At 38.0% G+C, this 144,179-nt stretch overlaps 2 protein-coding genes and 1 pseudogene across 2 annotated transcripts; 2 read left to right on the forward strand and 1 right to left on the reverse strand.

Annotated features, from left to right (window-relative positions):
* Window positions 1–1,187: 1,187 nt before the first annotated feature.
* Lmbrd1 (LMBR1 domain containing 1) lies at window positions 1,188–104,146 on the forward strand. The gene is made up of 16 exons (XM_004653065.3): window positions 1,188–1,341; window positions 9,699–9,875; window positions 23,150–23,210; window positions 48,759–48,856; window positions 49,456–49,523; window positions 55,203–55,291; window positions 59,586–59,659; window positions 69,100–69,225; window positions 71,391–71,543; window positions 83,042–83,106; window positions 83,546–83,648; window positions 85,124–85,228; window positions 87,295–87,444; window positions 89,148–89,226; window positions 103,518–103,609; window positions 103,759–104,146. Exons 1-16 carry the CDS (start codon window positions 1,273–1,275, stop codon window positions 103,870–103,872), a joined length of 1,623 nt encoding a protein of 540 aa, XP_004653122.1. The 5' UTR covers window positions 1,188–1,272; the 3' UTR covers window positions 103,873–104,146.
* LOC105943699 lies at window positions 32,412–44,721 on the reverse strand (annotated as a pseudogene).
* Window positions 104,147–120,553: 16,407 nt separating the features above from the next.
* Window positions 120,554–120,778, forward strand: LOC123462836 (small nuclear ribonucleoprotein G-like). Its single transcript, XM_045156974.1, has one exon. The coding sequence runs from the start codon at window positions 120,554–120,556 to the stop codon at window positions 120,776–120,778; it is 225 nt and encodes a 74-aa protein (XP_045012909.1).
* The last annotated feature ends 23,401 nt before the right edge of the window (window positions 120,779–144,179 follow it).

Here is a 144,179-nt window from a genome sequence, read left to right on the forward strand (position 1 = left end):
CCACACTGTAAGCCTTAGTAGCCTACACTGTAAGCCTTAGTAACTCGCACCATAGGCTGTAGCAGCCTGCCTCAGACCACCAAGGTCATAGGAGGCTGATACCATACTCTGTTACCCCCACCTAAGGAATTGCACAAGTGCTGACCTCCAAGGTCACAGGAGACTGATACCACACTCTGCTACTCCCACCCAAGGACCTGCGCAAACGCTGACCACCAAGGTCATAAACTAATTGGCTTAGAAACTATGGGGTGGCACCAACTGACTGGCTAACATCCTGCGGGGCTCCTAATATTAGAAAATGATTGGTCTAAGGCACAGGCTTTATTAGAAACCCTATAAAAACTGTCCTGTTCCTGCATTCAGGGCTCTGCAGTCCTCTACCCCTGTGCGGTGTACGACTGTGGGCCCCAGCGCGCTTGGAATAAAATCCTCTTGCAGTTTGCATCAAGACCGCTTCTCGTGAGTGAGTGATTTGGGGTGTCGCCTTATCCGGGCAGAGCGTGGGGACCCCCTGTGGGGGTTTTTTCCTACACCACACCCTCTGCTTCACCGCAGGCTTGTGGCAGTCTGTTTTGCTCATTTGGAATATTACAAGAGCCTACAATATCATTATCAATCTGTTCACAGAGAGCTTTAGTCTAAGGCAGACATCATGGAAATTCACAGGGATGCACCACTTTCAACAGAAAGGCCAACTGTGTCACATGACAACACAGTGTTCAGCCAAACCAGCCTGGTCACCCACCAGCACACATAAGGAAGTGGTTCGGACAGTTTAGTTTACTTTTAAGCCATTCCTGGGTCCTGATGATTCCTGATAAATCACACCATCCATTGGGTTCTGGACTCAGGGAAGAAACTTTCCTTTGGGGACGTGCAAACTCCTAAAGTTCTTCCCGGTTTCCCCAGAGTTCACTGCTCCAGCCTCCTTGGATTTCCTGGGCTTTGCCAGGGCATCACCTTAAGTTGGGCTCAGACCTTCCAGAAAGGCGACACACCGGCCCCTCCCGGTGGTGGTGGGGGAAACCAGGGAGGGAGGAGGCGGGGCGGAGAGCCGCGCGGCGCGGTGACGTCATGACGGAGCGCCGCTCGCGCCGCCCGTCGCCAGGGGACGCTCGCGAGTCGGGTCTCTCAGGCAACCACAAGCTCCGCCCCCTCCGCCCCCGTAACCTTTAGGCTGCGCGGGTTCCGGGTCCCCGGCTCGCTCCCCGCCCCTGCCCCGAACCCTGGGCGACCCCTACGCCGGGCCTGTCGGCACCCCGAGCGAAGATGGCGGCGGCCGACGCGGCGTCGGCGGAGCTGGTGATCGGCTGGTGCATATTCGGCCTCTTGCTTCTGGTAGGGGGAGGCGCTTGGAAGTGGTCCCAGGGTTTGGAGTGGCGGGAGGATGAGGAGGGGCGGAGGCTGCCGCTGGCCTGTCCCGGGGCCCCGGAGACCCTGCTGGCCCCGCCCTGCTCTCAGCTCGGCCCTCCAGGGTCCGAGCGCGGGCAGCCGCGGCTGGCCGGCGGCCTGGCTTCCTCCGGGCGGGGACGTCCTGGAAACCCGCCCTCGCCCGCGTGGGAGCGGCGGTGGGCTGGGGCCGAGGCCGCGGGCCGCGCTCGGATGTGGGGCCTGGGCTCCGAGCCCGCGCGGGGGGCGGCGCCGCAGCGCGCCTGCGGTCTAGCGGGCGTTGCTTGTTGACCTGCCTGGCTTCCCATATGTCTGTCTTTTCATGCTCACCGCCCTTGGTTTAGTCAGTCCACAACCTTCCATGACCATTATGTCATCTACCTTGGTGACGTGAGAGGCTCATTCTAGTCGCTTTGCCAGGTCAGAGCAAGGGATGGGGCAGGGTGTACTGTTTGAACTCAGGTGCCTTCACTTCCAACCATGTATTTCTGATTATTCAGTGTTCCCAAATATTGACTAATGGCCTAAAGTGGTTGGTGACTACGTTCCTACGAACTAAACCGATCCATTTGGCTCTATACTGCTCCACCTTGTCCAACTCTCTGTCTTCACCCTGTCTTGTTACTTTTTGAATGTGTTTTGACTTCTTGAATAACAAAGCAAGCCAGAGTTATTTGATTTAGTTTGTTAGTGTCTGACACGTGTATAGTTCTGCTCATAAATTTATCCTAATAACAGTTTTTCATAGGATTCTATATACACACATAAATCCCCCCAACATCACACACATTGCATTTGTTTAGTTACTACTACACACACCAAGAGGGAGGGCTTTTTTGTTGTTGTTGTTAACACCTCTTTCATAGATCCCATTACACTGAAACCTGCTTACTCTCCTGCCTGGAGGACCTGGAGAATCCAAAGGCTGGCTGTGAGAGGGCCTTCAGACCCATCCACCCACTCCTGTTGTTGGAGCATTCACTGGATCTTCCAGTCCATCGGATTCAGTTTCTTTAAAAGAAAGCAGGCATGGAGCCGCTATTCAAGTCTAGTGGGAGTATCTCAGCTGTGATTAATGAGCAAACATTTAAAATACTGCAGTTTTGCTTTAAAGTGTAGGGTACAAATGAAATAATGTGTGACTTTTAAGCAGGCTTGAAGACTGGTTGGGGAAATGTGATTCTTGAAACACGAAGTATAAGCATTCAAAGACAAAATGCGAGTTTGTAAATGAAAAGTTTGAAGAAGAGAACAATGTTGAAAGACAGAATTGAAGTAGACTTTGGATGGTTGAAAGGGGAGAGATTTTAGTTGAAATCATAGTGGGAACAACATGGGAAGGGAATTAGAGGACTTGTTTGTGGAGTGGAAAGATAAGCAGCAAGGGCCATTGTTTAACTTTGTGTAAATCTGTGTGTGTAGATCAGAGGTCTATGTCAGTTATGTTCTTGAAATCCTTTCCTTATACTTAAATCTTTAAGACTGAGTTTCTCACTGAACCTAGCGCTCATCTGTTGGGCTAGAAAAACTAGCCAGCAAACCCTAGAGAACTCTTACCTGTCTCTGCCTCCCAAGGGCTGGGATTATGGGCATGGGCTGCCATGCCTTGCTTTTGCGTATATGCTGGGAATCCCATCTCCTCAGCCCTAAGAGAATATTTTTACTGAAGTATACAAATAAAATCTAGTTTCAGGGCTGAAGTGATGGCTTAGCAGTTAAGGCACTTGCCTGCAAAGCCAAAGAACCAAGGCTTGATTCCCTAGTACCTGCATAAGCCACATACACAAAATGGCCCATATATCTGGATTTTGTTGACATTGGCTGGAGGCCCTGGCATGCCCATTCTCTTATTTCTTTTTCTCTCTCAAATAAATAAAATATTTTTTAAAAAATCTAACTTCAAATGTCTGCAGTCAGAAGTAGAAGACTATATTAGATACATGTTCTTTGCTATTACACCAAATGCAACAAGTGCAAGCTTCTTAAAATCCTGTTGGTTTATGGAATCTGAAACTGAGCATTTTGTTTTATTGCATTACAACTCCATTTGTTGCAGTCAGGTTTGTGTTGCTGGCAGAAATCGCCCAACCAAGAGTAGCTTGTGGGGAAAGGGGTTTATTTATTTATTTTTTTTAAAATTTAATTTATTAGTTTTCTTTTCAGTAAATACAGGCAGTTTGTTACCATTGTTTAGGCTCATCTGTGATCTACCTCCTCCCATTGGACCCTCCTTGTTGATGTAAATGGGTCGTGCATTGTGGAGTTAGCCCCCAGTTATTGGTATGATAAATGTCTCTGCAAATCATGACCCAACATGTGACTCTGACTTTCTTTCTGCCCCCTCTTCTGCAAAATTTTCCTGAGCCATGTTGGGTTCATTTTTGGTCTGCTTCAGTGCTGAGGTGTTGGGGGCCTCTGAGGCTCTGGCTCTCTGATTTGGTAGGAGTTGATTTTTCTCTGCGTTGGTCTCCTTCCCCTTTGTGCTGGTATCCGGTTCACAGGAAAACATCACCCTTGCTTGTTTCACCAGTTGTCCTTAGTTTCAGTTGGGCGCCTTTTGAGGTATGTTGGGGCAGCTCTCTCCTTAGGATCTGCATCTATCTGAAAAAGAGAAGCAGATTCTCCAACGAAGAGTAAGTTAGCACCCGGAAAATTGAGATAACACTTACTTTTTTGATAGACAGTTTGATAGGTGTAGGCCATCTTAGACCCCGTGATTGATGGTAGCTTGATATTGTAGAGTGGGCTTGTGTTTGGGTATGGTTCTGACTTGTTTCCCAGCTCCAGCTATGGGTCTAGTACCACTGAGGGGATCAGTTAGCCAAATCAAGAGCAGTTGGTTCCTCACCATGGCTGTGTGCCACTATTGCACTTGTGTGGGCATCACATCAGGTTATTTGTTGCTAATTAGGTTAAACAGTGAGTTGATTGGACAGATCTTGGTCATTTCCCCCAGTCGCCTATGTAGCACCTTCTGGCACTAGACACGCTGACTGTCTGGGGACTGACTCTCTCCTGGCTTCCAGCCATGTCATTCCATTTTACGCGTCAGCTGTGTATGGAGTCTTCAGCAATAGGGTCTTACCACTGGCCTTTGGTGGGTCATCAAGTACTCTGACAGAAGTCTGTCATTGTTTTGGGAAACCTTGTAGGTTTCTCTGATCAAAAGCTCATTGTGGATGGTAGGCCCAAGCTGGAACTGGGGATTACAGGTCAGTGTCCACTAAGAAATTGAGGAAGAACATAACTGATATACACGAGTTAGAGAGGAGAGAGATAGAGGGGAGGGGGGAAGAAGGAGGGAGGGAAGATGTAGAAGATTTAGGTTAGTGAAAAGGGGTTTATTTTGGCTTACAGATGTGAGGGGAAGCTACATGGTGGCAGGGGGGAAACAGCAAAATGAGGAGAGGGTGGACATCACCTCCTTGCCAATATCAGGTGGACAACAGCAATAGGAAAGTGTGCCAAACACTGGCACAGGGAAACTGGCTATAACACCCATAGCCACTGCTCCCACAACAATACACTATCTCTAGGAGGCTTTAATTTCCAATTGCTATCAGCTGGGGAGACTAGCATTTAGAATACCTAAATTTATGGCGACACCTGAATCAAGCTGCCACATCCATTAGTGCAAGTTGCAGTTTGAATGGGTCTTTAATCTTTTACCCATTCATGCTTTCATAATGTTATAAATGTTGGCCATGTATAAAATACTGCTTAACTGAGTTAGGTGCATCTTCAACGTAGGGATGCATTTCATTGCAAAATAAAAATCTCATTCAGGGTTGGAGTGATGGCTCAGTGGTAAAGTGCTTGCTATGCAAGCATGAGGACCTCAGTTTGGATCCCCAACACTTGTGTAAAATGCAGAACTGGGTGTTGGGCACCTAAATCCTAGAGCTGAGGAATGAGAGAGGAGGATCCTATATGGTGAGTCTAGGGTTCAGTGAGAGACCCTGTTTCAATGACTGTGACACTAAGGTGAGAGAATGATTGAGGAAGACATCTGATGTTGAACTCTGACCACCACACCCGTCACATGCACATACATAGGCACCCACAAGTATACTAAAAAAATAGCACATTAAATCATCACAGATTTTATTAGAAATGCCTCTCAAACTTCTAAGTCTTGAAAAATTGTCAAGCTAAGAGCAGTGGCTACAAACTTTTCAAAATTCTACTTGTCATTTAAAAGGTTAAATTTTATCACTAGTAACAAATACATTCAATTTTGTTTCAAAGTGGTGGCCTTTGTTCATTTGATAAAATCTGAAAATCCCAAGTTTGCATCATATTTTTTTTTTACCTATATATGTATTTATTTTTGCCAAAGTGCAAAATAGTATGGCTTGATGATTTGGCTTTGAATTCTTAAATATTGAGGCACTTTTCCAGGTAACTGATCACACCTTGGTACAAAATATGTTTTACAAATGTGGATCAACGTTTAATAAAATGAAGATTTACTGCTCTTAACAAGCACCATCTTGTTGCTCCTGCTATTGTTGTTATTGTTGTTTTGAGTGTGATGGTAAAGAGTGAAATGACTGCTGGCACACTTTCGTCCATTGTCCTCATTTATGAGAGTACACCAGCAGTTTTACTCACTGTGGCTTATAAACCATGAGTGCAAATGTCAAAACAGTATAAGAGGCAAATGACACAGTATTATGAAAATCTTTGAATCTTCAGAAAAAGTTTCAATGATGAGCAGGATCTTGGAGACTTCCTACTTTGAGAACTACTGTCAGTTTGCACTAAAGGATGGCAACTGCTGGTCCTACTTTTGTGATACTTGCCGAACAGAATGGACTTTTTTTTTTTCTTTTTCTTTTTCTTTTTCTTTTTCTTTTTCTTTTTTTCTTTTCTTTTCTTTTATTTATATATTTGAGAAAGAAAGGGGAGAGAGGGAGAGAGAGAGAGGAAGGAAAAGGCAAGTAGAGAGACAAAGGGTGCACCAAGGCCTCCAGCCATTGCAAATGAACTCCAGACATATGCCACCTTGTGTGTCTAGCTTACGTGGGTACTGGGGAACTGAACCTGGGTCTTTTGGCCTCGTAGGCAAATACCTTTCTCTTCAGCCCAGTTTCTCCTTATGATGAATAAAGTTGATTTCTCATCTCTTAGTCTGTTTACTGTATCAAATGTAAACCTTTTCACTTAGCTACCACAGTCCTTAATAATTTGGCTTCTATCACCTTGTAATCACACTTAGCTTTACTACAGAGACACACTCCTTATCTGCAAAGCAAGTTTATTCTTGTTCCCAAAAGTGTGGTCATCACCTCGCCTGCAATTTAACAAGACCCAGGAAGCATCTCTGCTCATTAGTTTGATAAACACTTTAGTATTCACATTGCTTTCTGTCCCCATTGGTTCTCAGCCTTGGTCACTCATTAAAACCATCTAGGGAGCTTTAAAATCTCAGTACCTAGACTAATTAAACCAGAATCTTTTGAATGAGATAGGAGAGGTATTCAAAACCTCTAAAAAGTTTTTGATACTAGGGTTTTTTGAAGTAAAATGCTCTAAGGTGTTATTTCATATGATATTTAATAACAATATCATTGATAAGCAGTTGCTATGGCAGCACTGTGGTAACCTACACCCCATTTAATCCTGATAAGTGACTAGCAAAGTTCTTATTCCCATTTTATAATTAGGACACTTGATTCATTTTATGATGTAGTTAGCCATATTATAACTTACACATACACACACACGCACACACACACACACACACACACACACACACACACACAAAGTCTTTGAAGTTCTCTTAAAACTTTAGAGCAGGAGCAATGGTTCAGTGGATAAAATATTCTCCACTTAAGCCAGAATACCCAAGTTCTATCCTCAGACCCCACGTAAAAAGACAGAACCTATGGAGACCTTCTGTAATCTCAGAATTCCATGGAAAGATGGAAGGTAGGGAGAATTTTCTAGAAGCTGTTGGTAAGTGCAACAAATAGAACAACAGGAGAGTGAGAGGGAGGAAAATCCTGTCTTTCAAATGAGGTGGAATGATGAGGACAGACCTGAAAAGTTGTCTCTGATATCTACACATGTGATATGGGACGTGCATGTCATGTTCATACAAAAATATGCACATGAGTACACATCAGATCACACAAACAATAAATAATTAAGAATCCAAAGAAACAAAATGGTACAGGGATTTTAGACCTCAAAGTCAGAACATACGGATTATTCTTTCTGTTCATTGTTAGTTTTTCTGCTTGACATCTTAGGCCTTCCTGTGTGATCATACTTTTTTACTTTGTAAAAGAACAGATCTTTCATTTTAAAAATCCAACATGAAATGTATTGAACCCTTTGTGTCATATACTAAGTATAGACAGACAAGGTTCAGCTTCCAGTGGACAAATATGACAGCTATTTAAAACATTTTGTTATAATTTTTGTTTATTTTTATTTATTTGAGAGTTACAGGCAGGGAGAAAGAGGCAGAGAGAGAGAAAGAGAGAGAGAGAATGGGCGTGCCAGGGCCTCCAGCCACTGCAAACAAACTCCAGATGCGTGCACCCCCTTGTGCATTTGGCTAACGTGGGTCCTGGGGAATTGAGCCTCAAACCGGGGTCCTTAGGCTTCACAGGCAAACACTTAACCACTAAGCCATCTCTCCAGCCCATTTAAAACATTTTTGACTTGATATTAAACCATCTATTATGTATTAATTTAATGTTTTATTTATGGAAAATAACTTCCTTAAAAAATAAATAATGAACTAAAATTTGGGCCTATATCTTTTTTGCTGTTTTTATTTGTTTGTTTGCATATTTTGTTCCTATATCCCACTTCTATGGTCTTTTTACTCATTTTTTTCCTGACCTCTATAGCTAATTGAAATACAGTAATGACATAGAACTTTGATGGATGCTTATTATTCCTACTCAGGCTTCTGAACTTGATTCCCAGACAGAAAGTAAAGATTATCTTGAAAGTGAAAGGATAAAATGAGGCTTTTGTCCTTTCCTTAGAAGACTGGTTCTCATGGTTGGCCCAGATTTTAGTTCTCGGATAAGCCCCATGCAAGGAGGAGCCTCACTAATTGACTTGATGTCATGTAGGGAAGGCATAAAGGTATTTAACAATCATACAGTGTTGGTGCCAGGTTCGTTTTGCTAGCAGAAAACACCTGAACAAGAGCTACTTGTGGGGAAAAAAAAAAAGAGTCTATTTTGGCTTATACACTTGAGGTGAAGATCCATGATGACAGGGGAAAATGATGGCATGAGCAGTGGGTGGACACCACCTCCTGGCCAACATCAGGTGAACAACAGGAACAGGAGAATGTGCCAGACACTGGTAAGAGGAAGCTGGCTATAACACCTGTAAGCCTGCGCCCAACAATACACTGCCTCCATTAGGGCTTAATTCCCAAATTGCCATCAGCTGGGGACATGGCATTCTGGACACCTAAGTTTATGGGGGACACCTGAATCAAACCACCACACAAAATGATTCTGATACACAGTCAAGGCTGAGAACCACTGACTTAGTGTATATCTGCCACCCACTTATGACTGAGGAGAGTATGAGTGCTCAGAACAGTCACTTAAATAGTAGCTGTCTCAACTAGGAACTCAGCAACATGAAGATTTTCAGGCTCCACACCAGACCTCTTCGTTCTGGATCTGAAGCCTCTTTAATGTGAACCTGCTTTAGCAAACATAACCTCTGTGTGACCCTGATGCCCCTCCCTGCAGTCCTGTGCTCTATCGTTGGCACTAGAAAGGCCTTAAGAGTACCTTCTTCCTTAAGAGATGCCAACTTCAGTGCCTCTGGGTACGTTTCTTTCATTGGAAAATGTATTATGCACATGAATTCATTTTTAGTGTTAACTTTTCCTTGTTTAATGTCCTTTAGAGATTGTATTCTTGTGATTCTGTGGTGATTACTAGCAGTTAATGTTTATCTGTGAAGTGTATGAACAGAGCAGAAGTTAATTTCTGTCCAACTTGTATCCTGTGATGATTTAGTAATAAGTCTACAATAGCACAATGTCTATTTGCAGAGATCTGTGGGGCAGGACAAGGGATTCAAAGCTAGTTATCATTATGTCATTGGTGTGAACATTAATATTTCTACTGTGAGGTCATTTGTAAGTGAGCACAGTTATTAATAATTGTGTGTGTGCATTCATGAGATAGGCCTTGGAAATCCTTTCTTGAACAAATTAATGAGTGGTGTGGGTTTTCCTTACATGTGTACAAAAACCTTTAACTGACATAAATTTTCAAAGTCAACATTCAACATTTCATTTTGTTCTATTTCAGGCTATTTTGGTATTCTGCTGGGTATATGTTCGTAAATATCAGAGTCAGCGGGAAAGTGAGGTCGTCTCCACTATAACGGCCATCTTTTCACTGGCAATTGCACTTATTACGTCAGCACTTCTCCCCGTGGATATATTTTTGGTTTCTTACATGAAAAATCAAAATGGTACTTTTAAGGTAAGTGTAACACTATGTAATTATTTTTCCTTTCATATTCTTAACATTTGTTTCATCTTAGCAGTCCAGTGTATTTCATGTTTTTTTTTTTTTTAATTTTTTCATCTGGGAATAAGTAACACTAGAAATGAAGGTAGGGGCTGAGAACTCACTATGGCCAACTAGAAGCCCACTTAACTAATGTAGGAGTCATCCATTCAACAACCCAGCATACCTGAAGACCATTGTGTTAATCTGTAAATATTTTAACTAATCCTAGGAGGCCTTTTTTTTTTTGTTCATAATTTCCCTGAAGCGTATCTGATTAAATTAATGTCATAAATAAATAATTTAGAAGGGCTTAATTCATGGCAAAGCTTCTCTCTATGTGTTTCATAGAGTTTTATAGTACAATGAGAAGACTACTAGCCTGGGAATAATAAGACTTGAATTCTAGTTCTGACTCAGCTCTCAGCCATATGACTTTGGTCAAATACCTTGAACTTTCTTTCTTTTGGGCTCCTCATTTTAAAAATGAAGGGTGTAAACTAGAATATTTCCAAGTTCCCTTTCAGTTGTGCAGATGACTTCTGTTTCTGCTTAGTTCCAGCTGCTGTGGAGCAGCACTCTATTGTTACAACCTCGGTGTCTAGTCATGGAAGTTAGTGGAGTGAAGTAGTAGTATCTCAGTCATTTCAGTCATGAAGAATGCTTTAATATATCCTGAATTTGATCCAATGACTTGAATACTTTCACAGCTTCTTTTGTACCTAGGTTTAGGTCTGTTTTGACTGTTCTAAGCTACAATTTCTATTTTTCCATAGAGCAGTCTTTCAATTAGTAATTAACTAGGCACTTAGTCTGTGCCAAACTGTAATACCTTGAAGATGGCACGTAGTATCTATTGAGTATTTATATGTCAGTCCTTGTGTTAAGTAGTTTACATATCTTTGCTTCCTTTGATCTCTTAAACAACCTCTTGAGATACTTAGTATTATCCTTGGCTTCATGGAAGAAAACCTTGAAAATCCTGTAGGGAGAATTTGAACCTTTGTAATCTGACTCCAGAGTTCCTGGTATATTCACATAGCTTAGTAAATAGGATGCCTGTCAATCAGTGTTTTTTTTTTTCTCATTTAAACTTAATTTCCATTTGTGTTTTAGGTTGAAGTATTTTAGGGGAAAAATAGGTATCTTTTTGTATTATTAAATTTTCTGCTATTTATTATTGGGCAAGGAGTAATGTGCCCTTAATAATTGTGGACATCGGCAATTAAATGGTTGATTTTAATATTATGAGGTTATTTCCTCTGAGAAATAAGTGTCATTTTGAATTAAATTCCATAAAATGTTTAATTTTTTATACCTGTATCTAGCACTGTTTCTTAGATACATGGTTTTGACATTGTAAGAATGCCTGGATATTTTTATTTTAATATAATATAATTCAAGATGTGCAACATACAATCTTTTAGGATTTTTCTTTTAGAAACCTGTATAATTTATATACAACTCTTCAGTTATAGTAGAACCAGCATAATTATTCTGTGTATAATTCATGTTTGAATTTGGAAGTTATTTTTAGTTTTGAATGTTTAATGATGCAGGTTTGGGGGTTCAGGAAAGGACCCCCAGTTTTGGGTCCTATCTTTTTATTTTATTTTATTTTTTTGTCTGAGAGAGAGGGAGAGGCAGCAAATAGGCACACCAGGGCCTCTGGCAACAGAAATCAAACTTCAGATGTGTGTGTCATCTTATGTGCGTGTGTGACCTTTTGCACTTGCCTAACCTTGTACATCTGGCCTGTGTGGGACCTGGAGAGTTGAACATGAGTCCTTAGGCTTTGCAGGCAAGTGCTTTAACTGCTATGCCATCTCTCCAGCCCCCTTACCCTATTTTTAATAAAAATTGATTAAAAAAAAAAAGTAGGGCCCTTTTTTTTTAACCTATGTAATCCAGATACACAAGGTGGTGCATGTGTCTGGAGTTCATTTGCAGTGTCTAGAGTCCCTGGTGAGCCCTTTCACTTGCTCTCCCTCTCTCTCTATCTCTGCTTCTTTCTTTCTCAAATATATAAAATTTTTAAAAAGGGGACTGAAGAAGAATAAATTAGCAGGGCGTGGTGGTACATGCCTTTAATTCTAGTACTTGGGAGGCTGAGATAGGAGAATTGCTGTGAGTTCAAGGCCAACCTGAGACTAATTCCAAGTTAGCCTGTGCTAGAGCAAGACCCTACCTTAAAAAAACAAAAACAAACAAACAAAAAAACAAGGATAAATTGTGGATTGTTTTATTTAGGGAGGGATCACAAATTTGGGGGTTTATTTAAGATTTTGGAAGAAGGTTAGAGCAGAGTCATAAGCAGGTGGAAAGTAGGAAACATGTTCATGTGGCAAACACAGCATAGTCCATGAGATTCATTAAAGAGAAATTGAGGTTTATAGGGAAAGACTGGAGTGGAACCTCAAGCATTTGGCAGATAGAACCTAGACACCCAGCATCCACCCTAAGATTCCCCATGGAATAAAGTTAAGAGGGCATACGGTGGTGGCTTAAGAAAGAATAACAGGCAAAATATCAAAGCAGAGACCAAAAAGTTCAGTTGAGAAATGAGTAGTAAAGGGAGTTATACCCCCAAGTTTAGAGAAATTACACAGGTATCAGGCCCATAGGGAGCACCCATGTGGTAGATGTGGAGCACGAGGAAAATACATACTTGGTAGATTCAAAGACCAGAGGAAAGTCATACATGTAATTGAGGTGAGCAGTTAATTCAAAGAATGAAGCTAAGGTAAGCAGAAAATTACCTAGTCTAAGAAACAGTACTCTTCCCCCACATAGCTAGGTTGCATGTGTATAAGCAGAAATCACAATAGCTAGGGGATGCAAAGAGAAAAAAAGAAAAAGAGCTGAAAGAAACAACCTTTGTAGTTGACTGAAATTGTATTATTTCCTCAGATTCAGGTATGCAAAAGGAAGACCTGATTGGTTTGTAGATTTAAAGGGACATACTTTAGGGCCAGGCCACCTGGGTGATGACAGCTGCCTATCTAGAATTCCATTCCTGCCAAGTGTTTTGTTCATGCTAGGGTGAGGTAGGATTGGTTTTCTCTGCGCTTCAGTTCCTAACTGAAACTGCCTAAAAGAAGCTAGTTTCCTCCCATTTCTCCTTCAAATTTAGGTAAATAGATAGATACAGAGAGAGTTATATGTGGTGGTTTGATTCAGGTGTCCCCATAAACTTAGGTATTCTGAATGTTAGTCTCCTCAGCTGATAGCAATTGAAAATTAAAGACTCCTGGAGGCAATGTATTGTTGGGGGTGAGCTTATGGGTGTTATAACCACTATCTCCTTGCCAGTGTTTGACTCTCCTGTTGTTATTGTCCACCTGATGTTGGCCAGGGAGTGATGTCCAACCTCTGCTCATGTCATTTTCCTTACCATCATGGAGCTTTCCTCCTGAACCTGTAAGGCAAAATAACCCCCCCCCCTTTTTTCCCACAAGCTGCTCTTAGTTGGGTGATTTGTGCAAGCAGTGCGAACCTGACTGCAACAGTAAAGTGGTACCGAGGAGAGGGATTGCTGCTAGACACCTGACTGTGTGGCTTTGGCCTTTTGGAGCTGATTTTCAAGAGAAGTGTGGAAGGATTTGAAACCGTGGCTTAAGAGACGCCTTGCAGTGCTGTTAAGTACAGCTCAATTAACTATTCTGGTCAGAGTTGAAAGATCTGAATGCAGTAAGAACTATGGACTGTGAGGTTTGGCTTATGAGGGTGAGAAAACTTTGAGTGGACTGGGTTAGTAGTTTGTGTGAGAGGCGTGCTGTTATGCTGTGTCCAGAGAAGTTGTGCAGGGTTGCATTGCATAGAAATGGTCTGGTGTGAGCAGAGGTACATGGCACAGAAATGAAATCATTGCACTGAGACTTCTGTCCATTCAGTTGCAATTGAGAGATTACAACCTTTGAGATTGGGCCAGCTGACCCGCAATGGGGCAAAAGGAAGATTGTAGACTCCTTTGAAGAGAGTCTGAGTGCTCAAGGAGTGTCCTGTTCTTCAGAGTCTGCTTTAGTCGCCCCCTGGATTAACAAATTGGTACCCTGCTTGGTATTATGGAGTATTAGAAATGCAGGAAAGAGAGAGTCAGTGTATTTGCAACTCGGTCTTGTGTTTTGGAAATGTCCAAGGGCAGTGTGAAGCAGGCTTGCTGGATGCCTGCATGGAGACCCAATGAGGCCATGAGTATGAACTGTGGGTTGCAGTGGAGACCCAGTGGAGATGCCAGGACCACATTGTGGCTGCTAAGGAAAGCTGCCTGCCCTGATAAACTTTTCCAGGATTGTGAGTCACCTAGCTGGAGGGGTGGAATTGAAACTCCAGAGAATTGTTGATGGTTAGAATTATCAGACTTGAGGACTTGTTACTGGTTAGAGTTGTTGGTCTTCGAGCTACAGAGTTTGATGTTTGCCTTGTTGAAATCTTGTATTGGTTGAATATTTCTTTGCAATGCCCAATGCCAACTTTTGCAGTGCGAATGTTAATTCTGTGCCATTGTGGGATTTGGGGAATTTTTTTTTTTTTTTTTTTTTGGTATTATGGCTCAGTTGAAAGACCATGGATTATGGGGATATATGAACATCATTGGAATTTTAAAGTTGGATGAATGCATTGCATTTTAAGTCATGTATGATTATCAGTTTATGAGGGCCAAGGGTGGAATGTGGTGGTTTGATTCAGGTGTCCCCCATAAACTTAGGTATTTTGAATGCTGGTCTCCCCAGATGATAGCAACTGGAAATTAAAGATTCCTGGGGGCAGTGTATTGTTGGGGGTGGGCTTGTGGGTGTTATAGCCAGTTTCCCCATGACAGTGTTTGGCACAATCTCCTGTTGCTATTGTCCGTCTGATGTTGGCCAGGGTGATGTCCACCCTCTGCTCATGCCGTTGTTTTCCTGCCATCATGGAGTTTTCCCCTTGAGCCTGTAAGCCAACATAAACCTCTTTTTTTTTTTTTTTTTTCCCCACCACAAGCTGCTCTTGATTGGGTGATTTCTACCAGCAATGCAAACCTGACAGCAACAATATAGATATATAGTAGAAAAATGTCTTGAAACTTCTAAAACAAGTGTTTCTTATGAACTTCTGAACTTTCTCTTTGATTAGTAGTTTGTTGCTCATGCATAAATTAGTAGTTTCTTTCTGGATCTTTGTTCTGTTCCATCATTTCTTCTTTCTCTCTCTCTCTTCTTTGTTCCCCTCTTCATTTTGTCTTTATTTAGTTCTTTACTTTTTTTTTTTTTTTTCTCAGTGCTAGGAATGCAACCCAGGGCTTAACATGACAGTCAAGTGCTCTACTAATAAGCTATACTGAGACCATACTTTTCATTTTATTTTAAATTTTTAAAAAAAATTGTTTGTTTATTTTTAAGCAGACCAAGAGAATGGGCACACCAAAGCCTCTAGCCGCTGCAAACAAATTCAAGATGCATGCACCATCTTGTGCATCTGGCGTTATTGTGGGTACTGAGGAATCGAACCTAGGTCCTTAGGCTTTACAGGCAAGCACCTTAGCCACTGAACCATTTTTCCAGTCGTTGTTTTTTGTTTTTTGTTTTTTTTTTTTTAATTTGGGAGATCTCATTGTACTTGCCTGAACAAGATTTGAAGAATCTTCCTTCTGGCTGGGGATATGGTTCAGTGTCAGAGCCCTTGGTAGGCATATCTAGGGCTCTGGGTTTGAACTCTAGCAGCCTTTTAGCCCCCCAAAATTGTCTCAAAGAATGAAAAATAGGTACTTGTTTAATGTCCTCTAACAAAAAACACATAGTTATACTTAATGTGCTTACTTCATATTTATTAAATACATTCATAGCATAAAATCAGTAATTAGAAGGGAACAAAATCCATATTTTCCCCAGTTTTATCAGTAATTAGAAGGGAACAAAATCCATATTTTTCCCAGTTTTTCTACTACATAAGAGGCATTTGAAATATTGTTAAACTTGTAAAACAACTGTAGGTTTTTCTTTGGTCTACATTTTCTTTATGTGATTCCAGCTTTATTTACTTAGTGTCTTCTCTTAAATAGTGTAGCGGGTCTGTTTGCTTGTTTTAGTGGGGAGGTGAGATGAGGTTCTCATTTTGTAGCCCAGGCTGGCCTGTAATTCTCCATGCTCTTGGCCTATTATATATTTTCAGTGGCGGTATTCAAGGGAAGTGGAAGCGCCGAGGAGCACTTAGGGAGTTAATATATGGGTGGAATTTAGATCTATAGATGGACTAGAACCTGATCAGTCAGAAAGAACTTAACATTGGATCACGGATTGGTGCACCCTGTTACACAGAGGCAGCCAAAGGGAAGAATCTCCGCCTGCTACATAAGAAGGAAGATAGAAGACGAAATCAAAAGAGTAGGTTTCAGCAAGAGAGAACATGGGTTTTTTAAAATTTTTATTTATTTTTAAAAACTGTTGATTTGAGAAAGAGAAAGAGAGATAAAGTCAGAGGCAGATAGAGAGAAAAAGAATGGGCCCTCCAGTGGCTGCAAAAGAACTGCAGATGCATGCACCATCTTGTGCATCTGGCTTACATGGATCCTGAGGAATTGAATCTAGGTCCTTTGGCTTTGCAGGCTAGTGCTTTAGGCTTTGCAGGCTGGCATTTTAACTGCTAAGCCATCTCTCCAGCCCACGGGTTCATTTTTGATTGATGTTGAGAGGTTATGTGAAAGGTGAAGAGAACTGATTTCAGGTGACCACAAAGAATAATCAATAGGAGGGTTGGTCAGGCTGAAGTGGGTTAAATGTCTGCAGTGTGGAGAAAGTGGGATCTGGAATGTTGCCAATGTTTTAAAATTTAGAAATTTTTTTCTCTATTAAAGGGTGACGTGAGGTGATAGAGAGGTGCTTGTGTCTGTAATGGTATTTATTTCCTTTCAATTAATGGAAGTTATTAGGGATGTATACTTTAAGAACCAATAAGGGTAGCTGGGGAGATGTCTCTGGTTAAAGTCACTTGCTTGCAAAGCCTGCCAGCTCAGGGTTCATTACCCAGCACTCACATAAAGCCAAATGCACAAAGTAGCTCATGTATCTGGAGTTCATGTGCCGGTGGCAAGAGGCCCTGACATGTCTTTCTCTGTCCTCTTTCTCTCTGTCTCTCCCCTTACAGATATATAAGGCAAAAAGAAATAAAAGATTTACAAAATAAAGACTCAGTAGAGAGGGGATGTTTTCTGAGAGATAAGAAGGGTATCCTTATAAATATAATGTCCTTGATCAGACTAAGGATTTGGAGAGCTCAATAAAAGGGTTGCTCTAAAGAAAGTATGTGCCCTCTTATTGCAGTCAGGTTTCTCGTTGCTGGCAGAAATAACCTGACTAAGAGCAGCTTTTGGGATAAAATGGTTTTATTTTGGCTTACAGACTTGAGGGGAAGCTCCATGATGATAGGGGAAAATGTTGACATAAGCAGAGGTTGGATGTCACCCCCTGGCCAACATAAGGTGTTCAATAGCAACAGGAGAGTGTGGCAAACACTGGCAAGGGGAAATTGGCTGTAACACCCATAAGCCCACAATACACTACCTCTAGGAGGCTTTAAATTTCCAATTGCCATCAGCTGGGAAACTAGAATTCAGAACACCTAAGTTTATGGAGGACATCTAAATCAAACCACCACATTCCACCCTTGGCCCCTGTAAACTGATAACCATACAAGATTTAAAATGCAATGCATTTATCCAGTTTTAAAAGCCCCCAAAGTTTTTATCAATCCCAATGATCTTCAAACATTCCTATAGTCCAAGGTGTTTTAACTGAGCCATAATAACAAAAAATCTCCCCCCCAAACTCAAAATGGCACAGAATAAACATTCACACTGCAAAAGATGGCATTGGGCATTGCAAAGAAATACTCAAGCAATACATGATTTAAATAGGGCAAACACTAAACTCTGTAGCTTCAAGTCCAACAACTTTAGCCAGTGACAAGTCTCGAAGTCTGATAATTCTAACCAACAAGTCTCTGGAGTTCCAATTCCACCTCTCCAGCTAGGCTACTCACAGTCCTGGAAAACATCATCTGGTGCTGGTAGCTTTCCTTAGCAGCCATCTCATGGTCCCAGCATCTCCACTCGGTCTCCACTGCCATCCACATTCATCCTCATGGCTCCATTGGGTCTCCAAGCAGGCGTTCAGCAAACCTGCTTCACACTGCCCATTGTCCTTTCTGAAACACAAGACCGTGTTGTAAACTCAAGTTTCAAACTCAGTGGCCCTTTCTTTCCTGCATTTTCTTATATTCCACAATACCAAGTAGGGTGCCAATTTGTTAATATGGTGGGTGGGGGGGGAGGGGATAAAGCAGACTTTGAAGAACTGGTCACTTGTTAAGCACTCAGGCCCTTTCAAAAGAGTCTACATTCTTCCTGTTGCCCCAGTGCAGGTCAGCTGGCCCAATCTCAAAAGTTGTGCTCTCATTTGCAGGTGAACAGGCAGCACTTAACCCAAAGATTGCATTTTTTCTGTGCCATATCCCTCTGCTCAAACAAGTCTGTTTCTACACAAAGCAACCCTGCACAGTTTCTCAGAACACAGGCATAACAGTAGGCCTCTCACACAAACTGCTTCTAGCCTAGTCCCGACAAAGCTTCTTTTCACCTTTGAAGCCAAACCTTACACTCCATAGTTCCACAGCATTCAGGTCTTGCAACTCTGACCAGAATAATCCATCAGTCTGTACTTACAGCACTGTAAGGTGTGTCTTAGGCCAAGATTTCAAATTCTTCCATAGTCTTCTTGAAAATCAGCTCCAAAAGGCCAAAGCCACACAGTCAGGTATCTAGCAACAAATGACACCACCCTACTCTTGATACTAACATTACTGTTGCAGTCAGATTCACATTGTTGGCAGAAATCACCCGACCAAGAGCAGCTTTTGGGGAAAAAGGACTTATTTTGGCTTATAGACTCGAGGGGAAGCTGCATGATAGCAGGGGAAAACAAAGACATGAGCAGAGGTAGGACATCACCCCCTGGCCAACATAAGGTGGACAATAGCAATAGGAGAGTGTGCTAAACACTGGCATGGGGAAAGTGGATGTAACACCCATAAGCCAACTCCCCGCAATACACTGCCTTCAGAAGGCTTTATTTTCCAATCAGCTGGGGAGACTAGCATTCTAAATACCTAAGTTTACTCAGGACACCTGTATCAAACCACCACACTGCTGAAGGAAGGTGGGCCTGGAATTTGGTTACAGATATAAGTAAGGTTTAGATTTAGTAGTACATTGAGTGAGCACCTATGCTTTATCTTCAGATTCTTTCAGAGACTTCAAGTAAGTGATTTTCTACCATTAATATTTTGTGCTGGATAATTGCTTTCTGGGGAAGACTCCTACACCTGATGCTATAGCACTCTTAATTCTGCCCCCCCCCCCACCTGCCAAACTACCTCTAATATCTCCATATATCGCCAAATGCTCATTGAGAACACCTTGTCTTCTGACTAAGACCCACTTACCCAAGCTGATATAAATTGCCTTCAAGTAAAGAGTGATGTTGGAGTTAAAAGTTGGACAGAAGGTTTCAAAAAGTCATTTTGAAGACTACGGAAGGGGATTTACATATTTGAAGTCATCTTGAAGAACAGGAAAGGGGATTTACATATTTGACATTCACATATTTTCTGCTGAAATATTCTGATTTATTGGCCACTAGTAGTAGTTTTTGACTGTCTTGCATTCCTTTCTGTTTTAAATAACTAAAGTTCCTTTTAACTTTTACTTTGGGAAGCAACAGTTAATAAACACATAGGTGGCATAGCAGTTTGCAAAATGTATAAGGAAAGTTACATAAAGTAAGCTTTCCTGACAATATATCAAAACTCGGAGGCAATAAAGTATATAAAAGCCAAATACACTAATTGTACTTGAGGGATGTTATATATTTTACACATACTTGTAGCATTGAAATAATAACAGTAATTCTAGTCTATTTCTCAAGAATTGGTCAGACAGTGGATACCAGCACAAGGGGGAAAGAAAACCAACACAGAGAAAAATCAACTCGTACCAAATCAGAGAGCCCAAGCCTCAGGCCCCCAACACCTCATCACTGAAGCAGACCAAAAATGAATCCAACATGGCTCAGGGAAATTTTGCGGAAGAGGGGGCAGAAAGAATGTCAGAGCCACATGTTGGGTCATGATATGCAGAGACATTTATCCTACCCATAACTGTGGGCTAACTCCACAATGCACGACCCATATACCTCAACAAGGAGGGGCCAAAGGGGAGGGGTAGGTCACGAATAAGCCTAATAATGGTACCAAACTGACTGTATTTGCTGAATACAAAACTAATTAATAAAAAAATAAAAATAAAAATAAAAGAATTGGTCAGACAGAAGTACCTTGTAAAGTGAAGAGTGTTAACGTTGAAGGATTACACTTAAGACTTTTTGCTTTATTTTCTTTTCCGAGAGACTGGGCTGTTCTGCAGTTGTGTAGTTTTTGCCTTTTTAGAGGTCATTACTACCCTTTGGGGTTTATCATTAAAGTATAGTAATAGGGAAATTTCATTCTTTTAACTATTAAAGAACTTTAAAAATTGTATAACCCCTTCCCAGCACCCTCTTTTGTCCCCCCCCATTCCTGTCCACTGAATCCTTTCTTCTTTCTATGTGTTCCTTTTTCTGTCTTTTTTTTTTTTTTTTGTCTTGTCCTGCCTGACAACATGTCTATGGGTATAGTATCATGCAGGTCTTGTTCAGGTAACAACAGCTGCTATGAAGTCATAAGTGTGTGATCCCTTTGTGTCTGAAAGACAAGCACCCCTCACTATATCCTTTACCTCTTTTTTTTTTTTTTTTTTTTTTTTGCCACCTCTTCCACTGTGTTCCCTGCACCTTGGAGAGTATGATAGACATGTCTCATTCAACAGTCAACTGTCACTTCTTCAGTATTTTCATGAGTTTTGAGTCTTTCTAGAGTTACCATCATCTGAAAAGAGAAACTTCTCTAACCAATAGTGAGATCAATATTGACATGTGGGCATAAATAAAAATATTTAGGGGCATTTTGTTGTGCACAGTATATCTGTTTAGCCCAAAATAGTAATACCTTTCTCTCTAGGCCTTATGACCTACTTAGCTGTAGCCTTTTCAGGAGGTTTTTAGTACCAGGCATGAATTCCCTCCCATAGAGTAGGCCCTAAATTCCCTTAGAGAGCATTTGGTTATTCCTGTAGCAGAGATGTTGCCATTGCACTAGTGGGTGCACCATGCCATTTGTGTAGCTAGCAAGGTCCACCGCTGGTAAAGCCTGTTGGTGGCTTTTCTCTCCCAGCATGCTCTGTGGTACTTTAAAGCATGTAATAGCTGGTCAGCAGGAGAAGTTTTCTAGCTTGGTTTCCCAGTGTCCTGCAACTAAAGCATTGGTTGTCCTCAGCAGTAGGATCATAACATCTTAGTTCTTGTGGGCATTGAGGAGTCTTGGCAATGGCTTGTATTATTTGGGGAGCCTCAGGGACCTCCCTGACCAACAACTCACTGGAAGGTATCCAACTCTAGGCACTGGGTTTTTTCTGTAACAACGTGTGGATTTTGGGTGTGGATTCACTCCTAAGAGTACTTCTGCCCAAATGCTTTATGTTTTTTAAACATACATAGGTTTTTTTTTTGTTTTTTTTTTTTTTCCGAGGTAGGGTCTCACTCTGGCTCGGGCTGACCTGGAATTCACTATGGAGTCTCAGGGTGGCCTCAAACTCTCGGAGATCCTCCTACCTCTGCCTCCCGAGTGCTGGGATTAAAGGCGTGCGCCACCACGCCTGGCTCTACATAGGTTTTTAAAACAGCTAAGAAAAGAAGTATGTTTCCATATGATTTATTCGTATCATTTTTAGTTTTGTTAGTTTAGTTTAGTTTAGTTCTCACATAAACAGAGCTTAGGGTTTTATACAAAAGATCTGTCATTATACCTTAATTGCTGACTCAGGTATGTATAGAATATTTTTTCCATTTAAAAGATTAATTTAAATTACATTTTATATGTTTAGCAAGTCAACACTTAAGAGATAAATACAAAGAAGTTTCTATTAACTTTTAGGGATTTTTTTTAAACAAAATGTGAATTATATTTGTATTAACTATTTTGTGTGAATATGACAAAATACCTGACTGAAACAGCTTGAGGGAGGAACAGGTTTAGTTTAGCTTACAGCTCTAGATGATCACCTTAACCCAAATACTTGAGCTTGTCGTCATGGTGGCAGGAGCATAAGGCAGAAGAGTGCTGTTTACTTAGTGGCTAATCAAGAGGCAAAGAAGGGAGAATAAGTGTAGCCTTGCCAGGGCCCTCTAAGCCCATTGGATGGTACCATCTACTTTTTGTGGGGGCATCACCCTCTCAGTTCATTCTCTTGGGAAATGCCTTCACAGACATACCTCACTGATCTCAACTCTAAATGTAGCCACATTGACAATGAAAATGAACCGTCATAATGCCCATATCTCCTTCGTGAAATAGAAATAAGATCTATCCATCTCTGTATTAAATTTATCACTGTCAGGGCTGGAGAGATGGCTTAGCCATTAAAGCACTTGCCTATAAAGCCTAAGGACTTAGGTTCGACTCCCCAGTATCCATCTAAGCCAGATGCACAAGGTGGTGACACATGTCTGGAGTTCATTTGCAGTGGCTGGAGGTCCTGGTGTGCCCATTCTCTCTCTTTCTCTCTGCCTCTTCCTCTCTCTCTCAAGTAAATAAATATATAAATAAATATTTTAAAAATTCATCACTGTTGTCTGCTGTTTGCTCTTAGTACTAAGTATGGACTCCTATGACCCACACGTCCCTCCAACATAAGTCTTTCCTTTTCCTCTGTCGCTTGCTTCCTGCTCCTTCTCAAGAACTCCATGGATCTGGACTTAGCTTCCTAAAGTTTTCTCCAAGCCTGCTGTGTACATTTCTTTTTCTCTCTCCTTTTTTTACTATCGTTTTTCTATTGTCCTGAGACTTGACTTTACTTTCTTGAGGCCACATTTTTGGTAATTTTGGATCTTTAGTCTGAGTGAGGTACCTTTTTTTTATCTTTGTATTGCCCCTGTATTGTGTTGTTGTCTCTGAATTTATTATTGAAATACATTTGTTCACTTGTCTGCCTCTTCAGAGCCCATATTTTCTTTAAGTTAATGACAGACTCTAGAGATGATATCCAGCTGTATTATCTTAAGTAGACTTGTTAGGAAATGAATGCCAAAATTAATATTTTTATTGTTTCCTTTTAAACTTAGGACTGGGCTAATGCTAATGTCAGCAGGCAGATCGAGGACACTGTACTGTATGGTTACTATAGTAAGTATCTTACAGTTGCATTTTTTATTTGATAACTAGATTTAAAATACAGCTACATATTAACTTTTAATGTTGATGTCGAATATGAGATTGCAGTTTTCTAGAACCTGGAATAAATTATTGTATATTTTTCATGTACATTTTAAAGTGCTTTACCTTATTTTGGTTTGTTTCTGACACTGCTTTGGGGGGCTTCAATTAACTGACTTTAAATTTCATGTCTTTTGTTAGCATTATCAATTTCCCAGAATTGTACTCTTGATTTAATATCTCGGTTTTCTATAATTTTCTTCTAAGTACTGGCAATAGTAGAGTGCACACTGGTGTTTTTACCATCAAATTCACTTTGACCCAGGGGTTATGGTTGCTTGCTGCCTCCCTTGGTCCCTTCCTTCTCTTTCCCAGTATTAGTCTATAACAGCTCTGATCATTACCCAAGTGCTTCTTTGTTTCCTTGGATAATAAATCATGAACCTTACAATTTTATAAAAAGTAATGACTGCAGATTTAAGAAAGGGATGCCATTTTATTTTTCATCAAGATGTTGAATAAGATTTCAGTAAGATATTAAATTGGAAACAAAAAATAAACAGAAGTTTGATGCAATAATTTATTTTCAAGGCAGTCATTGAATTTTAATTTAGTTGTTTGGGTTCTTAAGTATGCTTTTTCTTCTGACCTAAAAATCCATAAGACACATGAAATTTTATTCTTTGTTAAAAGTTTTATAAGGATTTTTATAGTATCTTAATATGAATTTTAAGGTTTATGATTAATACGATTATTATATTCTAAAGTATAAATATTGAATTGTTGAAATGGTTCTGTATTAATGCTTTGGGAATTTGAGGAGTCTTTGAAAGTGACAGAGCCTTTCTTAACTATCAGTTTCACAGTAACTCAGTAGCTAGTGTGCTGGATATTCAGTCACTCAAAGCTTCCACTGAATTAGTGGCCTCCAGGTTCTTGTCCTATGAATTAGAAGAATGGTATTCACAGACCATGTAGTTGAGTTTAGGAAGATTTTATTTTAGAGCTTATAGAATTTTAAGAGAAGGAAGGAATGCAGGACTGTTGTTGTCCAAGAGGACATAAGAAGGGGTTCCTGGGGCTTAGCGGTTAAGTGCTTGCCTATGAAGCCTAAGGACTCCGGTTTGGGGCTGGATTCTCCAGGACCCACGTTAGCCAGATGCACAAGGGGTCACACACGTCTGGAGTTCTTTGCAGTGGCTGGAGGCCCCGGCGCACCCATTCTCTCCCTTAACCTCTCCCTCTCTCCCCACCTCTTTCTCTTTGTCTGTTGTTCTCAAATAAATAAATCAAAATAAACAACAACAAAAAAAAAATTAAAAAAGAAGGGGTTCCCGTAAATGGGAAAGCCCACCTAGATACCCAGGTTGGGGTCTATTATGGATTGGTTGGGGGCTGAACTAACCAACCCATGATGCCAGGTTCCTAGTAGGGGCTCAGGTTTTCTGGGAAATGGGTAATCTTCCCAGGAATTTTAATTCTCTAGGAAGATTGTGATCTCATCTCTTCTAGAAAAGAGAAAGTCCTTTAGGGAGGAAGTCGTCTAGGGAGGGAACTCTTTTAGGAATAAAGTATGAGGGAGCCAATTTCTTTCTTATAGACTACAGGTCATTTCTCACCTTCAGCCACTTTCAGTGTACCTATCAGGGCCCTGCTAACACTGCACTGCCTCATTGAGTTACACATTGTGTTTTCAGTGGAAATTTATTAGAATGTTATAAGTAATTTCTTCAAAAGTCCTTTGAGGGAGTGGGTCTGTCTCCTGTCTAGCAGTGTACCTGTCCTGCGGAACCTGTAATAAGATAAGTCAAGGTGTTTATTAGTGAAGTCCATCCAGCAAGCATATATCTTATCATTATACCTAGAGGGAACTGGACCCATCTGGTGGTCAAGGGCACAAAAGACTTACAAAACCAGAAATTCCAGGTAGACTTTTCAGATGGTTCTAGGGAAAGAATCAAACCCACAGAAAAAGGATTTTAGTATTTTTTTCAACTATACTATGTCCTCAGTTCTGTCAAGGTTAGTGTGCCCTTAGTATTCTAAATGCATAAGAAATAATCATTACAAATATAGGTGCCTTAGGGGTTTAGGCACCTACATTTGTAATGATAGAAATGAGATGGGAGGGCTGGAGAGGTGGCTTAGTGGTTAAGCGCTTGCCTGTGAAGCCTAAGGACCCCGGTTCGAGGCTCAGTTCCCCAGGTCCCACGTTAGCCAGATGAACAAGGGGGTGCACACGTCTGGAGTTCATTTGCAGTGGCTGGAAGCCCTGGCATGCCCGTTCTCTCTCTCTCTCTCCCCCTCTCTGCCTCTTTCTCTCTGTCTGTCGCTCTGAAATAAATAAATAAAAATAAACAAAAAAAAATTTTTTAAAAAAAGAAATGAGATGGGAGGCAAAAATATAAATTCCTTGGCGGCTGCTGATGAAAGCTCAGTGATACATTGCTTGCTTAGTATGTGCAAAACTCTGGTTTCAATCCCCAGTAACCCTCCCCTCCCACACACGTAAGTTTGCCTTGGAATGAGATAGTTGACAGTAGTCTAAGGAAGATGATTGTTTGAAAAAACAAATTATAAATAGATTTCTCCATGATCACAGTAAATCAAACAAGAAAGTCAACCTAAGAAACTTTTAACTGAATAATACTAAGTCTTGTGGTCATAAAGTAATCATATCAGTTGTAGCTATGGCTAGCCTTGGACTCTGTGTGACCTCTGGCTAGGAACCTGGAAGAATTGTGAAGCTTGTATCCTGTCAGACTGCCTGCTTGATATCTTCGCATGGATCCTGAATATCAAACAGTTTTTATTCATAAACTCTGTCAGATTCTATACTTCAGAATCTCCTCTCTCCTTATTTACCAACACATTGTTATTATTTAATCCAAGCAGACACTGTACAAGACTTTCACATTAAATCCCTCATTTAATTTTCATGAATATCCCTTCCTATTTTTGTATTTTCCACTTTTTGCAGATGAAGAAATCAATGCTAAAGATCATTAATGAATGGCAGAGGCCAAAGTAGACCATATTGCTGAAGCTGGAGCTACTTGCCATTAAAGTGAGCTGCCTTTTAGTCAGTGGTTCTGGGAATATTCCCTGTGGGGATGGGTAGTTAGCACTGAAATCTAGGGCAGCCCAGAGATCATCTGGTACCTTTACCAGATGTACCCCGACAGATTCTGATTTCTGTGTGTGAGGCAGATTGGTAATTAATCTGCAACTAAAATGTAATGGTGCTGATTCTGATTTTCACAGTATGGGTGGCTTTTTGTTAGACTCGTCATGCATATGTGCAGAAAGGGGTTTGGGGCTAGGGGAACTGAGCATTGGGTCCATGAAATCTATTGTGCAGTTATCTAATTGCCTTTTATGTTGGGGTGTGTGTTTTCAATAGAAAAGCATTCTACAAGCAAATCATTTTTTTTTATAATATTAGGTTAATGTTCAAATACAAAGTGATACTTTAGGGTATTTTGCACACATGTATACTTTAAATTGCTGCTTTTGCAGGGTTTTTCATAGATTTATCAGGCTTTGTTTTATTTCTTATAGAAGAAAACTATCCAAAAGACTTAGCTGCTACCCTCGGTTACTCTCCACTGGAGTGGCCCCCTACCTTTGTGGCAGTGTATGCAAACCATTCCTATTGCCTTGTGCTTAATAAAGTGTCTATCTGCAAAGCCCTTAAAGCTCTTAAAGTAGTGGTATTTATATTCCTCAATGAAAATATTGAGGAGTGTTAAGTACCTTCAGTTTGCTGAATAGAATTTATAATTTTATTGTCCCTTAATCCTCTATTATATTGAAATCCATTGCTCCGTTTACATTTGGAATGGATCTTTTTTCTATGCATGCTATTTGGCATTACTACTTACTCACGTGGAAAGAACTTGTACACTGAGCAAGATAGGTTAGAGTGACATCACTGTTTTTATTTAAGAAGTCCTTATATATTGGTATGTTTTAAAGCTCAAGGTCTTAAGGTAGTGGATTCCAGTGTTTCCAATACTCATTTTCTGGTGAAAGTTGGACTCCTATCATTTATGGCAAATACGCTCCTTTACTTATTTATCTTCATTGAAGTTTTTCTCTTCTTCTCCCTCTTTCTCTTTCATTTTTAAAAATGTAACCTTATCATGCTCTCTAGGTTGGCTGGGCAGCCCTGCTGGCTTAGTTTCTGGAGTAGCGGGAACTAAGGAACAGCTGGAACTGAGAAGCACACTTATATCTCCATTGTTCACTGTTTGCTTTTTATGCATGTGTGTGCAAGTGCACATGCATGTAAAGGCCAGAGCATACCCTCAGGTCTCAAATGCCATCCACATACTTTGAGACAGGGTATCTCATTGGCCTGGTTTTTACCAATTAGGCTAGATTGGCTGGCCAGCAAGCCACAGGGATTCCCATGCTTCTGTATTTTTGGTGATGGGATTAAAAGCACATACCACCTTGCCTGCCATTTTGGCATAGCTACTTGGGATTGAACTCTTGTCCTCAATATTGTGAAGCAAACACTTTTCCACCTGAGCTGTCTCCCCACCATCTGCTGTTTATGTTCGATAGTTTGCTTAGTATACCCATGTATGGATAACCATTTTTCACCTGTCAATTTTTTTCAAGTATAAAAAAGGAGAATAAAAATAATCTAGGTAGTACAGCTCACAATCTCAAAGGCAAAAATAATATTGAGACATTGTGAGTCCTGGGTGTGCTCTCTGTATTTTTATACTCAGGGGTGGGTGTTTAATAGGCACTGATGCCTAGTGGACGTGAATGAAAAATGTCAAGGAATATGACTGCTAATGAGTCCACTCTTGTGATTCTTTCCAAATGCCAACATTCTCACTCACTGTTGTTTCTGCACATCCACCAGTTCACACAGGACCATAACAGTAAGGCAAATACAACCTTAGTCTCAGAATGAAGAGAGTTTTCATGTGGCCAGTGAACCAATCCCTATAAACCTTAAGGTCTAGAAACCCCATTTTTTGTAAACTTCTGTTGCATTAATGGAATATGAGGTGTTATGTAGTTAGCTTCGTGTTGCTGTTAGAAAATACCTGAACAAGAGCAGTTTGTGAGAGGAAAGGGTTTATTTTGGCTTACAGACTTGAGGGGAAACTCCATGATGGCAGGGGGAAGCTGTGGCATTAGCAGAGGGTGGACCTCACCTCCTAGCCAATATCAGGTAGACAACAGCAGCAGGAGAGTGTGCCAAACACTGGCAAGGGAAGTTGGCTATAACACCCATAAGCCAGCCCCCAACAGTACACTGCCTCCAATTTCCAAATTGCTACTATCTGGACACCTAGCATTCAGAACACACAAGTTTATGGGGGACACCTAATTCAAACCAGCGCAGGGTGCTTTTCCCTAAAAAGTTTGTATGAGTAAGGCTTGCTGCTGCTTTTGCTTAATCCCCAGCTGTTGATTGGTCATTAGCAATCCTGAGGTAACTGAAGCTACTTGCAATAGAGACACAGTTTCTTGGAGTTTGTTAAAGGATGACAGGGGCCTTTGGTATGCAGACCTTTTTGCTTCTTACATATTCTTTTATTTAAATTGTCTTTGTGTTTTAAATATCCTTTTATCTTTAACACACACAAAAGCGGGGGGGGGGGGGGGGGGGGGGGGGGGGGGGGGCACAGAGACACACAGACAGACAGACACTGGTCTGGCCTCTTGCCACTGCAAACAAACTCCAGATGCCTGTGCTATTTTGTGCATGTGGCTTTATTTGGATAACTTTTATTGGATGGAGAGATGGCTCAGTTGTTAAGGTACTTGTCTGTAAAGCCAAAGGATCGTTTCCCCACTATCCATAAAGCACCAGATATATAAGATGGCACATGCATCTGTTGTTGTTTGCAGTGGCCGGAGGACCTGGCACACCCATACTGTCTCTGTGTCTCTCTCTGTGTCTCTCAAATAAATAAAATATTAAAAAGATAATTTTGGGCTGGAGAGATGGCTTAGTGGTTAAGGCACTTGGCTGCAAAGTGAGAGGACCCAAGTTTGATTCCCCAGGACCCACGTAAACCAAATACAAAGGTGTCACATGCATCTGGAGTTCCTTTGCAACAGCTAGAGGCCCTGGCATGTCTGTTTTCTCTCTCTCCCCTCTCTCTCCCTGCCTCTTTCTCTCTCTCTCAAATTAATAAATTAAAATAAACTTTAAAAACAAAAATATAATTTTTATTGTAATGTTGGGGATATTTCCTGTATTCCCATGTTTGCTCTAGCCATACTTGAAAACTTGGCATAATAAATCCATACTAATTTTAATTCTAGTACCACCTACCCTTTGATTTCTTTTAAATGAATTTTTCTTGTGCTTGATCTGTTTTTCTGCTTCATGCTCTGTTTTTAGTATGCCTGTAGAGATTGTAGAAACAAGTAGTACCCTAACCCTGCCTGGATTTATTAACTCTGTTCTGTCTATAGATGTCCTGTCGCTGCTCTCCCAGCACTTCCTTCTCTTGACGCTTTGTCTCAGGCTGTCAGTTTGCATGTAGGTTGGGGGATGTGCATTAGCTCATGAGTACACATTGTTTTATTTGGCCACTTTTGTGTCCGGCATTGTGTCTGAAGTTTGTGTGCATTGATGTATAGTAGCATTCTGTTGAGTCTTACTGTTTTATTAACAACTGTAGTTTATTTATCCATGTTTGTATTAATGACCAGTAGAGTTTTTTAGATTTTGGGGCTGTTTCAATTCCATCTGCTCAGAGCCAACTTGTTGTTAGCATAATATATTGCTTGCGTCCTTGCACAGTGTCAGAATATTGAATAACAAATTCACAGGGTAGTGCAGCAATTTTCCAGATACTCCCACTTTTCCTTGAGAGCCCTGGCTGAATCAAATAACTTGTTTTTAATTCATTTTAATTTATTTAAATTTTACTAACTTAACTTTTTAAATTTTAATTCTTTTTTTTTTTTTTTTTTTTTTTTTGGTTTTTCGAGGTAGGGTCTCACTCTGGTCCAGGCTGACCTGGAATTAACTCTGTCATCTCAGGGTGGCCTTGAACTCATGGCAATCCTCCTACCTCTGCCTCCCGAGTGCTGGGATTAAAGGCGTGCGCCACCACACCCGGCTTAAATTTTAATTCTTTCTAAGGACCAGTGTTAATTCTCAAGTTATACATTACACATCACATAGTAACTAGGTCTATATGCATACATATTGGCTACCAATGACTACAAAGAGTTAAAAAGGCAATGTTTGAAAGAGAACTGAGAGAACAGACTGGGGAAACTGATAGCAATGTGTATTGGTAAGATTTTCTGCTGTGGGAGAAGCTACTGGCCATAGATTTGGGCTATAGGCCCAGAACTGAGCTGCAGGAATACCTTGATGAAGTGAAAGTGTGCACAGATGGACGGCAGGACCAGATGGGTGAACAGGTGAATGGACAGATGGCAGTTGAGCAGGCCATGTCAACAGCAGGATTGAACCTAGCCAAAACTCCTGGAATAGTTGAAGTTCCTTGATGTATACACCAGGTAGTCAGGTGGCAGGTTGGAGGGGTCTTGTCATCTTAGTGCTGGGTGTTGCTGCTTCTGGGGTCCAAGTGAGGGAATACATCATTTCCCCTGGTGTGCCTGATAAATTCTTGAGCCTGGTTTTCTGATGAGATTTTAATGTCCCTATTTGCACCCACAGACCTAATTCACCTTGATTACTTTATAGAGCTTTTTATAAAGCTGCCTTACTCTCAGGAAGAAGTTATTCATTAGTCTGCCACATTGATGGCATTGGATAGGTGGTACTGTTCATGTATAGAATTATTCTCCACCCTCAAAATGTATTCAAAAGCTGCTAATGAATTCGTCTGTCAGAGCAAGGCACAATCCCCCCCAAAAAGTTTTACACAGTATAAAGTAGGGCATAGCCTGATCTTGACAAAAAGACTTGTATAGACATTTGTGCTAAATTGTTTTTCACTGTAGTGAAGATAGGAGTGTCTGAAAGTGTGGAGGTATTTAGATGAGTTAGGCTATGGGACTAAAGGAAGATAAAGGAGCCAGGAAGCTTTGACTCCTGTCTCATTAAATGGTCAGACCTTTCTAAGCCTTTGGGAGAGTTTTTAGGAAGTTGCTCCTCACTTCCTATTTGTTAATTGATAATTTGTACCTGTTGTCATTGCCTTCCTAGTGTTTTGAGTTTTGGATTTTGTCTATTTTGTGCTGTTTTAACAGGACAATGAAACTGCCTTCCCCCATTCATAATCTTCCATAGAAAACATTTATTCTGGTTCATGTCCCCAAAGGCTTAACTTATCTCAACATCAGCTCTAACATTTGAAGTCCAGAAACTCATTTCAGTATCATCTGAATCAAGTAAAATGAACTTTTAATTAATTAATTAATTTGCTTATTTATTTGAGAGAGGAGGAGACAGAGAATAGATGGGTGCATTAGGGTCTTTGCCGCTGCAGATGAACTCCAGAACACGCACCACTTTGTGCATCTTGCTTCACACTTTGCTGCTCTGAAGCTTTGGAGGCAGCCTGATGACCTCCATGGAGACTTCAGCGCTTTGCCTTAGCTTGGAGTGTTCTCGTGCACTACTGTACTTTCTCAGCTTTACATGAAATGTCTCATTATCATGCAGTTGTATGTTCCTGAGGTTCATGTGTATCATATGTAAAGTGTAATTTTTTTGAATTATTACATGTTAATTAATGTGGGTTATTTCAGTTTTTTCCCAGTATATAATATGCTGTACTTTCTTATACATGTTTCCTGATGTACATGCACAAAGTTCATGCAGGGGAGTTAAACTGATAAGTTGTTAGTTACATGAATCTTTACTATTGCAAATAATGATAACTTATTTTTCTGTGAACTTGGCTGACATTAGAAGTATAGAAGCCTTCTAATTGCTCCATATCCTTTGATATTTGATAGTGCCATGCAGTTTTGGTTTGTTTTGCCAGTGTGGCACATGTGAAGTTAAGCTGCACTTCATGTATTTGGAAATGAAGTTGTAGATCATGTCAAATTTTTTGCCTTTTTTCAAAACATTTTATGCTTGAAGTGTGGTTATGGTTTTAATTTATTTTGGAAATTTTGAAAATATAACCAGAGTCATGCCTGTCTAAATGTTATTATTTTGAAAAGCATTTGATAGCACTCAATGGACCTCCCTGTGTAGCTTCAAGCCACCACAACACAGACGCTCCCAACACACTTTATCTTCTCAGCTTTTTTGGTGAAAAATTTGAGAGGTTGCTTAGGGAGCTTTCCTTTCTCAGAACTTTGTAGCATCCTGATCACATATCACTTATGAGGGCCACTCGAGTCTTGTTTTTGGCAGCATTTACCCATGTCTGTTCACTGACCGGTGTCCACAGTTTGTCAAAGTTGACAGCTGGGCAGAAGCTCTGCTTCCTCTTTAAGTGGTAATGCCTCACACCAGTGTTCCCAAAGTAACCTGGACTATATTTGTTGGAGTTGAGCCTGTGTTGATGCATGCCACCAACATTACCCCGGCCACCTGGGTGCTTCTGGTGCTTGTAGATATATGACTCACATGGGCCTGAAGTTTCCCAATCCTCCTCAGCCTAGATGGTATGTTGGGCTGAAAGCAAAGCTAAATGCTACATCTTTTCCTTATTAGAATTTAGCCTTATGTAAGCGAGGACTTCCATGTTTTGGTGTAGGTATATTTGTACCCTTAAAACAATGGCTGGAGCAAACTAAGAAGATGTTTATTAATTGAATTCTTTTTACCCTGAGCCTTTTCTATGTTTATTAAGATGATTAAGTCAAGATTTTTTTTTTTAATCCTCTTAATGTTTCGGATACTTTATAAATAGGTTATTTTTTCTTTTTTTGCTGAGTACGTATATGCTATGTGTATATGTATGTATGTACATGTTCGAATGTGAGTGTAGATATGCACATGCCATGGTATACATGTGGAGACCAGAAGACAACTGACTGCATTGGTCCTTGCCTTCCACCTTGTTTGAGGCACAATCTCTCAGTTGCCAGATTAGCTGGCCTGCAAACTTTCTGAGGATTCTTCTGTCTCTGCCATCCCTCCTGATGTACGTGGGTTGGGATTATACACATTTGCACTATAGATTCTAGCTTTGCATGTGCTTTCTAGGATCTGAACTCAGTGACTCATACTTGTATAGCAAGTACTTTATTCACTGAGCCATCACTCATTCCTGCAAATTATCTGAACCAGTGTTGCGTGTGTAGAAAACCCACATTAGTGGTAGTGATGATGACATACATACATACATATATATCTGGATTTTATTTTTTTTCTTCATGTAGGATTCTTTTTAAAATGAACTTGCGGGCTGGAGAGATGGTTTAGCGGTTAAGCGCTTGCCTGTAAAGCTTAAGGATCCCAGTTTGAGGCTTGATTCCCCAGGACCCGTGTTAGCCAGATGCACAAGGGGGTGCATGCATCTGGAGTTCGTTTGCAGTGGCTGGAGGCCCTGGTGTGCCCATTTTCTCTCTCTCTCTCTCTCTTTTCCCCTCTTTGTCTGTCTGTCACTCTCAAATAAATAAACAACAAAAAATTTTTTTTAAATGAACTTGCAAAACTTGCAGGTGATACAGGCCTATAATTTTTTATCCTTATTATTGACAAGTTTAAGTATGAGGACTTGGGTAGCTTTATAAAATGAATTGATAATAAAGCATGATTTTAGAGAATGCTTTAAACAACTGAGCACAGCCTTCCTTCCATATTCTGTCCACATTACTAATTATTAAGATATAGCAGTGAACTGTCACATTCACACTATTATTCTTAACTCATTGGTGAGTAGTTCATTTTCAGTAGTTCATTATAAAACTTTTCTTAACTTATATGATGGTTTAAATTCTTTTTTTAAAATTTTTATTAACATTTTCCATGTTTATAAAAAAATATCCCATGGTAATTCCCTCTCCCCCCCACACTTTCCCCTTTGAAATTCCATTCTCCATCATATTACCTCCCCATCTCAATCATTGTACTTACATATATACAATATCAATCTATTAAGTACCCTCCTCCCTTCCTTTCTCTTCCCTTTATATCTCCTTTTTAACTTACTGGCCTTTGCTTCTAAGTATTTTCCTTCTCACACAGAAGCCCAATCATCTGTAGCTAGGATCCACATATGAGAGAGAACATGTGGCACCTGGCTTTCTGGGCCTGGGTTACCTCACTTAGTATAATCCTTTCCAGGTCCATCCATTTTTCTGCAAATTTCATAACTTCATTTTTCTTCACCATTGAGTAGAACTCCATTGTATAAATGTGCCACATCTTCATTATCCACTCATCTGTTGAGGGACATCTAGGCTGGTTCCATTTCCCAGCTATTATAAATTGAGCAGCAATAAACATGGTTGAGCATGTACTTCTAAGGAAATGAGATGATCCCCTCGGATATATGCCTAGGAGTGCTATAGCTGGGTCATATGGTAGATCAATCTTTAGCTGTTTTAGGAAACTCCACACTGATTTCCACAATGCTGGACCCGATTGCATTCCCACCAGCAGTGTAGAAGGGTTCCTCTTTTTCCACATCCCCGCCAACATTTATGATCATTTGTTTTCATGACGGTGGCCAATCTAACAGGAGTGAGATGGAATCTCAATGTAGTTTTAATCTGCATTTCCCTGATGACTAGTGATGTAGAACATTTTCTTGGATGCTTATGTGCCTTTCGTATTTCTTCCTTTGGGAATGCTCTATTTAGCTCCATAGCCCATTTTTTGATTGGCTTGTTTGATTCCTTATTATTTAACCTTTTGAGTTCTTTGTATATCCTAGATATTAATGCTCTATCAGATATATAGCTGGCAAAATTTCTTTCCCATTCTGTAAGTTGCCTCTTTGCTTTTTTCACTGTGTCCTTTGCAGTGCAAAATCTTTGTAATTTCATGAGGTCTCAGTGATTAATTTGTGGCTTTATTGCCTGAGCAATTGGGATTGTATTCAGAAAGGCTTTGCCAAGACCTATATGTTGAAGGGTTTCCCCTACTTTTTCCTCTAGCAGTTTCAGAGTTTCAGGTCTGATGTTAAGGTCTTTAATCCATTTGTACTTAATTCTTGTGCATGGCAAGAGAGAAGAATCTATTTTCATCCTTCTGCAGATATATATCCAGTTTTCCCAACACCATTTGCTGAAGAGGGTGTCTTTTCTCCAATGAGTATTTTTGGCATTTTTATCAAATATCAGGTGGCTATAGCTACTTGGGCTTACATCCGGGTCCTCTATACTGTTCCACTGATCTACATGTCTGTTTTTGTGCCAGTACCATGCTGTTTTTGTTACTGTGGCTCTGTAGTATAGGTTAAAATCAGGTAATGGTGATACCACCAGCCTTATTTTTTTTTGCTCAGTATTATTTTAGATATTCGAAGTTTTTTGTGATTCAGAATGAATTGGATTGTTTTTTCTGTTTCCATGAAGACTGCCTTTGGAATTTTGATAGGGATTGCATTAAATGTGTAGATTGCTGTAGGTAAGGTTGCCATTTTCACAATATGGATTCTCCAATCCAGGAACAAGGGATGTTTCTCCACTTTCTAGTGTCTTCTGCAATTTCTCATTTGAGTGTTTTAAAGTTCTTATTGTAGAGATTCTTTACTTCCTTGGTTAGGTTTATTCCAAGGTACTTTATTTATTTATTTATTTTTGATGCAATTGTGAATGGGAATGATTCTCTGATTTCATCCTCTGTGTGTTTGTTGTTAGCATATATGAAGGCTACTGATTTCTGTGTATTTATTTTGTATCCCGCCACATGGCTGTAGGTTTTTATCAGCTCTAACAGTCTGCTAGTAGAGTCTTTAGGGTCCTTCATGTATAGAATCATGTCATCTGCAAATAATGATAACTTGATTTCTTCCTTTCCAATTTGTATCCCTTTTATGTGTGTCTCTTGACTTATTGCTATGGCTAAGACTTCCAAAACTATATTAAATAAAAGTGGGGACAGTGGACACCCTTGTCTTGTTCCTGATTTTAGTGGAAAAGCTTCCAGTTTTTCCCCATTTAGTAATATGTTGGCTGTAGGCGTGTCATAAATAGCTTTAATATATTGAGATATGGTCCTTCTATTCCCAGTCTCTGTAGGACTTTTATCATGAAGGGATGTTGGATTTTGTCAAATGCTTTCTCTGCGTCCAATGAGATGATCATGTGATTTTTGTCCTTCAACCCATTTATATAATGTATTACATTTATAGATTTGCATATATTGAACCATCCCTGCATCTCTGGGATAAAGCCTACTTGGTCAGGGTGAATGATCTTTTTGATATATTCTTGTATTCTGTTTGCCAATATTTTGTTGAGAATTTTTGCCCCTATGTTCATGAGGGAGATTGATTTTCTTTTTTGTTCTATCTTTGCCTGGTTTTGGTATCAGGGTGATGCTGGCCTCATAGAAGGAGTTTGGTAGAATTCCTTCTTTTTCTGTTTCCTGGAAAAGCTTAAGAAGCAATAGTGTTAGCTCTTCCTTAAAGGTCTGGTAAAATTCAGCTGGTGAATCCATCTGGGCCTGGGCGTTTTTTTGTTTGGAGATTATTGATAATTGTTCGGATCTCCATGGTTTGTTATAGGTCTATTTAAGTGATTAATCTCATTTTGATTTAATTTAGGTAGGTCATATAAATCAAGGAAATCATCCATTTCTTTCAGATTTTCATTCTTTGTGGAGTATATGCTTTTATAGTATGTCCCTATGATTTTTTGAATTTCTCTGGAATCTGTTGTGATGTTACCTCTTTCATCTCTGATTTTATTAATTTGTGTCTCTTCTTTCTTTCTTTTGGTCAGATTTGCTAAGGGTTTATCAATCTTGTTTATCCTTTCAAAGAACCAACTCTTTGTTTCATTAATTCTTTGGATTGTTTTTTTTTTTCCTTTTTCATTAATTTCTGCCCTAATCTTCATTATATCTTCCCATCTACTGATTTTTGGTTTGCCTTGTTCTTCTTTTTCCAAGGCTTTAAGGAGAAGCATTAGGTCGTTTACTTGCGACCTTTCTAATTTCTTAATATAGGCACTTAAGGCTATAAATTTACCTCTTAGAACTGCCTTCATTGTGTCCCAGAGATTTTGATATGTTGTGTTCTCCTTATCGTTTGACTATATAAATTTTTTGATTTCCTTCTTGATTTCTTCATTGACCCATTCATCATTTAGTAGTGTATTGTTTAGTTTTCATGATTTTGTGTATGCTCTATAGCCTTTCTTGCTACTGATTTGTAGTTTAATTCCATTGTAGTCAGATAGAATGAAAGGAATTATTTCAATTTTCCTGAATTTGTTAAGATTTGCTTTGTGTCCTAATATATGGTGTATCTTAGAGAATGTCCATGTGTTGCTGAAAAGAATGTATATTCTGCAGCCTATGGATGAAATGTCCTGTATATATCTGTTAGGTCCATTCCTTCTATGACCTCATTTAGTCCAGATGCCTCTCTGTTTATTTTTTCCTGGGATGACTTGTCAATTGATGAGAGTGGGGTGTTAAAGTCATCCACCACCATTGTGTTTGGTGTTATCTGTGACCTTAGTTCTAATAGTGTTTGTTTGATGCATTTGGGAGCCCCATGTTAGGTGCATATATGTTTAAGATTGTAATGTCCTCCTGTTGGAGTGTGCCCTTAATCAATATAAAGTGACCTTCCTTATCTTTCTTGACTAACATTGGACTAAAGTCTACCTTGTCAGATATTAGGATAGCAACCCCTGCTTGTTTTCTAGGCCCATTTTCTTGAAACACCGTTGTTACAGTCCGGTTCGCATTGCTGGTAGAAATCACCCAACCAAGATCAGCTTCTGGGAAAAAGATTTATTTTGGCTTACAGGCTCGAGGGGAAGCTCCACAATGGCAGGGGAAAACGATGGCATGAGCAGAGGGTGGACATCACCCCCTGGCCAACAGAAGATGGACCACAGCAACAGGAGGGTGTGCCAAACACTGGGATGGGGAAACTGGCTATAAAGCCCATAAGCCCGCCCCCAACAATACACTCCCTCCAGGAGGCATTAATTCCCAAATCTCCATCAGCTGGGGAGCTAGCATTCACAACACCTAAGTTTATGGGGGACACCTGAATCAAACCACCACATTCCGCCCCTGGCCTCCATAAACTGATATCCATACATGATGTAAAATACAATACATTCAGTCTGACTTTAAAAGTCCCCATAGTTTTTATCAATTTCAATGATGTTCATACATCCCCATAGTTCAAGATCTTTTAACTGAGCCATAATACCAAAATATAACCTCAAAAAACCCATAATGACACAGAATAAATATTCACACTGCAAAAGATGGCATTGGGCATAGCAAAGAAACATTCAACCAATACAAGATTTAAAACAACTAGGGAAAATATCAAACTCTGTAGCTTCAAGTCCATCAACTCTAGCCAGTGACAAGTCTTCAAGTCTGATAATTCTAACCAGCAACAAGTCTCTGGCATTCCAATTCCGCCCCTCCAGCTAGGCTACTCACAGTCCTGGGAAACTTCACCGGGGCCGGCAGCTCCTCGGCAGCCATCTCATGGTCCCGGCATCTCCACTGGGTCTCCACTGCAAGCCACGGTTCATCCTCATGGCCCCATGGGGTCTCTATGCAGGTAGCCAGCAAACCTGCTTCACACTGCCCATGGCCATTTCCAAAACACAAGACCGTGTTGCAAACTCAATGACCCTTTTTCCAGCATTTCTTATACTCCACGATACCAGGTAGGGTGCCAATTTGTTAATCCAGGGGGGAATAAAGCAGACTTTGAAGAACAGGTCACTCCTTGAGCACTCAGGCCCCTTCAAAAGAGTCTACATTCTTCTTGTTGCCCCAGCGCAGGTCAGCTAGTCCAGTCTCAAAGGTTGTAATCTCTCAGTTGCAGCTGAACGGGCAATAGTTCACCCAAAGATTTTTCTTTCTGTGCCATATCCCTCTGCACACACCAGTTCATTTCTACGCAAAGCAACCCTGCACAACTTCTCAGGACATGGGCATAAGAGCAAGCTTCTCACACAAACTGCTAGCCCAGTCCAGGCACAGCTCTTTCTCACCCTCATAAGCCAAACCTCACAGTCCATGGTTCTTACTGCATTCAGGTCTTAGAGCTCAGACCAGAATAGTCCATTAAGCTGTACTTACAGCACTGCAAGACATCTCTTAGGCCAAGGTTTCAACTCCTTCCACTTTCCTCTTGAAAATCAGCTACAAAAGGCTGAAGCCACATAGTCAGGTGTCTAGCAGCAACCCCACTCCTTGGTACCACTTTACTGTTACAGTCCGGTTCGCATTGCTGGTAGAAATCACCCAACCAAGAGCAGCTTCTGGGAAAAAGAGATTTATTTTGGCTTACAGGCTCGAGGGGAAGCTCCACAATGGCAGGGAAAAACGATGGCATGAGCAGAGGGTGGACATCACCCCCTGGCCAACAGAAGATGGACCACAGCAACAGGAGGGTGTGCCAAACACTGGGATGGGGAAACTGGCTATAAAGCCCATAAGCCCGCCCCCAACAATACACTCCCTCCAGGAGGCATTAATTCCCAAATCTCCATCAGCTGGGGAGCTAGCATTCACAACACCTAAGTTTATGGGGGACACCTGAATCAAACCACCACAACCGTCTTCCAACCTTTCACCCTAAGATAATGTCTATCCTTTGTAGAAAGGTGACTTTCTTGGAGACAACAAATTGTAGGATCCTGCTTTTTAACCCAGTCTGCAAACCTATGTCTTTTTGTTGGGGCATTGAGTCCATTGATATTAAGAGATATTATTGAAAGATGTGTATTTATGTTTGCCATTTTTTTTTTTTTTGTGGTTCCGGTTCTACCTGTGCTCTCTTCTGTTAACTAGTATTTGAGTATTGCTTGTTTTTTCTAGGTTCCTTATATGTGTGCTTTTCCTTTTCTTCAGCATGGAAGATTCTATCAGGTATTTTCTGTAGAGCTGGTTTTGTCTTCAAATACTCCTTTAACCTGCTTTTGTCATGGAATGTCTTTATTTCTCTGTCTGTTTGAATGGATAGCTTTGCAGGATAAAGTAACATTGGTTGACAGTTGTTCTCTTTCAGAACTTAGAATATATCACTCCAAACCATTCTGGCTTTTAAAGATTGTGTTGAATAATCTGCTGTAATCCTGATGGGCTTGCCTTTGTAGGTAACTTGATTTTATTCTCTAACTGCTTTCAATATTTTTTCTTTGGTTTGTGTGTTTGGAAGTTTGATTATAATATGGCAAGGAGAGGTTCTTTCTGGATTTTGTCTGGCTGGGGTTCTAAAGGCTTCCTGTATCTGCATTGGCACCTCTTTCCCAATTTGGGGGAAATTTTCTTCTATGATTTTGTTGAAGACACCTAGTATGCCTCTGGAGTGGAATTCTTTTCCTTCTACTATGCCCTGAATTCTTATATTTGATCTTTTCATAGTGTCCCAAATATCTTGAAATTCCCACTGATACTTTTCTATAAGTTTGTCTTTCTCTTTGTTGGACTGTATTAGATCTGCCACCTGGACTTCTAGTTTCGATATTCTGTCCTCTCCTTCACTCATTCTACTGGTGAGATTTTCTACAGAGTTTTTTATTTCATTAACTATGTTCTTCATTGCTAGTAATTCTGACTGCTTTTTCTTTATTATTTCTGTTTCCTTATTTATGTATTGAATTGCCACCTTTATTTCATTAAATTGGTGTCTTGTGTCTTCTTTGATTCCTTTGATTTCCTCTTTGATTTCTTCTTTGATTCCTTTGATTTGTTCTTTGACCTCTTTGAACATTTACAATCATTCTTTTGAAATCTTTCTCAGGCATTTCCTCTAACTCGTTCTCACTGGAGGTCATTTCTGATGCATTAATACTTTTAGGTGGATTAATATCATCTTGCTATTTAGTGTTTCTTGTGTTATAATGTATATATTTTTGCATATTGGATTAAGTTAATGCTTGGATTTTCTAGCTAGCTGGGTATTCTTAGCTGTATCAATTGATTTGATGTTATATATTTTCAGGGTAGGAGCTTAAGGTGTTAGGTGTGGCTCTTAAGACTCTCAGAGGACCTACAAAAGTGTTCCTAAGGGTTGAGTTTCCCTGCTATGGGAGTATTCAAGTAGGCTGAGTGGAATAAAACAAAGGTAGATTCTAAAAGTTAACTAAACACTGTACACATTCAATCAAAAACAGCCCCAAGGATGTATGCCAGAGTAGTTATTATAACAACCAGATCCTCTATCAACAAAGAGGTTAAGATTTCTGGTCTGTTGAGGGATCCAAGTCAGTTTGTGACCAAGTGCGACCCTTCCCTGGTGCAATCCCAGTTACCTTGGATGATTTTGGTCTCAGTCAAGTTGCTGCCTGGGTCGTTGGGCTGCTGTTCTGATTTCTGGAGCTTGGCACTGGCTTTTCCTGTGGGGCAAACCGAGCCTGGCAACTGTGGCCCTGCAGATAAGCACACCTGCTGCTGGAACTGCTGCTGCTAAAGCTGCCGTTGTTGGGTCTGTTGCTGCTGCTGCTGCTGAAGTTGCTGCTTCTGGGTCCACCACTGCTACTGCCTTTGCTGCTACTGCTGCTGCTGTAGCTGCCACTGCTCTTGCTGAAGCTGCTGCTGCTGGGTCCACCTCTGCTGCTGCCACTGAGGCTGTTGCTGCTGGATCTGCCACTGCTGTCTCTGAAGCTGCTGCTGCTGGGTCTGCTGCTGCTGGGGCCGCTGTTACCGGTGCCGGAACCGCTGATATTGCTGCCAGACTCTGCTCCTGCTTGGGTCCCGCTGTTGGCTCAAGTTGGCATGGCCATCCTGGGACGCTTTCTGTAAGATGGAGCTGGGCTCAGGTGGTGGGGGAGGGGAGGGAGCCACAGCTGCTCTAGTTCTCTTGCTGTTCCATGTGTTCTTCTACCTCGTGGTGTGCTCCTCCGTTGCTCACTGTCGCTCTCCCTTCACATTTCCTGAGTTGTGGAGAGCGCTGATGTGAGTGGAAGCTCCCTGCACTTGGTTTTTCTTGAGGCTCGAGCCAAGCCTGGTGCGTACCCCACTGCCACGGTTGGCGGAGCTGCCAGGGCCACTTTTGCCGGCCTGTGCGGGCTCTGGATGGTCTGGATCTCTTTTACTTCTCCACTGCTGCTTCAATTTCCTAATCACCTCACTTTTTAGTAAAAGTGTGTGTTTTGCTGTGTTTTTTTGGTCCCCCCCCTCCAGGCTGCTTTGGCGTGGTAGCTATGCCACCATCTTAACCGGAAGTCGGTTTAAATTCTTAATAACCATTCAGGAATACTTCCAGAATAGGATGAAACAGTGCTAACGTTGAATTATAAAATGTGGTTTCTACCTGTTCATCTTGGTCTCTTCATTCTATAGAATGGCACAGAAATAACAGTTACTGTATTAGCTAAAGGCTGTCTGTGGCTGGTATGTCAGTACCATGTCAGAGGGTCTGAAGTTTATTTTTTATCTGCTTTTTATCCTCAGCACATGGTTTCTGCCTTAGGAACACAGCCAAGTCCTAAATGGTGTTGGAGTTTACTTTAAGTAATCATATATCAATTTCAAACAAGAAACAAGGAAAGGGAAGGACAAAGAAGTGGAATACCACCTGAAGGAAAAATGGGCGTTAGATATGCTGCACATTATCAGTCTTGACCATTGCTCTCTTTAGCTGGATACATGCTATAATTTTAAGAAGACTTTAGTATTCCCAGAGTGCTTTGTACTTTGATCCTCTAAAACTAAGTTTTGTAAGGACTGATTGTTCTCAGTACTAGTACTATACCTAGGGACTTGGATATGTTAGGCAAGTATTTTACCACAGAACTAAATCTCCAGCTAGTTTTTGTATTTTTTATTTTGAGACATGGTCAATAAGATATCCAGACTGAATGTGCTTGGTAGACCAGGAAACCGTGAACTTGTGCTCATCCTGCCTCAACCTCCTGAGACGTTGTCACTCTTTATCCTAGTGTTTTTGGTTTGAAGGTTAGCTCTTTTCAGTAGTAATGAGGAGGAATACACTTGAGCTTTAGTATTCAGAAATATAAAGTATTTCAGTAAATTTTCATGTAAGTTACAATTTAATGATACATGGTCTTGAAAAGGCAGATTTCTTTTTGGTTTTGTTTCATTTATATATTTATTTGACAGAGAAAGCAGGAGGGAGGGAGGGAAGAAAAGAGTAGGAGATGATGGGTACGCCAGGACCTCCAGCCACTGCAAATGAACTCCAGATGCATGCAGCCCTTGTGCATCTAGCTTAGTTGGGTCCTGGGGAATTGAACCTGGGTCCTTTGGCTTTGCAGGCAAGCACCTTAACTGCTAAGCCATCCTTCCAGCCCTTGTTTCATTTATTTTTAATTGAACTGCCTTTTTATCAGCATGTCATACATTTATTCAGTGTAAGGAGTACTTACATATTTAATGGTGTCAATAATTCAGAAACTTTATAGTTATGATTTCTCATTTTAAGCAAGGAGCTATAAACTTTCAAAAATGGGCTAACTAGTAAACCTTGGCTTTGCAGGACATATGGTTTTTTCACACCTACCCATATGCCATTGTACCACAGAAACAGCCATAGAAATGCAATATGAATAGATGTTCTATTTTCCAAATAATACATAAAAAGAGAACATTGACAAGCTGATTTCTTGCTTTGTGAATATTTGAAACAAGCAAAGAAATTACCATGTAGTCTTTGCCACAGTTTTTGTCTGTAGCTTTGTAAAAATTGACAGCTCTCTATTCACTTGTTTTTGCTAGTTCTTAAAGTTTTTTTTTTAAAGAACAAAAGTTGAATTCTTATCAAATTCCATGGACATGAAATTAATTTTTTTTCTGTTTTAAGTTTTTATTAACAACCTCCATAATCATAATTCTCTCCCACCTTCCTCCTTGATCCCTATTCCCTATGCCCCTACACTGACTCCCTTCTTTCCAATGAGCTCCTGGCCTATTTTGATGTCATTTTCTCCTCTCCTGTTATGCAGGGCTTGTGTAGGTAGCATTAGCCACAGTTGAAGTCATGAATGCATTGGCAACTTTGGGCCTAGAAGACAGTATTGCAAAACTTTCCTCTCCTTGCTTTGACATATTTTTTCTGCCACCTCTTCCACAGTGGTCCTTTGAGCCTTAGAAGATGTGATAGATATAATTTAATGCTTAACACTCCACTGTCTTTTCTTGTCAACACTTTGACGACTTTTGAGTCTCTTCAGTGGTTATTGCCACCTGAAAAGAGAAATTTCTCTAACTGAAAGTAAGAGTAGCATTAATATATGGGCATAAAGATAGGATTTAGAGGTGGGCATATTATATCCATTTACCCAGACAATAGTAATAGACCCTGCCACCCCCAGCCATATGACCTTCTCAGCCATTGGATTTTGATTGGGTTTTTAGTACCATGTACGATTTCCCTCTGGTGGAACAGGCTTCAAGTCCAATCAGAGAGTAGTTGGTTTGCCCCACAACAGGCATGCTGCCATTGTACCAGTTGGCACATTTTGCCTGGATGTCAAGTTATGTAGCTTGCAATGTCCACTGCTGGTTAAAACTGTTAATGACTTTTCTCCCCCCAAAGTCTGCAAATCTCTATCCAACATCTTGATAGCTAGCTAGTCAACCACATGGAACTTTCAGCTTAGCTCCACCTTGATTTCTCAGTGCCCTGCAGTCCAGGCATGTGGAGTCTTCGTCAGTATGTTCTTACTATTTATTCTGGTGTGCCACCAAGAGCCTTGGCAGTAGTCTGTTTTGGGGGTCTCTCTGACCAACAAGTCACTGGAAAGTATCCCACTACTGGTACTGAAATGTTCTTGTATCACTCTATGGCTTCTAGGCATAGTAGTATCCACTCCCCATAGAGTACTTTTGCCCAGATTCTTTTTTTTGTAACACATATTTTTAAGCCAGCAAAGAAGTAGTTTTGCATATAGCTTATTAATATCTTTAATCTTGATGAACCCTCTTCCCACCCCCTCCTTTCCTTCATACCCTCCTTTAACCACACTTAACCCATTTAAAATATTTTATTAATGTTTTCTTTGATGTTAGTGGACCTTGTAAGCCAAAAACTCTGTTTGCCTTTAATTTGCTAGTGGCAGTCTTTCATCAGAAACATTTACAAGAACAAGAATACAGTATAAAAATGTCAGGATATGATAGTTATAATGGCTGGGGTTTAGAATGATTTTCCTTTGAAAAATAGGTATGGGTTTAAAGTAGATCTGTTTTTCTTTCCATTTTAAACTTTTTTGTAATTAGCATACAGAATATCAGATATCATTATAGTGTTTTCAAACTCAATTTATTTTAGTTGATTCTCCTAAAGCAGTGCTTTAAAAGAAGCAGTTTCTCTGCTTCATGATGATAGTAGAAACTTTTATCAATTATGGATGCATAAGTACAAGTTAGCATTATAAATTACCTAAAAAATATAATAAATTTTAATTTAATTCTGCCTTTACAATTCAGCATTTATGAATGAGAGGAAGAGAATGTGCTGTCAGGGAAACCAGAATGTAGGGGAGTTATTCTCCATCCGTTTTGAGTTACATGCTACTGACTAGGCTATAAGACCTCTAACTCTCCTAAGTGTCTATTGCTCAGTCTCTTTTTCTGAGTACTAACAGCAACATCTATTACAATCAATCATTACCTTGGTCAGCTTTTAGGCAATGTAATAGCTTAGTTTGGTCAGTTACAGAGTTTCCTTAAATTTAATCATAGAAAAATGTAATCTTGTGTCTAGGTGTGTTTTATTCAGCATAAGTTTGTGAAGTGCATCCATGCCTCCTATCTGTATCATTGCTATATCATTTGTATGACTGTATCACTGTTTATTTGTCTTTGGTAGACATTTTGATCTTTTTCAGTTTTTTTAATTTATCTAATTTTGATGCAAATTTTGTTAGCACATGTTAATTTTATATAATGGGTTTCATTGACATTTTCACAACATGTATTTGTTGTTGTCATATTCAGTCTATCATACCCTTTGTTCATTGCCATTCTGTCCCAGCCTCTTTCCAACTAGTTCTTCTATTTTATTCTTTTTTAAAAAGTTTCTTATTGACATATTTTGTGCATGTACATGATGTGTTTTGATCTTATTCACTTCCATTGCTTTCCCTTATGTCCTACTCCCTATGGCTGAACCCCTTCTTCCTAACCTTTCCCTACTACCTTGGCGTTTTTGTTTCTTGACTCACTGACTTTAATTAGAGTTGCTTACACGGACATAGTTAGGGATGGGTTATGAACCATGTGCTATTTACCAATGAAAAGAATGTAAGAATGTCTCTCCCCGCCCCCAACAACCATTAACTGCCAATATCTCCTCAGGGAGGGAGGGGTGGGAACTGCATAAGCTTCTCCACTATTATGATGGAATGTTGATGGACCCAATATTGCATAGATTTTGTTTAGGTAGTCACAATTACTGTGAGCTCATGAATACAAAAAAGATTGTCCTATCTGGAGGACAGCATTTCACAATAGTCCTTCCCATCCTCGGCTGTTACACTCTTTGTGCCTCCTCTTCCTGAGTGTTCTCTAAGCCTTGGAGGGATTGGTATTGATGTCCCATTTAGAACTGAAACATTCAACTGTCACTTATTAGTACTTTGATAAATTTTGAGTGTTCCAAGACTGTTACCATCAACAACAAAGAGAAGTTTCTCTGACCAAACCTGGGAGCAACATTAATCTATGACCATAAGCATAATGTTTAGAAGAAGACAGTTTGATGGGTGTACCATCTCCATTTAGCCAAAGAACCACAATAGATTCCCTCCTAGGGCCTATGACATCCAGCCACAAGCTCTTGACTAGATTATCAGGACTATTTCAGTATTTGCTGTAGAATGAACTTTAAATCTAATAAGACAGCTACTGTTTACCCATATAATAGACATGCCACTGAGCATATCTTGCCTGCTTAGTTCAGTTGTGTAGCATGGAAGGTACACCATTGGGTAAGACTGTTGAAAATCTTTCTCTCCCAATACTTGCTTAGCACCTGCTGGCCCTGTGGATGCTGGCCAGCAGTAAGGAAGATTTAGGTCACTTCCAGTTTTACTTCTCTATGTTCTGTAGCCAAAACATGTGGTATCCTTAGTGATAAGAGTTATACCATCTAGTTCTGGTGAGAAACAAGAACAATGACAACGGTTTATATTGTTTAAGATCCTCAAAGTCCTCTGTGACCAACAGCTCACTGGGTAGTATCTCACCCTTGATACTTGGATTTTTCCTTTAATAACCTATGGCTTGTGGGAGCCATGTTGCACACCTATACAGGGTACCTTTCTTCAAACTCTTTTAATTTATGTTTCTAATTGGCTTAAAAAATAAGTAGTAAGTTTACATATGGCTTTTTCATATGCTCTTTGTCTTGGTTAATTCTACCCCTGTCCCTTCTCCCCATATTTGCTTAAGCTTTTCTACTTTCAGTATTCTGGCTATCTACTTTCAGCTTTTCAGCATTGCAAATAAGGTAGGGTCTTGCTCTAGCCCAGGCTGATCTGGAATTCACTATATAGTCTCAGGCTAGCCTTGAACTCACAGTGAACTTCCTATTTCTCCCTACTGAGTGCTAGGATTAAAGGCATGTACCACCATGCCTAGCAGTGTGTTCTTCATTACATGGAGTATAATAATCATTCCAATGTGTGTGAACTGGCAAAAATTACTTTCTTTTACAAAGGGATGTAATGATTATGTTGTATAATTGTTTATTAAGGTTGTACTGATATTTTCCATTTTACACTTGGTTTGTAAGGATATACTGGTATTTTCTTGAGTTTATGTATCTGCAAATAAGTACGTATAGGCAAACATTACAAACAGGTTTCTTTGGCTTATTAAGTATCCAGAAGTTATTTGTACTGTTTTCTTTTTCAGTATATGATATTTTGGCTGTTGACTGTTTAAAATTTTTATTGTCTAAAAGTATTTCACATTTAACACTAATTAAAACAGTGAAGTATTTCCTGTTGGTAAGCTGTGACTCAACTTTACTGTTCTGCTATTTTTCTTTCCTTTTTACACCTTGTTTTGTGTAAGATTGTTTTTCTAATCCTGAATATTTTTGTGTTTATATGGGAAAATTGTTTCTATCAAAGTGACATTGTCATTGATAGCTGACTCCTTGACTTGCCAGAGGGAGTGGCAAACATCAAGTTGGAATGAGCACAAAAGTCAGTGTGTGACTTGTTATAAGCGATCCATGGCACTGTTGTTAGTGTATAAGAACTTGAGATTAGATCTCACTGTGATGACCAGTTTGGTTATAAATTGCCCTATAGTGAAATTAAATTATGATGTACTATTATGATCACGGGATGAGGGAAGCAGAGGTTGTTTGAATACAATATACACTGATGAACTTATGCTTATAGGGAATCAGTGTGGTAAGTGTGAATGCCTACACATCTGTGTATGCATACTTGTAGACAGATAACTGTGATTTAGCACCTATTGAATAAGACTTGGTTTGTCATTTATTCCCACAGCCTTATATTCTGTGATACTGTTCTGTGTGTTCTTCTGGATCCCTTTTGTCTACTTCTATTACGAAGAGAAGGATGATGACGATACTAATAAATGCACTGTAAGTTATCTCCACTTGGAGGGTTCATTTCAGTGGGAGGACATGCTCTTCTTTGTTAGGATGATAGGACTTGGCTTTGCTTATTCTCGTCCTTGTTTAATCACTTAGGACTTGGTTGGATTTAGGACAAATTATTTACTGGGCCTCAGCTTCCTGTCTAAAGTAGGGATTAGAGCACCTGTAGTTGTGTGAGTTAACATATAAAATGCTTAAAATACTACCTGTCATGATGAATGTTATAGATAGATTTAAATGTCCATCACAAACTGGATGTGGTAGCATATACCTGTAATCCCAGCACTTGGAAGATGGAGGCAGAAGGATTGCAAGTTGATGCCAGTCTGGGATGCATAGTGACACCTTATTTCAAAAAAGATATATATATATATATATATATATATGTGTGTGTGTGTGTGTGTGTGTGTGTGTGTGTGTGTGTGTATGTGTGTGTGTGTATATATAATTATTATATTGTTCCTATATAAAACATAGCGTGGACACTTTGTATATCTGTCTATATGCTTGTGTAATTGTTACCCTGTTGAAGGTCTTTCATATAATGACCTGCTAAGTGATGTTTTTCCTTCCTTGGTCTTCAGCAAATTAAAACGGCATTCAAGTACACATTGGGATTTGCTGTGATTTGTGCACTTCTTCTCTTAGTTGGGTAAGTCTTAATTATTTTGCCGTAACAATGGAGATAGAATTATTTGAATAATAATAAATGACAAAAGGTTTATTCAGAGAAACCAGGCAAGACAAACAAAACAAACTTTGAAAAGGATGGGGATCACTTTTTCTGTTGTTCATATCTAAGACATTGTGTGCTTATGTGACTGCAGATCACCCTACACACACACATACATCATGCATATAGTGTGTGCTTTAGTTCACACAAATAAATTACCCATTTCTTATTAATGTTGCACTGTTAACACTGTCATTACAGTATTCTGGGCATCGGGACAGGACAGTGAGTCATTAGCTTTGACTTCTGGCTCCCTGAGGATGGGATACTTCATTGACATGGTCTTCTAGGGACAATTGCATGACATGTCATGTATGATGCTTAGTTTTCTAGCTACTAAAAATAACCTTTAAAAAAAAAAAAAACCTTTAAAGACTAAATTGTCGATATTTCTTCTGTGTTATAGCCTTCAGTCAAATCTCTATAAGTACATTCCTCCCTTAATTCTTCACTTATTTTTTATAATAATGCTGATAAAATTTTACACACTTGCTTATACATCTGAAATCTTCCCTTGTTTGCCAGCAGACACGTAACCTTTGTAAATAGGTGTTGATTTCTTCCTTTTTTTAATACTGGAAATATATCAAGTGCTAATATGTCTTAAAACTTTTGCTTATAATTATATTGGTGTTTTAATAAGTAACTTTAAATAAAATAAATAAAACCATTAAAAGTAATTTGTGAAGTGTGTAAAGCAAATTGATTAGTAACTTTTTTGTGTATGTGTGGGGGGTTTGAGGTAGCGTCTTGCTAGCCCAGGCTGACTTGGAATTCACTAGGCAGTCTCAGGTTGGCCTTGAACTCATATTGATCCTCCTACCCCTGCTCCCAACTGGTGGAATTAAAGGCATGTGCCACCATGCCCGACTTTTAATAACTTCTTCTAAGTCCAAAAGTTCTCATAGTACAAATATTTTATAATCTAGTCATGCTTCTAGCTTTTTGCCCACCATATAGTGGCAAAATAGAGTGCTTACTAAAAGAAAATCCTTTAGAGCTTTGCTATTAGTCTTAGTTACAGAATGTATGTTTTTAAATTTTTTTTTGTTCATTTTTTATTTATTTAATTGAGAGCGACAGACACAGGGAGAAAGACAGAGGGAGAGAGATAGAATGGGCACGCCAGGGCTTCCAACTACTGCAAACGAACTCCAGACGCGTGCGCCCCCTTGTGCATCTGGCTAACGTGGGACCTGGGGAACTGAGCCTTGAACTGGGGTCCTTAGGCTTCACAGGCAAGCGCTTAACCGCTAAGCCATCTCTCCAGCCTCAGAATGTATGTTTTTAAAGTCTTTTTTTCTCCTTTAAAGAAAGCCATATATGTTCATTTTCTTTGACGGCATGAAAGTTCCTTGTCTAAACCTATTATTTAGGACAGAGATGAGCAAACTTAAAGATCAAGTAGAAAGCATTTTTGATTTACAGTCTGTTTAGCCTATGGTTGGTCTATCCTCTTGTGGCTCTGAATTAATTGTAGACAATACATAAGCCAAAATTGTTACAATAAAAGTGTTCAAATCCAACCTGGGACTAGAGTGATTTTCTAATATTTTTAAAAAGGTTATTTGCTAATAAAATTGTAGAGAATTTTTATTACCAAGATGTGGACTAAGTTGAACATTTATATAGATCACATATCTTTAGAGCACTTGTGTATTGTATTCATGCTTAGTCTTAGGGCTGCATGTGGGATGTTCATGTTCTCTGCCTCCAGGTTCCTCTGGGGACATATATAAATCAATAAACTACAGTGTTGAAGTTCTCCAGTAAGAGATAAGCACCAGGTGTTGGGGCTAGAATATAAGTTCGGATTCTCCCTTGCAGAATCAGAAGACCTGAGAAATATTTGTATATGTGCATGTGGGAATATGTGCAAGTGTGTACACAGATGGACACACCCTGTGCCCATACATGCTAAAGTCAGAAGAAGACATTGGGTGTCCTCTATGGCTCTTTGGCCTTCTTTCCTTGAGACAGAGTCTCTCATTGAACCTGGAGCACCTGTCTTCACCCCTCTCAGTGCTGGAGCTACAGGCGTGTGTGGCCCAACTTTTTAGTGGGTACTGGTGATCAACTTGGGTCATCATGCTTGTGCAACAAACACTTTTACCCATTTAACCATCTATCCAGCCCCTTAGAAGTATTGGAATTGAGATAGAGTGGAAATTGATCAGCCAACTTGCTGAAAAAAACAGATGAACAGCACATACACAAGTTTGCTTCTGGAGCCATAGCAAAGTGCCACAGGCTGTGGTTTAATCAGTAGACACTTAGTATTTTGAAGATCCAGAAGCCATAATTGTATGGTGCTGGCATGTTTGATTTCTGATGATGGTTCTCTTCCTGTCTTGAATGACCATGTCTCACTGTGTACTTTCATAATGTAGCTGTAGAACACCGGCTGGTGTTTCGAGTCCTCTTCTTTTTAGGTCATTATTCTCACAGGGTAAGGACTCCATCTTACGTATGTTCCTGAAGACTCTGTATCTAAGCACTTGAGGGTAAAGCTTCAAGGTATATTTTGTTAAATACTAGGGGACACATTTCTGTCTGTAAAATATATTAGCCACAAGTCTAAAACTAGCCAGATATATTTGAAGACTAACATAACAAGAATATGAATTTGAACCTTCCTTTCTCAAACTAACAAGGAAACAAACAAATGGGGGTTGAATGTGTCCACAAAGGCCAGAAAAGTAATATGTTATTTTGGTAGACAGGGCAAGTAGACTATAAGTTTTACATGCATTGTTTAAGAAACTTTGAGTTTTGTTTTGCTGAGTAATCAAAAGACAATAACGATGTGTATATAATTGTGATTGTGAACCAAGGACAGTTAGTATGTATGGCATTTCTTTCACAGTTGCAGGCTTACCACGGTTGCATGGAAAGGGACAGGCTTGTATTGCTGAATGATATGTTGCAGGGTAGAAAGATCAGCTAGGTAGTCATTATAATACTTAAGGTGAGAGATGAGAATCAGGATGAGGATAGTTACTGAGAACAGAAAGAAAGACTGCTGAGCCATTTGGAAGATAAATAGGACTTGACTTGTTGATTGAGTATAGGAGGTGAAAATCTTATTTTCAATTCTGCTGAATTTATCATTTCTATTTCATATCCACTGAAATTCATTAGCCCTTTCTTTGTGTCTTGCTGAGAAGATACTTTGTATTAAGCTAATTCAGCAAGTCAGAATGAGTTGAAAGTGTTTTTAACTAAGCAAATTTTCAGCCATATTACTTTCCAGATTGTGAGGGAAAAGTCAGTGTTTCTAGGCTTTAATTCTTTGTTTACTGCTCTGTGCTCAATGGTTTTGAGAAGACAAATAAAGAAAATATTGGCATGATTTGATGGCATCTATCCTAAGAGCTTGGAATTCTTATACCATCACCATTGACTTAGTGCTGGGTGGTCCTGTTAACTGCTGCTTCCCTCCTCAGATCTGAGGTGTCGCATCTTCCTTTGTCTCACTTATCCTTGTATTCAAGGAGGTGTTCATTTCTATGGACAGATGCAGGACTGCTGGGTTCCCTGACCAGTGCCTCCTATGAGCAGACATGCTTTCATACCCATCAGCTGCTGTTCTGCCCTCCAGTCTTCTGTCTCAGCCCAGCCCTGTTTAAGCCTGTTGAAGCCTGGGCTGTGAGGGCGCTTAGTGAGGCCCAGTGTCTGTGCTCTTGGGTCTCTATCTCTAATGTGTTGCTTGGTATATGTTTGGAGTATTCTTCTGAGCTTTTAGGATTTAATTGTAATTAGTTTGCATTCTGCTCATGGATGCTTTTCTTAGGTTTTGTGAAATATTTTTGGGTCTGTTTTTTAGATAATAAAATCATGGCAGTAAAGGAACCTGCTTTAAGTCTGTGCTCTAGTTTCTTCCTACAATGATAAATGCTTAAATGTTGACTCTCTGAATCTCTTCAATGTGGTTACTTTTCTGAAGTCATTTTGGTTTACAGTTTGAATCACTTAGAAAACTTTTCATTTAAATTTTTGGTCACATGACATTTCCTGTGTTGTCATTCTTATTTAAATATTTGAATGGCTAGTAATGCTCAAGAGTTTGATTGTGAAAGTGTTGTCAAAAGCAAGGGCTAACTAGCATTTTCTTCCACCTCTGCACCATGCATTGGCATATCTAAAAGTTGTACATACTGATTTTGAATATTTTAATATTGATTTTAAAAAGTATTTTAGGTGATACTAACAGAGTTTTTTTCCCTTTCCCAGAGTGACTTGATTATTTTTAACTAAAAAGTTTAAAACATACTTCATGTAATATCCAGAAAAAGTTATGTCTAAATTGTACAGAGTGGTATTATGTAAATAGTTTTTTTGCTTATATTTCTACTAAGTCTTAATATTAAAATTATGGTTAATATCATTATTGGTATATAGTAAGCATAAGTTATTTATTAATTTGGGGGTCAATCTTTTATTTGTTTGATATTAGTGCTGGATAATAAACAGTGGGTGCTTTATATTTTATGCTTCGTTACTTTTCTTTCTAGTCTCCAAAATTCAGAAAACTCAAGGCAATGTGAATAATTTGAATCTACCCCTGTTCCCAGGCTGTGAACTTTAACCTCCTGACGTGCTCATTCCATTCATCTTTTTTATTTATTTTATTTATGAGAGAGAGAGAGAGATATTGCCACACCAGGGCATCTAGCCACTGCAGTCAAACAGTAGATGTGTGCAAGACCACGTGCACATGCGTCACTTTGTGCTTCTGACTTACCTGGGTTCTGGGGAGCTGAACCTGGGTTGTTAGTCTTCTCAGGCAACTGCCTAACTGCTATGCATCTCTCCAGCACCCACCCATCTTTTTATGAAAGTTGCATAAACATTTTAAAACGAAAATTGTAGAATGATTTTTTATTTGAAAATATTACCAGAGCAAATGCTTTTATATATTTTGAACTAATTCGTCATTTCCATTTTATAAAAATGACCATCTTACTACTTTGTACATAATTGAAACTCAGTTAGATATTAGTGTTAATTTTATTTTTCCTGCTGATTTTCTACACATTTAACTCAAGGGGTAGTGGCCTTTACCATGGTCCCCGCGTATTTGTTTGCTGTTGTTGTTGTTGATTGGTTTGGGCTAGATCAGCCATTAATTTTATTTTCTCTTAATATATAGCAAATCCTAGGAAACTACTAGCTCTTTTCTATCTCCGTGGTCTCTGTTTACCTGTGGATTCAAAAATAAAATACTGTTTTCTTCATTTGTATTAGATAGAATCTTGAATAATGAAAAATGATAAGAAGAAAAGGAAAAATTAACTCTTAATTCCACCATGTGATGTTTACTAATTTTGTGATATTTTTCTTTTATTTGGCATATAAATAAATTGAAATAATTTTATTATCTTATATTCTGTTCTACTAATTCAGCATACAGGTTCTTAACCCTTACTTAAACCATGGGCCAAAACAAATTTGTGATAAAGTAAATACATAAATAAGAGGCATCCTTCATACCCCTCAGTGTCAGGTAGAAGTTCAGAGGAAAAGTGGATCTTTGTTCCTTTTACTCAGCTGTTAACTTATAAGTGAGCCTGTGAACTGTCCTTTTCTCCTTTGCAGTGCCTTTGTTCCATTGAATCTTCCCAGTAACAAAAACTCTACTGAGTGGGAAAAAGTGAAATTTCTGTTTGAAGAACTGGGAAGTAGTCGTAAGTATTCTTTAAAATAGAGAAGAAAAAAGTCCATAGCAATTCATATTTTGTGTTATTTGGTAACTTTTGAAAAGTAGTGGATTTTTTAATAGTTAAGAGTTTAACCCTGCAGTCCACTTTTCACACTCTGCGCTATGTGTGGAAGAGTGCTCCGGCTGGCGTGTAGCTGTTTTCTTGACCACTGCTTAAAACTGTCCTGTTAAAAAGAAACCTGAATTTTCAACAGTTTAGCAGCAAAGGTCCTGTAATTTCACTGTGTTCTGATGGTAATATAGAATAATACATTAAAGAAAAATACTGGATATATTGGTTTTTATTTAAAATTTTAACTAGTAAGAGAAGCCCTATGTTATAATTGGAGATGAAGTACATTTTATGCAGATTATAAATTATAGATGCTTCATATAAATTAATGTTTTGTTATACATTTGTCTCATCAAAATATTTTGATGTTGCCTTACTTGATATTTTTTCCTTAAGCTAATCAATGTGACCTTGGTTTTGAAAGGAAAAAATAAGTAGGTTCCAAGAATTAAGTTAAAAGTATTGTTTAATTATTGAAAAATACCTTTAGCATAAGAAAGATATATCAGGTAAGAAAGTTAAACATGTATGTATATATATATATATATACACATACATATATATATATATATATTTTCCCATGTCTTGTAACTATTTGTGAAGGGACTTAGGATAGTATTCCTATAAACACTGTGCTGACCTGGAGTTGTGTTTGCCTTTCCGTCTGTCCTGTGTCTCCAGCTGTTTTGACAATGATTGAGCTGTGTCTTAAAATCTTAATTTTCTTGTTTTTCACTTAAAATTTCATCGTGTAAATTGTAGTCCATTAATATCTTGCTGATACCAGCAAGAATAAGGATTGCAGGACTGGTGTCTGCTACTAATGAATGAATTGTCAAGATTTATGAACCTTGATCTTACTGTTGAAAGATAAATTGCTTCTTTTCTTGCTCTTAATCCATTAATGTTTTTGAATAGCTACTGTTCTGTTCTAATCATTATTTTATATTATTTCTTTATAAAATATTTATTTGCAAGCAGAGAGTTACAGACAGAGACACAGAGAGAAAGTATGGTTGTTCCAGAGCCTCTAGCCACTGCAAACCAACTCTAGATGCATGTGCCTCTGTGCATCTGGCTTTATGTATGTACTGGAGAATTCAACCCAGGTCAGTAGGCTTTGCAGGCAAACATAACTGCTAAACCATCTCTCCAGCCCCATTGTTACTTATTATAATAGTCTCTGAGTATTGGTATAACTCAAATCAATGATTAGGTAGGTAACATTATTGTAATTTTTATAACCTCATTTTCTTCAGCTACCTTTTATTTACTTTTTGTTTTGAAACTTAAGTACCACATTCAAGAATACATTTTGCATATTCCTCTAGATACAGTATTTTTAGGTCCAAATAGTCATCCAACTATTCCACCGTCCTGGTGTCATTTACCTTCATCCCACCTCTCCGCATGTTTCAGGCATCAAAGATATTTAATCTTTTCATAATATATGCTTTATGTGTACCAAAACCACATACACCTTTTGGAGATTGTGGTCAAGGGATAGAACATATCCACCCCTACAGAAATGTCCTTAATGTGCATATTCAATTAATAATCCTTTCTCAGTTTTGCAATTTCAACTGTATATTAGTTTGCCCGTTAAAAATTTTATGAGGGATGGAGAAATGGCTTAGCGGTTAAGCGCTTGCCTATGAAGCCTAAGGACCCTGGTTTGAGGCTCAATTCCCCAGGACCCATGTTAGCCAGATGCACAAGGTAGTGTATGCATCTGGAGTTTGTTTTCAGTGGCTGGAGGCCCGGGCACACCCATTCTCTTTCTCTCTTTCTCCCTTTCTCTCTCTCTCTCTCCCCCCCCTTTATCTTTCTATTGTTCTCAAATAAATAAAATATTTAAAAAAAATTTTTGAGTGTAATTGTATGTCATGACTTTTTGTGTATATTTTTCTCACTGTTCAAAATTAATTTGTGTATTTGGTTTGTTATTTATTTATTTTGTGAGAGACAGAGAGAGAAAGAGCCAGAGAGAGAATGGGCATGCCAGGGCCTCAGCCTCGGTGAACAAACTCCAGTCGTAGGCACCCCCTGTGGCGATGCCTGGCGTTGCATCTGGAGTCACTTGGTGTCTGTCTATAGGATGTGGGATCTGGAGAACTGGAACACTGGCTCTTAGACTTGCCAAGCAAGTGCATTAACTGCTAAGCCATCTCTTCGGCCTTTGGTTCCTTTTTATTGTAGCAATTTGTATTACATTCTGTGAATGTATATCACAATTTCTATTTCAGAAAGATCTAGTTATGTACATGCCCATGATAGCGACACTGTTTTATGAAGAGAATATATTCAGTGTCTTCAACAAGCTTAGTTATCCTTTACCCATAAAAGAATAATTCTTTTTTTTTTTCATTTTTTATTTATTTATTTGAGAGCGACAGACATAGAGAGAAAGACACATAGAGGGAAAGAGAGAGAATGGGCGCGCCAGGGCTTCCAGCCACTGCAAACGAACTCCAGACGCGTGCGCCCCCTTGTGCATCTGGCTAACGTGGGACCTGGGGAACCGAGCCTCGAACCAGGGTCCTTAGGCTTCACAGGCAAGCGCTTAACCGCTAAGCCATCTCTCCAGCCCAAGAATAATTCTTAATAATAGATTCTGAATCCTTGGGCCATATGATTTTGACTCTTAGTAACTAACTTCTTGATAGACTAAATATGTTAGCATAATATTTATTTTATGAATTCTGGCTTTTGTCACATTTTATATTCTTGATTTCAGTATGTTTTTTTACAAGTGTTGTTTCCTTAAAATAACTACTACATTGATGGCAGACTGTCCTAGTGGTATGAACATGTTATACTGGTGCTTCATTTTAAGCTCAAGCAAATAACTCACATGATTTAATAAAACACAGTTTTAAAAATTATGGCTTAAGAAATTGTCTTAGTTGTAAATTTGTAGCAGTTTGCTCTTGTTTTATATAAAAAAAAACTGGGATGATTTTTAAGAAGCCATCATTTTAGTTCATTTTACTAATATTCATAAAAATCTTACTGTTAAAACAGTAAATTAATGAAAACATTATATTTGGTCTCATAGAACCTGCATTTAAATTGTATCAGTATAAGCCTAATGGGAACTACATTACATGTAGAAAAGTTTTTATTCCTATTCAATCATAGATTCTCATGATATCTTCTTATGTGATATGTTTCTTTTCCATGGTAGTTCCTCATTCATGGACTTCCCTTTAATGTTCTAAACCCAGCCTGCTAATATAATGTTACTGATCCAGTTTGGTTGCTTAGTTGTTGGGAGTTTTGTTGTTATTTTCGTTGTTGTTGTTGGTTTATTTTTGATGTTAGGTCTTACTTTGTAGCTCAGAGTGTCCTCCAGCTTTTCATCTTGTTTCTCCCATGCCAGAATTGCAGTTCCTCCACCCAACACTCCCAACCAGCAGCTAGTTTTCACCAGTTTAGCATTTAATTTGTATCTGTGGTCTGTGTGTTTGCTCTAGTTTGTCTACCAGGTAATCAAGCTAATGGTCTCAAGTTAAAAAGCAACATAAACTCTATAAAGACCTTAGCATAGAATATTAAAAGCATTTTAAAAGTTAAAATAATATAGAAGTATCAAGACTGCCTGGCAAAGGGAATAATAGTGAAGGGCAGGGGTTTCCTCTCTAGTGTTACTTATCAATATTTTTTCCAGAAAAAAAGTCAGGCAATCTTTTCATCTTTTTGAACATCTGATATTTTACTGATTTCTTTTTAGTCCCAATAATTAAACAATAATTTTTCTGTTGACTCTGAAAAGTGAAGGGAGGCCTGGAGAGATGACTTAGCAGTTAAGGCACTTGCCTACAAAGCCTAAGGACCCAGGTTTGATTTTTTTTAGGTCCCTCGTAAGCCAGATGCACAAGGTGGCATATGCATAGTACATTTGCTATGGCTAGAGGCCTGGCATGCCCATATTCTCTCTCTTTCTCAAAAAAACAAAAAACAAACAAAAAAAGAAGTCCAAAAAGAAGTAAAGGGAAGAAAATCTTAGATAAAGGATCATGTATGGATAGTTGATGATAACTCTGCAAGAGCTCTTCTCTTAGATTAGCACTTTGAGGACATGGTAAGATGTATTTGCTTTATTCATTCACGTGTAGGAGTCTTATTTTCCAGATTTTATTGATATGAATATAAACATTTGATTGGTACATGTGTACATTTTAACAAATTTTCTTATTTTTTGCAGATGGTTTAGCTGCACTGTCATTTTCCATTAGTTCTCTGACTTTGATTGGAATGTTGGCAGCCATAACTTACACAGTAAGTGGAATGATGATGACTGGGCTAAAATTAAAGAATCGCCATATAAACTAACTGTTTAATGATATGTTCAGTTTAGTTCTTTTTCTCTCTTTAATATTTTGATCCTCTCTTCTTCAGTTTTCTTTACTTAAGAGGATAGGAAAGCCTGGTCTAGTTAGTCACAATGATTTTATCTACATTTATAAAATTTAATATTCAAAAATGAAGTTTTAAATAATATTTATTTATTTGACAGAGAAAGAATGAGGGAGAGAGAGAGAGAAAATGGGTGTGCCAGGACCTCTAGCCACTGCAAACGAACTCCAGATGCATGTACTCCCTTGTGCATCTGGCAAATGTGGGTTCTAGGGAATCAAACCAGGGTCCTTTGGCTTTGCAGGCAAATGCCTTAACTGCTAAGCCATCCCTTCAGCCCAGAAATGAATTTTGTAATTATAAACTTGCAAGAGGTTATACACTGTGCAGTGTAGAATTAATGATATATAAACACCAAAATTCCACTCATCATATTTTGTGTAGAGAGATTTTAAAACCAGATACTTTATATAGTTTATTATTTTTCTAGTATATTAAACCTAATATTCTTTCTAGCACTTTTTTATTTTCTTTATGTTTCTCTGGAATTGCAAGGCAGGTCATTATAGATGACTGACAGACTTATATACAAACTACTTCTGGTTTGCACAAAGAAAGAAAGAGACAAAAAGCTGTTACCAATACCATTTAAATTATATAGAAGCTTATAGATAAATAAAGTGTCTATTTAGAGCATTCTTAATTTTTATAAAAATGTATACTGTTCAATTTGGAAACATTTTTTGGACAATTTCCTAATATGTCTTCCTTTAGGCATAAAAGAAATGGGCTGTTAGTGTAATATCAGAATTTACTAAGAATCGTATGATTATTCATGTGTCATATGTATAATTAAGATACATGCATTTCAATACCAGGTGCTTATGGGATACCCAGTTTTGTTCATTGTCAACTTTGTGCTTTTGTATGCTAGTATATAAGATATTCACTTGATAGATTATATATTAGTAGTAATAAGGTATTTGCTGTTTGATATCAATGGTAATTATCTACCTGTCTCTTAGGACATATATGCAGCATGTTCCTTATTTGTCTTTTAAAAAAGCCTGGAGCTCTAATTGCTATTCTGTGACTGATTTGTTATGGTAATTTTGATTTGGTGTTTAACCTTCTTGAATAAGTATATTCTAGAGTAAATGGAAATTGTAAAAGCCTCACCAGAGGTTTTTTGAAGGTCACAAGATACTGTTTATAAAAGTGCTCTCTCTAGAGAAACCATTGTACAGAAGGAAAAAACACTCTATATCCCTGTCAAGGACTAGGAGTTTGCCTGTGGTTTTACCAGACTTGAGGTTGCCACAGTCCTGTGGATTGAGAAGGTGCAAGACTTCTGAGTCAGAGATGAGACTTTACAGCCATAGAATAGGATTGGATTGACATTGTCTTCTGCTGGTTTACAGGGTTTCAGTTTCCACCAGAAACTGTGAGTAGAGTCAGAAAACCTGTACACAGTGGAGTACATTATAGAAAAAGAACTCTGAGCTTAGGGAAACTAGTCTTTTACATGGACAATAAACCTGGCTGCCCTTTGTTCCATAAGGTGCTTCCTGTATTTACCACAGCTGTTTGCCACACAAACTTTGCTGTAAAAATAGTGCAAGGAAATTAGAAAAGGGTGAGGGTCCAGGTAGTACCTGAATGGAAGACCTATGGAGAATTGTCTCTACAACATGAGTACTGTGAAGAACAGTAAGATCATATATGGGAATATACAATAGTAGTCTTGGAGGCTGTGGCTACTGTCAAAGGTCAGGAGTGCTTCCCCAACCTTCGAACAGAGAACTGAATGGGTTGAAAGCAAACTGATAGAAAAGTTAGTGATCCGAGATAAGCACTTGGAATGTGATCTTCAAATTATAGCAAGAAGACAAAGCCACTGTGGCTAGAGCTCAGTTAAAATGGGGAAGGGAGGAAGAAATTTAGATAAGAGGTACTGAAAGGCTATGTCTTAATGGAGCCCAATAGACCATGATTAAAATTTCTGATTTTAGTTTAATTGAGATTAGAAGCTATTAAAAGGTTTAAGATGTCAGTTGGCTAGGTGTAAATTAAATAAGCTGTAGAAAAGAGGGGTGGAGGGCTGGAGAGATGGCTTAGTGGTTGACATGCTTGCCTGCAAAGCCTAAGGACCCAGGTTTGATTCCCCAGTACCCATATAAAGCCAAATGTACGAGGTGGCACATATGTCTGGAGTTCCATTTGCAGTGGCTAGTGGTGGCCCTGGTGTGCCCACCCCCCCTCCTCTCAAATAAATAAATAAATAAATTTTGGGGGGGGTAGGGTCTTACTCTAGTCCAGGCTGACCTGGAATTCCCTATGGAGTCTCAGGATGGCCTTGAACTCATGGTGATCCCCCTACCTCTGCCTCCTGGGTGCTGGGATTAAAGGCGTGTGCCACCACACCTGCAAAATATTTTTTTTTAAAAAGAAGAGTAAAGTGGAAGGAGAAGAAATGTGTGGTTATTGAAACTGTTTGAAAGACAGCTGCCCTGTAGGAACAATGTTACTGTCTAGAGAAATATTTTAAAGTGTTTTATATTGTTCAGATTGAATCTTTGGAAATTTATAAATTAATCATTTAAGCAAAATACAATAATCATACTGAGTTAAATTGCCCTTAAAGATACTTGTTTATAATACAACAGATTGAGTTTAAGGACAGTGATAAAACAGAAGACCTTGTGCTGAGACTTAGACTAAGAACCGAAAAGACAGGGAAGATTTGCAGAATAAGAATGGAAGGTTCATTTAAGGCCTAAGGCCACGGGAGAAATTTCATTCTAATAGCATGAGATCAAGCAACCTAGGAGTTACGTATTCTTTAAGGGGCATAAGCAGTAAAATATGTGCTTGATGCAGAGACATAATTGTGCATCTCAATTCCATGAGTCCTTAGCCTACTTCCTTATTTGCCTTTAATGTAGAAATGTTTCAGTAATATGGTTATGATGATTTAACTCAATAGTTCATTAAGTCTTAGAATCTGCTGACTACTTGAGAAGTAGTCACTGTTAACTTGGTGAAATAACAGAGTTTCATATGGATCAGGCTATACTCTCTTCCTCTTTCCCCAATGGAAGTAAACAACATGTACAGAGCAAGACTCATGATCAGTGAGAACAAATTATTCATAGATGAACAACTCAGAGGCAGTAGCCATTGAAAGATGGTTTGTTGGAATAGGAAGCATTTGGATAGAAAATGAATATGTAGGACTGGAGAGATGGCTTAGCAGTAAAGACTCTTCCCTGCAAAGCCTAAGGACCCATGTTTGACTCTCCAGAAATAAGCCAGACACACAAAAATGAGGCAAGCACAAGGTTGCACGTACCCACTCCGTGGCACAAAGATGTGGGGTTCTATTGCAGTCACTGATGTGCCAATTCTCTCTCCCCCTCTTTCTCTTGCTTCCCTCTTGCTGTTTCTAAAACAAAACTAAATAAATAAATGAAAAAATGAATATGCAAATACCATTAAAATATACTTAAAATTCAGTAAGATAATATTTTGCAGCTAAGCCACAGTTTGGCCAAGTTTATTCCCAGTACAGTGAATAAAAGAAAAAAAACAATGTACAGCTAGGCTTTGGTCATGAGTATGAGTCTTTATAGGGAGAAGGAAGAATTGTGGATATCCAAGCTTCAGTGATGAGTCTTCATAGGAAGAAGGAAGGATGATGGATATCTGAGCTTTAGTCATGTGTCTTTACAGGAAGAAGAAAGGATGGTGGATAGTCAAGCTTTAGTTATGATTCTTTGTAGGAAGCTTGACATGTGGTCCCTAGCTTCCCCATTTGCTCAAATTGGGCAGTAATTGCTTAAAATCAACTAAAATCTCATCAAAACCTTTAGTACAAGCTGAAATAAGGGCTGGAGAGATGGCTAAGTGTTTAAAGTACATGCCTGTGAAGCCTAAGGACCCAGGTTCAATTCTTTAGGTCCCACGTAAGCCAGTAGAACATGCATCTGGAGTTTGTTTACAGTGGCTAGAGGCCATGGAATTTCTCTCTCCCTATCTCTAATAAATAAATAAATAAAAATAAAATCTTTCAAAAAAAGTTGAAAGAAGCCACTTACCAGGTGGTTTTATTGTAAATAGGTAACTAAATAATTTTGTAGTTTAGGCACAATATTTTCTTTAAACTTCTTATAGAAAAGTTTAAAATTGGGCTTTTGTAGAGCAGTGTGTGAAAAAGAGTAAGTACATATTCATAGGGAGAAGGGACTTAATTTTAACCAAAGTGTACCCCACACTGGGAACTTAAGACCTAGAGTACTTGATCCCTGAATATACAGAATTAGTAAATGTAAAATTATGTCTGTTACAGAATTTGTAACTAACTTTTGCATTGAATCTAAAGTCACTTTTGCACATTGTTAGTCAGATGTGGATTTGCTAGTTGACTATTTAAATTTTACTAAGATTCTGACCCTAAAGTATGTCTTAAGGCATAGTCAAATAATTGTGCACTCCATTTTAGAAGATTTTCAAGCTGTGTTTTTAGTGTACCTACTGTTTTAAACCCAAGTTGAAAAGGAATTGTTTATTTTTCAGATTTAAGCAAATGAAACCTGTAGGGACAGATATCTATGCAGCAGTATAGTATTGTAAATTTTTTGGTGCCACCAAGTGGGGAAATGTTGAATAATGATATTTCCATGCATAATGTATCACATGGGCTAGTGAGGTACCTATAGAGATGAGGCTGCTAAAATCTCTTCTGCATATTCATATCAGTAAGTCTTTAAAGATGCCCTCGAAGGTGCATATAAATCATAAGTATATTGTCCCAGTGTATTTACATTGAATATAGACTGGTTATTTATACCTGTGTTTTACTACATGATGTTGTCTTAAGCTGTCAAGAGGATAATGAAGTCATGGGCTAGTGAGGTACCTGTAGAGATGAGGCTGCTAAAATCTCTTCTGCATATTCATATCAGTAAGTCTTTAAAGATGCCCTCGAAGGTGCATATAAATCATAAGTATATTGTCCCAGTGTATTTACATTGAATATAGACTGGTTATTTATACCTGTGTTTTACTACATGATGTTGTCTTAAGCTGTCAAGAGGATAATGAAGTTTGTTTCTGGGTTCTACTCTGAAGCTGCTAACATATACATTATGTAAATTTAAGTAATTCTGTTGCTTTTTATTCTGCCACCTGAAAGGTAATACTTTGCATATACCTAGGTAGGGAAATATATAATGCCCTCTAAATGAATATCTCTCCTTCTTAAGAACATAAAGCTCTTACTTTTGCTTTGCAAAAATAATCTAGAATAATGTTCATTGTTATAGTGAATAGACATACTACTTATGCATCTTTTGTTACTTTCTCTTTGTAAATTAACTTTTTGTTTCAATATTTGATCATAATAACTATCTCATAAGATACATTTGGCAAATAAGCTCAGTATCCCAGCATTGCATGTAACTCATTGGGACATGACTGTTCACTGACTACAGCTAGGTTTGTGAATGTGGGAGTATTGTAACAAAGTCCGGATTTTTGCTTAGTCACTGATTAAAAGATACTATTACTGTCATGATGCAGTCATGATGCATTTGAATTTCAGGGATGTTAAATATGCAAAAATGCATGGATCATATAATCAATAAATACTTGGAAGTCTTGTGTACTTGTTAAATGAATTGTTTCATTAGTTGTAGCAGCACATATGTCATTGAATAGTAGGTTTTACGAATGTATAGAAGATGTTTGCTTAAAGTACACATGCTACTTGTTGTTTCACCTCATCAGTAATCTAACAGTTGTGAATTGGAAACTCAGTGCCATGAACAAAACATGTTCCATTCTAGGTTGAGGAGTTTAAGGTGTAAGAAAATATTTGTAGATAACACATATAGGCTTAAACATTTGGGGTAGTGATTTATCCTTGGAAGTAAAACAAACACAAAATTGGAGGCAATTAGGGCTAAGCCAGACACATTTAAACTATTGTGCATTTGCTTTAGCCTTGTGGATTTTCCAGTAATCCACTAGAGAGCAGTAGTAAGCAAGAAAAAAATGTTTTTGTACATTTTCTCAAGTCTGAAGTTCAATTCAAGATTTTTAGAGACCCTAATATTTATAGATGTATGTTTCTATCTTATTAAAAATCTAAATATTGTAGTTAAATGTTTCTGAGAGTCATTAAAACCTTAAAATGCAATTTAAAAGCAAGCTAAAGGGCTGGAGAAATGGCGTAGTGGTTAAGCGCTTGCCTGTGAAGCCTAAGGACCCTGGTTCCAGGATTGATTCCCCAGGACCCACGTTAGCCAGATGCACAAGGAGGTGCATGTGTCTGGAGTTTGTTTGCAGTGGCTGGAGGCCCTGGCGCACCCATTCTCCCTCTCTATCTGCCTCTTTCTCTCTCTGCCTGTTGCTCTCAAATATATAAATAAATATTTTTTTTAAATGCAAGCTAAAAAGCTTGGTAAGTAAGCCAAAGGTTACTTTCTTTTATTTGTTATCTTCAAATAAGAAAATTCAGAGAAAGGTATTGTATTTTGGTCTCATGTGACTACAAGTTGTTACCAATTACATATCTTTATTCTACAAAATATTTTACATTAAGCTATTTAGAAATTCAGCCCACCTCTTCTAAAAAATGCATTATTTCTATGCAAAGAAATAACTTCAAATTACTTAACAGTTCTCTTCAAAAGATATTTGGTAAAATGCATCTTAGAAAAATTGTTTTGTGACCTTAAATGTTCTTAGAATAAAGGTAGAGGGGGCTGAGCATAGTGGCTCACGCCTTTAATCCCAGCACTCAGGAGGCAGAGGTGGGAGCATCACTGTGAGTTCGAGTCCACCCTGAGAATACAGAGTGAGTTCCAGGTCAGTCTGAGCTATAGTGAGACCTTACCTTGAATAACCAAAAAACAAACAAACAAACAAACAAAAACGAATAAAGGTAGACAAAGACTAGGAAGCTGGTTAATATGTCACATAGTCTGATACACTAGTGACAGATCAAGTATGTCATTAATATGAAACCTGAAGGACACTGCAATTCTGTAATGGAGTACTAAGTAGGCATTCAAAGAGGGAACTAAATGTAGTAAAGTATGTGCTGTACAAATGTGGAGGTAATGTAAAACTGGAATGTTTTAAGAATAGTGAACAATCGTGAAGCATGAGGTGAGAGTACCAAATTTTAGGTATGCAGGATTACAGTAATTGTAGTCTCTCTATAAGACCAGGCAATCATTCCATCTCACATTTTGAAAGTATTAGCAAAACTACTTTTTACAAAACCTGTAATGAAATTCTGATAAACACACACACACACACACACACACACACACACACACACACACACAGATTCTCATTCATATATATATGAGAATAGAATTGCTCTGATTAAAGCAGGACCAGGTGTCTGTATTTGTCAGAGATATCTTCCCAAAATCCTGGTATCTCCTATGAGAACATTTTGAATAATGTTCTTAGTCCTGGAGAATCTCAAATGATATTAATTAGAGGAATGACATAATCTAATCTGAGTGTTAGAGTGAAATCACTTTGGGAAGAGCATGTATTTGTAGTATGTGAAGTCAGCAAAACAGGAAATTTTCAATAATATACTATTTGACAATGGAATCAAAATAAGGACCATGTTAGTATTGACTAAAAGATTCGTAGGGAAGCAGTATAGAGTATTCAAGTTCATAACCTCAGGCATTCAGAGCCATTCAGCACAGAATGGAGTTAAAGTTAAGAATTGAGGGCTGGAGAGATGGCTTAGCGGTTAAGCGCTTGCCTGTGAAGCCTAAGGACCCCGGTTTGAGGCTTGGTTCCCCAGGTCCCATGTTAGCCAGATGCACAAGGGGGCGCACGCGTCTGGAGTTCGTTTGCAGAGGCTAGAAGCCCTGGCACGCCTATTCTCTCTCTCTCCCTCTATCTGTCTTTCTCTCTGTGTCTGTCACACTCAAATAAATAAATTAATTAATTAATTTAAAAAAAAAGAACCCAAAGCCAGGCGTGGTGGCACATGCCTTTAATCCCAGCACTTGGGAGGCATAGGTAGGAGGATTACCATGAGTTCAAGGCCACCCTCGGACTACATAGTGAATTTCAGGTCAGCCTGAGCCAGAGTGAGACCCTACCTCGAAAAATAAAAAAAAAAAAAAGAGAGATGTGAACCCAAATCTCATGGCCTACCCAGTGGACTGGGAGACTGAGTGAAGTGTTTTCATTGTGTGCTCAGAAGAAATACAAAATGTATTTAAAATTAGGAGCTTAATCTGCTTCAGAATATGTTGGAATCAGGAGGTGATAATTGTCACTGTTTCTTAAAGAATTAAGGTCAATAATGTTCCTGAATAGTGGCCACAGAGCATATGCAGTTGAGTGTTATATTAATGGTTATAATTCAGAGTTACCATTTCAGACTAGAATATGGAGTTGAGTGATACATAAAATAGTATATTTGTTCTAACTGCTGACAATTACTTGTTGCAAAGTATTTAAAGATCAACAAAAGTATTGGTTATAAGTATGTAGGATTTAAAATAAATTATATACATAATTGCTAGATTCTTTATACCACATATATTAAAATATTTTTTCTTGAAGCTTCGTTAAATGAACTTGCAAAGTCTGCTGTCTTGGATTCAATTCTGTAGTACCCATTTAAAGCCAGATGCAGGGCTGGAGAGATGGCTTAACAGTTAAGGCACTTGCCTGCAAGGCCAAAGGACCCAGGTTCGATTCCTTAGGAGCCAAGTAAGCAAAATGCACAAGGTGGCACATGAATCTGGAGTTTGCAGTGGCTGGAGGCCCTGTAGTGTCCATTCTGTCTGTCTGTCTGTCTGTCTGTCTGTCTGTCTGTCTGTCTGTCTCTCTCTCTCTCTCTCTCTCACACACACACACACACACACACACACACACAAACAAGTGAAAATTAAGCCAGATGCAAAAAGTGGCACATGTACCTGGAGTTCATTTGCAGTGACAAGAGGCCCTGATGTTCCTATACACGTGAGCAAATAAAAACAAAGAAAAGAATCTTAGAATTGTTTTTTTTAACTCAACTGTCTAAATTTGGTTGGTCTGAAGTATTATTTTGATAAGTTGTTGTATTTACATTAAATACTCACCTTGTCCACTGAGCAATAATTAGTGTTATAATTGTAGCTATTTAAATGTAAGTGTGAAGTAAATAAAAGAGCAGTGAGACTGAGTGCTATTCATTCCCATATATGTGTTCCTTGATGATTATGCTGTCACTCCTGCTCATCTTCAGTCTCTGAAGGACATATTTCCTAACCTAAAAATTATATATACTACATTTACAATTTTTTAAAGCACTGAAATGTCTCTTTTAGGCCTATGGCATGTCAGCATTACCTTTGAATCTGATAAAAGGAAGGAGAAGTGCCACTTATGAACGCTTGGAGAACACGGAAGACATTGAAGAAGTGGAGCAGCACATTCAGACCATTAAATCTAAAGTATGGGGCCATTTTATGTTTTTTGGTTTTTTGTCATTAGGAAGCAGGAAATTACCTGATCTTTGAGTTACTTTCTGACTTAAATTTGCCATTGGGGGTCCCATCATTTTTTACATCTTTTCAATTTTTTGCAACATATTGTCAAGAATCATGTCCCTTCTCTTATGAAATTCTGGCAGTTGGAGCTTTTCTATCAGTATTCTAACAACTAACCTAAAAAACCTGTGTATGTGATCAAGACAGCAGCTCCCAGTCATCCTGAGTTTATATGGAACATATTTTACTCTATCTCTTTTATCCAAGTTTTAAAGATTGCCTTTAATCATTTGCCAGCTATATGAATTTCAAAAAATACAATGAATTTTTTCTTTATATATAATCTCAGTACAGGAGGGTTTGTTGTGACTAATGCATTGAGGATTCAGTCTTCTCATGGTGGGGAAGGCATGGTAGTGGGAGCAACTTTCTCACCTGGACAGCAGGAATGTGCGACTGCTTGCTCATGTCTGTCTTCCCTCTGATCTCCAGTAAATATTATTATATCCCTTTTCTGGGATTCATTTGATAGTACCCAGGGCACTTATAGCACTTGACTTAAAGGAGTGAAGATAATAAATACAGTCCTGTGTGCTATAGTTGGTTTCTGGATGCCCTGGCAGCTCTTGAGAATCAGTAGACATGCAAATCCTAGACCTACTCACACCACTGAAATCACTGAAATTCTACTTTAAAGTGGAAAGGCCTAGAAATCTGATTTAGAAAATTTTTCCAATGATTCTCTTGCATGATTAAAGTTAGAGAAGTATGAAGTTAAGGTATGGAAGACGGTGGCTGGTCAGAATAACCAGGAAATTTCAAACGTAAATGGATTTTTATAACTCTGAGAGTCTCAGAAGTTTTTTGCAGCTTTACTTCATGCTGTGATTTCAGGGTTAGGATGCCTTACCTTATGCTAAAGAACACCGTGTTTATATCTTCATAGACACTTCCTATTGGAACATGGCAGGGATATGAAAGACATCTTGTTAATCTCCATACACTAGACATCTTGTTACTATCTTTGTACTACTAAAATGTAGTCCTGTGCAAATATTTTTCTTGTTCTCCAATGAAAGCAAATTTATATTCCATCTGTTTCACGATTAGCAGTTATTAGTATTCCCAGTCAGAAACATTTAAAGGCAGGGATTTCAAGCAGGGAAATAATAAGATATCATGTTATAGAAAATGTATGTGATAGGTAAACTTTTCATCTTAACAGGAACAGGATTTCTTTTCAAAAAATCTCTGAGCATGTCTCTGAGGAGTTTTCTAGCTCTGATTAGTTGAAATGTGAAGACTCGTCCAAAAGGAGGGTGGTGTGCCATTCAATGAGCTGGAGCCCTGGACTGTATAAGGAGAAAGCTAGATGGGCACCAGCATTCATCCCTATCCTCTTCTAGACTACAGAGGTCATGTGAACAGTTATCTCACCCTCTTTGTCCATGTCTTCTTCTATGTTGGACTGTATGTTCTTGAACTATAAGCTAAAATAAAACTTTGCTTCCTTAAGATGCTTCTGTCAGGTATTTGTGAGAGCAATAAGGAAAGTAAGTAATTAATACAACATCCTATAAAATTAGATGAAACTTACCTATCAGCTAGGTTGGCCAAAAAAGCATGACATGTTGGCAAGTGTACTTGGAGCTAGGGAAGTAGCAGTGCAGCAATGGTTTGCAAGGCTCTGCTTGTGCTCAGCTATGATCACCCTGTGCCACTGATGTGAGCAGAGGTGGCACCCAAAGAAAGAGCCATTTGGCTGAAAGCAGGGTGATGGCAGGGTCAAATCAAGGAGGCACATGGGAGGAGCAGAGAACAATTAAAGTATATAGTAGCTAACATTTCTTGTAAAGAAGTATTCTTATGGGGTAATTTTACAAATTACTATGTCCATACATCTTTATCATATATTGGGAAATCCAGGAACCAAAGAAAGGTCACAATACAAGTTCATACATCAGTTCGGCTTTGTTACATTGCACTTGACAGTTTTTATTTTCAGTTTACAATTTGCCTAAAGAATGTCCAACCTTATAAAAATTGCTGCTTGATCTGCTAAATCTGGTATTTTATTAAGACCTTCATGGTTTGAAAAAAAAGGGGGGTTCATTTTGTTCTCTTTGCAGAGCAAAGATGGCCGACCTTTGCCAGCAAGGGATAAACGTGCCTTAAAGCAATTTGAAGAAAGATTACGAACACTTAGGAAAAGAGAGAGGCACTTAGAATTCATTGAAAACAGCTGGTGGACGAAATTTTGTGGTGTTCTGCGTCCCTTGAAGGTAAATGGAGTTTTAACAAATTATGCTGTCATTCTTCTGCAAGTTTATAGAGTCCTCTTAGAATAAGTTTTCCTTCTAAGATATTACAGCATAGCATGGAGCTGGGATTTTTGAATCACAGCTGTCTTACTTGGTAGTTTAAACCATGTGTATAACCAGCAGCATTTATTTGTATAATGTGAGTATTACAACAACCATTAGGAAACTCAGCTGTCGGCAGGTATCTTGGTTATTTCCATTTTGAGACTGATTAGTAATAGTTCTATGCAGTTCTTTGTGTAGCTGTGGGCTCTCAGTCATCGTTCTTGGATATATACCTTGCAGTAAAGTTTCTAGGCCTAATGTTTAATTTTGTTAAATACTGCTAAAGTTGTTTACAAAATGGATATACTATTTTATATTCCATTAGCAATATGATGTCTGGTTGTTTCATATCTTGGCTCTTCATATGAAGTGTTTAAAAGAACACATAGTAATAGCTCAAGATAATGCTTTCATTTCACTGGCGAACATTGATACTATTTTTATTTTTATTTATTTATTTATTTGAGAGAGGTAGAGAGATAGAGAGAATGGGCATGCCAGGGCCTTTGTCCAGTGAACTCCATACACACGCACCCTCTTGTTCATCTGGCTTATGTGGGTCCTGGGTGAATTGAACTTGGGTCCTTTGGCTTTGCAGGGTCATCAGGTACCTCCCTGGCCAACAACTCACTGGAAGGTATCCCATCCCTGGCACTGAAAATTTTCTAGCAACAATCTCCAGCTCCTGAGTGTTCCATTGTCCAAAAAAGTAGGATTCCATACGATTTATTTATATCCTCTTAGATTTTGATTAGCCGTTCCTCCACCTTTCCCTGTCCTCTGATTGTGTGGTACATTTTTAGAAAAGTTGGCTTCAGTTCTTCCATGAAGCTTTGATAGAATTCAGCTGAGAAACCATCTGTTCCTGGACTCTTCTTTTTGGGGAGGTTTTTGGTTACCTTTTCAATCTTGATGGATATGATAGGTGTGTTTAGGAGATTAATCTGCTCTGAGTTTAGCTTTTGGTAGGTGGTGTGTGTCTAGGAATTCATCCATCCATTTCCTCCATATTACCCAGTTTTGTGGAGTAGAGGTTTTTGAAATAAGTCCTGATGAAGACCATATTTTATTTTATATATACATACATACATATAAATTCATGTTTGTGTATGTATGTGTGTATATATATATATATATATATATATATATATATATATATATTCATTTATATATGAATCTCCCCAGACAAATTTATAATTTTCTATGGAAATACAAACCTAACTGGATCTATGGATTATCCAGGCAAGAGACTTTGTGTAAGTGCCAAGAATGCACTCTGTCAGGGAAAAGTTTATTCAAACATGAAAAAGGTAATTATATATATAATTACCTTAAATGGCAAAAGGGAGTTTACAGAAATGATTGAGATTTTAAACTTCAAGATTCACAAAGTACCTTGAATTTTCTGGGTAGTCCCATTATAGTAACCTTAAACCTTGAAAACATAGGACTTTTTTTTACTAGAGATGAAAAAAACTTAAGAAAAGTAACTCGGGAATATTCCAGCATAAAAATGACTTGCTGTGGTGTTACATGTTTGGAGATGGTAGAGCACTGTCAGGGAATGGCAGTAGCCTTGAGGCTCAGAGAACTTCCTAGTGGCTGCAGCACAGAAGTGAAAGACAGCATCAGCCTAGGGCCTCAAAGAACTGAATTCCCTCTATTTTCTCTCAGTGTCTTAGGAAGTGTCCTCTCTCATCTTCAGAAATGAACACAGCCCTATTGATTAGACCTTGTGAAAATGAAGGCACCAGTCAGCTGGGTCACACTGTGCCCAGCTATCTCACCCACAGAGACTGAAACATCAAAAATGAGCCCTTGGTTAAGGCCACCAAGATTTGAGAGATTTGTTATGGCCGTAATAAAAAAGCTGATACTTTATTTTAATGGGAAAAGTTAGTTTATAATGAAAATGTAACAGTTTTGAATATTATTGTGGTTATTAAACAATACATGACCAGCTTTATGGAACAAAAACTTCAAGAAGACAGACTGACACATGGCAGTAGGATATACAAATACCATACCCAGGGTGAGATACTTGTATGTAAACAAAATTGAATGTGAATACAGAGAACCCAAGTATAGTCAACAGTCAACTTGTCTTATGTCATTTTATCTGGATGGAAAAGAATGTATCCTCTCTCCAAGTTCATTGGAACACAGAAGTCTATTCTATTAACTAGTCTATTAATTAGGTCATGAAGAAAAAATATCAGTAAATTTGGTATAGTGGCTCTATTACAAACAACTCTTCTAATTAAAATTCATTAAAAGTACAAATTACAACAAAATAAGCTAAAACACTTTTTTACTTGGAAATAAACCTCATAGTAAGCAATTCTTGAATGAATAAATAGCAGAAATAAAACAAATTACAGAATGTGTAGAAATTAATGGTCCAGGTTCAGCATCCCTAATCCAAATATACAAAATCTGGGACATTTTTAGTACTCTTTTTTAAAAATTTTTTTTTTAAATTTATTTATTTGAGAGTGACAGACACAGAGAAAAAGTCAGATAGAGGGAGAGAGAGAGAATGGGCGCGCCAGGGCTTCCAGCCTCTGCAAACGAACTCCAGACGCGTGCGCCCCCTTGTGCATCTGGCTAACGTGGGACCTGGGGAACCGAGCCTCGAACCGGGGTCCTTAGGCTTCACAGGCAAGCGCTTAACCGCTAAGCCATCTCTCCAGCCCTTAGTACTCTTTTGAATTCAAAAAATTGTCAACACTTTCAGCTTTATACTTGGATTAGAGCTGCTCACTGGTCAACTTTATGCAGTATGGCAAAACTTGAATTGCTTCAAAATCTGAAATATTTCTGGCCCTAGTTGTTCAACAAGGAGGGAGATGAGGCTGCTCAGCCTGTAATAGAAATGCATTCTGGAATACATTTAAAACATTGATTGGAGAGAGCCGAGCATGGTAGCACACACCTTTAATCCCAGCACTTGGGAGGCAGAAGTAGGAGGATTGCTGTGAGTTCGAGGCCAGCCTGAGAATACAGAGTGAATTCCAGGTCAGCCTGTGCCAGAGGAGACCCTACGTCAAAAAACAAAACAATAACAAAAAACAAAACTGATTGGAGACTAAAACACAGCTTTTGATAAATGAACATATGAAAATATATAAATCTATAAAAAATATATAAATATATAAATGTAAGCATAAAACTCCAAGACATCCAAGAACAAAAAACAAAAGGAAACCTTCAAACACGTATATGCATGGATGAAAATAAAAATAAAAGCATAAAACAATGAATAATTTTTAAAAGGACTGGATAGATGGCTCAGTGGTTGCAAGCTGTCTTGCAAAGCCTGATGGCCTAAGTTCATTTCCCCAGTTACTATGTAAAGTGAAATCCACAAAGGGGCACATATGTCTGCAGTTCATTCGCAGTGGCAGGAAGCCCTGATATATTTCCCCCTCCCTCCTTCCCTCTGTCTCTCAAGTAATAAATAAAAAGAAAAACAGATTAGTTAGTAATTTCTTTCTGTTTGTATTTGTTCCAGTTAAGAAACAGATCAGTAATTTCATGAAAAGAGCCAATTTGGACAAATGTCTGGATTTAGGACTACAGCTTGGAAACAAATGTTAAGTTTAGAAAAGTCTCTTCCAGAAAGCTGGAAGTGCTTAGAGAATAGTAAAGAAATAACCCAAGGAAGCTTGTAGGAATTCCCACTACCTGTATCTGGGGCCATTTAGGAACAAAATGATATTTTTGTTGATCCAGAAATAAGTAGTAAAGAATAGAAGGAACAACCCAATTAGGCCATCAGCTTTTGGAAAACACCACTTAGTGTTTCTAGCAAGAACATCAATAGATATTAAAATCAGGTGGACAAAATTGGGTGAGAATAGAATTTTATCTATTCTCAAGTATTGTATCATAAAACTTATCAATTTTAGAAGGTGAAATAGTAATTTTTCCATGGAGAAACTTGACCTTAATTGTGGGGCAAACTGACCTGATTGTGCCCTGGATATGATGCCCAGAAAAGGATTTAGTAACATTTCTCTGTAATTTGTGCTGAAAAAATTACCATATGAAAAAGATCATCTTATTTGGGGAAAGTCAATGTAGTAATTGTACTAGCCTCCTCAAAATGTCAAGGTTATGAAAAAAATGAATTAGAATTTGTTTTAAGCTAAAGGTTACTAAAAAGACAAACAGTATGTGATCTTGGATTGCTTTGCAGACTAGAAAAAATTTCTGTGAAAGACATTAATAAATCAGTTCAAATTTGGCTAAGGTTTTTAGATAAAATAGTGTTGTATCAATATTAGTTCCTGAAATTGAGGCTTCAACTATGTTTATGCTTTAAAAATCATTGCTTTATAGACATAGGTATGAAGGAGAATTTTATTTGTAACTTATTTTCAAATAATTCAGCTAAGTATATATAAAAAGTAGAGCAAGTTAATATATAACCATTTGGACAGTGTAGTTTAAAGAGTTTACTAGAATTCTTTTGTACTGTTCTTGAACATGTCTGAAGTTAAAGTAAGTTTTTTTTTAACAACTTTTATTAGATAGACACCTTTCATTAGAGTAATATTGCATTAAATTGTTTTCAATAGGTAATAGGGAAAATTTAACCACAATTAAGAGCTTAGTGATACCACATTGACAAATTGCCATGACAACCTTTGCAACTTTGAAAATAATACTCCGTAAGGAGAGCTGAATATTTGTTAATTTTTAAATAGTTAAAAATATATATATTAACTGTAGTACCTGTTACTTACAAAGAAACATAATCCTGTTCCCCTAACCACATTTCCTGTTATAATCTCTGTCAAGATGGATGATGGAAATCATGTGACTTACCCACTTTCTTAGAAATTTATTACTTAATATGACCTAGGGACTGGATCCCACGGCCGTGTACCATGACTACTTGACAGACATGGATAGCCAAATGGTCTCCAGAGGTTTAGTTTGGGTTGAAATGTAAATTCTCATTTCAAACTTCTATTGGTGATTGACTTGATATCATTTTAATTGCAATCACTGAATATTATGGATAACTTTGCTAAGGGAAAGTTTCTTAAACTTTAATGGATAAACATTTTCACAAAATCTTAAGAAACAAGTTCTGATTTAGTCAGCTGTGGTATGTCCCAAGATTCTGTATTTCTAGCAAGATCCAAGTAAATACTTATGCTTATGCATGAACATCTACCTCTTGAAAATAAGAGATGGCTCTTTTAGTCGTACTGTTGTTAAAGATTAAGAAAAGTCAAAGGGGGCTGGAGAGATGGCTTAGTGGTTAAGCGCTTGCCATGAAGCCTAAGGACCCCGGTTTGAGGCTCGATTCCCCAGGACCCACGTTAGCCAGTTGCACAAGGGGGCGCACACGTCTGGAGTTCGTTTGCAGTGGCTGGAATCCCTGGCGTGACCATATTCTCTCCCTCCCCCCCCCTCGCTCTCAAATAAATAAATAAAAATAAAAATAAGCAAAAATATTTAAAAAAAAAAGTCAAAAGAGGTTCACCCATCTTTGACACTCCAGTTTATCTTACAAACACATATTTCTTTATTTTAATCACTTAAGCATGTAACTTTAGTTTTTTTTCTCCAAATTTTTTAACAACAACTTCCATGATTATAAAAAATATCCCATGGTAATACCCTCCCTGCCCCCATTTTCGCCTTTGGAACCCCATTATCCATCATATCCCCCTCCCTTCTCCATCAGTCTCTCTTTTATTTTGATGTCATGATCTTTTCCTCCTCTTATGATAGTTTGTGTAGATAGTGTCAGGGACTGTGAGGTCATGGATATCCAGGCCATTTGGCTCTTACATTCTTTCTGCCACCTCTTCCGCATTAGACCCTGAACATTGGAAGGTACAAACACATATTTCTTGAAGGAAAGAGAAAAACCTTCAAAATGACTATTGAGGCAATACAGTTATCAATGCAGCATCAATTTAAAAATGATAGTAACCACCTTTTGTTTTTATATTTATACCTTCAGTTTTAATGTCCTAAGTATGGTAACTATTTTCTGTTATATTAGGGTTTTTGGTATACAGCATTATTTTATGAATGCGAGTGATATGACTATGCAGACTGATAAATATAATACGAGCAATCCCACTGAGGAGGGCCCTCAGTGAAGTGGGAGTAGGAAGGAGGGAAATGATGGTACCGACATATGGTGTGTCCATACAAAGTTTCTACTTAATAAAAAAAAGGTGACTTATGGCTTTGACCTTTGAACTCCAGTATTAAAGATTCATATGGGTTAATATGCATTGTGTGTGTGTTTACATATATATATGTGCACACTTATGTGAGTACTCGTACACAACCAGAGGGTAATGCCAGGTATTTCCTCAGTTGCTCTCCATTGTATGTATTGAGACAGAGTCTCACTAGAACCCAGAGCTTCTGGATTCCAGATTTGTCTGGCTAACCTGCTTGGCCCAGGATTCCCCTCTCTTCATCTTCTAAGAACTGAGATTACAGGTGGGCCATCACACTTGCCCAGCAGTTACCTGGGGCTAGGGATTTAAAGTCAATTCCTCACACTTGCACAGCAAGCATATTATTGGCTGAGCCATACCCCAGGCATCTTAATCAACATCTTTAAATCTCAGCTGATGTTGTGAGGTTGGTACAGGAAAGATAATTTCCTCATTGCATTTCTAAGGCCATACAATTTCATTTAACCCAGAGTTTCTCCATTTCAGACCAGTTCATGATTGGGCCCACTAACTTTTTTGTTGGGAAGCAGCTGGCCTGTGTGTTAAAGGATGGTTGGTTAGTAGTATTCCTTTTTTCTTCCTGAAGCTCAACAGCCTTTCCTACCATCATGAAAGAACTTCTCCAGACATTACTATTACCAAATATCATTTTGGGAGTAGGGAGGCATACCTTGTTTTATGTGGAAATATTTTTTTTTTACATTTTTATTTATTTATTTGAGAGGGACAGAGAGAGCGAGAGAATGGGTACGCCAGAGCCTCAGGCCACTGCAAACAAACTCCAGATGCATGCGCCCCCTTGTGCATCTGGCTAACGTGGGTCCTGGGGAATTGAGCCTCGAACCGGGGTTCTTAGGCTTCACAGGCAAGTGCTTAACCATCAAGCCATCTCTCCAGCCCAATATATGGAAATATTTTTGTAGAGAGTTGATTTATTATTGGCTTAGACAGTGTCACATACAAAGTAGTACTGATAATATTTTTACTCTGAAAAGTAATGTTATAACAGGTGTTCTTCAGAGAGTTGCACATAACACCTGTTACTACATTTTAATTAAAATATGTTTTGGGCTGAAGAGATGGCCTAGTAGTTAAGATGCTTGCCTGTGAAGCCTAAGGAACCAGTTTTGATTCCCCAGCTCCCACGTAAGCCAGATACATGCATCTGGATTTCATTTGTAGTAGCTAGAGGCCCTGGCATGCCCATTCTCTCTTTCTCTCTGTCCCTTTCTGTGTCTCAAATAAATAGATAAAAATAAATCAGAAAAAAATTAAATGTTAATAATAATAATAAAGAAAAAACATACATAATATATGAGGGTAGTCTGTTTTGTTTGTTCGTGTTTTAGTGAAGAGTTTATTCCTAAAATGTCAAGTCTTCCTAGCTACTTCCATAGTCAGTGAAATTCCAACCAAAATTCTTGTTATTTTGCATATAATGATAAACTGATTCCTAAACTTTTACATAAAGAAAAAAAGAATAGCCAACACAGTACTAAAGAGTATACAGTTCATAGCACCTTACTTCAAGACTTAACTAGAAGGCTGTAGAAATCCAGATACTGGGGCACCCAATAGAAGTTTTCTTCTGTCATGTCCTCCTCCCAGAACATTTCTATTGCGTATAAACAATGGAGTCATATGACTATGGGCATAAATCTCTGAAACCATGAGCCCAAAATATCCTTTTGTAGAACTGTCAGTATCTTGTCAGAGTGGCAAAGAACTAACATATTTTGTATTTTATACATAGGTATACATTTTGAGTTAATTTCTTGAGAAGTTTAAGATTTGTGTCTATATTTATATTCTGTAGATAATACATGACTGTTTCAGCACCATATGTTGAAAAGACAGACTGTTTACTCAATATAACAAGGTTTTTGGAGTTCAGGAAAGTCCTTGAACTCCAAATCCTGAGTTCATGTCTGTTTTTAACCAAAGAATTGGGATAAATTAGACTGAGGTGGATAATTTGTAAATGTTTACCATTTTATTCAGAGTATCAGGGATACAAGGGAAAGGGAACCCTTACCCCTCACCCCCACGAATGAAGGTAGGGAAAATGGATACACCCACATGGTATGAGAGCCCACCTGTGGAAATTGAGCATGTGCCTGGAAGAAAAATTGAGAGAGGTTTAGAGAGGAAAGAGAAGAAAGTGCAGAGAACTCTTGTCATGTAGAAGGCAGGAAGGGTAGAAAGCTAAAGCCAGAGATGAGCAGCCAACAAAGAGAAGTTGCCCACCTAGTAAGGACTTATTTGTAATCTTATTGTGGTGAGTTTTACCTTTAGGCTCAGGTGAGCCCCAAAGTGCTGATTGGTGTGGACTCAAGCCTGGCTCAGGAAGAAACTAGCCAGGAAGTCAAATTTTGGGGCTGAGCATAACTAACAACAATGTCAGGATCATATTTAAATTCTAGGAAAGGGGACATCCTTTCCAGAATGGCTCAGGTTGTTGGAAAGACAGATCTAGGTAACTCCTGTAGTCAGGAAAGAAGGAGATGAAAGATCCTTTTCTGATCTCTAGTAAAGTGGAGACAAGTCTTTTAACTTTCGAGGTGTATTCACTCTAAATTACCTAACAAAACTACCTGACTCCCTCTCAACCTCATTGATAGCCAGGAAGCAGAGAGAAATAAAGAAGATACCACCATAGCAGACTTTTTCTTACTCCTTTAGTTTCATCTGTTGGGCAGTACCACTCATATTCAGTTGGCCTTCAGACACATGCAGAAATGTACTTTTTCTAGTCCTCTAGGTACCTCCCAATACAGACAAGGTGACAAAATTAGTTATTATGTAAAATTATAAAACTTCTAGAATAGGACTGGAGAGATGGCTTTTGTTTAAAGTACTTGCCTGCAAAGCCTAAGAGCTCATGTTCAAATCTCCAGGTCCCTCAGCCAGACGCACAGTGACACAAGTGCTCAATGTTTCACATGCGCACAAGGGGGCTTATGCATCTGGAGTTCATTCCTAGCAGGCTGAAGGTCCTGGTGCACCCATTCTGCCTCTCTTTCTCTATCTGCCTCTTTTTATCTCTCTCTCTCAAAATAATAAATAAATAAACTTCTAGAATATAATAAGAAAATCTAGGTGATCTTAGTTTAGGCAACAAGTGTTTTAGTTACACACACTCAACTTTCTTAGGAACTTATGTGCTCTGTGAATGGCATTAAGAGATTAATAAAATAAGCCACAGACTGGGAGAAAATATTTGCAGGATATATATCTGATAAAGAGTATCATATCCAAAATATAAAAATTCTTAAAACTAATGAGTAGGAAAATAAGCAACAAATTAAAAATTGAAAGATGGCTCAGTGATTTAAAGCTGCTTTGTCTGCAAAGCCTGATAGCCTGGGTTTGATTCCCCACATAAAGCCAAAAAGTATGGCTTGCCCATGTGTTTTTCTCCCTACCCCCATTTAAAATTTTTTTTTGCTTTTGTTTTTTTTGTTTTTCAAGGTAGGGTGTTCCTCTAGCCCAAGCTGACCTGGAATTCACTATGTGATCTCATGTTGGCCTCGAACTCACGGCAGTCCCCCTACCTCTGCCTACTGAGTGCTGGGATTAAAAATGTTTACCACCGTGCCCAGTTTGCACTCTCATTTTTGTTGTTAGGTTGTTTCTTTATATACTTTGGTTTATTTTAATTGATTAATATTTTCATCAGTTTTGAAGAGGGGTTTGTCATTATTTCTTCCAATGTTCTCTTCTTTAAAAACCATTATGTTTTTATTAGTCTCCTTAATGGTGTCCCACATTGTTCTAATGCTGTTCACCTTTCTTCTTTGTTTCTTCATTCTGTTACTCAGTTCATTGTGTTACTCCTTAATTATCTTCTCATGAGCTCTTCAGTATGCTTGTCTGCTGCTTAGTCCTTTTAAATAAACTTAGTTTCACTAACAATATTTCTTACCTTAAAAAGTTTAGTTCACATCATAGTAGTTTCTCTATCTCTATTATTCATGTTTATTTATTGAGACATCTTTTTAAAATGTCATTTTTTTGTTTTGTTTTTCGAGGTAGGGTCTCACTGTAACTCAGGTTAACCTGGAATTCACTCTGTATTCTCAGAATGGCCTCAAACTTATGGTGATCCTCCTATCACTGCCTCCCGAGTGCTGGGATTAAAGGCGTGGGCCACCACTCCTGGCTAAAATATAAACTTTTAGCTGTTTCTTGTGAAAAAATTTAAAGTTTGTGTCTACTTATTCTGATTTCTTTGTTGTCTTCATCCTTTTCATTCCCAACAAGACACAAAGGAACTTGTCCAAACTGGAAAATTCTCTAGAAGATAGCCAAAAAGTAATTCCAAGATGGTGGATAGAGTAATATGGTGGTGTTTACTTATTTCTTCCCTGCTTCGTCCTAAATACACTTCAGCAGTCTTGTGAAATCAGGTTTCATGTTCATCATTAATTCACCTACTTTGGTGAATTCTACTTACAGGAAAAGCCAGAGTCATGTACCCATACTTAACAATAAAAAGTATTTTTTTCTTTCTTGTGGCCTGGCCAACTTTTCAATCCAAATATCCTTTGAATTTGGAGCATAGACTGAGGGGGGGGGGGGGCAAAAAGTCTAAGATGTTGCTATTATTTATAGAGTCTAGCTTTTTTTTTTTCATTCTGAAATAGTTCTTTAGAAGCTCAGGTCACAATCTTATTTTATAGTTTTTGTTGTTTTCTAAACTATTCCTACTAAAAAGTTTATATCCTAGCAAGAAATGCCAGTTAGAATACTTAACAGATGGACCCACAGAAGCATTGTTTTGCATGATAGCTTCTTACACTCTGTTCCAGAGGTAATTTCATCCACATTGATTTGTATAGGTTGAGATACAACTTGTATAGCTCACCTTTGTACTTTTCTGCTGTATTGAAGTGTATGTTTGAGTGTAATAGAATGAAACCTTGTACTGATGAGACATAACTTTCATTTATTTACGTGCTAGTGAAGGCTTTTTAAATGCTTTAATTTTTGTGTATATTTTCTTTCAAATCAAATAATATCATAATGAAAATTGAGGTTCAAAGGCTTGGGGTTGTGTATTGAACTCAACTGTAAATTGTATCATTTCAATTTGATTATTGTTAATGGGTAGCAATTCAGACTGAGCTTAATGTTCTCATGCTTTTAATATCAACATTTAGAACCATATTATAATGAATGTATTTTTGCTTTTAGATCATTTGGGGAGTATTTTTCATCTTAGTTGCATTGCTGTTTGTAATTTCTCTTTTCCTGTCAAAGTAAGTACAAGAAACACAGTTTTCAAAGAACTTACACAAATTGTTTGGTATTATAGGTACTGAATTGCATTAGTGTAACTTTTTCATTTTAAATAGCTATTCTACAGCATTAACTGAAAGATGGCGAAAAGGTCCGAAAATAGACATTTTTTGTCATTATCAATTGAACAATTTCTGTAAGATCATTAAGTGAGGCTTTATTTGTTTTCCATCATTTCCTTTGACTCAACTGAATTTGCATGCTTAATTTATGGTGTCATTGTTTCTAGATGGACTGAAATTATGGTAATACAATGCAAGCTTATGTCCACACAATGCAATGTAAATATATAAATATAAACATAAGTATATGCATGTAATACAATGTAAATTTATATACATGTAATACAGTGTATGTAAAATACTATGTAAATTCACTGTATTTTTTAATTTGTTTTAGTTTAGATAAAGCTCTTCATTCAGCTGGAATAGATTCTGGGTTCATAATTTTTGGAGCTAACCTGAGTAATCCACTGAATATGCTTTTGCCTGTGTTACAAACAGTAAGTAATATATAACTTGTTTTGCACTCTAGCAAAACACTGTGCTATTTTGTGCTATTTACATTATTATGATGTAAACTTGTAAATACTTTGACATAATGTGTGCTGTTTAATTTTTATTGACATGCAAGTTTTATGTTGACAGTGGTTTAAAGGTTACTGTCTAGACTTTTAGTTAAATATAATTTGATTTGGGATATGTAATATAACAAAAGATAAACCTTTAAGCAATTTTTGCTTTTTAATTATTTTATGTTTTTTATTTATTTTTACTCTTTTATTGACAATTTCCATAATTATAAACAGTATCCCATGGTAGTTCCCTCTCTCCCTCGCCCCACTTTCCCCTTTGAAATTCCACTCCCTATCATATACCCTCCCCCTCTCAATCAGTCTCTCTTTTTAAAAAAAAAATATTTATTTATTGTTAATTAGTTTTATATTCAGTGAATACAGTCAAGTTGGTACCATTGTTAGGCTCGTCCATGTCCTACCCTCTCCCCCTGACCCCTCTTTGTTTAGGTAAATGGGTCATGCATTGTAGAGTTAGCCACTCAGCCTCTCTTTTATTTTGATGTCATGATCTTTTCCTCCTCTTATGATGGTCTTGTGTAGGTAGTGTCAGGCACTGTGAGGTCATGGATATCCAGGCCATTTTGTGTCTGGAGGAATATGTTGTAAGGAGTCCTACCCTTCCTTTGGCTCCTACATTTTTTCTGCCACCTCTTCTACAGTGGACCCTGAGCCTTGGAAGGTGTGATAGAAATATTTCAGTGCTGAGCACTCCTCTGTCACTTCTTAGTACCATGGTACCTTCTGAGTCATCCCAAGGTCACTGCCATCTGAAAAGAGAAGCTTCACTAACCAAAAGTGAGAGTAGCATTAACATATGGGTTTGAACATTAACAAAAGTGCTTACTTTGCAGTTTAGTGAACATAGTATATACATTTTGCCAGACAGCAGCAGATGTTACACCCTAGGGCTCATGACTACCCCTGTTGTAGGTTTTCAGTATCAGGGATGTATTCCCGCCCATGGGGCAGGCCTCCAGTTCAATAGAGGGAGGTTGGTTTTCCCCATAACAGATGTGCTACTATTGCACCCGTTGGCTCATTTTGCCTGGCTGGCCAAATATAAGGCTTGCAGTGTCCACTGTTGAGTATCTTCACTGGTGATTTCTCTCTCTCCCATTGAACTGCATGCAGCGTGGCTTTTTCCAACTTTCAGTCAACTGATTTTATGTATGAAAATATAACATGTGGTTTAAGATTTTTCTTTGGAGATTGGTATTGACAATTTAGTAATAGTTTGTATTCTTGAGAATCTTAAAAATCATATCAGCCTTATCTAAAACAAAGTTGATATTGTAGATATGTGTGAAATATAAGTAATGAAGTTTCCATTTTATATGACTTCTTGAGCAGTATTAGCTTGTGTATTAAATTAGATTGTTTTTTCTTTTTTTTTTTTCCAGGTTTTCCCACTTGATTATATTCTCATAACAATTATTATTATGTACTTTATATTTACTTCAATGGCAGGAATACGAAATATTGGCATATGGTTTTTTTGGATTAGAGTAAGTATGTATATATATATATATATACATATATTTTTTTTTCTTCTTTCTCATCACTTGTACATTTCCTCCATTATGGTAATTGATTTTGGTTCATTTGTTGGTCCATGGGTTTTTGGAGAAAGGATCTCGCTATTTAGCTCAGCCTGACCTAAATCCTCCCCTGAGCAGGGATTTTAGGTATGTGCTATAACACTTAGCTTTTATATTTAGGGTGTATAAATTGTATCTTGATTTTGAATGATAGAAATATTAACTTTTTTGCTTCCTGTTAACATAAAAGAGTTGTGGGGTTGTTTGTTTGTTTGTTTTATTTAGAACAGAGGTTCTTTATTAGGAGTTTCCTTGCTCACACCCTCTATTATGGCAACATTTGGAAATAGTGTACTTGTTCTATCTGTGGGCTGATAGTAGCATCTAGTGTATCTGGACTAGAGATGTTATTGCACATGGTGTAGTGCACAAGTGCATACATTGAACAGTTCAATAGTACCAAGGTTAAGAACCCTTGGTCTGGAAGGTAGGCTGCCTGCCTTAGTGTTTACCTAGGACATGGACAGTTGGCCAGTTTGGCTGCAGTGAGCTTCCTTGAAACACAGTGGACACACTGAGGTTCAGAAAAAGCCCTTCCTGTTAGGAGTTGAAGATAACTACAGTCAGTCCCCTCTGTACTCATGGGTTCTGCATCTGTGATTTAACCAAACAGGGACAGAATTAAGTTTTTTGATATGTCTAAACAAGTACAGACCTTTTCCTTTCATTATTGCTTAAGCAGTTTAGCATTAGTAACAGTTTACACAACATTTACTGATATTCTAAGCAATCTAGGTATAAAGTGTACAGAAGGATCTAAACCATCTTCATAAGGGATCTGCCATCTATAGATTGGTAACCAGTCCCCCCTCACAAACCAACAGACAACTATTCATGATGGCTTATTTTTCTCTCATGCTGAGTTAATTTAAGTATTTAAAAATGAATCTGCATTAGAAGCAAGTCACCTAGTTCCTTATATTACATAGAACAAATGTTTTAGTTTACTTTTAATACAGATACATGTAAATATATCTATAATCAAAGTATCATAAACTGTAATGCTGAAATATAAACAACAAATAGATTTTTAATACTTAATAGTTTAAGTTTCTACTTCTAATGTTTAAATGGAACTTAATTTGCAGTTACTAGAACTTCTGGCAGATACTATTATATGTCTAGGTTTGTCTGGAAACTGACCATGTGAAAACTAGTAAGTTCTGATTTCTCATGAATCCTTCATAAAATCTTTTGGATGTAGATGTTCTGGCATTTAAAATAAAGAAGGGGAAGGAAGAGGAGAAGAGGAGGGGGGAGGAGGAAGAAAGCCATTATAAAGCCTAATCTAAAAGTGTCATAGGGCTGGAGAGATGGCTTAGCGGTTAAGCGCTTGCCTGTGAAGCCTAAGGACCCCGGTTCGAGGCTCGGTTCCCCAGGTCCCACGTTAGCCAGATGCACAAGGGGGCGCACGCGCCTGGAGTTCGTTTGCAGAGGCTGGAAGTCCTGGCGCGCCCATTCTCTCTCTCTCCCTCTATCTGTCTTTCTCTCTGTGTCTGTCGCTCTCAAATAAATAAATAATTAATTAAAAAAAATAATAAAAGTGTCATAGTAAAAGATCTTTTTTATTCTTTTTTTTTTAAATTTTTTTGTTCATTTTTATTTATTTATTTGAGAGTGACAGAGAGAGAGAGAGAGAAAGAGAGAGAGAGAATGGGCACACCAGGGCTTCCAGCCACTGCAAATGAACTCCAGATGCATGCGCCCCCTTGTGCATCTGGATAACGTGGGTCCTGGGGAATCAAGCCTCGAACCAGGGTCCTTAGGCTTCACAGGCAAGCGCTTAACCGCTAAGCCATCTCTCCAGCCCCTTTTTTATTCTTATAATAACTTTAAATGATAAGGAATTCTTAGTGTTTAATGTGGAACATGGAAATAGTTGGTTGAACTGTGTGAAATACTTGCCATAACAGAAGAGCATGGCTTAACCCTTTACATTACTGAAACTTTGCCCTCTGTCTTTCCCTTCCCAGTTGTATAAGATCAGAAGAGGAAGGACCAGGCCTCAAGCTCTTTTGTTTCTCTGCATGATACTCCTGCTCATTGTCCTTCATACCAGCTACATGATTTATAGCCTTGCTCCCCAGTATGTTATGTATGGAAGCCAAAATTACTTAATAGAGGTAAGAATAATAACCTATAATTTCATCATTTCTATATTTTAAAAGTAGTGATTTAAAATCTAAAAAAAAAAAATTTAAAGGAAAACAAAATAAATGTAATAAGTGTTGAAAGCAAACTTAATTATTAGCTATGCTAATTAAATTTATTATTACTAAGAATGACCTTTCTTTCCACTTTTGAGCATATTTACATTTGTTTATTAGTTTAAAACTGAAACAGAAACTCATTAAAATTGTTGCTTGAGTACTATGGCACTGAAGTGAAGTTTTTTTCTAACCTCCTTTAAGATAATGTTTCAAGTAATTTTAATTATATGTTTTCCAAAAAGTTCTAGAGAGTACAGTTAGTTTATTCATTTCTACTTGAATCTCATGAGAGATCTTCTGAGTATTTTATTTGTATTACTGCTTTTTTAAAAAATTATTTGTTATTTATTTGAGAGCGACAGACAGAGAGAGAAAGAGGCAGATAGAAAGAGAGAGAGAATGGGTGTGCCAGGGCCTCGGGCCACTGCAAACAAACTCCAGATGCATGTGCCACCTTGTGCATCTGACTTACATGGGTCCTGGGGAATCAAGCCTCAAACCTGGGTCCTTAGGCAAGCGCTTAGCCAGTAAGCCATCTCTCTAGCCCTATTTCAGCTTTTTTAATGTGATAGATTCCTTATATCTGTTTTATTGACTTTTTGATAATTGTTTATCTCTCAAAAGTCAAAGTCAACTTGATTTTTAGATTTAATTGGACAAGTTTGGATATTTTGGGAATTTAAAATAATTTTTTTTTGTTTTTCAAGGTAGGGTTTCACTCTAGCCTAGGCTGACCTGGAATTCACTATTTAGTCTCAGGGTGGCCTTAAACTCAGTGGGATCCTCCTACCTCTGTCTCCCAAGTGCTGGGATTACAGGTGTGCACCACCATTCCTGGCAAAATATTTTTTTCAAAAAACCTATTTTTATTTATTTACTTAGAGAGAGAGAGAATATAAATGAGGGAGAGTGAAAGAATGGGTGTACTAGTTATTGTAAGCTGTTAAAATGCTACTTCATTGTAAATATTAGATATTTAATAAAGAAGGTAGAACAACTAAGTCACATATCATGGTGGTGATAGTTGAGTTTGGGAAACACCATGCTTGATCACCTGAACAGTAGTTCTAATTGCTTATACCCTTTATTTTCTTCCTGCCTCATGCCTTGCACCCAGTTCATTAGGTCTGCTTTGTTCACAATCTTCTATGAAAGAAAAATCATTATATTTTTATATGGCACAAAAAATTATTTTGCCTGTTTTCTTTCTTTCCTTCTTCCTTCCTTTGTTTCATTTTCATTTCCTTTTTTTTTTTTTTTTTGGTGTGGAATAGAGTTTTCATATGATAGGATTTTATCTCACCTCTGACTTCCAGCTGGTGGGATTACAAGTATAATCCCAGGTATAAGGTTGTCAGTTCCAACCTTTATCTTTTTTGATGCCATGTTTATTCTTGGAAGAAGTTCTGCTGCCTAATACTACCTACATTAAAAACCTTAATATTACATTTACCTCCGTTCTTTTTATTATAATTTTGCAAGCTACATTAAATTTACTTTTTAGAGTATTAGATATAGCTTATAGAAGCAGAATATAAAGTTCACATATGGTTAGTTTTTTGATCCAAATATATGAACTATAGTGTTTACATTTTAACTGTATTTTCCTCTTTCAGAGTAATATAACATCTGATAGCCGTAAAGGCAATTCAACCTTTTCTGTGCCAAAGAGATGTGATGCAAATGCCCCGGAAGGTAAGGCAGCTTCTATCAACTGTCTTAGAAGCGATAACTTGTAAGACTTGAGTAGGGATAACTCATAGGCAGATGTGATTTACTGTACATGGAGGAGATTATAGCAAAATAGAGGTCAAAAAGAATACATTCTGTTACTGAACTTCAGATTACAGAGAAAATTATATGGTATATCCATTAAGCTAAGGTCGTACTGGGCCAGAGAACAAAATGTACAAACAAAACTATTTCAGATTACAGTGTGTGCTCAAGAGAATCTAAATGCTTTAAATGATTAGAGTGAAGGTTGGAATGGTGGATGAGTGGCATGCTAGAATTAGAAATCAGACCATTAAAGTCTGGAAAACGACTTAAGGAGCCAATAAAGAGCTCTAAATAATGAAGTAGAAGTTATGATTTATCATTAGTAAGTGGACTTCAGTAGCTATATAGAGAATGGATTTGAGACCAGAGCATGGAAATAAGTTAGGGAGGGTTGAACCCTACTATAATCCAAGAGAGGTGGTAGAAACTTTAACTAAATAGCAAGATGTGACATCACAAAACTTTGCTTAGTAAAGTTAAGGTATCTATGCTTTGATCCAGAGCACTCAAAAAGGAGCTGATTCTGTAACAAAGCTTCAACCACTGAATAGTTTGGTAAATTTTGGTATCACTAGGTGAAATAAAAGCTAATGAGATTAGAGGAATAACTGAGTTATGTTGGATTAAAGTATGTTAGGAATAGCTCAGGGACATTCATTGCTGTGAGGAGAGAAAGAGAGAGATAAATTAGAGGCAGAGGTAAGAAGAGAATGGAGACCAACTCAGGAAATCTTTTTCTGAAGATTGGCAGATAAAGAAGGAGCAGAGACCACCCAAGAGCAAGAAGAAACCTCATACTGTATATAAATTCAGCTGAGCAAAGAGGACCTGAAGTAGAATGAGAGAGACAGATAGAAAGTATGACAGGCTTGCATTCAGAAGGAAGGGTTTTGTTTGTTTATATTAGAAGAGTGGTTAGAGCCTATGGAATAGGGTGGAGCAAAAGCAGTTGAAGAGAAATGTCAAGGGATAAATAATGGGCCAGTATTACCCAGTTTCTAGAGGATATAGTAAAAATATGCAAGGCAGAATACTTTTTAGAAAGAATGTAAGATACCTCTTTTTCTAGATTGCAGGGAAAGAAGCAAGGGTGTGAACTTGGAGGTTGGCTTACTATCATCAGAGAGGGTGGGCAGGAAGTGAGGTTGATATAGGATTATCTCAGTTCAGTTTGAAGTATAAATTCAAATCATTTACTGAAAATTAAATACACCACAATGAGCTGGGCGTGGTGGTACGCACCTTTAATGCCAGCACTCAAGAAGCAGAGGTAGAAGGATTGCTATGAGTATGAAGTCATCCTGGAACTATAGAGTGAAGTTCTCCAGGTCAGCCTGGACTAGAGCAAGACTCTACCTCATAATAAGTAAATAAAATAAATGTTCCATAGATAATAACTAAAGAAAGTGGGAAATGTTTTTCATAACTCATGAAAGAGAGTAGGAGAGGAATCTACCAGAAAAATATGTTAATGATACAGGTAAATATACATAGGGAAGGAGATGCAATATTCTGTTATTTTGGTGAATAAATCCACAAAGCTCGTATGGTGGTGGTTCTTTGTCAGTGCTTTGTTGTTTGAGGAAGGTGTGACTATAAGATTGACGTAGGATTGGGGAGCTGTGAATGGAAAGCAAAGTGCAAGTTGAGCAGTCCAGTTCCATAAGTAAATGAGGGAAGAGATGAAAACTGAGAGAAAAGAAACAAATATGGTGGGAAGAACTGTCCTTTGAATGGAGAAATAATAGCTAAAATATTGTTAGGAGAAATAAGTTTTTCAAGTCCACTTGATGACATATTTTCCCCTTTGGACACAATAGGCTCAAATTCATTATCTTCCTGCCTCAGTCTCCTAAGTGTTAGGATTTAACTTGGTTATCACAACCAGCTTGGCTATTTTATTAATGACTTTAATCTTAGATATTTTATTTTTGAAATGTATACACATATCACAAATAGTGTTGATAGTTGAAATGTTTTGTGTTGTTATGTTTATGTAGTGAATAGAGAGAGTACATTTTGTGTTACGTTGGCTTGTGTTTTTTTTAAACTAAGGGGGGAATGATCTTGAAGATCTAAAATCGATAGGTTTTCAAAATATTGAACCTGGAGCAAAAATAATGAATTAAGGATTTAGATTTAGAACTATGTTATACTGATAAAGGGACTGTTAAAAATTGTCCTTATATGCTTGGACCGGACGTGATGGTATACTCCTTTAGTCTCAGCACTCAGGAGGCAGAGGTAGGAGGATTGCCATGAGTTTGAGCCTACCCTAAGACTACATAGTGAATTCCAGATCAGCCTGAGCTAGAGTGAAAAACTACCTTGAAAAACCAAAAGAAAAAAAGTAATAATAATAAATAAAAAATTGTCCTTATATGTAGAAGTAAATGAATTTACATATGGATAATAGATGATTTCTTATCAATATTAAGCATATATTAGAATCTTTAGAAATAATATTTATTCAAATATGAGCAGGTCTGACACTTATTAACCCTAGTTTTGAGAACTTATGGTTAGGATTCATGATTCATTTATCAAAAACAACTTAGTTACCTTATGTTTGAAACAATCTAAGGATACAATGATATAGTAGTGATCTAATAATGACTTACTATATTTGTAAACTTCTCTTAGAATGGCAGAAGTACTTCATTTATTCTAACAAGAATCTTGTAAACTTTAGATGTTAAAAGTGAGATATATGTTCAAAGTGAGATAGCAGAACAAATTAAAATCAAAAAGTCAAGTTTTAAATTGCATATGCAGAGACCTTTACAATTTATTTTATATTCTTTTTTTATTTTTATTAAGTAGAAACTTTGTATGCTTATATCATATGTTGGTACCAATATGTAGTTCAACACAAACAGAAATTTTAAAACAAGCACACACATTTGAAACCATACAAAATTGAATGCAAATAGGAAGATAAAAGACCAGCATGCCTTAGGGTGCAAACACAATAGGCAGTGTAAGGACTGGGTAAGAGAAAATCTCAGAGGATACACATACAGAGTCTCTGCCTTTGAAAACCATTCAGTCTCATGCAAATAAATAATTATAATAAACATAAAGCTATACTGAAATTAAACAAAATGCTGTGGAAGACAGAAGGGAATGCTGATTTATTCTACCCAGAGGGCAGCATAACATTTCATTTGGACTCAGAAGAATAAGTTAAACCTAAAATAAAGAAACAAAACAACCTGAAGGTATTCCAAGGAAAAGAAAAAAAAATGCATTAACAAGACATGGTGACATAAATATATTTGGCTTGTTATAGTAGCAGCAAATTGTGAAAGCAGCATTGAAATTGAATCTTTGAAGAAGATGATGAGGGATAAGATAAAATAATATGTTCCCAAATGACCACACTTAAAAATCTCTAAACCTAGAATCTTACTTATGCTGTCCCATTTAATTATTTTAAGTTTTCTTGAAGTGAATTTGTTGCCGTATGTGGATATTAGGTTCTTTAGAAATATAATGCTCTGTAAATCAGACTTCATTTCTATATGTTTATTTTGATTAAGTTTATTTGCTTACAATATGTAGAGTAGGGCCTTTAAAATAATCAAATCATCTAGAAGGCTGTATACTTAGGTGCTAGGGTACAACTCATGTATTAAGACAAGCTACAATAATTATAAAATAACTGAGTCAACAAAATAAATATCAAAGTACCTATGCTCCTGAAACTGTTCTGAAACCATTTATCTAAGCTAAGATTGAAGAGCTTGTGCCCACCTTCCAGTTTTTATATGGGAGTCATAGAAGTGGGAATAAAGGCCATAAAGAGCCACACAATTTGTTTTTCTTTTTAAATACCCTTGTACTAGGAACATCTAAATACATTCATCCCTCTTCTTGACAGACACAGAAAATATACTCCTAGAAATGAGTGACAAGTTGCACAGATAGTGTAAGACTCAACTCCTAGAGTCTGGTTCTCCTTTTCCTTTCCCTCTACATTTAAGAAAGAGGAAGTCTAATACTAATGCATCATTGATCTTTGGATTTTTAAAAATAAAAGGCTGTCAAATGCATTTTAAATATAATGAAAATGGTCATTGAGCTCTATAGGAATGAAAGTCACAGACAGTACAAAGAAAGATCAGAAATGGGGAGGTTAAACCTAGGATACTGGAAGTGACATGAGTTTGGAAAATAAGTTATTAACCAGAAGACTATATTTTATATCAGAGAAAATGTTATGCCCAGTGATCAGTGGATTTGATGTCTTTAGACAAAGTTGTAGCTGGTAGTAGATCTTAAACCTTTGCAAATGCTCTTTCAATAGAATTGAATAAGCCAAAGAAATAGAGAATTAAGTAAGGAAGTTTTCAAATAAGGGAAATTCCCTATCTTAATGTATTTGAAATACTTCTGATAGTTATATAATTTTCACACAGTATCAAACCAAAGATGTTCAAGGGCTGTTCATTTGGCCAACCCTTCTTGATCTTCTACAAAACAAATGTATTCTTATTTCTGCATGATTGTTTCTCTGGTTCATACATTGAATGAAGGTTTTAGAATTTTGTTTAGAACATTTTTGTTTGAATTATTCACCAAACATCAAGTGGAAATGGTGAGTTGGTCATTAAGATACATCTGAGTTCAGGGAGGTGGGGGCTTACTCTTGATTATCTGGAGTGGCGGGAAATAAACCAGGAGAGTTGGCTGAGCCATTATCAAGAGGAAAATAAATGGAATCCTGCAGAAGACCTGATATTGGCCTTATTAACACAGTTCAGGACTACACGCTAAAGGAAAAGAGTAAAACAAGTCCAAAACTCAGCAGGTGGGTCTGGAGAGATGGCTCAGTGGTTAAAGGCACTTGCATGCAAAGCCTGGTGGCCTAGGTACAATTCCCCAGCATCCATAAGCAGCTAGATGTACAAATGATGCATGCATGTGGAGTTTGCAGTGGCAAGAGGCCCTGGCTTGTTTATACTTTATCTGTGTGTCTATCTCTTGGTTCCTTTCTGTCAAGTAAACAAAATATTTTTTTTAAAAAAAACTCAGCAGGAACATTTGGGAGGCAGAGGTAGGAGGATTGCTGATTCTAAGATCAGGCTGAGACTATGGAATGAGTTCTTGGTCAACCTTGGCTAGAGTAAGACCTTACCTTTAAAAAAAAAAAAAAAAAAAAAACAAGTAACAAGAAACTCTTGAATGAATGAATCCCTAGTTAATTTGTAAATGACCCTAATGTAATATTTAGATATGAATAACTGTAATAATTAAAATTTAACTCATTGTAAAAAACTGAAGATTAGGGCCAGAGAGATTGCTTAGTGGTTAAGGTGCTTGCCTCCAAAGCTAAAGGACCCAAGTTCAAAACCCCAGGACCCACATAAGCCAAATGCACCTGGTGGCACATGTGTTTGGAGTTTGTTTCAGTGGCTGGGGACCCTGGTGTGCCCATTCTTTCTCTCCCCCCCCCCAAATAAATCCAAGCAAAACAAAATAAAGTACAAAAACTGAAGATTAAAACCACATTGAATTCTCTCTATAGATTATTTACTAGTACTATGAAAGGAGAAACTAGTAGTTTATTAGAGGGCAAGAGCTCTATCAAGTGATCAAAGTTAGCATCATTGAAGAATAAATGTGCTTTGTGTACTTCATAAAATGACAGCTTGACTGGCACTAATGGACAATCTAAATCAAATAGAGAAACATAAGAGAAGCCCAAACTGAAACAGAGGCTGCAAAGTTATTGGCCTGTATGCTTCAAAAACTGTCAGTCCATAGAAAAAGGAATCTTAAAGAAGAGACCATCAAATGTAAGTCATGATCCTGGACTGAATCTGTTAGTGGAGGATAAAAGAGATTTATTACTGATATAAGCATTAGAGTTAGAAAAACACATAATATCAATGTTAAATTTAAAGAATTCATAACTTATACTGTTGTTACATAAGCGAATATTCTTCCACTTGAAAATGCTGAAATGGGGGTGTAAACCTAGGGAAATGGCTCAGTGGTTATATTATTATTCTCAGGCAGGCAGGCTCTTCCATAGTTATTTAATTGAACCTCGAACGCACTGTAGTTCAGTTGGGCTTTGAACTGACAATCTTCATGCTTCAGCCTCACAAGTAACAGAATTACAGGCATGTGCTACCACCATAGCTCTCATTTTCGTGCATCATTGTTTTATCTTAGACCAGTCCTATTTACCATGTTCTTTTCTCCTTACGCTGATAGATTTATGTGCATAGCTAATAACTTATTCATATTTATTCCAATCCATAAGGAAGGTCAGAACCTGAACATTTTATTGCTGGAATTTTGTGCATGTGGACTTTTGAACTTCAAACTTTATTTTAAGATGAGACTATGTCTCAAAAAATTACATTTTAAAGTAAGTGGAAATGAGGCCAGCTATTTTACTACAAACCTACCAAATGTGGCTTTCATCTTCCTGACTATGGAAGCCACTCACTTGATGGTCCCGCTCCCATTCTCTTCCAAGCTAAAGGAATTGCTCCTTGCTTTATTCCTGTAGTCTTAGAGTTAAGAGGTCCTGAGAAAGACACAAAACAAGTGACCATGCTCACGCTCATCATGTTCAGCCAGAAAGCATAGTATTCAATAAATAAAATAGTTTTAGTGGTTAAGTACTATTCATTTGCTAGAATCTTTAATAATAAGTTTGTGGTAATAACCTCTAGTAAATCCCAAAAATGTACATAGCACAGTATTTAAGTAATGAAATGGTATTATTAACTAAGAAATGTCTCACACCTTCTCTAGTATCTGCATTAGCCAGCCTTCCTGTAACCAGATAGAGGAGAGACTGACTACTCTATAAACAGACTCTTTATTAATTTATGGAAAGTGTATTTATTAAAAGAGCTAAAGGTCAGGATCAGTGAATTCTCACCAGAGAAAAGGCATCTGTGTGGAAAGCCAAGTTTATAGTAGCATAGTGTCTGGATAAGTATGGAGTCCAGAAGAGGTACTCATTGATTATTTTGGCTGGGGTCATCTGGTGGAGACAGGGTGATGGGATTATACCTTAGTCTGGCCAGGTTGCCGTGCTCCAGAACATTGAGTGTAGGTCATAACACCATTTTTCTTCAGTTTTTCTAGATGGAAAGAGTCTCCTGTTGTTGAAAGTCTTACTGTGGGTGACATTATGATTGTGTTGATAAAGTCCAACTAAGTATAATGGTGTAATTAGTTATAAGACTGTAATTCTTCAGAGTCCACATCAAAGCCAATTTAAGTAATTTTGTGAAGTTTCCTAGCCATTTGTAGGTTATTGTCAAAGATTTATGACTCCTAAAGCATCAATCTTTTCTTTCTTAACAAATACAGATTTCTCTCTGATTCTGAGGAAGTCATTACAGCCCACTGCTGCATACTGTGAGCAGACATTATGTGTATACCACAAATATGCGTATACCACAAATACGTGGATACTTAGAAGCTCAATGACACTCAGGAGTATCACAGTAATGAGTCAGACTCATTAAAAAATTAAATCTCAGGTTGGAGAGGTGGCTTAATGGTTAAGTGCTTGCAATGATTAGCAGCCTTGGGATGCCAGTTCCTTCCCTCTCTTGCTCTCATTCTCTCTTATTTAAAAAAAGAAAAAAGAAAAGAAAAGATACATGGAAGCTGGGCATGGTCCCAGCACTCACAGAGATAGGAGGATCACTGTGAGTTCAAGGCCAGCCTGAGATTATGTAGTGAATTCCAGGTCAGCCTGAGTTAGAGTGAGACCCTACCTTGAGGAAAAAAAAAAAAGATACATGGCCTGTCCTGACAACTTAGAATTCACCAAATTAGGGCTGGATAGATAGCAAAGCTGTTAAGGTACTTGGCTGTGAAACCTAAGGACCCAGGTTTGAGTCTCCAGTACCCAAATAAGCCAGTTGCACAACGTGGTGCGTGCAACCATTTGCAGTGGCTGGAGGCCCTATTGTGTAAACACAAACACACAGTTTCTCTCTCTCTCCCTCCCTCCCTCCCTCTCTCTCTCTCTCTCTCTCTCTCTCTCTCTCTCTCTCTCTCTCTCATGTGCACGTAAGTTAATAAATATTATAAAAAGAATTCACCAAATTAAGAGTTGAAGTGTCAGCTTTTTCTTCCTAACAAGTTTTATATATAGCCAATTGGAAATATAAATTCAATTTATAAAATTAATTCTTTTTTAAAAATAATTTTTAGAAGGACAGAGAGAGAGAGAGAGAGAGAATTGGCATTCCAGGGCCTCAGCCATTGCAATTGAATGTCAGATGCTTCTGCCACCTAGTGGGCATTTGCGACCTTTTGCTTACCTCACCTTTTGTGTGTCTGGCTTACCTGGGAACTGGAGAGTCAAACATGGGTCCGTAGGCTTCGCAGGCAAGTGCTTAACCGCTAAGCCACCTCTCCAGCCTGAGAACATTAATTCTTAAATGAGCTAAATGCATTTATTTCATCAGTCCTGGCTTAAACTTACTTTATAATAAGATCTTAACTTTAATTATACAAATTCTTAAAAATGATTTCTGTAAATCTTGTTTTTCAGTACAGAACATCTGCCAAGTTGTCTTTATTAGACTTACACAGTTGGCATAGTCTTAAGAGTTAAATTTCTGTTCTTTTTGATGTCTGTCACTTCTTCCACCTTTACCTTATTCTTCCAGTGAGATTTATCCAAACATTGGTTCAACTTTATGTCACTGTTCATCTTCAACTGTATGTCACTGTTCATCTTTAAGATAAGTAACAGTGCTTTGATTTTTATTACATATCATCCTTTTGTTCCTGCTTTCCTAATTATCTGAGTGTTTACTGCTATTGCTTGAATTTTTTAGTATGCATATATTTCATATGCTCTAAGAACATGACAATAAAATGATCATTTAATTCAGTTTTTACTTCCTAAAAATCTCTTGGGTTCAACCCTGCTTTCCATTCCTATAAGCTATTTTATATCTGTGTATAAAGCTTAAAATGATTTAAAGAATAATTGCACTTATGATAAGTGAAATCATTTGATAAATAATGACAGATGTAGAATGTAATTGTTTATAAGTTGATTTTGAGTGAAGGTTTAACATGATGATGACTCAGTTATGGATTTCACTGGTTTTAAATGAAAGCCAAAGATGTGGATTAAATCCACAGTGTTTTTCAAAATTACATTTGAAGTAACAGGTGCTGTTTATTACAATTATTAATCAGAGCTATCTTAGTAACAGTTACTTCAGGTTAAAAATGACTTAACAAGTGATCTAAAAAAATAATATTCAAGAAGCCAGGTATGGTGGCACACACCTTTAATCCCAGCACTCAGGAGTAGAGGTGGGAGGATCGCCAAGAGTTCAAGGCCACCCTGAGGCTACATAGTGAATTCTAGGTCAGCTTGAGCTAGAGTGAGACCCTACCTCAAACAACAACAACAAAAAAGTAATATTCAAGCTACGAGGTAAATCAGTAAAGACTTCTCCTAATGTAACCAACTGTGGTGGAATTGCTGACATGTGAGAGCAGATGGGGAAGCATCACAGTAGTGGGATTTAAAAGCCTTCCAATTGCATGCCTTGGACTTCAGGGTTCTTCTCTCAATGGTTAATATTGATCTCCTTTGTATGCCACTCTATCATCAGGAAGAGGTAATATGTTTAGTTTTCATTATAAGTGTTTAACCTTTGGTTGAATTGGAAGTTTTATGTGTCCTTTTCATTGGCAACAGTCACAATTCTCCCATACACTTCTGATTATAAAAGAGAATCCCTGAGTGGAACATCCACCAGTTATGTGTACTTTGAAGGTCAAACCACATTCAAAATACTTACTGTCATTTTCTCAGATACCTTTAGAAAGAGACGGATGGATGTGTTAGATCTCTGTAGTTCAGATGAGCAGCTGGAAGTCAGCAGATAGTGAAGAAGGAAGTGCTCGTCCTATTGTTCATCCTTTGAGCATGACAATGAGCATGGATCTAACTTTCAAATCTGAGTCATTGGGCATGTGCCTCTAAGGTAATAAAACTAAGTCTAGCTGACATGTAAAGATAATAAAACGCTATTACATAATCATGTGTGTGGATTTTAGTCCCGTGTCCTTTGCCACAACAGAACAGAGCACCAAGGGTCTTAGTAATATGAGAGGGAAAGTATTTCAGATGATTTTAGTGGTAGAGCAAGGGATCAGAATCTAAACCAATTTAAAATGTCACTGAGTGGATTATTCAACCTCTGGGGAAGAATGATTCAATTTTGTTTGCACTTGATTCTGCCAGCTCAGCTTCTGTCTTATAATCCTCCCTCTGGCCCTGAAGTTTCTAATTCAGTCAAGTTCTGACTCCAAAAATGACTTTAAGTATGGAAATGAGTAACAGAACTTTTATCTTTTAAGTTAAGAATACTACCAGTACTGAGAATATTGGGTCAGTTTTTCCAAATAAGGCTACACTTGTAAATAGGGCTCCAGTAACACTTAAGCCATAGTATATTGTGGGTCCGTGGATCCTCAGGGCGACGGTTCCCTGAAGGCGTCCATACAACCGTGGAGAGCAGGGTCTTGAGCGGCTGTGAGTGCTACTGGTCATTACACACCTGGGAGACCACTTTAAAGAGTAGTTCTCTTTTATTCAGTAGGGAAATGGATTTATAAGCAGTTGAGATCAGGAAGAGGGTCCTACAGGGATTGGTTGGGTCCAAAGGTTGCTAGCCAGTGCCTATGGTCATTCATTCCAGCACATAGGGAGAGAGTCAGGTGATTTACATACTGGTGGGAAGAGGGTCTCTGTGTGAAGGCTGCTGGCAAATACCATATAATTAGTTTGCTAGGCAACTGGCTAGAGGTCACAGGGCTATGAGCAAAGCCTAAGTCTCGGGATGTCCAGGTAGGCTGGGCATGAAGAGGGAGTGGCCTCCTGTAGCCCAGGGGCCTTAGCTGTGCCTGGCAGTGCCCGACAGTATATACTGTTCTTTAAAAGAAATAAAAATTTAAAAAAAGAATTGAATACTAATGATTTTTCTCACTGCTGTGACACAATAACTGATAAAAGGAACTTAAGGGAAGAGGATTTTATTTTGATGGACAGTTTCTGAACTATGATACAGTCATTTTGTTTGGGGCTTTTACTATTCCTCCTTTGGTCCTCACAGTGATCCTATGAGGAAAAAGGGTGATATATCCACTTGACAAGTGCTCACTGAGTCTCTATGGCTTCAGCTTGCTCACTAACATGCAAAGTAGACAAGTGATGGTCACTTTCAAATCTGTCAGAATACAGAGCCTAGACTCTTTTCTTACCATAAGGGACATTAAATTCATATTTTCATTTTTCAGATGTATTCAAGTATGTTGTTGTGATATCTTTGGAATCTTGTTAGATCTTTAAGAAATTTAGAATATGTTCTATTTTGCAAAACAACTTTTAAGATAACCCCCATCTTAAATTTTCATTTACTTCAAAAGTCATATTGAATATGAATGAGCATAAGTATTCGGATGTATACTTTAGATTATACGGGTTACTTAATGAAGAAAAACCTAGCAAATTGAATAATTCTTTATTATGGATTACTGTGAACCAAATTCCATAGCTAGAATGAATGAGAGGTATACTAGGAGCAGGAATTTCTTGTCTAGCAGTCCCCTCTTGTAGACTGAACTCTCAGCACCTAGAAGAGTTACTATCTGGGTGCTAACTAGAGGAGGGAAACATTCAGAGCCAGAGTTGACAGTGGACATCTGCAGTCCCATCACTCAGCAGCCTGTGGTAGGATGAACGTGAGTACAAGATATGCCTGAGCTGCATAGGGATTTTCTCTCACAAAAGCAAAACAAGTAACCCCCTTTCTAGAGAGCCCAATGAATATGAAGGAAACCTTGTGAGTTTAGTAGGTAGGAATGAGGTGGGTGATTCTTGCTTGTGGAAGGAATAATTTGCTTGTTTGCTGAGTTGCATGTTTCCAGTCAGAATAGAAGGGATAGTTTTTTCCATTTTGGCACTTACCAGCTCAAAAATAAATGCTGAAGTTATACTATAGTAGAGGGGATTAGAGAATATAAAATACAGATTGGGTGAATATTTACATAGCACACATATATCTGACAGTGTCTTGTAATTTTGTAAAATGTAAGCTATTTCTACTTTTCAGCTAACTGTATGGTAGTCAGAAATTTAAAGTCAATGAGATCTCTAATAGAAGAAAACTCCCAACTTCAGTTTTATTTTAAGAAAACAAATAGCACTTAGTGAAGCTGAGGAGAAAGTTCATACAAGTAGAAATTAGTCGGGCATGATGGTGCACGCCTTTAATCCCAGCACTCAAGGAGGCAGAGGTAGTGAGTTTGAGGCCATTCTGAGACTCCATAGTGAATTCCAGGTCAGCCTGGGCTAAAGTAAGACCCTTCCTCCAGAGGCATTGTGTGCGTATGTGACTTTGTGTGCTTGCATCACTGCATCTGGTTTATGTGGGACCTGGAGAGTTCAACATGGATCCTTAGGCTTCTCAGGCAAGCACCTTAGCCACTAAGCCATCTCTCCAGCCCCGCAGTATGTTTTTAATTAGTAATAGGATGTGATCATGTCAGATGTTTGGATATTGAGCCAGTTTATGTCAAAGTATGCAGAAGTCATAATCTCTTTTATAATTAAGAGACTAAAAAGAAATTTGGGATTTTCTTCTGCAAAGAGTAAAGGTCCACAGACATTTGTGAGGGTTTAAAATTCCTATAACCTCAGCAAACACAGTTTTTCACACAGTCACATTATATTGTGCTCACTGGGCCTTTCTGAATGACTTGAAAAGTCATCATTTACTAGATATGTGTTTTCTTTGTAACTAATGGATGTGATATATTCAGAGAAATTAGTGTGGAATCTGACACCACTACCACCTAAACACTCTGCTTTCTCTTTAAGAGTTATGTCTGGGGCCGGGCGTGGTGTTGCACATTTAATTCTAGCATTTGAGAGGCAGAGGTAAGAGGATCGAGGATCGCTGTGAGTTCAAGGCTACCCTGAGACTACAGAGTAAATTTCAGGTCAGCCTGAGCTAAAGTGAGACCCTACCTTGAAAAGCAAAAAAAAAAAAAAAAAAAAAAAAAAAAAAAGAGTTATATCTTGGGGACTGTTGAGATGGTCCAGTCAGCCTTGTACAAACTGCACAAACATGAGGATCTGAGTCCAGATCCCCAGGGCCTATGTAAAGTCAAGTATCATGGCTCACCCCTGTAATTCCAAGATAGTATAATTCCCAGGTTTTGATGGCTAGCTAATCTAACCCAATCAGTAAACTCTAGCTTCAGTGAGAGACCCTGCCTCAAAAACTAAAGTTGTGGGAAGGGATTATGAAATTTTTTAATATTTATTTATGAGAGAGAAAGAATGAGTGCACCAGGGCCTTTAGCCACTGCAAATGAACTCCAGACGCATGCACCACTTTGTGCATCTCACTTTACGAGGGTCCTGGGTAATCAACCCAGGTCCTTAGGCTTTGCAGGAAAATGCCTTAACCACTGAGCCATCTCTCTAGCCAAATAATTATGTAAATTTTTAATAATTGAAAAAATAAGGTGGTGAGCAATTTTGTAAGGTACCTCTAGCTTCCAGATACACATGCACATACATCTACAGACATACACACAGTTTTGTTTGAAGAAGAAAAATGCATTTGTTTTTAGTTACAGCGATCGCACTATCTGTATTTCAAGAAGAAACATCTCAGTCAGTGAACAGTGATGATCATCCCTCTGGAAGGACCCATTCTCTTTCCATAGAAAGAGCTCAGTAAAATCTCTCTGGTAGACGCCAACTGGAGAATGATTTCTTAGAAAAATGCAGCTTGTCTTAACCATATGTGACTACTTTTTACCTTTTTTTTTCCATTATAGTCATTGGAAAACTTTGTTTTAGGAGACTATAGCACTCCATGTTCTAATTTTTTTTTTCTATTTCAAATAAATAGAAATGGTCATGATAATGTTTTTGTATTTAAGATCAAGACTATAGTGATGATATTTTTTCACATATTCCATGAGAGTTGATGATAGTTTAACCACTATATGAAGGTGATTTGAGAGTAGCCTAGGGATAGGGACCTAGATTTCAATGCTAACATTTACTGAATACTTGATGATTGTAGTCATTAATTTTGGTTACTAGTGTTTTAGGTTCAAAATGAATTATCAGTTTAAGAAAAACAAATGTAATGTAACTCTTTGTTCCTTTCTAGATCAGTGTATTGTTACACGGACTTACCTCTTCCTTCACAAGTTCTGGTTCTTCAGTGCTGCTTACTATTTTGGGAACTGGGCCTTTCTTGGGGTAAGTATGGCTTTCCAGGCACAATTCAAACACTTTGTGTGCATCTTTACAGCTCACTTGTACCTCACTACTACCATTGAGTTCTAAATACATTGTTTCCAGTTACTTCTTGATTTGAACACTAACACAGAGGTCACTTAAATTTACAGGTATTCTTGATTGGATTAATTGTATCCTGCTGTAAAGGGAAGAAGTCAGTTATTGAAGGAGTAGATGAAGATTCTGACTTAAGTGATGATGAGCCCCCTGCCTATTCCGTGTGACAGCCCTCTGTCCAACAAGACCAGTGAAGCTGACTATCTGTTAAGCATTTTCAAAGTAACATTAGGATGAACTATTGAGCTTTCATCAAAAGTGGAAGCATGGCCATTAAAAAGAACTATATTTTTTATGTTTTCTGAGGTAACATTATTGTATCATAGATTAACATTTAAAATTTCTTTAATAATATTGTATAAATATAATAATGTCAGTTTTGTGAGGGAATGTTTATAGAAAATTTTCCCTAAATGTATAATAGTGTTAAATTGATTAAAAATCTTCCAGAATTAAGATTCCTTTTTGTTACTTTTTAAAAATATCATAGTCACTTTTATCTGTGACTTACAGTATCCTGAATAATATATAATTTAAAGTATCTATGTGGCTTACATACTGTTCACAGTATTTACTCATGGATTTTCTACATAAAAATATTAATTTAGCTTGAGAAGATTTTGTGAAAAATGTTCAAACTGCTTAAAACCATGATATTCTAACATATGTTATATAATAGTCAAATATCAGTTAATTAATGATCTTTCTACCACATGAATATTTAAGGCACATGTATTGATATATACATACCATTAGTTTTATATAAGACCTTAAATTTGTATTATAATAAATAGAGATATCAAAATAATACTTAGTAATCTTGAAAAATAAGTTACTGATAATTATAAGATGTATAAAATCATACTGAAAGAGTTTTTCACTTAAAGACTTGAAATATGCAGGAGATACAGTGAAAGCTATAATAATGTCTTTGGAATGCATTCTGGATAGTGGAAAAATCTAATTTACTAACATAAATTAGAACTCATTAAAAAGTATCCTTGAAGTAAAATGCTATTATGCTTCTGGAAGAGATAAAACAATTAACCCTTACCTCTAAGTACATTTGCTGCCTCTTAAAGTATTGGTAGCCCCCTTGATGTGCTTTCAGAGCCTTCATCCTTGACCTCTGCTTTTGTTTCTACCTTCAGGGTTATTCCCCATGATGTTGTTCTTCCTATTCATATTTTACATGTTCTCCGCTGCTAGCCTCACATGCTCTCAAATTTGAACTTTTACTTACGTGTTAACTAGAAATTACTGCTTCAGTTCCAACAGCTTAAAAATTAATTCTGCATTATAAGCACATTGAGCCTTTTTTTTCAGTTTAGTTTTTTTTTTTTCTTGACAAATGGCTCAAAATCCAGCCTACCTGACCATGTAAATCAAGCAAATCTTATCACTTGTATATACCAGACTCATAGTGAAGTCATGATTACTTTTTAACTTTATTTCACTTTGTCTGCTCCATTCTTACTACCCCACTCACTGTCCTATGAACTGAATAGTATCTTACCAAAGTCCCAGGATTTCAAGCCCTGACCCTCAGTTTCTGGGAATATGAGTGGGAGATTTTTTGAAGGTAGTTAAGTGGCTGGGGAGGTGGCTCAGAGGATAAGAGCATTTGCCATTCAAGCATGGGGGCCTAAGTTTGATGTGGAGCACCAATGTGAAAGCTGTTATGTACACATGCAACCCCAGTCCTGTGGGGTGTGAGGACAGGAGAATTACTGAGTCTCACTGGTCTGCCAGCCTGGCCAAAAATTGTCAGCTACAGGTTCAATGACAGACTCTCTCAAGTGAACAGTGCAGAAAAGCAATATAGGAATATGCCTGACATTCTCCTCTGCCTTTCACACATGTGTGCATCTTCACACCTATGCAAGGTAAGCAAGATAAAATTTAGGCTACTAAATGGAGCCCTAATTTCATGAACATTGTCCTCGGGAGAGACATCTGGTATGTGCGTGTGGCATTGAGAAGAGGCTAAGAGGCCATGTGAGAACACAGTTGGAAGGCAATAATATGCAGTCTTAAAAAAGACATTGCAAGAGACCCAGCACCTTAATCTTGAACTTTAATCATGGTCTTCTGGCCTCTATTTCTGTCATAAAATAAATGTATATTTTGTATATCATTGAGTCCGTAGCATTTTGTTATACAGCCAAAGCACAATAACCCATTGGTTCTTAAACGTACTTGCTGGCTGTTTTGCCAATCTCTGGCTCCTTTCAGTTTTTCCTGACATTTGAAATATCCCCTCAAAAAGCTTTTATTTATTTATTTTTTTAGAATGAATCCCACAACCCTCCTGTGCTGTTTAAGGCCTTTTTGCTATTTTATTTTTAATCTGCCTCGAGCTTTATCTCATCCCCACACCATTTTGTATGAGTGACTCCTCACATTCGCACTGTTAAGCTGTTCCTTCTGCTTGTTACATGTTTCTGAGAAATCCTTATTCAAGTCTTAGAGTTAGTGTGACCACATTAGATTCTTCTGCCTTTATGTCCCTCGGGTGAAGATAGATGTTGGCTCTCCCTACTAACATGGCTTCCTGTACAGTGTGTCATGTTATAACTCACTGCCTTCATGTTGAGCTCTTCTGGACTGCAAATCCTTGAGTATGACTCCTGCTTTTGCAGTTTAGTTCTGAAGGACTAGCATAGGTCCTATGGAAGGTGCCCAATTGATGGGTAAACTTGCTGATTAGAAGCATTGTGCCTGTCTGCATAGGATAAACCTCCATTTTATATTTTAAAAAAGAGTAATGTGGCTTTAATGATTTCTTTTGCTACCTAGGAGTTTAAACATAATTTATCTTAAGTATTACATATATTTATTCTAGGAATTTCTTGTCATACCAACTTCTTAGCTTATTCTAGTTATATTTTCTTAAATATATATTTTACATGTAACGTGTTTGTGTGTGTTCAGGTGGTGTGTGTACAAGTATGTGAAAGTCAGAGGTAGATGTTGAATGTTTTCTTCAATTTCTCTTCATATTTTATTATTATTATTTTATTTTGACATTTTTTGAGGCAAGCCCAACAGACTGCCTTTTTTTTTCTTTTTTTTTTAAATTATTTATTTATTTATTTGAGAGCAACAGACACAGAGAGAAAGACAGATAGAAGAAGAGAGAGAGAATGGGCGCGCCAGGGCCTCCAGCCTCTGCAAACGAACTCCAGACGTGTGCGCCCCCTTGTGCATCTGGCTAACGTGGGACCTGGGGAACCGAGCCTCGAACCGGGGTCCTTAGGCTTCACAGGCAAGCACTTAACCGCTAAGCCATCTCCCCAGCCCCAGACTGCCTTTTTTTATGGGTGTGAGAGAGAATTGGTGTGCCAGAGCCTCTAGCCATTGTATCCGAACTCTGGATGCGGGTGCCATCTTGTATGCATGTGTGACCTTGCATAACTTGCTTGCATCACTGTGTGTCTGGCTTATATGGAACCTGGGTTATCAAACATGAGTCCTTGGGATTTGCAGGCAAGTACCTTAATCATTAAGCCATCTCCCCAGCCCTATTTTCACTTTTTGAATCATAGTTTCACTGTGTTGCCTATGTTCTGAACTTATTAGGTAGGCAGATCAGCTGGCCTTGACCTCATAGTTATTGCCTGCCTCTGCCTCCATGGTGCTGGGATAACAGGTGTGAGCTACAATATTAGGTGTAGCCACATTATTTTTTTGAGACAGGTTCTCATATTGAACATAAAGCTCACAGATTTGACTAGACTATCTGGTCAGCAGGTCCTAGGGATCCTCACCTCCCCAGTCCTAACAATACAAGTCCACTCCACCACAGCCAGATTTTTCATGGATGTTGAGAATCTGAACTCAAATCATCATGCTTGTTCAGAAAGGTCTTCTATCAACCTTGCTGTCTCTCTAATCTGGTAAATATATTTTGTTCTAGGTTTCTAAAATCTGTTCCCTATTGTCTGCTTTTATCCTAACACTACCTTTTGCCACTTCTAGTGATACAGAATTTTGTTGAATTTTATATTTCAAGGTCCACCCATTAACAGTATATTGCCTCTGTGAAGTCCTTATACAATGACTAAATTAGTCTAAAGTAGTGACTTTTCACAAACCCATGGGCCCTAATGTTGCATTCCAACATTCAAGGTGATTAATTTATTTTTAACCATGTAGCACAGTAATGACAAAATGAGAAACCAGACGCTACCTTTTAGCTCAGTGCTAGTCTACCAAAGGAAATAAAAATGCATATTGCATTGGGAAAGAAAGCCAGTTAAGAATAAAGCAGTATTTGAAAGTGTGTTTTACTGCTGAGCTCCTCAGTAAATGGTAAATGCATAGTTATACAGTAAACATTAGTTACAGCACTAAATGTACATCAACCTTGATGATGTCAGCTTCAATGTGACAGAATACCTATAGAAAAATCACCTTATAAGGAGGATTTATTTTGGCTCACAGTTTTAGAGCTGTCAGTCCACGGTCAGCTTGGTTCATTACCTATGGCAGCCACACATGACAAGATTCCGCATAGCAGAGGAAGCTACTCACCTCATGGTGGCCATCTAGCAAAGTGAAAGAAATTAGGGGGACTGACAGACAAGATTGCCCACTGATGCAATAGTAGCATGACTGTTGTAGAAATAACCACCTGTTTGTTGTCTGATTGAATTTGAGACACAACCCTTGGGAGTGAATTCACCCCTAATAATATAAATCTAATCAAAAGTTTATGTCTGGAAAGGTTGTTTTCTCTAAGAAGAAAGCTACTACTTTTGCTTAGCTAAATGGATATTTTGTTCCCCAGTTGCCCTCTAAATATTAGTGTTTATGCCATAGACTTAGTACTATCCTCATATTTTTGGTCAGAGAAGGGAAAATGTCTCAAGCAAAATGCTTTTATCATAGGAGGTTAATAGATAACTATTTTAAGTGCATAAAGTTAGAAATAATACATTAAAATCTACAACTAGTCTATTAAAGATAGAAATGTTTAAAACTCATTTAAAGGAGAAATTTTATTAGAAGATGAAAATGTTCATTGCAATTATGTATAAATATATGTAATATGTATAAATATACATGTAAATGTATCTTTGAATTTCCTAGCTGCCAAGACAAAGGAGGTGGTAAGTGGTAAATAGTTTTTATACCTGATAAAAAGAAGCCCTCAATATCTTGGAGATATTTTTTCTACCCACCCCTACCTTGGCATTGAAATTTAGAAGGAAATTATAAATGTGCTAAAATATAAATAAGAAAGCATATATGATGGTATGATGATCGAATTTGAGATCATCAGGGAAAAACTAGGGGGCTGTCAAACATAGATTAGGTTTGTTTTTGTGTTTGTATTTGTATTTATTCTACTGTGCAAATATTCAAGCTGCAACATATTTTTGGCACAGAGTGGTGATGACTGAGTAGGTTTCTAGTATATAAAAAGTTCCATGCTTTAGAATTTGAAATATGATTAGTAGCTTAGGGGTTCTTTGCAGTATGTGTCTCATGCCTTGAATTAATATACATTAAACAAATCACCTTATCAAATCACAATGAAAATAGTCCAAGGGCAGGAATGCTCATGCCTTCAAAGTACTTCAAAGTACATCCTATCCTTGTATCATAATCAGGGTTACTTGAGTGTAGAAGTGGTGTGAGTTATAAGAGACTTTAGGACATTCTTTGATACCTGATTAAATACCCACTGTATTACCCATAGTTCTATATGGTTCTGTAGAGGAAGAGTAGCTAGAGATGTCAGAGTACCTGGTAGCTAACTGCTCAGTCCGTGAATCCTGAAGCTTCCGAACATGGGGACCATAATTGAAGGCCTGGGGGGAAAAAAACGGGATTCTCAGGTCCACAAGTTAAGTTGATAAATAAAATTAGCCATAACACCCACCCTTCAGCAGAAACTACCCACAAGGTTTCTGTAATAGACTGCTTCATGTAGCTAAGATGAACGTCCAGACCAATTTACTACCAAACCTTAGCACTAGACCCAAAGACCCACCCATTGACAGTTCCTCCAGCCAGGTGGCTGGAAATCCAAGAGGTTTTAATAAACTCATAAATCTGTTGGGGGGCATGTATTCAAATTTCCACAGTATCCACATTTTCTGTGTATTTCAGATTGAGGTGAGTTGGCCTGGACAGCCCTGGCATACCAGCAGTGTTAAACTAAATGCCACCTGTCCCAGACAGCTTCATGTTGCTGAGATGAATTTCCAAGTCAAGCACAGTTTATGGAAGGAAATGCTTTAATGAAGCTTACAGATCCAGGGGAAGTTCCATAATGACAAAAAAGAGAAAACCCACTGAGCAGGATTTGAGGATTTGGGGGCTCCCTGAATAGATGAACCCCAAGTTTGGGTTTGACATACCTTTAACAAAGAATTGATAAAGATGGACTCAAGAAGGATAAATTATGAATTATTAAGTATACTTAGGGGGAAATCACAAATTGTATTAATATGAGGAAAATTGGGATCTATGAAGGGAGGCTAGAGCAGAGTCGTAAATATGTATGAAGTAGGAATCATGCTGTCAGGTGGAAACACTGAATAGTTTATAAGGTTAATTTGAGATAAATGAGGCTTTTGGGGGGGGGACTGAGTACTGCCACAAGCACTTTGAGTTAAACTGAAGCTTTCAAGAAAAGACTGAGGCAGAACCACAAGCATGTGAAAGATAGCACTTAGGTATATGTGTAGAGAGACTTAGAAGGAACACACATGGTATCTTCCGTGTGCTTTCTCATGGAGGGAAGCTAAGAGGGCAAATGGTGAGTTTGAAGGCAAAATATATAAGAAGGAAAATGTCAAAGCAGAGACTAAGAAATTCAGAGGAGAAATGTATAATGAAGAGTCACACTCAAGTTTACCCCAAGTTTAAAGAAATTGCACAGGTGGAGGCCTGGAATTATAGTAAGTAGATCTAGAGTGTAAAGGGAATAAGCACATGGTAGATTCAGAGACCAGAGGAAAATTATGCATGTAACCAAAGTGAGAGGGTACCCCAAACTATAAAGCAGACCAAGAAATGGTGATATCCTTAAGCTTAAGGAAGGTGTACGGCTCCTGAGATAAGCAAATGCTAATCAACTTATAAGCAATCAATTGTCCAAGTGGAAGGAAGGCTGGTTAGTGAGTGTCTGAGAGGGGTGAGGAAGTGATGGGGAGAGTCCTGTATGGGCTCCAGATGAGAACAGTTGATGCTAAGTGAGGTGGATGGGCATCCCAGGGGCAGGAGGACTGTTTAAGAAGTGCTAATTCATGGTTCTCAATAACCAGATGTCAGTCCCAAGGTTAGAGTCAATTCATGGGAAAAGAGAGCACACATTAATACATTAATGTTCAACTCAAGTCTGATGATAAATACAAGTCACTGCCCAATCCTCCATCTTGCATACCTACATTTGACAAAGCTTATCCATACCTCAGCTAAGCACCCACAGTTGCAGAAGAAAAAGGGGGATCTACTGGCACCTACTTGTTCATTAAATTAATGACTCTCCTCATGGAAAAGGGGGAGCACTTTGATAGTTATAGTATGAATGTAAGACCAAAACACGATCTAAAATAAGTAGGACAAATATCAAGTTCTACTAGCTCCATGTCTGGCGTCTTGAACCTGTGACAAAGCCTGTGGGGCTCCAATTCCACCTCTCCAGCTGAGCTGCCGACAGCCTAAGAAAAACTCCAATTCTTTGCAGATGTTCCATATTCTGTCATCTCCAGTATCCTGGGATCTCCCCTGCAACCCATGGATTATTCATGCCATGGCTTTCCAGTGCCTCCACACAGGGACTGAAACAATTCTACCTCAGCATTCAGTGGCTACTTCAAACAAACAAACAAAAAAAGTGTTGTAAATCCAATCTTTCTTGCATTTGTTATCCTTTCATAGTACCAGGTAGGCTACCAAATTTGTTAATCCAGTGTGGGGGAATAAAGTCAACTCTGAACAGCAGGAAAACTCAAGCATTCTACATTCAGGCCTCCTACTTTCAAGAGCATTCTTCCTGCTGCCCTAACATAGAACAACCTTCTCAGTGGTGGTAATCTTTCAAACAATTGCAGCTGAACTGTCCCAAAATGTTCATTTCTTTCTGTGCCATATGCTTCTGCTCACACTAACCCATCGCTTCTAATTTTAGCTTTGCTAATGTTCTCAGGACACTGGAAGTGCACAGCCAGCCTCTCACACAAACTGTCCATCCTGGCAAAGTTTTTCTGTCTCATAAGCCAAACCTCCACATTTCACAGTACTTTCTGCATTTAAATCTTCCCAAACTCCCACCAAAATGGTCCATCAAACTTTCCTTACAGCAAAACTTTCACATTCTTCAAATCACTTCCAAAATATCAAAAGCCACGCAATCTAATGCATACCCTCCACTCCTCTGCTACCAATTTTCTGCTGTAGCTGCCTTCACATTTCTGAGACAGAACACCTGGCCAAAAGCAGCTGATGGAAAGAAGATTATTTTGGCTTATCTCAAAGGAGTAGCTTCATGATGGCAGGAAGAGAATGGTGGAGCAGAGGCTGGACATCACTTCTTGCCACAGCAGGTGAGAGATAACAAGTGAGCTTGTCTCTGACAAAGGAGAAGCTGGCCTATAACACACCCAAGCTCACCCTCAATGACACACCTTCTCCAGCAAGGTTCCACCTCTCACATTTCTAGGAACAAGTATTCAAAACATAAGTTTATGGTTTATATCAGATTCAAACTAACACAGATTTGTAAAAGAATTCAATTCAGAAATTATGGCTTAACAAGAAAGGGAATATAATTTGCAACTATTTTTGAACTTACTGGATTAGTGGTGAAATTGTCCCTGTTGGAGAAATGGTGGATAATATGATCTTTGAGTTTTCTTTACCTATATAATATATGAGCTTTGTTGCCTTAATTTGATTTAAAAAGTTTGAGCTTCAAGGTTTCAAAAAATGCTAGCATAAGTAATTGTTCCCTTTTGTCTGTTTCCTCATCTATAAACTGGAATAATAATACTTATCCATACTGCTGCCCTGATGGGATAATTAGAGGCCTTTTATTAGTATACCGTTCTTTGTGCACTGCCTTTAATTGATCAATTCTCAGTATTAAGTATTTTAATTTCTAAGATTCTTTTTCTTACTGTGGTGGCTTGAATGTAACATGTTGCCTATAGCATCATGTGTTTGTGATTAGCCTCGTATTTAATCTCTAGCTGGTGGAGCCTTTGGGAGGTGGTGCTTTGTAGGAGGATGTGTCATTGAAAGTGAGTCCAGTCTTATAGTCTAATGCTTGCTAGTGTTAGCAAACTTACTCTTCTCCCCCACTGATGCAGAGATCTGACACCTGGCTTCCCCTCCTACCTTGCTTTCCCTGACATGATGAATCGTTTCCTCAAAACCCTAAGCTTCCATAATCTGCTTCTAGTTGGGTGTTTTATCCCAGCAACAAGGAGGTAATTGGTATACTTACATAATACTCTTCAAACCATCAGAGTTCCAGATACCTTATATGTAATATCCCTAAAGTAAATACCTACTGAGTCACAAACAAGCATATAATTTTGTATGAAGAACTCAGATTGCATGAAGCCTTAGTATTTTGAACATTAAACAAACTTTATAACTATGTTCATCTCCATTTCTCTGTTTCATGACTTGATTTCCTTCAAACTGAACTTCGAATTTACAAACACATCCAAGAATAACACCACAGTTAATAAGTGCAGTGGTACCACTTCATTAGGAAGCAGGGCCCACTGTGTTCCACCTTCCTCATGTGGCACTCTCACTGGCATACTTTGCCTCCTGACTTACCTGAACATACTGAGTGAAAAATTTCTCTTGCCAGACCATGGTGGCCCATGTCTTTAATCCTAGCATTTGGGAAGCAGAGGTAGGAGGATTGCCATGAATTTGAGGCCACCCTGAGGCTATATAGTGAATTCCAGGTCAGCCTGAGCAAGACCCTAACTCAAAAATCCAAAAAAAAAAAAAAAAAAAAAAAGCAAAGATTTCTCTTCATGGAAAAATGTGAATTCAAAATAATGACATTTTTGTAAGGCTTTCTTCCTTTAGGAGTATGTACCATCACTGCAGAGTATAAAAGCAAAGCAAAATTGAAAAGGAAATATGTTACTTTGCAGCTGGAGTCTGTGCTGAGTACATATGCTTGGTTTCTTATCACCTGCGACAAGGCTGCTGACACCAACAGTGTGGTAAAAGTAGAAAGACTACTTTGGGTCAAAAATCCAACCTTGGTTGCTTAGTGACTGGATGATTTTAGTCAAGTGATTTTATTGTGTAAACTTGCTTATTTTATAAAATGGACTCACATTTCCTACTTTGTCATCAGAATGATTCAGAGCGCAGAATTTACTAGACAGTCATTGTTGCCAAGAGCTGCTCTGCATACATATAGTCTTAGGAAAACATAAGAGTGTGTGTGCATGCATGCACACATGCATGTGCACATGTATGTGTCTATGAGTGTGCACATGCTATGGCATACATGTGGAGCTCAGAGGACATGCGGTACTCACCTCCATCTTAAAATAGCATCTCTCTTGCTTGCCCATGCCAGTGGTGGGTTAGCTGACCAGTGAGCTTTTAGAGTCTCCTGACTCCATCTCCCATCACCATTGTTGCACTAGGATAACAGATGTGCACACTATTTGCACCTGGCTCCATATGGGAGTTCTGGGGATCTGAACTCCAGTCATCAGGCTTGTGCAGCAAGTGATTTTAAGCACTGACCCATCTCCCCAACCCAACACAAGTTTTGGAACCTAAAATGGATTTGATTGTGTGGGTTGGACATACTCATTACACTTGGCCACACTTCCCACAATAGTACCCAACATTGGCAAAAACATGCTCCAGGACTCCTCTTGATTTTGGATTCTAGGCCCTATGTTCTGTTCCTAGAGTTGCAGGGAGTAATTTAGCTTTAAAAACAAAAACAAAAACAAAAAAAAAACCTATACTCTGACATCTCATAATACAAAACAAAGCACTAATGTTTCCACACCCTCATTGATTTAAAATTTCCTATGGGTGGATTGGGCAGAAAAGAGCTACAGAGATATATAAAGCATGGCCTCTGATCAAAAGGGAACTTCTCATTCAATCATATTTTTTTTCCTGAAACTTTAAATTAAAATTTTATAGTATAGAGCTAGAGTGATGGCTTAGTGGTTAAGGCATTTGCCTGCAAAGCTAAAAGACCCAAGTTCAATTACCCAGTATCCATATAAGTCAAATGCACAAGGTGGTGCATGTGTCTGGAGTTTGTTTACAGTGGCTAGAGGCCCGTGTGTTCCTTTTTTCTCTGCCTCTTACTCTCTCTTCAAATAAAAATAAAATATTTTAAAAATCACATAATATAAAGCTCATAAAGATGGAGAGTATAAGGGCAGTTAACAGAAGCTAGGAGATGGAGGAATATTGATAAAGGGCATAAATTGATATAGTATGAATAATTTCTGGGTACCTAGTGACTAAAGTTAACAACATGCATTTAAAATTTGCAAAGAGTAGATTATAGTATTTCTCATCACACACAAAATTTGGTGAAGTGAGGTACATACTAGTTTCCTTGATTGTAGTAATCATTTCACAATGTCTGTGTACATCAAAACACCATTTTAACATCAGACATGGTACATACCTTTAATCCCAGCATTTGGGAGGCAGATGTAAGAGGATCCCTGTGAGTTCAAGGCCAGCCTGGAACTACAGGCTACAGGCCTGGGCTAGAGTGAAATTCTAGCTTGGGAAAAAAAAATTAAGTGAGCACACCACTTTGTACACCTTAAATATATATAATTTTTGTTGGTTTTGCTTCAAGTTGTACATAAATAAGTGTAGGAAACTGTTAAAGGTACAAAAATGTCAATCATAATGAATTAATTTTCTACTTGTGGTTTTTGTTTTTGTTTTCTAGATTTTTTTCTGTTTATGAAATCTTTTATGTTGGCTCCAAATTTCTGAGCTTAAGCTCTCTTGGGTAGCTGGGACCACAGATGCATGCTGCCAGGCCCAGCTTTATTTTTATTTTGCCTTTAACTCTTTTCACTCATAATCCTTTTCCCCTTTTCCCCAGTGCTTTCAAAGTAGAACCTCTTAATTTTCATCTGTACAACTTCAAATATCAATTTTCCATGCAAAACTATGTTTGTACGCATATGAAAGCTGAACAACCTCCAATAGCTTTTCCTGCCATTGTAGCTGACTGTTACTCTCAGTCTCTCCTTATTTAGTTGAATTTTTCCAGGGGATTCTTTTTTCTTTCTTGGTTCCCCTTTCAAAACTGTCCCATTTGATTTGACAGCAAAAGAAGAAATTTCAACTGTGGAAGCCCCACAATTCCCAGCATGACTCTTTCCACTCAGTAAAGCCGATTTTTCACCTTTTCTAAGCCTCAATCAATGGTGTCTCTCCTGGAATTCATTAAGACTATTGCAGTGTTCATCCTTCATCTAAGCTATTTGGATTTAAAAAAAAAAAAAAAAGGACATACTTACCCCCTAATATATCAAAATTGTATTGGGAAAAGCTCATGACTCAGCACTTTTAATTAATATGTGAATTTGATTCTCTATAAATGTTTAAGTAAAGCAACTAAAGGCAAACCAAACAAAAATCAGTTTACTTTCATTGCATAAAACTCAGCACCTTCAAAGTCACAAAAATTTCTGTGCAGACTGACCTTTTGTAATTGAGATGTAAATATTATGTACTGTACTTATAGCAGTAAGCCCTTTTACAATAAAAATTAAAAAACACCAAGAATCCTTAGATATTTCAGAAGGTCCCACCAGAGATAGTGGGAGTACCTGGATGTAACCCTAAGGGGTCCCACAGAGGGCTTTCCTGTACTATTGTAGCCCATTTGCACAAGTGTCCCAGGAATCTAGTAGATTATTAACAGCTGGGTTAAGCAAGCTTGGGTTGATGTTCTCAGAGCTAAGTTTTGTTTAGCCCACCATCTCAGTCTCTTTCACTGTCTACCCTTTCTCCACACAGAACACCCAACCGTCTTTGGTTTGCTACTGCTCAGCAACCTTGCTTGTTCCCAGTCTCCACCTTGGCTTTGCTGGAACAGTCCCTACAGAAGTCCTCTAACCTGCATAGCTGTGGACTCTGGCAAAGCCTGGTTCTGTGTTTGTCTCAGTTGCTTAATAATTTCGATCTGACACAGAATAATATATGAATTAGCAATAGCTATGTGCTGTCTAGGAATTTTTCAGCAGCCATTCAGTAAAAGGTGACTGCTATGATGGTATGCATGGTGTTCCTGAACATAGAACCAACTCCACCCAGCTGTCTCTCTATCTTGGTAATCTTAGTAGTTCATTGATTTCTTCCACCATTATCATTATACCTACATACTGAGATAAACATCTTTATGGGGAATATTTAGACATTTAAAAAACACAACAAATGTTTTCTGTTCAAAGAAACTTATAGTTGTTTTGAGAATTGAATTTTTTTTTTTTTTTTTCTTGACACAGGATCTCTCTATGGCCCAAGCTGACCCAGAACTCTTGGCTCTTCCAACCCTAAGTGCTAGAATTATAAACATCTCATGCCTGGCAAGTCATTTATTGAAAGACCTTACCTAGATCTCTTGTCCTATTTTCATTTAACAGATCCTTACAAAATACTCCAGCTGTGGTGACATAAACATTTCGGAAAAAAAAAATGTTTGTAGCAATATTCCTATGATAGTTAATGTGAGAGCAGCAATTGCTATAAGGAGTCATAGTCCTATATGAAATACAGAGTTCTTTACACAAAGTAGATAACCAACTCTCACTGCGTAGCAGAGTATGGATGATACTGGGATTTCAAAGACAGCAAAAGAACTGCGAGATAGAGTCCAGCTATAAGGAATTCACCTGTCATAGATGGGTTCACTAGTGAGGTCTTGGGAAAGCCCTGACTTGATAACTGTGACTGATGTCAGTAACACCAACAGTCCTCATTGCCAGGCATCCTTCTTTTGTTGATGGCTATAGACAGGGTCTCCAGAATACATCTACATCCTGGGTACAGGTATTTAGGACCTTCACTTTAAAAAAGTTCTTAACCTGACTGAGAGTGACTAAAACCTTGATGATACTTGATGGTTTTCAATAGATACCTTAGAACAGGGCTTATTAAACTTTTTCCACTAGCAACCACTTTTTAACCTAGAAAGTTTTACATAACCCCAGGTATAAGCAAGTATAAAATACATATACACATCGAACATTACTGATAATAAATCATGAATTTATTTTAAAACAATTATTTGGGATGCATGTAAGTTCAGTATTTACTGAAGACAAAAGCAAGTTTGCATGCTAATTGCTTATTTTTATGTAGAGAACTAAGTCTTGGCTGAGTAATTGATAATGCAGGATATAGAGCATCATCAACAATTTTCAGAGTTGTTCCATATTTTGATTTTATAATCATCAGTGCTGAGAATGCCACTTTGCATAAATGCATAGTACAAGATGGCAGAAGTATATTTAGGATCATTTCAGAAATGTTAGAAATTTTGTCTTAATCCCAAGCCAAAATTCATTTAATAATGATTTTTTTTATGAAACTCAGGGAAGCAACTAAACAATTTGTATAATCAAACACTGGTACAAACAATCCGAAGACATACCAACTGAATCTTTGCATGTAGAGAAGAGAAATGATGGTAGAAACATATTGTGGTTTTTTTTGTGATTCAGTCATTAGCTTTGATAAGCACAATACATAGTTACATGTAGCAACAGAACATACAACAGTCTCCAGTCTGAGCCAAGCTATTCCAGGCACTTTAGCTGGTGTAGAATGGTGTGGTGGCATGCGCAATGTGAAGTTCGCATGCTGCACGTTTGGAGCCAAGACTGCAGTCCTGGAGTGTGATGCAGCATGGAGTCGCGGCCAGAAACACCTTGGATTCATCCCATGCTAAATTTTGAATTAATTTTTGTTGAGTGTTCATAAACATTTTACTGTTGACAAGTGTTTCACATTCAGCTATGTAACCCCATGTTGGGTCACAATCCACAGTTTAGGAAGCGAAATTTATACAATATTCTACACAATAGGTGGTTAAAATACATTATCCTTCTCAGCACATGCAACATTCCCCATGTAGGTTACATGGTGGCCTGCAAGACAAATCTAGATAAAATTCTAAAACTTTAAACCATATCAAGCATCTTTTCTGACCCCTGCTCAATAAAACTACAAACCAATAGAAAGAAATTCTTTTCTAAGATACTCAAATGCATAAAAATTATATAGCTGACTTTTAAACCAGGGAATCAAAGGTGATGGCAGGAAATAAGTAAATTATTTTTTGGTTTATATTGTTTGGGTTTTTTGAGATAGTTTCATGATCTTAGCAGGCTAGTCTTAAACTTATATAGTCCAGGCTGGCCTCAAACTCACCATCTTTATGCCTCAGTCTCCCTAGAACTAGGATTCAGGTGTATACCACAACACCTGACTTTTAAGAAGTTTAAAATTTTCTTGAAACAAATGAAAATGGAGACACAGTATACCAAACCCAGTGAGACACAGAAAATGCAATACTTAGAAGTAAGTTTATAACAATCAATGTCCACATTAAAAATCTAGGGCTGGAGAGATGACTTAGCGGTTAAGCGCTTGCCTGTGAAGCCTAAGGACCCCGGTTCGAGGCTCGGTTCCCCAGGTCCCACGTTAGCCAGATGCACAAGGGGGCGCACACGTCTGGAGTGCGTTTGCAGAGGCTGGAAGCCCTGGCGTGCCCATTCTCTCTCTCTCCCTCTATCTGTCTTTCTCTCTGTGTCTGTTGCTCTCAAATTAATTAATTAATTAATTAAAAAAAATCTCACCCAAAGATCCTAAATACATATCAGTGTAATTCAAGGAATCAGATCAAATCCTAAATTAGTAGAGTGAGAGAAGTAATAAACATGAAGGCAGAAATAAACTAGTCTTTAATAAACTGCCAGAAGATGGCGAAAGCTTGTGTTACCAAAAGATAAATAGGCAAATTCTTAGACTAATTAGGAAAAGGAGACAGGACTCAAAGGACAAAATCACATTGACACACTGCAGAAATACAAGGAAATTTGGAATATTTTTTTCAACAGCTATCTGTCATAAATTCCAATGAGCTAGAAAACAATGGCAGATTCCTGACATATATGGAACCAATGTTGAATCATGAACAAAAAGAAATTGTGAACTGGTAAACTACAGGTAAGTAGATTGAGCCAGCAATGTCTCTAGTTAAAGAAAAGCTCATGAGCAGATGGGTTCGCTGTTGAGTTCTACCAAACATTTAAAGAAGAATTAAAATAAGCCTCATTATGTAACTCAAGAAAATAGGAAGAAATTTTCCAAATATGTTCTATAAGACAAGCATTACTTTGGTACCAAAACAAGGTAAGGAAAGAGGAGGAGGAAAAAGCTATAGTATAATATCCTTTATGAACATAAATGCTAAAAATCCCCAACAAAATACTGATAACCAGAATCCAACAGCATATTAAAAAGACAAACATCTTGATCAAGCAGGATTCATCTGAGAGATGCAAGGATCATTCAACACACACAAATCAACGAATGTGCTACCTCACACCAGTTGAATAAATGAACAAAACTATATGATCATTCTAATATATTGAACAAAAGGTATATCACAAGATTCAACATCTGCATTCATGGTAAAAATGCTGAACACATCAGTCAGAATGAATGTATTTCAACATAATAAAAGCCATATGTTAAAAGTCTGCAGCTATGACCAGGCTGCCCTGGTGCGAGAGTGGCTGCAGTCTCCCTTGTAAGGAGCGCGGATCCCGCTGCTGAGATGCCATGAGCAAGGACCGCCCTCCCGAGCTGAAGACACTTGGGGACAAGAAGTTATCATCGAAATTGAATGGTGGCAGACATGTCCAAGGAATACTGTGGGGATTTGAACCCTTCATGAATCTTGTGATTAATGAATGTGCAGAAATGGCAACTAGTGGGCAGCAAAGTAACACTGGGATGGAGGTCATAGGAGGAAATAGCATCATCATGTTGGAAGCCTTGGCATGACTTTAAACAATGGCTTTTCAAAGACATTCATGCCCCCTTGCAAAGGGCCTGTTGTACTATTGATGTGAAATCAGGTCATGTACATTTTCATGTTAAACTTTTTGCTAAGTATAAAAAAAAAGTCAACAGCTAATATTATTACTGAATGAGAACAAGCTGCAAGCTTTTTCACGAAGACCAGGAGCAAGGCAAGGATGCCTATTTTTACAATTTTTAATTAACATAGCACTGGAAATCCTAGACAGAGCAATTTGGTAAGAGAAAGAAATAAATAGCATCTAAATTACAAAGGAGGAAGTTAAATTATTACTGATAGCAAATAAAATAAGCCAGGCACAGTAAGACAAGAACTACATGATCTCACTTGTGTATGAAATTTCAAGACATTGATTTTGTGGAGTTGAGGGTAGAACAGTAGATATAGGAAAGAAGGAAGGAGGGAGAAGTGGAAAAAGGTTAATCAAGGGATGCTAAGCTACACAAATGTAGGATAAATAAGCCATGTTCTACTAATAGGTGATTATAAATAATTATGTGCTCTCTCTCTCTCCCCCCCCATCTATCTATATATGTAAAACCTAGAAGAGAGTGGGGAGACGAATCAGCAGTTAAAGGCAATTGCTTGCAAAGCCTGATGGTCCACATTTGATTCCCCAGTACCTACATAAAGCCAGATAAACAAAGTGGCTCATGTATCTGGAGTACATTTGTAATGGCAGGAGGCCCTGATGTATCCATACTCTCTTTCTCACTTCTTTCTCTCTTTCTCTCTCCTTCTTTCTCTTAAATAAGTAAATTATTTTTAAAAAGCTAGAAAAAAAGTTATTTAAGGTTTTCAGTACAAGTACGCTTGGGAAGATATGATTACCCTGAGTTAAACTTTGCACAATATATACATGGTATTCTGTATAAAATATTACATGGCATTCTATATAAAATAGTCACATGGTATTCTATAAGTATATGTTTTTGTCAATTAGCAATCACCCATCACTCATAATTAATACATACATATCCTGACTGCCAAAATGTTAATGTTATGAGTGTTCATATTTGGGAAGGACATGAAAGAATGGAAAGAAATTAAAAACTGACCAGGTTTCAGAAGTAAAGCATATACATATCTTATTAGATATATTTAGCAACATAATTTTATATTCTAGTTCCGTGAGAAAGGATGAGTTATTTAACACATGGCTGCCATCTCAAGTGAGTATTCACCCTGATTGGAATTAAAACTTGAGCAGGGAAGATGCCTGAGTCAGTAAAGTGCTTACCATGTCAGCAGGAGCATCTGGGTTCAGATTCCCAGCACCCACATAAAAGCTGAGTGCAGTGGTAGACACCTGTAATCCCAGCACTGGGGAGGCAGACAGGAAGATCTCTGCCACTGCTGGTAACCTATTCTAGCTGAATGAGTAACTCCATGTTCAGTGAGAAACCATGTCTCAAAAACAAGGGTGGAAGTCAAATGTGGTGGTTTGACACCTATAATCTCAGCACTCAGAAGTCTGAGGTAAGAGAATTGCTGTGAGCTCAAGACCAACATGGACTACATAGTGAGTTCCAGGTCTGTGTGGGCTAGAATAAGACTCTTTGTGGTAGCTTGAATGTATGGTCCCATAGACAAGTGTTTTTAAGAATTGACTTTTGTCTCTGGCAGCCTGGCTGGAGGAGGTGTCACTGGGGGATGAGTCTGTTTTTTTTTTTTTTTTTTTGAGGTAGGGTCTCACTCTAGCTCAGGTTGACCTGGAATTCACTCTGCATTCTCAAGGTGACCTTGAACTCATGGCGATCCTCCTATCTCTGCCTCCTGAGTGCTGAGATTAAAGGCATGTGCTACCATGCCTGGCACTGAATCTTTTTTTTTTTTCTTAAACAAACTCCAGACACAGGCACCACTTTGTGCATCTGGCTTACATGGATCCTGGGGAATCAAACATAAGTCCTTTGGCTTTGCAGGCAAGTGCCTTAACTGCTAAGCCATCTCTCCAGCCCAATAAGGTGAATCTTAAGATTCCAGTCCTAGAGTGTGTTTGGGGAGGGGGTGGATCTTGAATTCCCTCCCTAAACTATGTAAAGAGCAGTTTGACCATTCATGACTCTGGCTGTGATCTATGGAAGTGACTTCTTCTGCTATTGATGGTGGTCTCCTGAAATTTGTAAGCCTGAAATAAATCCTTTCCTCCCATAAACTGTGTCTGATGTTTGTCCCAGCAACATGAAACTGATTACAACTCCCTGCCTCAAAAGTAATAAATAAGGGCTGGAGAGACGGTTCAGCAGTTAAAGGCACATGCTTACAATGCCTGGTGGACTAGGTTTGATTCCCTAGGACTCATGTCAGCCAGTTGCACAAACTGGTACCTCTGGGGTTTGTTTGTAGTGATTAGAGGCCCTCATGTGCCAATTCTTTCCCCCATCTCTATTTTTGCAAGTAAATAAAAATATTTTTTAAAACATAATAAATAGCAATGATAATGTGGAATTCAACTGAGGAAGATGCCTAATGCTGACCTTTGGCTTCCACATACACATGTAAACATGTACACACCTGTGCACCAATACACATACAAACATGCAAAGACACTTATACATATCTCACTCTTTCACACACACAAAATAAAATAATTCAATTTAATTTTGATTTTTCTCCTGACATCAAACTCAATTTGTGATCTCTCAAAGATTTCAATGTAGAACAAATTAAGTACAATAGGAAAATCTAAGACACAATATATACGAACTAGTTTTTAAGGAAAATATTTTAAAAATCAACTCCACAAGTTTACAAACTTGCATAGTAGGAAATAAAGATAAACATTTAATCATTTCAACACAGAACATATACTGCTGAATTAGATACAGAATGTTGGAAGGTTCAGTAAGCATGGAGACAATGAAGCTATACAAGGCAGTAAGTATATAAAGCTTTTCTGGCAACATCTCCACCTCAACCACCTCCAAACCAGCTGTAAGCATTTCTCTGCACTGACACATGGAGCCTTTTGGGTAGATGCCCAGTAGGGGAATGACTGGGTCTGTCAGTAATTCTATTTTCATCCTTTACCATAGTTGTCGTACAAGTTTACATTCACACCAACAGTAAATGAGGGTTACACTTTCCCCACATCCTCATCAAGATTTATTGTCATTTGATTTTTTAATGATTGCCATCCTGACTATAGTAAGGTGGAATCTCATAGTTTTAATTTGCATTTCCCTGATTGTTAAAGATGTTGAACATTTCCTTAAGTGTGTATTAGCCATTTGTATTTCTTCCTCCGAGAATTCCCTATTCATTCTCTGCCCCATTTTTTGAATGGGTTGTTTGAGTTTTTATTATTTAGTTTTTTGGTATTTTGTAGATTCTAGATATTAGGTCTTTGTCAGTATATAGCTGTTTATGGTATGTTTGTGCAGAAGCTTTTAAGCTTCATGAGGTCCCACTGGTTAAGCGATTAATTTCCTGGGTTACTAGGATATTGTTCAATAAGTCTTTCCCTACTCCTATTTCATGGAGAGTTCCTCCTATTAGGCCCAAGCTTGTCAGTGCTATTTTGTCTTACTCACATGTTGCTGTTTTCCACATGCTGTGGTAAAGATAATGTCCAACCTCTGCTCATGCCACACTTTCCCCAGCCATCATGGAGCTTCATCTCAAGATTGTAAGACAAAACAAAAAACCTTTCTCCCATCTGCTGCTTTTGGTAGGATGCTTGCACAAGGCCTTTGGTTTGATCTCACAAAATGTAGAAAATATAATAAATATAATATAAGAATAAATAAAAAGTGAATAAGGAAATAAATAGCAAGGAGCTAAAACATTCATAAATAATGATAGAGCTGGCCACAATGACATATACCAATAGTCACAGCACTTAAGAGAGTGAAATGAGAGGATCACTTGAGCTCATAAGCTCAAGACCATTCCAGTCAACATAAAAGCACCTTGGCTCAAAATAAACACACACACACACACACACAGAAAGAGAGAGAGAGAGAAAACACCATGTGTTCTCTCTGATTTGTATGAGTCAGAGTAAAAGACAGCAATAGAGGCCGGGAAGCTAGAAATCAACTATGAGAGAAGGAGAAGAGGAGAGAACTTAAGTGGAGGATGTAGTATATATGGAAGTGAAGGAGAAGAATACTGGGATGGAATGGTCAGTGTGGAATCAGGGAAGCAGATGGAGGAGAGCTGCGAATGTGAGGAAAGTTATTCCAAATTCAAGATGTTTTGATTATGCCATATAGAAACCCATTTCTTTGCTAGATAAATGATATATCTGTTAAAAAAGAGAGATGCTATCTACATAATACCTGTCTTATATGAGGGAAAAAAGGTTACATCAAAGTAGAAAAGTGACTATTTGGAAAGATGAGATTCAGTAGATGGCAGTTTTGGGAGGAAGAAAAGAGAAGACAGTGGAAGTGGATTATGCTCATGGCATATTGCAGAAGTTGTCACTAAAAAGTTATAATAAAATGTATAGTTATAGTTATTAAAAAAAGTTAAAGTCTTAGAATACCTACTGATCTAGCAATCACACACTGAGTATTTAGAACATAGTGTTAAGAACATTAGTTTTTAAATATGGGATATAATAATGTTTGATTAATTATTGTTCATAAAAGCAAAGATAATATCCATGTCTATTATAATGATTAAATTATTGTACCTACATATAATTATATTTTACAGCTATTAAAAATGAACTAGAGCTATAAAACTTAAAAAAAAATAGTGGATAGCATTAATGAGGAATGACACTAGAGGTTGTCCAATACCTCCAAATACAACCATGCACATTAAAAAAGAAAGACATAATTTCTGTCTACTTCATTCAATTGACAGTGACTACTTCACTCCTAACTCTATGAGACTTTTTGTAGAAGTAAACTATGCTCATCTCCTTTCCACTCTATCAGTTTATTCTTCAATAGCCAGCATATGGTTGCTACTTCCCCTACTTTGTTGATAGATATTGCCATGCAGTCTATTTCTCTCTCTCTCTCTCTCTCTCTCTCTCTCTCTCTCTCTCTGTGTGTATGTGTGTGTGTGTGTGTGTGTGTGTGTGTGTGTGTGTATGTGTGTGTGCATGTATGTATATGTATGCATGAATTTTTGTGACCATTTGGGTACAGATGTCTGAACCCCATGTGACTTGGTACAGAGGCCAGAGGAAGGTATCAGGTGTCCTCTCTCTTATTTCTTTAAAATAAGGTATCTCATAGAACCTGGAACTTGCCATTAACTAGATTGTAACTAATGCACCCCTGCAGTTCTCTTGTGTTCACCTCCTAAGGTTGAGGTTATAGGCACAATATAGCCACATCTGACTTTTATGTAGGTGCCAGGGATGTGAACTCAGGTCCTCATGCTTGAACAGTAGCAAACTCTATGTGGTGGTTTGAATGTCTATGTCCCCCATAGCTTCAGGTATTTTTGATTAGCTTCCTGTTTAATTCCTAGCAAGCAGAACACTGGAAGGGTAGATCTTGAGTCCATGCCTGTTGAGTGTGGAGAGCTAGCTTGGACTTTCTTCCCCCACCCCCTCTCTCTTCAATCTCTCTCTCTCTCTCCCCTGTGTATGGACTTGTGATGTTGTGAGGTAGTTTCTTCCACCTTGATGAAGCTTTCCTTCAAAACTGTAAGCCTGAAATAACCCCTTTTTTTTTTCCCCCCATAAGCTGCTTCTGTGTTTCTGGTTGGATGGTTTGTTCCAGCAATGATAAACTAACCACAGCACTCTCTTACCCACTGAGACATCACCCCAGTCCTGGTAGCTGCAAATAACAAATAATAAGTAGTGCAAATAACATGTCTGAAGTGTCCACTATGTTCTAATCATAGGTACAATGACAGATTTCTTTGTTCAAACTAGGACTTTGTTGGATTGTGTTATTTGACTACAAGATACTATCTCCTTTAGATTCCCCAGGAGAGTGCAGTGGACTGTTTCTGGCCCTTTCATATTACATATGAAGAAACAAAGAGTTTGTGAAATCTTTCTCATAATCATATAATTAATAACTAAACACACAAGTTTTAATGCAAGTATTTCAAATATCAGCTTTCCCACTGTTTTTATCCTACCATTATCACCTTCTGAAAATCACCAGCTGTTAGCTGATTACAACAGCAATTTGGTGTGGTCTACTATCGATTTCATTTTGTTTTTATTTCACCCTGAACTACTCTTACTTAATAGATATCCTGCCCATTGTCTCTTTGAGAATAGATTTTATCCCCTTTCTAAAATATTTCTTGCAGCAGATCTACTTCAGGGCAATGTTTATCTCCTGCAGTTTTGTTCTACTTTCATGAAGACAAAATACTAGCGAAAAAATGTTTTAAAATTATTCAAATTGCTTTTTTTTGTTTTTCTGTTTCCTCGCATTACTTTGAACTTGGCCTACACTTTTGTGTTTATATTGACAATGGTCTTTATGTCAGCTATCCATGGCCATTATAAGTTCCTTTAAGGTAGGAACTATTAGGATGCTATCTATAGTTTCTGCTTGCTTAACTATCAACCTACATTTGAGAAATCCATGTCAGTCTAAGCTGATAGTTTTATGAAATTAGACCCTACCTCGAAAAACCAAAAAAAGAAGAAAGAAATTAAGTTAATCAGGGTTGCATGTTCCACCCAGTGACTTATGTGAAATGTCCTGATCTGAAGTTCTATTTTACAAGTGGCTCTTAACATTGAAATGAACACTGCAGCCAGGCATGGTAGCACATGCTTCTTTAGTCCCAGCACTCACGAGGCAGAGGTAGGAGAATCACCAAGAGTTTGAGGCCACTCTGAGACTACATAGTGAATTCCAGGTCAGCCTGGGCTAGAGCAAGACCCTACCTCAAAAAACTAATAATAATAAAAATAATAATAATAATAATAATAATAATAATAAAAATATTGCAGACTGGTTGGAAAGAACACAGGATTTGATGGAGGTGGCATTCAGAAGGGTGAAGAGGGAGGGTTGTGAGAGGGGATTATGACTATGATACATTGTTTATATGTACCATATAAAAAATAAAAAACTGAACTCTACAAAGAAAACTTTTGCTTAAATAAATAAATATAGGATGAAATCATGTGTCTGCTGTTCTGAAAACTAGTTTGATTTTTATGGCATTGTTAGACCCACCTTACTTCTAACACCAAACTGTTTTGATTAAAAGAAATTCACAATAATTCAAACTGTCATCAATGCTGTTCAAATTTATAATACAGTAAGCTGACTTTAGTGGAAAGAGGGATTAAATTTTAGGGATGAGTAATTTTCAACAAAATGATTTTAATCTTGTAAAGAATTTTGAAAAATGTATTTTTGTTTATTTATTTATAAGCAAAGAGAGGTAGAGAGTCAAGAGAAAGACAGAAAGGGTATACCAGGGCCTCTGGCCATTGCAAACCTACTCCAGATGCATGTGCCACTTTGTGTATCTGGCTTTATATGGGTACTGGGGAACTGAACCTGGGTCATTAGGCTTTGTAGACAACTTCTGAGTCATTTCTCCAGCCCACAGATTTTTTATTGTAATCTTGCTTGTGCCTTCAAAAAATACCCGAATACTTCCCTTACATATGTTTTGACTAAGATCCGATCTGGTGTTTACATGTCTTCTTCCTTATTTCTAGTGAAATATGTAAGCAGTAAAATATAGGTTCATTGAGTCTTCAAGCTGCATAGACTGCTAAATGTAAGAAGCAGGTCACCTAAAAATGTCATCGCGTTGAGGAGGCAAGGCATGAAAGGAATCGAGTTGATCAATTAGAAGGTGTGAAGAAGCTGGGCTTGGTGGCGCATGTCTTTAATCCCAGCACTGGGGAAGCAGAGGTAGGAGGATCACCATGAGTTAGAGGCAACCCTGAGACTATGTAGTGAATTCCAGGTCAGCCTGAGCTAGAGTAAAACCCTACCTCGAAAAAAAGAAAAAGAAAAAATGAGATGAGATGAGAAGTAAAAGCAAGGGAGAAAAAGAAAAGGTGTGGAGGGTTGAGAGATAGTGACAAATCTCAGGATGGGAGTGAAGTGAGTCACTGGATACACATAAAAACTGCTGATATGTCCACCTCAGCTGAGATGTACTTGCAGATTTCTGCATCACGTTCAAGAAAATGGCCTCACAGAAATGAATGTTCATAACATCAAAGACAAGTTTCAGTTAATGATTAGAAAATCTCTGGGGTGGGGCTGGAGAGATGGCTTAGTGGTTAGGGCACTTGCCTACAAAGCCTAAGGATCCAGGTTCAATTCCCTAGTGCCCATGAAAGCCAGATACACATGGTGGTGTATGCATCTAGAGTTCTTTTTTCTTTTTTTCTAATTTTTATTAACAACTTCCATGATTATAAAAAAATATCCCATGATAATACGACCCTCCCTCCACTTTCCCCTTTGAAACTCCATTCTCCATCGTAAACCCTCCCCCTCTCAATCAGTCTCTCTCTCTTTTATTTTGATGTCACGATCTTTTTCCTCCTACTATGATGGTCTTGTGTAGGTAGTGTCAGGCACTTTGAGGTCATGGATATCCAGGCCACTTTGTGTCTGGGGGAAGCACGTTGTAAGGAATCCTACCATTTCTTTCACTCTTATATTCTTTCTGCCACCTCTTCCACATTAGATCCTGAGCCTTGAAAGATGTAATAGAGATATTACAGTACTGAGCATTCTGGTCACTTCTTTCCAGCACCATGAGACCTTCTGAGTCGTCCCAAGGTCACTGCCACCTGAAAAGAGAAGGTTCTCTACCAAAAGTGAGAGTAGCAATAATGTAAGGGTATGAACATTAATAGAAGTTCTTACTGGGCAGTTGGATAGGCATAGTATATACATTTAGCCAGATGGCAGCAGATGTTACACCCCTATATATCAGGGATATATTCCCTCCCATGGAGTAGGCCTCCAGTCCAATTAGAGGGCAGCTGGTTTCCACCATGACAGATGTGCCACTATTGCACCCATTGGCTCATTTGGCCTGGCTGGCCAAATATAAGGCTTGCAGCGTCCACTGTTGAGTATCTTCACTGGTGATTTCTCTTTGTCCCACTGAACTGCATGCAGAATGGCGTCTGCCAAGTGGTCTACGTGGAGGAGGTTATCAGCTCAGTTCCAGCAGGATTTCTCAGTGTCCTTGCAGCCAAGTAAGTGGAGTCTTCAGCGATAGGGTCTTACCATCTATTCCTGGTGGGAAGCCAAGGGTCTCGGCAATGGCTTATAATGTTTTGGGTGCATCAGGTACCTCCCTCTCCAACAACTCACTGGAAGGTATCCCAAGCCTGGCATTGAAAATTATCTTTCAACAATCTATGGCTTCTGAATGTTCTATTGTCCAAAAAAGTAGGATTCCATATGATTTATTTATATCCTCTTAGATTTTGATTAGCCCTCCCTCCACCTTTCTTTTACTCAATCTCTTCCCCTGCCCACCTCACTTTTGGGCCTTTTCACCCCAGGTATATGTGTGTATATATATATATGTGTGTGTGTGTGTATATATGTATATATATATATTGTGTGTGTAATATATATATATATATATATATATATATATATATATATATATATATATCACAATACCATCCTATTAAGTACCCCCCTCCCTTCCTTTCTCTTCCTTTTATATTTTTTTCTAGTTTATTGGCCTTTGCTACTGAGTTTTCTTCCTACTCACACAGAAGTCTGATCATCTGTAGCTAGGATCCACATATGAGAGAGAACATGTGATGCTTGGCTTTCTGGGCCTAGGTTACTTCACTTAGTATAATCCTTTTCAGATCCATCCATTTTCCATTTCATTTTTCTTTACCACTGAGTAGAATTCCATTGTATAAATGTGCCATATCTTCATTATCCACTCATCAGTTGAGGGACATCTGGACTGGTTCCATTTCCCAACTATTGTGAATTGAGAAGCAATAAACATGGTTGAGCAAGTATTTCTAAGGTAATAAGATGAGTCCTTACAAATATATGCCTAGGAGTGTTATAGCTGGGTCATATGGTAGATCTATTTTTAGCTGTCTTAGGCACCTCCCACTAATTTCCACAATGGCAGGACCAGATTGCATTCCCACCAACAATGTAGAAGGGTTCCTCTTTATCCTTATCCTCACCAGCATTTATGGTCATTTGTTTTCAGGATGGTAGCCAATCTGACAGGAGTGAGATGGAATCTCAACATAGTTTTCATCTGCATTTCCCTGATGACTAGGGATGTAGAACATTTTTTTAGATGCTTATATGCCATCTGTATTTCTTCATTTGAGAACTCTCTATTTAGTTCCATAGCCTTTTTTTTTCTTTTTTTTTTGGGGGGGGGGTTTCAAGGTAAGAGTCTTGCTGTAGCTCAGGCTGACCTGGAATTCACTATGAAGTCTCAGGGTGGCCTCGAATTCATGGCAATCCTCCTACCTCTGCCTCCCAAATGCTGGGGATTAAAGGCATACACCACCACACCCAGCTCATAGCCCATTTTTTAATTGGCTTGTTTGATTTCTTATTACTTAATTTTTTGCATTCTTTGTACATCTGCATCTAGAGTTCTTTTGCAGAGCCTAGCGGCCCTATGTGCCCATCCACCCCCCAAATAAATAAATAATAAATTTAAAAAAAAAAAACTTCTGGGTCTTTTGCATAGTTGTAAAATATAGCATAATTGGGTTGCTTTTTTTATATGGAACTGAGGACTTAACCATGGCATTAATTGAAAAGAATATTTGTTTCTGGAAGTTTGAACCTATAGGTCTTTTATAGGGGCCTAAAATTAACCTTTCCTACAGCAATCAATTTCCTTATGCATATTCAACTTGTAAAACTGTGTCTCTTTCTTCAGCAGTATTGGATATTGCTCATCACTCTTCAAGAATAAAAATAAACTAAAACGTATGCATAAGAAGTGGAAGTAAAGCAAATAGCAAAGAGGGAAAAAAGCTTATAAAAAAAAGTCTTGGCTATCTGCAGTTCATTTGCAGTGGCTGGAGGCCCTGGAGCACACATTCTCTCTCTCTCTCTCTCTCTCTCTCTCGCTCGCTCGCTCTCTCTCTCTCTCTCTCTCTCTCTCTTTCTCTTTCCATGTTTCTCTGTTAAATAAATAAATAAATAAAATTCTTGGCTAGACAGGACCTTGAATTCCTAGAACTGAATTAACATTTATCAGTATGCTAGGACATTTGCATAGAAATAGGTAAACTACACATCTATGTGGTTTGTGAATGTCCTTGAGAAATAACTTGGGATATCTTCAACCTCTAAAATGTATTCTAATCATCTATTTGTTCATTCCCTAGATGGACTTATATTTGACTTACTTGCATTACACTAGGACAAGTCCTCCCAAGCCCTAAATATGTCAGAAAATGAACAAAAATCAGTTCAAGTAGCCTCATTCCCACAGGCACTTCGACTTTTGGTTTTGAACTTCCCTTCCTAGCTCATTTGTATGTGGGGCTAATATTTGACTGTAGAGACAGCCTTATTCTTTTTTCCTAGAGCGTTAGCCAGAAATCCTCCCTCTTTCTGGTCAGGATGCAGGTTACTTACATTTCTGTGTCCTGAATGCAAAATTTGAGTATAAGAAGTAAATTCAGAACTGAAGCATCAAATTTGAAAGGATTTGCAAATTGTATGCTTGACCAGACCCAAAAGATAACTTTCAAAATGGATTTTTCTAAAGTTTGGGCAGTCTCATCTATCTTAGATCCAAATATGAAGGAAAAATAGTCTTTGAGACAGAAGCTCTGAGGTCCTTTCTGTCTCCTAGACAGCCAGGATCTCACATAAACTCCAAGGATAACCAGGTGATGCTTTCTGAGGAAATGATTGTTCTTAACCTCATAAATCCTCATTATTGGTTCTGTAGTATGCCAAGCAGGGATCAAACTCCCTTGCCTTTGAAAATCTGTCAATGTTTTTCTGTTTAGAGTTTTCTGTATTTCTCTTGGGCCACTCCCCATAGTTGTGAGATTTCATTCTGGTGAGATTTCTTCACATGGGCCATGTCTAAAATTAAGTGGGAAGAAATCTAAAATTGTACCTGAAGCCAAAGAGTTAACAGTTTCTAAAGGATTAGACAATCCTACACGTGCAGTTCTTGCTTAGTTCTCTCACCTTTTCACTTATCATGCTTGGACCACAATGTCCTTCCCACTTTTTATCTGTGTCATCTTTCCTCATCATCTTGGTATCCCTGTCCTTTTGGCATGGAATACTCTACATTTTTCCATATTTCCCATGGCCAATTGCTTCCCATCTTCCCATCACACTGGACTCAAGAGACAATCCCCTTGGGCTGGAGAGATGGCTTAGCAGTTATAGTGCATGCCTGCTAAGCCTAAAGATCCAGGTTTGATTCTCTAGGTCCCATGTAAGCCAGATGCCCGTGGTGGCGCCTGTGTCTAGAGTTTGTTTACAGTGGTTAGAAACCCTGGCACACCTATTCTTACTCTCTGTCTCTCTTTCTCCTCCTCTCTCTGTCTCTAATAAATAAAAATAAATCTTAAAAAAAAAAATCTGAGCCAGGCATGGTGGAGCACGCCTTTAAACCCAGCACTCAAGAGGCAGAGGCAAGAGGATCACTATGAATTCAAAGCCACCCTGAAAAATATATAGTGAATTGCAGGTCAGCCTGAGCTAGAGTGAAACCCTACCTCAAAACAACAACAATAACAACAAAAAGGAGAGACACTCCCCTCAATGACACTTCTGCCAACCATACTATTGAAAATAACATTTCTTGGCCACCATTTGTCTTCTATACTGTTATTGTAATTTTTTTACAGTAGTCTACCAACTACATTTATTGATCTCTGTCTGTGCCCATTGATTTGTAAGCTGCATGTTAACAAGTATGTGAGTCACCTGTACCTCAATACATAGCATAATACCTAATATTATACATAGTAACTGCCCAGAAAATATTTTTTAATGAATAAGGGGATAGTTCTAACTCTTGGTCATATCTAATACTATATTTTTTTTATGTGTTGGGATATATAACTGATCCTGGAGATACCGTAAAGAGAGAAGAAGCATCAATATGCCCCTTGAGATGAGATGCATTCACATCTTTGGTGTCACCTCTCTATCCTGATACTCTCACAAGAGGTGAGCATAAAGGGCAGAGGCTGCAGGCAGTCCACTTAAGACACGCCCTCTGTGCTTACCTGCAGGGAAATGGTGGGATAGTTTAATAGAGGAACTCTTCACAAAAGTGGAAGCAGTATGTCTTCAGAGAAGCAGCAGAGACGCATCACCACCTTAGGCATGAAAGCACAGAGGAGAACAGTGTTCACAGGAACCTGACAACATCTGGAACCGCCTTTGGAAGGGTGAAGCAGTTAATAGGAAGGCCATGGTAGGATTACTTAACTTGCTCCTCTTCCTGCCTCCTTTCTTAGGATAATGAGGAGGCTGTTGAGACATAAAGCAGAGTAAAGTGAATCTGGAAGAGCTAATGGAAGAGCACAGTACCTCTCACTCATATTGTCATTTGAAACTATAGATTCTGATTGCTAATAGGGCGCTTAGCATCAGGTGTGTGTATGAATATATACATATAAACATATAAATATAGGTATATATATATATATATATATATATATATATATATATATTTTTTTTTTTTTTTTTCTTGGCACAAACTAGAGAAGCATAGCACTGATTAAAAGCCTGGGTACTAAAGTTTTTCAATGCCAGTTATTTTACATAATACCTGTGTAACTGAATTCAACAATACCTTCATTGGTAAAACAGTTTCAGAAAAATTTGTGAGGATTAAGAGACTAAAATAGATTCATCTCTGTAAAATGCTTACAGGTATGCCTGGCAAATGCTAAGTCCTTAGTCATTATTAGTTCTTATAATAAAGGACACTTCTTGACTCCTGTGACTCTCTGTGGTCCAGACCTTAAGCAATAAGAACTAGCATCAACATACATAACACATTGTTAGGCATGGTCAGAAGTTTATGCATAAGAACATAAATGGACCTTCGTGTTTGGGGTCCTGGCTTGGAGTTTCTTCTTTGATGATGCCCTGCCTTCTATTCGATATCTTTAGGTTGGATCATAAGCATGGTCATTCTTTTGTAATACTTTTGACACATGTATGAAACAAGGGCCCTGACACTATCTTTAATAGTCTGTAAACTTCTTCTATTCAAAATCAAGGTACATTTTTCTGAACTGCTTAATGTGCTGTGGATTAGTTTGAGGACTCATAGAATGCACATTTGTCTGAAGACAAATTCCAGGAAACCCAGTAACTAGAAGAGAAGATGGTCAGGCACTTCCAAAGTCCTGATGAAGACAATGATGTGACCTGCATTAACTGACAATCCTACCAAGTTCATGTTTTACGTCTACTGTTACATCAACAGCTAAAAAGTAGCAGGGCCTTTAAGGTTCTTTCAAAGCAGACTTTTGGATGCTCCACAGGGAAAGGGAAGTATTGTTTTGTCTCTATGGGAATTTGCTAGTGCCTGTTCAGCCAGTAATTTTTTTCTTAATCTAAGGGACACTGTAGAATGTCATTCCAGAGATCAATGGTGTTTATATGCCTGAATTTTATCCATATTTTTCTCAACTATAAAATAAAATTACCCATGAATATACATTAAAAATGAATATAGGGTGCCAGAGAGGTTGCTTAACAGTCAAGTTGCTTGCCTGTGAACACTAAGGACCCCATACCCATGTAAGCCAGATGGATAAGGTGGCACATGTGTCTGGAGTTCATTTTTAGGGGTTAGAATCCACTCTCTTCACTCTCTCTCCCTCTTTCTCTCTCTCAAATAAATGAATAAATAAAAACAGGAAGTCTTCTAAAGACAAGTGACCTGAAGGAGAGCATGAAAAAAAAAAAAAAAACAGGAAGTCTTCCAAAGACAGTTAAGTGTTCTGAAGGAGAGCAGGAAAAATAAATAAATAAAGAGGACCTCATTAATCAGTTGGCTAGGCTCAATGAAAATATAAAGAAATGCAAGGGTGAATTCTAAGAAGCATTAAGAAAATTAGAAAATGACATGAAAAGGGAACTCAACAGAGGGATGGATACTATACATAAAAAGGCAATACAAAAAACAAACCAAATTGAACAAGTCAAAACCTCTATAGAGGCTCTTACGAACCGAGTCAGTCATGTGGGACCTCAGAACTGGAAAACAATATAGAAGAAACAGCTTGTAAGTCCAAAAATTTGAAGAAGTTCAAAAATTTTTGTGAACAAAACATGAATGGAAAATGAAAGCCAGAGGGCCTGGAATGGAACATTGCAAAGTCTGAGAACATATAGCTTCCAACCTAAACTACTCTACCCAGCAAAAGTATCCCTCACAATAAATGGGGAAAGAAAAACTTTCCATGATGAAAGTCAGCTCTACAAGTATATGAACACAAAGCCAAACCTACAGAGAGTACTTCATGGCATTCTCCATGCAAAAGTCTCAAACAACCAACCTCAAGTACCTACAAGAAGCAGATCACAAACTCAGAGAAGGTACAAAAAACTACAAAGTGCAAGAAGGCACCAAACCATAAAAACCACCATAACATGGCAGGGATTAAATCAAACCTCATAGTTGCTACCCTAAAAGCTAATGGCCTTAATTCATCCTTCAAGAGACATAAACTAACAGGGTGGATCAGAAAAATAGACTGCTCAATTTGCTGTCGTCAAGAAATCCACCTCACCACTAAAGACAGACACCTCCTCTAAGTGGAAGGGTGGAAAATGATATTGAAAGTGAATGTAAATAAGAAACAAGCAGGTGTTGCTATACTAATATCAGATAAAACAGACTTCAAACCAAAAGTAATAAAAAAAAAAAAAACAAAGAAGCATACTTTGTACTTACCAAGGGAATGATCCAACAAGAGGATATCACAGATATAAGTCTATATGCAGCAAACACAGGTGCACCAAAATTCATAAAACAAAAACTACTTGACAACAAAACAGAAATAAACATCAGTGTCCATCATAGCTGGGGACTTCAATACTCTACTATCAGCAATAGATAGATCATCCAAACAGAAAATCAACAGGGAAGAAAGAGAGCTCAACACTATTGATCAACTAGACCAAATCAACATCTACAGAACGTTCTACCCCCAATCCACAGACTACACAATCTTTGTAGCAGTCCATGGAACCTTCTCTAAAATAGATCATATACTGGGTCATAAAGCCTTCCTCCATATATTTAGGAAAATCAACATAATTTCTTGCATTGTATCAGATCAAAATGCTGTAATGTTAGAAATTAACAAGAGATACACCAGGAATTCTATCAGCTTTTGGAGACTAAACAACATACTTTTATATAATAAATAAATAAATGGGTAATGGATGAAATAAAAAATGAAATTGCAAAATTTCTAGAATTTAATGGCACTGAGAACACATCATACCAAAACTTATGTGACACAATGAAGGCAGTCCTTAGGGAAAAATTCATAGCACTAAATGCCTTCATAACAAAGACAGAGAGATCCCAAAACAATAGCCTAACCATCCACCTAAAGGTATGGGAAAAACAAGAAGAATCCAACCCAAAAAGCTCCAGACAGAAATAAATAATCAAGACAGAGCAGAACTTAATGAATTGGAAAATAAGAAAACAATTAAGAACACTGATGAAACAAAGAGTGGTTCTTTGAAAAAATGAATGATGGATAAACTGGCCAATTTGATCAAGCAAAAAAAAAAAAAAAATAGAGAGAGAGATGCTTCAAATTAACAAAATTAGAAATGAAAAAGGAGAGATAACAACAGACATAATGAAATTGGAAGCATCATTAAGAGTTATTTCTAAAACCTCTACTTTGCAAAATTGGATAATCTGGAGGAAATGGATGAATTCCTGGATACATACCACCTACCAAAACTAAACTCAGATCAAACTAATCTCCTAAACAAACCTATCACACCCATTGAGATTGAAAAGGTAATAAAAACCCTCCCCAAAACTAAGAGCCCAGGATCAGATGGCTTCTCAGCCAAATTCTATCAAACCTTCATAGAAGAACTGAAGCCAACTTTTCCCTCAAACTGTGCCACATAATTAGAGACCAGGGAAAGCTCCCCAACTCCTTTTATGAATCTAATATCACCAAAACCAGACGTAAAACAAGGAAAAAAAAACAAACAAACAAACTATAGGCCTATTTCCCTGAAGAACAAAATCTTGCAAAACCAAATTCAACAACACATCAAAAGCATTATCGACCTTGATCAAGTAGGCTTCATTCCAGAAATGCAGGGTTGGTTCAACATACAGAAATCTGTCAATGTAATACACTACATAAATAAGCTTAAACACAAAAACCATATGATCTTTTCAATAGATACAGAAAAAGCCTTTGAAAAAATACAACATCACTTTATTATCAAAAAGTTGGAGAGAATAGGCATGGACAGTTTATATCTCAACATCATAAAGGCTATCTATAAAGTTCCTAAAGCCCAAATAATACTTAATGGAGAGAGACTTAAGGAATTCCCATTGAGATCAGGAAGAAGTCAGGGGTGCCCACTCTCACCTCTGCTCTTCAAACATAGTACTAGAAGTCCTAGCCCAAGCAATAAGACAGGAGAAAAAATAATAAAAAGGGATACAAATTGGAAAGGAAGAAGTGAAGTTAGCCCTATTTGCAGACAGCATGATTCTATACATAAGCGACCTGAGAACCTCAATCTCAAACCATTTAAAGGTGATTAATTCCTTCAGCAAAGTAGCAGGATACAAAAACAATGAACAGAAATCAGTAGCCTTTCTATATGGAAAGGACAAAGATACAGAGAAAAAATTAGCAATATTATCCCATTTTTCAATAGCAACAATAACAAAAAAATACCTTGGAATAACATTAACCAAGGATGTGAAAGACTTCTATAATGAAACCATAAGAATGCTCATGAAAGAAATTGAGGACTTGAGAAAATGGAAAGACCTCCCATGCTCCTGGATAGGCAGATTTAACATTGTAGCTCAAGAAGTTAAACAATTGCTCAATCATTGGAATCTGAGGAAGCTGAAATGGCTTTTTTTTTTTTTTTCACAAACATACAGTAAGCAGAGCCAATAGACTACCCATAGAATGGGAGAAAAATTTTGCCAACTATACAACTGACAGGGGCCTAATTTCTAGAATCCACAAAGGACTCAAAAACCGTGTTTATAGCTGCTCAATTAATAATAGCTAAGAACTGGAATCAATTAGATGTCCATCATTGGACAAATGGATTACCAAGATGTGGTATATCTACAAGATGGAATGCTACTCAGAAGTTAGAAAAAAATGACACAATGAAATCTGTAGAAAAATGGTAGAACTTAGAACAAATCATTCTCAATGAGCTCTCCTAATCATGGAAAGACAATCATTGCAAGCTCTCACTCATCTGTGGCTCCTAACCTGGGTCAGATTGAGATGCTGACATACCTAATGGGTACCTTGAGGCCCAGATCATAGGGAGGGTAGGGCTGTAGGGGAGGGTAAAGGGGGAACAAAACTGGACCCAAATGGAAATGGTACCATAAAATCCTATATCCTGGAAGACAGAATAGAAGATTGAACCCTCATCAGGACCTTAGAGGGAATATCTGATTCAAAGGGCCCTGGAGAGGGTAAGATGAAGCCTAACCTTAATTTTCTCCTGTTTCTCTCTCTCTCTCCTCCCCCACTTTCTTCTTTCTATTTTATATTACCTTTTTTTTTTTCCTTCTTTTCCCTTGGTGCTAGCCTGCAACTCGCAGTACCAGGATGTGGTTAACATCCACAATGAGCTGTTGATCAGAGACTAAGGTTGCCCAAAAGAAAACAGACTTCTGTCAGACAACTTGATTACCCACCAAAGTTTAATGGCAAAACCCTACTGCTAATGATATGTTATTGCGTGGAACATGGAGACACCTGGCTGGAATCTTGAAGAGAGCAGTTCCCAGTTAGCTCATCTAGTGCCAGAAGGTGCTACACGAGCTGCTTGGGGAAAATGGCCAATATCTGTCCAAGCAACTTGAGGTCTAAGCTACTTAGAAGCAAACAACCTGATGTGATGCTCAACCAAGTACAATAGTGGCACAAAGCTATGCACTGCTCTTGGATTAGCTAATATATCCACTCAGTGGAAAGGAACCCATAGCTAGAACTGGAAAACAAGTCAGAATTATATCCAAATAATGAGTTTGCTCTCCAATATCAAATTCCCACCAATCTCAGGCTACAAGAGAGCCTATATCTAATTCTGTCTAAACTTGCAATGGTTATTCCATTTAACTGGAGCTGACTTCATTCACCATTGGAGAATCTGTTTCTTTTTTTCGGATGGATGCAGAATCTGAGGAGAGAATCAGCCCTTCACCAGGAATCACACTTTATCATAGCCCTAGGTGAAACCATAGAATAATTGGGGAAATGAGTAAGAGTGCTGCTTTCTTGCTCAGATTGATATTAGCACAAAAATGAAGGATATAAACACAGAGAGCACTCAACTCCTACCAAACTAGATATCCAGAGACACAGAGGCTCCCAAGAGTCCCTCGCCAAAGTAGACCTGAAGCAAACCCAACTTGGCACAGGGAAATTTGCAGAAGAGGGGATGGAAAGATTGTTAGAGCCACAAGTTGGGACATTACACACAGAGACATTGCCTCTTCCCCATAACTGATGGCTACCCCCACAATCCATGACCTACATTCCTCATGGGTATAGCCGGCATCCCCAATGAGGAGGGTCCCCTAGGGGCAGGGGGAATCAGGGATAAAGGTAAGGATGGTACCAACAAGTGCTTTTTACACACTGAGTGTGTCCATAACTAATATATATATTAAAAACAATAAATAAATAAAAATAATTGATTCTGATGCATATGCTCATGTGTAATTCTACCCTGCAGCAGCCAATGAAGAATTCAATAGAAGATCAGAATCCAACAATGGATGATAAATTGTCTAACAGTTCTATAGGACTATAGATAATTAGTGAAAAGAATCTCTTTTCCAATAAAATTACTTGTATGGCTTCCTTGAATTCACTTTCACCATTAATCTTTGGGGCTCTAATAGCATCCATGTTTCTAACTTGAGGGTTATAAAGAACCTATTCAGGGAATAAGAGCTATGACACACTGGACACAAAAACTTCCTTTTATAACATCAATATATAAAATTGCCAATGGTGGGTTGGAGAGATGGCTTAGCGGTTAAGCGCTTGCCTGTGAAGCCTAAGGACCCCGGTTCGAGGCTCGGTTCCCCAGGTCCCACGTTAGCCAGATGCACAAGGGGGCGCATGCATCTGGAGTTCATTTGCAGAGGCTGGAAGCCCTGGCGCGCCCGTTCTCTCTCTCTCCCTCTATCTGTCTTTCTCTCTGTGTCTGTCGCTCTCAAATAAATAAATTTTAAAAAAAATTGCCAATGGTGACAATCCCCACAGAAGCAGCCCATCAAATATTATTAAGATGTGAGGTTGCATGAGATAAAAATAGGAGGTAGGATGGAGGAAAGAAGATAAAGCAAGTCTTGGAGTCAGAGTAAGAAGGAAACCAGAAGCTGGGCATGGTGGCACATGCCTTTAATCCCAGCACTTGGGAGGCAGAGGTAGGAGGATTGTCATGAGTTCAAGGCCACCCTGAGACTGTAGTGAATTCTAAGGTCAGTCTGTGCTCCAGCAAGGCCCTACCTGGAAACAAACAAATAAACAAACAAACAAACAAAAGCAAACCAAAGATAATTAGTGGTCCATGAATGCAATTTTCAAAATTCCAATGTCTTGAATTATAGACAAGCAGAATAAGTGCTAGGGAGATTGCTCAGTGGTTACAGGTACTTGCTTGTAAAACCTGATGCCTGAGGTCAATTCCCAAGCACCCGCGTAAAGCAGGACACACACACACACACTTGCAAATATATAAATAAGTAAAATTTACCTTAGAAACTAGAATCAACTATTAATATAGATAAGGAATAAAAGACAAAATAACTAGAATAGTAAACCTTAGGAAATAAGAAATATTTGAAATACAAATGAAACTTCAGTATAAATGTATTGTGTTTGTTATATCAACAGAACTGACAATGCATTTGGGATTTATTTTAATGACACATGAATACATTTTCTGCCCCTACTACAAAAGACCATAGCACAATAAATACAAAAGTACATGTTACTCCACTTGCAATTTGTATATAATACAGATTTTTTAAATGTCAGCCTGCAATTTCACTCAATTTTCTTTTTAAAACTCGTAATTATGCAAACAGTAAGCACATATAATTCTATATAATTACAGTGGGAAAATACTCTCAGCAAAAATATAAAATTCATTCTTATTACATATAATGCACACATATTTATTGCTTTGGATTTAAAATATAGGACCACAATCTTTTAATAAAAATATCAGGTTCCAATTTTGAAAGTTATTCTATTGTCTTGAATCAAGTAAAAGTTTCCAGTTTAATGAGATGTTTGACACTTGAGTTTTAATATTCTTAAATCCTCAAAAGGCTACTCTTCTACAACACAAAACAAAGCATATTTTGATAGATTCTGAGCAAATAAGAAGATAGAGATTAAAAGCCAAACAGTCTCAATGCACAGGTTTTACTGTTTGCTGAGCAGCTGCTCTTAGATACTGACAACAATTTAAGAAAACTGTATTTTTCTTTACAGCGCTTTTCATCATAGGGATCCTGCAGACTTTCTTGAGTTGTTGTAAACTCATTTTTGATAAGGGATTTATTTTCAATTGGGCCATTAGCCTATACACAAACTTCTACTGTCTCTGGGATAATTACAGGCTTATTTGTTCACTGGTTGTTTCAGGTTCTGGACTAGTAACTTAAGATACATTTCATTGTTACCTCATTATTTAGCTGCAAATTTAAGTGTGGATTGTGATAGTCATGTTTGAACTTTCTATATTTTTTTCCATAAAGAAAGAGTTTATTAATTTTCCTCTTTGAATATAGGATCTGGCCATTTCCAATAAGAGCAATTATTTTTGTGTTCTGTTTTCTAGGAAAATGCAAACATGGATCCATTTAATGCATCTTATTATTCTAATTTCTAAACTGGGGTTCATCCAAGGTGGTGAATCTCTATAAAATTGGTTAGAAATAATCAAACCTAGAATGTGATAACAGAGGAGAGAAAATTTAAGTTGACATTTGTGTCACTTTCTTGTTAAAGTATATATATATATATATATATATATATATACATATATATATGTATATATATATAAATAAATATATATAATTTATATATATACATATATATACATTCATATAATATATAATATATATATAACATAATATAATATATAATTTATATATATGTATATATACATATATGCATGTGTTAATGCATGTTCATGTGTATACAGATACTTTGTGGTCATTCCTTGAGAATTAAAAACAATATTTTATAGACAGATGGGGAGAGGAAGAGAGAGAGAGAAAGGAGAGGAGGCACATGGGGGTTACCTGCCACTACAGACAAACTCTAGATGCATGTATCACTTTGTGCTTTGCAGGGGTACTGGAGAATCAAACATGGGTTGTCAGACTTTGTAAAGAAACACCTTTAACTACTGAGAAATTCCTCCAGGCCCAGAGGGGAAAAAAAAAAAATTAAATAGTTTATTTACTTATTTGAGAAACAAGCAGATAGAAAGAAGAGAGAGAGAGAGAGATAGAATAAACATGCCAGGGCCTCTAGCCATGGCAAAGGCACTCCAGATGCATGTGCCACCTTGTGTATCTTGCTTATGTGGATACTGGAAAATCGAACCTGGGTCCTTATGCTTCACAAACAGGAGGCTTAACAGCTAAACCATCTCTCCAGTTCCCAGAGAAAAATTTTAAACAAGGTTTTTCACTGGCCTTGAGATCACGAATTAGGCTAGACTGCCTGGCCAGCAAGCTACAAAAATACTCCAGTTTCTACCTTCCCAGTACTGGAATTACAGCCTGCCATGCTTGGTATTTTTATGTGAGTTTTGCGCATGATGAGGCAAAGATTTTACAAATCAAGATATCTCTTTTTCTGAGGATTTAGGGATATAAGTATGAGATAGTTATCATCCTTGTCCTGTGAAATCTTCCTAATGCCTGCTGCCTCTTTTCAAACAGAGGACCCAGTACAGAGAAACAAGACTGGGTTACCTTTGGTTAAAACAACAACAACAACAAAAACAGTCTTGGGCTGGAGATACAAGCATAATAATTAAGGTGCTTTCCTGCAAAGCCTAAGGACCCAGGTTTGATTGCCCAGAACCCAGGTAAGCCAGGTGCTCATTGTAGAAGATGACTTCAGGTCCCATGAAATGAACTTCCCAACCAGGCACAGTTATGGAGGAAGGGATATTTATTGAAGCT

The sequence above is a fragment of the Jaculus jaculus genome, chromosome 8 (assembly GCF_020740685.1).
Source record: "Jaculus jaculus isolate mJacJac1 chromosome 8, mJacJac1.mat.Y.cur, whole genome shotgun sequence".
NCBI classification, from domain to species: domain Eukaryota; kingdom Metazoa; phylum Chordata; class Mammalia; order Rodentia; family Dipodidae; genus Jaculus; species Jaculus jaculus.

Bases quoted from the DNA above. Each gene is read 5' to 3' on its own strand.
- Lmbrd1 (XM_004653065.3), top strand. From the start codon at position 1,273: ATGGCGGCGGCCGACGCGGCGTCGGCGGAGCTGGTGATCGGCTGGTGC. The intron at 49,524-55,202 runs GTAAGTCTTAAT...TCTCCTTTGCAG, and splicing joins GCACTTCTTCTCTTAGTTGG to TGCCTTTGTTCCATTGAATC. The intron at 83,107-83,545 runs GTAAGTACAAGA...AATTTGTTTTAG, and splicing joins ATTTCTCTTTTCCTGTCAAA to TTTAGATAAAGCTCTTCATT.
- LOC123462836 (XM_045156974.1), top strand. From the start codon at position 120,554: ATGAGCAAGGACCGCCCTCCCGAGCTGAAGACACTTGGGGACAAGAAG.